Raw genomic sequence first — 144,179 nt, forward strand, 5'->3', positions numbered from 1 at the left:
TGTGAATTCGTTGACTTTATCGTTGCAAATGCATCTGCAGGTTATCCATACATCTCTCTGCCATGTCTGCTTTAGCACCGCCGGTAAATAGCATGTTAGCATCGATTAGCGTAGCATGTTAGCATCGATTAGCTGGCAGTCAACATCAACAAAACTCACCTTTGTGAATTCGTTGACTTTATCGTTGCAAATGCATCTGCAGGTTATACATACATCTCTGTGCCATGTCTGCTTTAGCACCGCCGGTAAATAGCATGTTAGCATCGATTAGCGTAGCATGTTAGCATCGATTAGCTGGCAGTCAACATCAACAAAACTCACCTTTGTGAATTTGTTGACTTTATCGTTGCAAATGCATCTGCAGGTTATCCATACATCTCTGTGCCATGTCTGCTTTAGCACCGCCGGTAAATAGCATCTTAGCGTCGATTAGCATAGCATGTTAGCATCAATTAGCTGGCAGTCACGCCGCGACCAAATATGTCTGATTAGCACATAAGTCAACAACATCAACAAAAGTCACCTTTGTGGTTTCGTTGACTTTATCGTTGCAAATGCATCTGCAGGTTTTCCATACATCTCTGTGCCATGTCTGCTTTAGCACCGCCGGTCAAATGTGGAGAAACTCCAGCACATTCAATGGGGGTCTGGCGGCAGACACTTTGGCATCTTCGGGCCAGTGGTGCAACTTGAATCCCTCCCTGTTAGTGTTGTTACACCCTCCGACAACACACCGACGAGGCATGATGTCTCCAAGGTTCCAAAAAATAGTCAAAAAAAATGGAAAATAACAGAGCTGTGATGTGTTGAAAATGAAAATGGTGGGTGTGTTACCTCGGCGACGTCACATTCTGACGTCATCGCCTCCAGCGCGATAAACAGAAAGGCGTTTAATTCGCCAAAATTCACCCATTTAGAGTTCGGAAATCGGTTGAAAAAAATAAATGGTCTTTTTTCTGCACCATCAAGGTAAATATTGACGCTTACATAGGTCTGCTGATAATGTTCCCCTTTAAGGTCCTCTTCACACACGTCTGGCTTCTAACGCTGACAAATGGTCATATTTCGAAAAAAGCATTAGCTTGGGCACCAGGAATGTGATGCGTGGCTGGAAAAGCTCCCGCTCTCAGCCAGGTGACTCATTCTTCTTGCTCAGTCCTGACAAATGTTTCTCTACCAATAGGACCAACTGTGCCTGGCACTGCTGGATGATTGCCCTCGTATTTTCAGCATGACTTAAGGATTCTGTGTCAGATTTGAACGGTTTGTCCTTTTTCCATTCTGCTTTCTCACAAAACCCCAAACCAAAGTTGGTCCTCTGTGTAAATGGTAAATAAAAACAGAATACAATTAAAGCTGCAAGCAGTGATGGATGGGAATCAATTTTGCTGGTGTTTCCTGCCTTTACCCATTCAACATATTTTTACCTGCACATTACCTACCTTCCCTCCATCCTGGGGTCACACTGATGCTTCTTCCTTTCACCCATACATGACAAAGTGGTGACCCTCGCCCCGTCCTTGTTTGTGAATGACTAAGCATTTCATTGAGGCTGCTTTTGTACCCAATCAGGGCACACACCTGTTCCCAAATAGCCTGCACACCTCTGGGATGTTTCAAATAAGTGTTTGATGAGCATTCCTCAACTCTCTCACTCTGTCTCAGGCTTTTTTGAAACATGTTGCAAGCATCAAATTCCAAATGAGCTAATATTTGCACAAAAAAAAAACAGTTTTCCAGTTTGGACAGTTTGATCTTGTCTTTGAAGTCCATTCAACTGAATATAGGTTGAAAAGGATTTGCAAATCATTGTATTGTGGTTTTATTGACTATTTACACAAAGGTGCCAACTTTGCTGGTTTTGGGTTTTGTACATAAACAATACTAATCTAGCTCTTAATATGGAGAACAGGGGTCACCAACGCGGTGCCCGCGGGCACCAGGTAGCCCGTAAGGACCAGATGAGTCGGCCGCTGGCCTGTCCTAAAAATAGCTCAAATAGCAGCACTTACCAGTGAGCTGCCTCTATTTTTTTTAATTTTATATATTTACTAGCAAGCTGGTCTCACTTTGCACGACATGTTTGATTCTAAGAGAGACAAAACTCAAATAGAATTTGAAAATCCAAGAAAATATTTTAAAGACTCGGTCTTCACTTGTTTAAATAAATTCATTTATTTTTTTACTTTGCTTCTTATAACTTTCAGAAGGACACTTTTAGAGAAGATATACAACCTTAAAATTCATTTTAGGATTTTTAAACACATATACCTTTTTACATTTTAAATTCCTTCCTCTTCTTTCCTGACAATTTAAATAAATGTTCAAGTTTTTTTTTTTTTTTTTTTTTTGTAAAGAATAATAAATACATTTTAATTTAATTCTTCGGTTTAGCTCCTGTTTTTTGACAAAGAATATTTGTGAAATATTTCTTCAAACTTATCGTGATTAAAATTCCCAAAAATTATTCCGGCAAATTTAGAAAATCTGTAGAATCAAATTTAAAACTTATTTCATCCATCCATCCATCCATTTTCTACTGCTTATTCCCTTTTGGGGTCGTGGGGGGCGCTGGCGCCTATCTCAGCTACTATCGGGTGGAAGGCGGGGTACACCCTGGACAAGTCGCCACCTCATCTTATTTCAAAGTCTTTTGAATTTCTTTTCAAATTTTTGATCTGGAAAATCTAGAAGAAATAGTGATTTGTCTTTGTTAGAAATATAGCTTGGTCCAATTTGTTATATATTCTAACAAAATGCAGATTGGATTTTAACCTTTTTAAAACATGTCATCAAAATTCTAAAATTAATCTTAATCAGGAAAAATGACTAATCATGTTTCATAAATTATTTTTTCAATTTTTTCAAAAAGATTCGAATCAGCTAGTTTTTCTCTTCATTTTTTTTTCGGTTGAATTTTGAATTTTAAAGAGTCGAAATTGAAGATACATTTTTTTCGTGTTTTCTCCTCTTTTAAACCGTTCAATTAAGTGTTTTTTTCATCATTTATTCTCTACAAAAAAAAAACCCTCCGTAAAAGGAAAAAAACATGTACAATGGAATGACAGACAGAAATACCCTTTTTTTTTTTTATATATATAGATTTATTTATTAAAGGAAAATGGAGCAAATTGGCTATTTCTGGCAATGTATTTAAGTGTGTATCAAACTGGTAGCCCTTTGCATTAATCAATACCCAAGAAGTAGCTCTTGCTTTCAAAAAATATGCTTTAAAACATTTTAGATATGACGACTGTAGGTACTGTAGATACAGATGAATGAATGAATGGTTTATTTTGAGCCATGCAAACAAAACAAGAGAATGACATAAAATATAAAAGAAATATATAAATACATTATTTTTTACACCTACATTGAAAACATTACATGTGACTAATCTTTTGTAGATGTCAAGATTGGCTCAAAAGGGAGTGGGAAGAAGTCAACTTATTAGGTCCCACCCCTATACATATACAATATATATATATATATATACAATATATAAATACAATAATATATATAATATAATTCAGTTCAGTGGTTGCTGCGTAGATGCTATATATTATCTATATATAATACATTTAAATTCACATTCAGATACTTTTAGTTGTTTTAGCCATCCTTTTCACTCCAGTCTTTTTGACATTATATAACCACAAGTAGTATAACAGATACACTTTTTTTTAGGATTATGCAAAAAAAAAATACAAGACCTGGGGGCTCATTGGTCAACGGAAAAGCCAGTACATACTTGTGAGAATTTGAATAGTGGTGCAGGAAATAGATTTTGAACCATCAAGAACCCGAGAATCATAATGGCAAAACTTTTTACGTGGCACATAACGAGTCGACGCTCTGTGGTCAGGAAGGACTGGAGCTAATCCTCCGTAATGGACTGCAGTCCTGCATTTGTCTGCTACAAATCTCTCAATACTCTCAGCTGCCGAACTCTACAGGCCATTGGAGGAAGTTCTAATAATCTGCCCACATCAACGTGGACTGTGCCAGAAACCTCAACCTTGTACTGTACCTGCTGTGCAGAGACCCCCACCGCTCTGTATTTATTTCACATGCGACTGCCGGAAAGAGATCAAAGGAGTTGGCTATTTCGGACCATGGTATGCTTACGATTTAGTATCCAAAGACTCGTCACGAGGTCACATGTAACTTGCACCGATTTAAGTTACCGCCGGAATAGTTCAACTGGGGTTCCAGAAGTGCTCAAGCAGATGTTTCCATTGAAAGCCGACCCTGTGGTTCTGAAGACTGATTGACTGCCGGAGAGGGGATACCACACTACTACTGTCCTCAATTTTCCGTCATTGCGCGTTTATTTCGACAGTTGCATACTTTCGCTCAAACACCACTGCCTGCGGGCTCCGATATTGAGTTGCAGTCTGGAAAACCCACCGTGTGAGTCAATGTTTTGCACAAAGATCTGTAAACTTTTTGCATTCATGTGGTCCTTGTCATTTTGAAAAATAAGTCACATTGGGTGATTATGGTTGAATCCCTTCTAAAAACCGCAACCACACTTGCTGTCTTCAAGTCCTCTGCATTGTGGATCCCATGCTGTGCGGGATCATGTCTAAACCCTGAATCATTCAGGAAAACCGTAGAAGAAACATTATGGTGTTATGTTACTTTGAAGGTGACGTTGAAATGGCAGACTCTTTCAAAAGTATTTAACTTTACGGCATGAATAAATTGGATATCGCTTGTAAAAACGTGCCACTTCTGGGAGGAGCCACTTCGTCCAGCTCCTCCCAGGGTACCCCGAGTGTCATGATCCGTAGTCCGGATCATGTTCAGTTTAATTATGCCCTCTTAGTTTTGGACTTCTTTAGTTCCTGGTTCATAACTTTTATGGACATAATTTCTAGGCGCATTCAAGGCGTTGAGGGGTTCCGGTTTGGTGACCGCAGGATTAGGTCTCTGCTTTTTGCAGATGATGCGGTCCTGATGGCTTCATGTGACCGGGATCTTCAGCTCTCACTGGATCGGTTCGCAGCCGAGTGTGAAGCGACCGGAATGAGAATAGGCACCTCCAAGTCCGAGTCCATGGTTCTGGCCCGGAAAAAGGTGGAATGCCATCTCCGGGTTGGGGAGGAGACCCTGCCCCAAGTGGAGGAGTTCAAGTACCTAGGAGTCTTGTTCACGAGTGAGGGAAGAGTGGATCGTGAGATCGACAGGTGGATCGGTGCGGCGTCTTCAGTAATGCGGACGTTGTACCGATCCGTTGTGGTGAAGAAGGAGCTGAGCCGGAAGGCAAAGCTCTCAATTTACCGGTCGATCTACGTTCCCATCCTCACCTATGGTCATGAGCTTTGGGTCATGACCGAAAGGATAAGATCACGGGTACAAGCGGCCGAAATGAGTTTCCTCCGCCGGGTGGCGGGTCTCTCCCTTAGAGATAGGGTGAGAAGCTCTGCCATCCGGGAGGAACTCAAAGTAAAGCCGCTGCTCCTCCACATCGAGAGGAGCCAAATGAGGTGGTTCAGGCATCTGGTCAGGATGCCACCCGAACGCCTCCCTAGGGAGGTGTTTAGGGCACGTCCAACCGGTAGGAGGCCACGGGGACGACCCAGGACACGTTGGGAAGACTATGTCTCCCGGCTGGCCTGGGAACGCCTCGGGATGCCCCGGGAAGAGCTAGACGAAGTGGCTGGGGAAAGGGAAGTCTGGGCTTCCCTGCTTAGGCTGCTGCCCCCGCGACCCGACCTCGGATAAGCGGAAGAAGATGGATGGATGGATGGATAGTTCCTGGTTGCACTTCCTTGTTTGTTTTGTCACTATGGTTACTTGATTTCCACCTGCCTTGAACGCACACCTGTTACTAATCATAGTCTCTATTTAAGCCTACCTTTGTTATCACTCGTTCTGCCTTCATTGCGTTTGCTGCATGTAACCTTATATCTAGTTTATGCCAAGATTTTTGACGCAAGCCATTCTACGTAAGTTTTGTTTATGTTAGCCTTAGCTTCCGCTTGTTCTTTTGTTTGTCTTTGGGTACATTTATGATTTATGACCAATTATACTTATCCTACCTCACGCTGTCGTCCGGAGCCGTCCGGTCTGCATTCCGGGAGAACAACTGCGCAACAAGTCCCGGGGCTTACCCGTGGCCTTCCACCGGTCGGACGTGCTCTAAACACCTCCCCAGGAAGGCGTCCGGGAGGGCATCCTGACCAGATTCCTAATCCACTTCATTTGGCTCCTCTCCATGTGCAGGAGCAGAGGCTTTACTTTGAGCTCCTCCCGAATGACAGAGCTTCTCACCCTAGCTCTAAGGTAGAGCCCCGCCGCCTGACGCAGGAAACTCATTTCGGCCGCTTGTCCTTTCGGTCATTACCCAAAGCTCATGACCACAGGACCACAGGTAAGGATGGGAATGTAGATCGACCCGTAAATTGAGAGCTTTGCCTTCTGGCTCGACTCCTTCTTTATCACAACGGATCGATACAGTGTCCGCATCACTGCAGACGCCGCACAGATCCGAGACTGCAAGGTACTTGAACTCCTCCACTTGGGGGAATTTTTCCTTCCTAAAACCAGAGATGGAACTCCACCCTTTTACGGGCGAGAACTATAGATTCGGACTTGGAGGTGCTGATCTTCATCCCAGTAGATTCACACTCGGCTGCGAACCAATCTTGTGAGCGCTGAAGATCCTGGCCAGACGAAGCCAGCAGGACCATATCATTTGCAAATGATAAATGGTAAATGGGTTGTACTTGTATAGCACGTTTCTACCTTCAAGGTACTCAAAGCGCTTTGACACTACTTCCACATTTACCCATTCACACACTGACGGAAGGAACTGCCGTGCAAGGCGCTAACCATCACCCATCAGGAGCAAGGGTGAAGTGTCTTGCTCAGGACACAACGGACGTGACGAGGTTGGTACTAGGTGGGGATTGAACTGTCCCACTGCGCCATGCCGTCCCAAAGAGCTGAGACCTAATCCTGCAGCCATCAACACCCTAACTGCACCTAGAAATTCTGTCCAAAGAAGTTATGAACAAAATCCCTGACAAAGGGTAGCCCTGGCGGAGTCAAGCTCAGACACCGGTCTGTTCCCATACCGGGAACAGACCGCCACAATCAGACAGTCCGATACCCCATACTCTCTAAGGACTCCCCACAGGATTTCCCAAGGGACACGGTTGAATGCCTTCTCCAAGTCCACAAAGCACATGTAGATGGGTTGGGAAAACTCCCATGCACCCTCAAGGACACTGCCAAGAGTACAGAGCTGGTCCACAGTTCCACGACCACGTTGCTTCTCCAGAATCCGAGGTTCGACTATCCGACGTAGCCTCCTCTCCAGTAAACCTGAATAGACCTGTGTTGGATCCGGTTTGGACTGGACTCTTGCGACTGTGTTGGATCCATTATGGATTGAACTTTCACAGTATGTTAGGCCCGCTCGACATCCATTGCTTTCCTCCTCTCCAAGGTTCTCATAGTCATCATTGTCACCGACGTCCCACTGGGTGTGAGTTTTCCTTGCCCTTATGTGGGCCTACCGAGGATGTCGTAGTGGTTTGTGTTGTGGTTTGTGCAGCCCTTTGAGACACTAGTGATTTAGGGCTATATAAGTAAACATTGATTGATTGATTGATTGACCCTACCAAATAAGATGGTAAAATCAGTGCATAGCCATCTTTTGTGACCAGTATTTGACATTTTTAAGATTTGTGCTCGGACATTGACCAAGAACCTTGTTAATATATGACTCAATGGTCAAACAGGTTTGCGTTTTTTAAGTCCAGCTGCAATATCCAACACTGCTATCATCCTTCACATCATCTTTGCAGTAAACTTTCACTATCAATGACCTCAAAAATGTTTCAGCACAAATTACCTGAACATTCCCAATTTTAGTTGATCTACGGTCTCTTTTTAAGTCCCAAATATTGCATGTGTTTTCACACCAAAACACGTGTAAGGTTTGTGGAAATCTTGCTGACGGCAAATAACTTTTTTATGTAGTCTGTATTCTAGGAAAGTGGCCAAGACTTTTATGGGCTACATGCATGAAGGAGAAGGGCTTTTTAGGCAAAAATGCTGACTGCAGCTGCGGGAGGGGTTCCATGTTGTGGTCTGTTTGCCCTCTCAGCAACCAGCTCGGTGGTCACCTCCGACTGAAAAACTCTTGTCGGTCCCTGGCTCCCTTAGGGTCTCTTAGGTCTTTCAAACCAGCTCTGGGATTATTGCGCCACTCCTCCTCTTCACCTCAGCCCATGGCCGTTTCAGCCCTCTCCTCTCCCACACTGTTCCGAGAGATGAAAACAGACTTTTTCAATTAGGGAAAGCCGTTGAAAGTGTTTGCTTCAGGCTGCCGCACCACCGCTGAGCTCTCTGCCCCCTCGCTCTGTCCTCGTTCCTTGCACGGTCGGGGCAGGGGGGCGGGGGGGAAGCCGCAAGGGGTGAGTAACTTTTAAACATTTTCATCCTTTTCGGTTTAGCTGCTGATTTGCGGATGCTGATTTCTCTGAACCTGTGATTGGTTAGAGTTGCGTTTGGCGGCGTGCCGAGATATGTCATTCGGGTGGTGTAGATTCAGCGTTTTGGCACCTTTCTCTTGGATGGAAAATTGTCTGTGTTGGATTAGTTTTCTTAAGAACAGTGTTGACCTATCATGAAATGTTCTACACTCTGAAGTGTTTTTGTGTTTGTCAGGTTTGGTTTGTTCATTGGTACAAATCTGGCAATGAAAGATGCATTCACATTCTTATGTTGGCCTGTGTCTTTGAGCACTAAGAGTATTTTGTATTTTTCTGTGATTGACCACTGACTTTGTAAAGAAGCTATGAAGTGGTTAATTTCTGTCCTAAGTCTGTTTTGGGTAACTTTCACCTAGATACATTGGGAAGGACACGACATGAGTGGTCAAGTCACCCTAAACATTGGACAGTTACATAAGTTGTTAGGAAAGAAATCAGGTCATCACGGAGCGTATAGATAAGAAGGGAGGACTAAGCCTGTCGTGCGCTCTTTTTTAATTCCTTCATGAGGGTTCACCATCTTTCGTCTTCGAAGACATTGTCTGTTTTCATATTGATTCAATCCAACTTTGTACCATCTGATGATGAGAAATTAAAACTGTTGTAAAAAAAACTCTCTATTGTTCCTGTTTGTCCGCCCTGAGTCTGCGGGCTATAGAGCGTTTTTCCGTTCGGGCTCCAGTACTCTGGAATGCCCTCCCGGTAACAGTTCGAGATGCCAACTCAGTAGAAGCATTTAAGTCTCACCTTAAAACTCATCTGTATACTCTAGCCTTTAAATAGACGTCCTTTTTAGACCAGTTGATCTGCCGCTTTTTTTCTTTCTCCTATGTCCCCCCCTCCCTTGTGGAGGGGGTCCGGTCCGATGACCATGGATGAAGTACTGGCTGTCCAGAGTCGAGACCCAGGATGGACCGCTCGTCGGGACCCAGGATGGACCGCTCGCCTGTGTATCGGTTGGGGACATCTCTACGCTGCTGATCCGCCTCCGCTTGAGATGGTTTCCTGTGGACGGGACTCTCGCTGCTGTCTTGGATCCGCTTGAACTGAACTCTCGCGGCTGTGTTGGAGCCACTATGGATTGAACTTTCACAGTATCATGTTAGACCCGCTCGACATCCATTGCTTTCGGTCCCCTGGAGGGGGGGGGGGGTTGCCCACATCTGAGGTCCTCTCCAAGGTTTCTCATAGTCAGCATTGTCACTGGCGTCCCACTGGATGTGAATTCTCCCTGCCCACTGGGTGTGAGTTTTCCTTGCCGTTTTGTGGGTTCTTCCGAGGATGTTATAGTCGTAATGATTTGTGCAGTCCTTTGAGACATTTGTGATTTGGGGCTATATAAATAAACATTGATTGATTGATGGTTTAAGAAATGTTTTCATATTGATTCAATCCAACTTTGTACCATCTGATGATGAGTAATTAAAACTGTTGTAACAAACTCTCTATTGTACCTGTTTAAGATTCAGACTTTTCGACCAATTGGCGTCATGAACAGGATGATGCCCCGGGTTAAATCCCCGACATTTCTACCACAGCTACTTGAATCGTCCGTTTTAGTTCCCCTTGAAGTTAATCCATCCATCCATCCATTGTCTACCGCTTGTCCCGTTCGGGCTCGCGCGGGGTCCCTTGAAGTTAAGTTCAAGTTAAAAGCTAAAGTACCAATGATTGTCACACACACACTAGGTGTGGTGAAATTGTGTTTTCTGCAGTAGATGGCAGTCACACATAGGACATACGTTAAGTATGACTTTGGTAAGATATGAATCTGCACTGCTTGATGGATTGTACTGTGCTTCAACGTAGGAATATTAGTATGGTTAAAGTTAAGTTAAAGTACCAATGATTGTCAGACTCACACCAGGTGTGACGAAATTATTCTCTGCATTTGACCCATCACCCTTGATCCCCCCCTGGGAGGTGAGGGGAGCAGTGGGCAGCTGAGTGTCAATCAGGGAAGTAATGGGTCCCATTTTTATTGTCTTTGGTATGACTTGGCCGGGTTTTGAACTCTCGACCTACCGATTTTAGAGCAGACATTCTAACCTTGATGCTGAGTGCCAAGCAGGGAAGTAATGGGTCCCATTTTTATAGTCTTTGGTATGACTCGGCCGGGGTTTGAACTCACAACCGACCGATCTCAGGGCGGACACTCTAACCACTAGGTATGTGTATAAAGTAAGACATATTATCCGGCGTTTTGTTTCGCAATTTTATGCAAAAGCAACTTTTCTTACATTCTGGTACCTGCAGATGTGTATTTGGGATCTGCATAAGTCCTGAAAATCCGCGCACCTCCGCCTTTGTAGTCCGTGTCAACACCGTTGTCGATAAGCTTCTCCTTTTTCTCTATCTTCTTGTTATGGGAAATTCATCCTCCGCTTCTGCCATTGCTAATATAAAGTAGTGAAAAGTTCTTACTTATATCTGTCAGTAAACTCGCCATGAAAGCGCTAAAACATACCGGTGTAGTGAGTTTACATTATTCACCCTAGGAACTTTAGTTAGTCGGACGTTTTTTCACTGGTTGTTGCACTAGTCAGCTACGGATGACGAGATGCTGTTTCATTATTGATTGAACTAAAGTCTGAATGTTATTAAAACAGTTAGCTCCATTTTCGACATTTCCACTACCGTCCTTGCACGCTACACCGCTACAACTAAGATAATTGGGAGAAGACGCCGTCGAAGGTGACCCACGTAATTAAGACCGCCCACAAAACGCCGCGGCTTGAAGATTATCTGTGAAACAATCTATGCAGCGTTTTGACCAAAGAACCACCATTACATGTTATGTAGGCCAGTGTTTTTCAACCTTTTTTGAGCCGAGGCACATTTTATTTCATAATAATAATACGAAGGCACACCCTCCAGCAGAAAAGGTTAAAAAAATGAAACTCCACCAGGTTTCCGTGCCCTTATTTTGAGTTTGTTGTTGTTTCCTGTGTGTCGTGCTTCAGTTCCTGTCTTGCGATATTATTTTGGTGACCCTTCCTGTTTTGTTGGCGTTCTACTGTAGCAGCTTCATGCCCGCACCTGCTTTGTTTTCGCAATCAAGACTATTGAAGCTGTGCGTACGCTATCCTTTGTGGACGCTCTGTAAGTTTTTGTTGTCGTCCAGCGTCCCGTTTTTGTTGACTTTGTAGCCAGTTTAGTTTTACTTTTGTTTCACATAGCCATCTCTATGCTTCAGTGCCTTTTCCTAGCGGGACTTGCCTTTTTTTCATTTTTGGTCTAAGCGTTACGTACCTTTTTTACCTGCACGCTGTCTCCCGCTGTGTTTTGCAATTTGGGATCACGACAGACCATTCTCGATGCGTTCCATCTTCTACAAAGCAATGAACTACCATATTTTCCGTACTATAAGGCGCACCTAAAAAACAGTTTCTTCTTCAATACTTTCATACTCCAACCATCTGTTTCAATACGTGCGTAATCTGTTGAATCGCTTAAGTCGCTGAAATCCGAGTTTGAATCCGAGCTAATGTCGCTATATCTTGCTGTGGTATTCCCCTTGTTTGTTTACATTGGCAGCACTGTGTGACGTCACAGGGAAATGGCCAGTGTCTTCGCAGAGAGTCGAAAATAAGGCACTTTAAAGCTTTATTTAGGGATATTCCGAGACCGGTAACATTTTGAAAAGAACTTAAAAAAATACAACAAGCCACTGGGAACTGATTTTTATTGTTTTTAACCCTTTTGAAATTGTGATAATGTTCCACTTGAAAGAAAATCAGCTAAGCAAACTGAGCAATAATTAACGTTTTATTTGTGCACTTTCTCTTGCTACTTCAAGACTTTAATGCTTGATTCATTCATTATTGTTATTTTATTTTCAAAATTATTTATAGCCTGTGAAAAAAGTTTATTTTTTATATTTACCTGAGAAGGCTGCAAATAGTAATTCAATTTTGATCAAAATTGTATTTGCTCCGCCATTGAAATTTTTATTATTATTATTAGGGTCCGCCAGGCCCATTGCAAAGGACTCCAAAGGAGTCCTTTGCAATGGGCCAAGTACCCTATTGAAACTGTAAGGTTTTATTATTATTATTATTATTATTATTATTATTCTTTATTCAATCAATCAATCAATCAATGTTTATTTATATAGCCCCAAATCACAAATGTCTCAAAGGACTGCACAAATCATTACGACTACAACATCCTCGGAAGAACCCACAAAAGGGCAAGGAAAACTCACACCCAGTGGGCAGGGAGAATTCACATCCAGTGGGACGCCAGTGACAATGCTGACTATGAGAAACCTTGGAGAGGACCTCAGATGTGGCCAACCCCCCCCCAGGGGACCGAAAGCAATGGATGTCGAGCGGGTCTAACATGATACTGTGAAAGTTCAATCCATAGTGGCTCCAACACAGCCGGGAGAGTTCAGTTCAAGCGGATCCAAGACAGCAGCGAGAGTCCCGTCCACAGGAAACCATCTCAAGCGGATCAGCAGCGTAGAGATGCCCCCAACCGATACAGGCGAGCGGTCCATCCTGGGTCCCGACGAGCGGTCCATCCTGGGTCTCGACTCTGGACAGCCAGTACTTCATCCATGGTCATCGGACCGGATCCCCTCCACAAGGGAGGGGGGGACATAGGAGAAAGAAAAGAAGCGGCAGATCAACTGGTCTAAAAAGGAGGTCTATTTAAAGGCTAGAGTATACAGATGAGTTTTAAGGTGAGACTTAAATGCTTCTACTGAGGTAGCATCTCGAACTGTTACCGGGAGGGCATTCCAGAGTACTGGAGCCCGAACGGAAAACGCTCTATAGCCCGCATACTTTTTTTGGGCTCTAGGAATCACTAATAAGCCGGAGTCTTTTGAACGCAGATTTCTTGCCGGGACATACGGTACAATACAATCGGCAAGATAGGCTAGAGCTAGACCGTGTAGTATTTTATACATATGTAGTAAAACCTTAAAGTCACATCTTAAGTGCACAGGAAGCCAGTGCAGGTGAGCCAGTACAGGCGTAATGTGATCAAACTTTCTTGTTCTTGTCAAAAGTCTAGCAGCCGCATTTTGTACCAACTGTAATCTTTTAATGCTAGACATGGGGAGACCCGAAAATAATACGTTACAGTATCGAGACGAGGCGTAACAAACGCATGGATAATGATCTCGGCGTCTTTAGTGGACAAAATGGAGCGAATTTTAGCGATATTACGGAGATGAAAGAAGGTCGTTTTAGTAACGCTTTTAATGTGTGACTCAAAGGAGAGAGTTGGGTCGAAGATAATACCCAGATTTTTTACTGAGTCACCTTGTTTTATTATTTGGTTGTCAAATGTTAAAGTTGTATTATTAAATAGAGGTCGGAGTCTAGCAGGACCGATAATCAGCATTTCCGTTTTTTTGGCGTTAAGTTGCAAAAAATGTGCGGACATCCATTGTTTAATTTCATTAAGACACGCCTCCAACTGACTACAGTCCAGCGTGTTGGTCAGCTTTAGGGGCATGTAGAGTTGGCTGTCATCAGCATAGCAGTGAAAGCAAACACTGTATTTGCGTATGACGTCACAAATTAACATTACATTTGGCCCGCCGTGTAATTTAATTTGGCCCTTGAGGCAATATCAAATTAACATTAGTACTGGCCCGCCGGTATTATACAGCCGCATTCACCGCTAATCCTCATACTTGCCAACCCTCCCGATTTTCCCGGGAGACTCACGAAGTTCAGTGCCCCTCTCGAGTATCTCCCGAATTTCAACCAATTTCCACCCGGACAACAATATTGGGGGCGTGCCTTAAAGGCCCCGCCTTAAAGCGTTCCCTACAACCTGTCGTCACGTCCGCTTTCACTCCATACAAACAGCGTGGCGGCCTAATCACATAATGTATGCGGCTTTTAAACACAGATTAAATTAAAGGCATACTTGGTCAACAACCATACAGGTCACACTAAGGGTGGCCGTATAAACAACTTAAACACTGTTACAAATATGCGCCACACTGTGGACCCAAGACACACAAGAATGACAAACACATTTCGGGAGAACATCCGCACCGTAACACAACATAAACAAAATACCCAGAATCCCTTGCAGCATTAACTCTTCCGGGACGCTATAATATACACCCTCCGCTACCACTACTATTAAGATTTTGCATATATAAGTGTTGCTTTTTCAATATTTACTGTTAAAGAAAATCAGCTTAGCAAACTGAGCAATAATTAACGTTTTATTTGTGCACTTTCTCTTGCTACTTCAAGACTTTAATGCTTGATTCATTCATTATTGTTATTTTATTTTCAAATTTATTTTTAGCCTGTGAAAAAAGTTCATTTTTTATATTTACCTGAGAAGGCTGCAAATAGAAAAGAGTAATTCAATTTTGATCAAAATTGTATTTGCTACGCCATTGATATTTGTATTATTATTATTAAGGTCCGCCAGGCCCATTGCAATGGGCCAAGGACCCTATTGAAGCTGTAAGGTTGTATTATTATTATTATTATTATTCTTTATTATTATTCCGCTCCAAGTCCTTTGCAATGGGCCAAGGACCCTATTGAAACTGTAAGGTTGTATTATCATTATTATTATTATTCTTTATTATTATTCCGCTCCAAGTCCTTTGCAATGGGCCAAGGACCCTATTGAAACTGTAAGGTTTTATTATTATTATTATTATTATTCTTTATTATTATTCCGCTCCTTCGCACCCCAATTTGACCCCCTTAACATGCTTCAAAACTCACCAAATTTGACACACACGTCGGCCCGGCAAACCTTCCCAATTTTTTAGGCGACCAAATCCCAAAAATCAAAATTGCGCGTTAGCGCCCACTAGGAAGAAACAAAAAACAGACTGCTTGTAACTCCCGTTAGGAATATCGTAGAGACATGAAACAAAAACTTCTATGTAGGTCTGACTCAGACCTACATTTCCAATTGGAAACTTCTTTAGCAAAAATCAACAGGAAGTTGGCAAAAACCCATTCAAAGCAACATTTTCGCTAAAAATGCAATTTTTGCCTCTTTGAGCTGTAATTTGACCCCCTTAAAATGCTTCAAAACTCACCAAACTTGGCACACACATCAGGACTGTCAAAAATTGCGATTAAATGAAAACACCAAACCCCAAGCGCAATTTTTTGATAGAACACAGAAAAAACTGCTCCTGAGAAGAAAACTAAGACAAAACTGCTTGTAACTTTCCGTAGGAATGTCGGAAAGACATGAAACAAAAACCTCCATGTAGGTCTCACTTAGACCTACATTTTAATGATCGACATCCTTCAGCAAAAATCAACAGGAAGTTAAAAATTACCCCTTCAAAATAAAAGTTTTGTAAACACCAGTCACTTTTTTCAAACGTTATCTCCTCTGAGCGACAAAAAACAGACTGCTTGTAACTTCCGTTAGGAATATCGTAGAGACATGAAACAAAAACCTCTATGTAGGTCTGACTTAGACCTACATTTCCAATTCGAAACTTCCAAAGCAAAAATCAACAGGAAGTTGGCAAAAACCCTTTCAAAGCAAAATTTGCGCAAAAAATGCTATTTTTGCCTCGTTGAGCTGTAATTTGACCCCCTTAAAATGCTTCAAAACTCACCATACTTGGCACACACATCAGGACTGTCAAAAATTGCGATTAAATGAAAAAATCAAGCGCAATTTTTTAATAAAACACAGAAAAAACCTCTGCTAAGAAGAAAACTAAGACAAAACTGCTTGTAACTTTCCGTAGGAATGTCGGAAAGACATGAAACAAACACCTCCATGTAGGTCTCACTTAGACCTACATTTTAATGATCGACATCCTTCAGCAAAAAATTAACAGGAAGTTAAAAATTACCCCTTCAAAATAAAAGTTTTGTAAACACCAGTCACCTTTTTTCAAACGTTATCTCCTCTGAGCGACAAAAAACAGTCGGCTTGTAACTTCCGTTAGGAATATCGTAGAGACATGAAACAAAAACCTCTATGTAGGTCTGACTTAGACCTACATTTCCAATTCGAAACTTCTATAGCAAAAATCAACAGGAAGTTGGCAAAAACCCTTTCAAAGCAAAATTTGCGCAAAAAATGCTATTTTTGCCTCTTTGAGTTGTTATTTGACCCCCTTAAAATGCTTCAAAACTCACCAAACTTGGCACACACATCAGGACTGTCAAAAATTGCGATTAAATGAAAAAACCAAGCGCAATTTTTATTAAAACACAGAAAAAACCTCTGCTAAGAAGAAAACTAAGACAAAACTGCTTGTAACTTTCCGTAGGAATGTCGGAAAGACATGAAACAAAAACCTCCATGTAGGTCTCACTTAGACCTTCATTTTAATGATCGACATCCTTCAGCAAAAATCAACAGGAAGTTAAAAATTACCCCTTCAAAATAAAAGATTTGTAAACACCAGTCACCTTTTTTCAAACATTATCTCCTCTGAGCGACAAAAAACAGACTGCTTGTAACTTCCGTTAGCAATGTCGTAGAGACATGAAACAAAAACCTCTATGTAGGTCTGACTTAGACCTACATTTCCAATTCGAAACTTCTATAGCAAAAATCAAGAGGAAGTTGGCAAAAACCCATTCAAAGCAAAATTTTCGCAAAAAATGCCATTTTTGCCTCTTTGAGCTGTAATTTGACCCCCTTAAAATGCTTCAAAACTCACCAAACTTGACACACACATCAGGACTGTCAAAAATTGCGATTAAATGAAAAAACCAAACCCCAAGCACAATTTTTTAATAAAACACAGAAAAAACTGCCGCTAAGAAGAAAACTAAGACAAAACTGCTTGTAACTTTCCGTAGGAATGTCAAAAAGTCATGAAACAAAAACCTCCATGTAGGTCTCACTTAGACCTACATTTTAATGTTCGACATCCTTCAGCAAAAATCAACAGGACGTAAAAAATTACCCCTTCAAAATAAAAGTTTTTGTAAACACCCGTCACCTTTTTTCGAACGTTATCTCCTCTGAGCGTGTTTGTCGTTTCAGCTTCAAACTCGCACAGGAGAGAGTTTGAACTCTTATTATTTGAATCTCGAGTTTGCATGTCATTATAATGTTATATAAGGCTTGCTTGTTCAATATTCAATGCAAAACTTTTTTGGGGTCCTTATTAAAAGGTTAATTTGTTCAACCTTGGCCCGTCAGTTTTAAATGTTGGCCCAATCTGTGTTTGAGTTGGATACCCCTGGACTAAACACTGACCGTGAGCCCTATGGTCCGGAAAACACGGTAATTCAAAGTTGGTGTGTTTGCGCTCGCCCTCAACTCAGATGTGCGAAGTTTAAGAGCAGTTTACATGACATCCAGCGCTGACTCAGCAGTCTCTGTCGACCGTGTGTCTGTAAATTGCCACAGCGCATTCCACACGGACATGTTGCCCGCTTTGTTGATGGCACCCTGGTGTGAGAAGCTGGCAAAAGATTAGCCGGGGCTGGGGGAAAAAAATTGGATTTAGCGCATGGCATGCGTCTCACAGCTTCTCTGCACCTGGGCAATAATCTCACTCACAACCACGACAATGACTGACTGATTTACATCGCCTGGATGTGTAACTTGGACCCAAACCGTGGTTTTATGAGCACTGGAAAATCCAATCGCTCGTTGAATTACTCGACAAAAAAGATTTGTCGACAGTTGTTGGAAGACCCGTGTCATCCTATTACTACTTCCTTCCAGACCTCTGGACAGACATACCTCTTTTCTATTTGCCTGTGAGGAAACCAGGCTCAATTCTGCTGAGCTGACTGAAGTAGAAATAGGGTTATAGAAAGATCAGGAGTCCCCAACCAAGTCGCCCGTAAGGACCAGATGAGTCGCCCGCTGGCCTGTTCTAAAAATAGCTCAAATAGCAGCACTTAACACTCATCTACTCATTGTTGAGTTAAGGGTTGAATTGTCCATCCTTGTTCTATTCTCTGTCACTTTTTTTCTAACCATGCCGAACATGCTGTATCTTCCTCATTCTTCTGCTCCGTCTCCTTGTTGTGTGGCACCAGGTCGCCCGTAAGGACCAGATGAGTCGCCCGCTGGCCTGTTCTAAAAATAGCTCAAATAGCAGCACTTACCAGTGAGCTGCCTCTATTTAAAAATATATTTATATATTTACTAGCGAGCTGGTCTCGCTTTGCTCGACATTTTTAATTCTAAGAGAGACAAAACTCAAATAGAATTTGAAAATCCAAGAAAATATTTTAAAGACTCGGTCTTCACTTGTTTAAATAAATTCATTCATTTTTTTACTGTGCTTCTTATAACTTTCAGAAAGACAATTTTAGAGAGAAAATGCAACCTTAAAAATGATTTTAGGGATTTTTAAACACATATACGTTTTTACCTTTTAAATTCCTTCCATAGCTCGGTTGGTAGAGTGGCCGTGCCAGCAACTTGAGGGTTGCAGGTTCAATTCCCGCTTGTGCCATCCTAGTTACTGCCGTTGTGTCCTTGGGCAAGACACTTTACCCAACTGCTCCCAGTGCCACCCACACTGGTTTAAATGTAACTTAGATATTGGGTGTCACTATGTAAAGCGCTTTGAGTCACTTGAGAAAAGCGCTATATAAATATAATTCACTTCACTTCACTGTTCTTTCCTTAAAAATAAATCAATGTTCAAGTATATTTTTTTTAATTGTAAAGAATAATAAATACATTTTAATTCTTAATTTCAGCTTCTGTCTTTTCCACAAAGAATATTTGTGAAATATTTTTTTCAAACTTATTATGATTAAAATTAAAAAAAAAAAAAAATCTGGCAAATCTAGAAAATCTGTAGAATCACATTTAAATCTTATTTCAAAGTCTTTTGAATTTCTTTCAAAATTTTTGTTCTGGAAAATCTAGAAGAAATAATGATTTGTCTTTGTTAGAAATATAGCTTGGTCCAATTTGTTATATATTCTAACAAAGTGCAGATTGGATTTTAAGTTATTTAAAACATATCATCAAAATTCAAAAATTAACATTAATCAGGAAAAATTACTAATGATTTGTTATTTTTTTCAAAAAGATTCAAATTAGCTAGTTTTTCTCCATGTTTTTCGGTTGAATTTTGAATTTTAAACACTCGAAATTGAAGATAAACTATGTTTTAAAAATTTTCATTTTTTTCGTGTTTTCTCCTCTTTTAAACCGTTCAATTAAGTGTTTTTTTCATTATTTATTCCGTACAAAAAAACCTTCAGTAAAAGGAAAAAAATGTACGACGGAATGACAGACAGAAATACCAATTTATTTATATATTTTTTTTAGAAGCATTTAAGTCTCACCTTAAAACTCATCTGTATACTCTAGCCTTTAAATAGAACTCCTTTTTAGACCAGTTGATCTGCCGCTTCTTTTCTTTCTCCTATGCCCCCCCCTCCCTTGTGGAAGGGGTCCGGTCCGATGACCATGGATGAAGTACTGGCTGTCCAGAGTCGAGACCCAGGATGGACCGCTCGTCGGTACCCAGGATGGACCGCTCGCCTGTATGGGTGGGGACATCTCTACGCTGCTGATCCGCCTCCGCTTGAGATGGTTTCCAGTGGACGGGACTCTCGCTGCTGTCTTGGATCCGCTTGAACTGAACTCTCGCGGCTGTGTTGGAGCCACTATGGATTGAACTTTCACAGTATCATGTTAGACCCGCTCGACATCCATTGCTTTCGGTCCCCTAGAGGGGGGGGTTGCCCACATCTGAGGTCCTTTCCAAGGTTTCTCATAGTCAGCATTGTCACTGGCGTCCCACTGGATGTGAATTCTCCCTGCCCACTGGGTGTGAGTTTTCCTTGCCCTTTTGTGGGTTCTTCCGAGGATGTTGTAGTCGTAATGATTTGTGCAGTCCTTTGAGACATTTGTGATTTGGGGCTATATAAATAAACATTGATTGATTGATTGATTGATTGATTGATATAAATATATTTATTCATTGAGCAAATTGGCTATTTCTGGCATTTTATATGCTGTAAGTGTGTATCAAACTGGTAGCCCTTCGCATTACTCAGTACCCAAGATGTATCTCTTGGTTTCCAAAAAGGTTGTTGACTCCTGGGTTAAATGATGAATGCGAGTGGATCTTTTGTTGCTCCTCGAGCACAGAGTGTGGCAAGTGATTGGGTGAGTGGCTTCCTCAAACACCCCCAGTTCATCTTCCTGCTGCCAGAACTCCTGCACCCCGCAGAGCAATCAATGTCAAGAAAGCCGGTTCACAGTTGCATACCGACTTTACCCTGCATTGATCGTTAATAATCCTAATCCAGAGGGTGTGGGCAATTAATTTACCCAAGTGGCCACCTGAGAAACAGACAACTGAATTTGTCATGATCCACTACTTGGATCATAACATATTCTGGTTTTGTTCTGTTTGTTATCACATTCTGTCTAGTATTTGTCTTCCTTAGTTCCTGGTGGCACTTTTTTGTTTTGTTTCCGTTTCCTTAGCAACACATTTGTGTCACCTGCCTTCTGTTTGTAAAGCACACCTGCAGTTTGATTATCGCCTGTATTTAAGCCTGCCCTTTTTGTTCCTTCCTCCTAATTTGCTTTTGACGCGACAGGTGACGCGTTGTGGTAAACACCTTTTGAACTCGTTCCACGCAATTTGATTGTTTATTTCCCTAGCTCTCATGCTAGCGTCTTTTGTTCCTTCTAGCTCACATGCTAGTTCGATCATCATCAATCAATCAATGTTTACTTATATAGCCCTGAATCGCTAGTGTCTCAAAGGGCTGCACAAAGCACGACATAAACTACAACGACATCCTCAGTAGGCCCACATAAGGGCGAGGAAAACTCACACCCAGTTGGACGTCGGTGACAATGATGACTATGAAAACCTTGGAGAGGAGGAAAGCAATGGATGTCGAGTGGGTCTAACATGATACTGTGAAAGTTCAATCCATAATGGATCCAACACAGTCGCGAGACTCCAGTCCAAAGCGGATCCAACACAGCAGCGAGAGTCCCGTTCACAGCGGAGCCAGCAGGAAACCATCCCAAGCGGAGGCGGATGAGCAGCGCAGAGATGTCCCCAGCCGATACACAGGCAAACAGTACATGGCCACCGGATCGGACCGGACCCCCTCCACAAGGGAGAGTGGGACATAGGAGAAAAAGAAAAGAAGTGGCAGATCAACTGGTCTATAAAGGGGGTCTATTTAAAGGCTAGAGTATACAAATGAGTTTTAAGGTGAGACTTAAATGCTTCTACTGAGGAGGCATCTCGAACTATTACCGGGAGGGCATTCCAGAGTACTGGAGCCCGAACGGAAAACGCTCTATAGCCCGCAGACTTTTTTTGGGCTTTGGGAATCACTAATAAGCCGGAGTCTTTTGAAGGCAGATTTCTTGCCGGGACATATGGTACAATACAATTGGCAAGATAGGATGGAGCTAGACCGTGTAGTATTTTATACGTAAGTAGTAAAACCTTAAAGTCACATCTTAAGTGCGTAGTTCTGTTGGTTTTGTTGTTAGTGCCTTTGTGCAAGTGTTTTTTGTTCTTTGTCTGTTTATAGTGTATAATAAATTATCATTCCGCCTGCACTTCAAGAGAACGCGCCCGCTCACCACAATGCCAGGCAAGCGTCACAGAACTAAATTACCGTATTTTCCCGGACCGTGAGGCGCACTGCCGATAAGCGGGTCTAGTCAGGTCTATTTTCATACAAAAGGCCAGCGAATTATAGGGCGCATTAAAGGGGTCATGTATCATTTTTTTTTTTCGTAATGGTAGTTCTTTGGTCAAAATGTTGCATGGATGATGTTTTACAGATCATCTGACAGTTTGAATCAGGATGCGCCGTTTTGTGGGCGGTCTTATTTACGTGACTCACCTTCGACCAATCAATCAATCAATCAAAGTTTATTATTTTTATTTAGACTTTTGACAAAAACGATAAAATTTGATCATATTACGCTTATACTGGCTCACCTACATTGGCTTCCTGTGCACTTAAAGGTCTACTGAAATGAGATTTTCTTATTTAAACGGGGATAGCAGGTCCATTCTATCTGTCATACCTGATCATTTCGCGATATTGCCATATTTTTGCTGAAAGGATTTAGTAGAGAACATCGACGATAAAGTTCGCAACTTTTGGTCGCTAATAAAAAAGCCTTGCCTGTACCGGAAGTAGCAGACGATGTGCGCGTGACGTCACGGGTTGTGGAGCTCCTCACATCTGAACATTGTTTACAATCATGGCCACCAGCAGCGAGAGCGATTCGGTCCGAGAAAGCGACAATTTCCCCATTAATTTGAGCGAGGATGACATATTCGTGGATGAGGAAAGTTAGAGTGAAGGACTAGAAGAAAAAAAAAGACTGCGGTGGAAGCGATTCAGATGTTATTAGACACATTTACTAGGATAATTCTGGAAAATCCCTTATCTGCTTATTGTGTTACTAGTGTTTTAGTGAGATTATATGATACCTGAAAGTCAGAGGGGTGTGGTGACCGCCAGTGTCTCTGAGGGAAGCCACATTTCTCGATGAGGCGAAGCGAAGGCAGCCGTTGGGGCCCGGCTGAGCTTTTTTTCTCCCTCCTCATCGGTGGAAGCATCCCACGCTCAGGGGCGGCCGGTCGGGGGAGGCAAGATAGTCCGCAGCTGCCTCTTTGACAGGTGCAGGAGGAACGACGCAAGCTCTCCGCTCATGTCTACAGTAAGAGCCGACTTATTACCACCATTTTCTCACCGAAACCTGCCGGTTGACATGTGGTAGGGAACCACATTACCGCTCTGTTCCATAGTAAAGCTTCACCGTCATCTTTAGGGTATGTAAATAAGGAATCACCGGCTGTGTTTGTGTTGCTAAAGGCGGCCGCAATACACCGCTTCCCACCTACATCTTTCTTCTTTGACGTCTCCATTATTAATTGAACAAATTGCAAAAGATTCAGCAACACAGTGTCAGGATTATCTGTTGTTGAACCCCAAGATGCAGAGATGGAGGCAGGCATCAAGAGAGCAAACATGATTTAATAAAGATACTAAGTCAAAATCTAACAAAAGCGCGCACTAGGCGGATAAAAAACTACGGGTCTTTAGCATAAAAGCTAGCAAGAAACAAAAAGGGGCCTAGCGTGGAAGCTAGCGGGTCGCAAACAGGAAAACAGAAGTCGTTGCTTGTAGAGTGAAAACAAAACAGAAGCAGGGAACAAAAGACAGTAAGTTACAAACAAACGAATGCAATAAAACGACACGATAGCAACGACAGGAGCGACATGTGGCAACGACAATGATCCAGCCCTGACTGGAAGACAAAGTGGGCACAAATAGGAGCGGGCTGATTGGCAACAGGTGTGGCCAGGTGCCAATCGGCCGCAGATGAGGTGACGACAGCACACAGGGAGACAAACAGGAAGCTGAACCAAAATAAGAGCACTTGACAGGAACTAAAGACAGGAGATACTAAACACAGAGGAAACAAAGACAAATGCAGAGGAAAAAACTAAAACATAGACAAACTGGACCGCTCTGTTCCATAGTAAAGCTTCACCTTGGGGAATTTTAAACAAGGGAACACCGGCTGTGTTTGTGTTGCTAAAGGCAGCTGCAATACACCGCTTCCCCCTTACATCTTTCTTCTTTGACGTCTCCATTATTCATTGAACAAATTGCAAAAGATTCAGCAACATAGTGTCAGGATTATCTGTTGTTGAACCCCAAGATGCAGAAATGGAGGCAGGCATCGAGTGAGCAAACATGATTTAATAAAGATACTAAGTCAAAATCTAACAAAAGCGCGCACTAGGCGGATAAAAAACTAAGGGTCTTTAGCATAAAAGTTAGCAAGAAACAAAAAAGGGCCTAGCGTGGAAGCTAGCGGGTCGCAAACAGGAAAACAGAAGTCGTTACTTGTAGAGTGAAAACAAAACAGAAGCAGGGAGCGAAAGACAGTAAGTTACAAACAAACGAATGCAATAAAACGACACGATAGCAACGACAGGAGCGACATGTGGCAACGACAATGATCCAGCCCTGACTGGAAGACAAAGTGGGCAAAAAGAGGAGCGGGCTGATTGGCAACAGGTGTGGCCAGGTGCCAATCAGCCGCAGATGAGGTGACAACAGCACACAGGGAGACAAACAGGAAGCTGAACCAAAATAAGAGCACTTGACAGGAACTAAAGACAGGAGATACTAAACACAGAGGAAACTAAGACAAATGCAGAGGAAAAAACTAAAACATAGACAAACTGGACCGCTCTGTTCCATAGTAAAGCTTCACCTTGGGGAATTTTAGACAAGGGAACACCGGCTGTGTTTGTGTTGCTAAAGGCAGCTGCAATACACCGCTTCCCCCTTACATCTTTCTTCTTTGACGTCTCCATTATTCATTGAACAAATTGCAAAAGATTCAGCAACACAGATGTCCAGAATACTGTGTAATTACGCGATCAAAGCTGGGATCGGTGCTTGACCGCGACGTTTTAGCATGATATTTCCGCGCAAAATTTAAAATTGCAATTTAGTAAACTAAAAAGGCCGTATTGGCATGTGTTGCAATGTTAATATTTCATCATTGATCTATAAAACTGCGTGGTCGGTAGTAGTGGCTTTCAGTAGTCCTTTGAAGTCTGAAACTCAGGCCTGGTTCGTGCTTCTGTTTCAAGGCTCGTTTTTTTCCTCCCCAACCCTATTGGCATTGATTTGTACCTTAATTTAATTTACATTTGTGACGACGCAGACTGGAAGGACAGTGATTGGCAGGTTCTATTCTTCCCAGTTCTCAAGTCAATGCTAACTCAAACTCATTTGTCAAAGATGTGACGGGTCAGTCGGGTTGCCTCTGCTCAAGTCACTGAATGACATCCGAAGTTCTGTAACCACGAAGTCAAAAACTGTATAGTTTGACCGACACAACAGATAGGAGTTAGTCCTATGTGGACTTTGGCCCTTTTATCGGTCCGGTCTTGCCAAATGGATACACATGTGGATACTATAAAACACAGTTCCGACTCAGGAGACTACCAGGGGTTGTCACTCAAACGCTGCCAAGCTTAGCCAGCGATAAGACTGGTCACCGGGGACGTCTCTCCACTCAGGACCTGTCCGTCAAACACCAGAGCCCTTCTTTCCTCTCTCTCCACCAGAGTGAATAAAGAGGAGGGGTGTGAGAGAGCAAGATGGGGAGGCGGGAAGACAGATACCAAGTGGTTTGGGAATACCAGGGTCGAGGGCAATGGATCAGGAAAAAAAAACGGACCTTGCTGGAATCCATGAAACCATAAAGGATTGGCAAAATAAGGAAGGTGTGCAAGTCAGAATCAGAAATACTTTATTAATCCCGAAGAGGAAATTAAGATTTTCAGCACAATTCCATTCAAGAGCAGACAAACATTACAGGGAGACAGAACAGGATCGCTGAAGGGTCTGCCAACTTCTGGCGCCCCTTACAAAAAAGATGAGAAAACAGGTAAACGCTGGAGGGCGTGAGAAAAATAAATGTTAAGTCTAAGCCCGGGCATTTGGAGACGGGGTCCAGACTGAGGCCAAGGGGGGGAAAAAACTCAAAGCCATAGCATACATAAGCATGTGTGTAGGAGGGAAACATCAAAGAACACAAAAGACATTCAAGATGCAACTAGACATTTCTACATACAGCTATCCATCCATCCATCTATTTTCTACCGCTTGTCTCTTTTTGGGTCGCGAAGGGGGTGCCGGAGCCTATCTCAGCTGCATTCGAGCGGAAGGCAAGGTGCGCCCTGGACAAGTCGCCACCTCATCGCAGGGCCAACAGAGATAGACAGACAACATTCACACACTAGGGCCAATTTAGTGTTGCCAATCAACCTATCCCCAGGTGCATGTTTTTGGAGGTGGGAGGAGCCTACCCCCAGGTACATGTTTTTGGAGGTGGGAGGAGCCTATCCCCAGGTACATGTCTTTGGAGGTGGGAGGAGCCTATCCCCAGCTGCATGTCTTTGGAGGTGGGAGGAGCCTATCCCCAGGTGCATGTCTTTGGAGGTGGGAGGAGCCTATCCCCAGGTGCATGTCTTTGGAGGTGGGAGGAGCCTATGCCCAGGTGCATGTCTTTGGATGTGGGAGGAGCCTATCCCCAGGTGCATGTCTTTGGAGGTGGGAGGAGCCTATCCCCAGGTACATGTTTTTGGAGGTGGGAGGAGCCTATCCCCAGGTGCATGTCTTTGGAGGTGGGAGGAAGCCGGAGTACCCGGAGGGAACCCACGCATTCACGGGGAGAACATGCAAACGCCACACAGAAAGATCCCGAGCCTGGGATTGAACTCAGGACTACTTGGGACCTTCGTATTGTGAGGCACATGCCTTTTTTTCTTTTGCACCATGACTAGGGAAGGTTGTTTGCACGCTCTTGGCATTCTTTTGACGACCTTCAGGAGTCAGTCACCTGGAATGGTTTTCCCTTCACAGGACGTTCATCGAGAGAATGCCAAGAGTTTGCAAATCAGTGCAAGGGGTGGTTATTTTGAAGAAACATAAATATAAAAGGTGTTTTCAGTTATTCCACCCTTTGTTTGTTAAGTACAGGCTCCGCCTCTCCACAGTACACAACTCCACATGTGTTCATTCATAGTTTTGATGCCTTCAGTGACAATCTACAATGTAAATAGTCATGAAAATGAAGAAAACGCATTGAATGAGGAGAAGGTGTTTCCAAACTTTTGGACTGTACTGTGTATATATCACATTTATATAATTAATAATTACTATAAATATATATGACAAATATAGGAAAGTTTGACTCCTACCTTGTTTACCTACGAGACAACTTCCTTAACGTTTTGTAATCAATCGGAAATTTCCAGCATCTGAAATACATCAAACATTGATAAGTATGGAGAGTGTTTTGCATTTTTCCCATCGTAATTTGTAACGGATTTAAATGGGTGTCATTTTGAGTTTTTATGGTGGATGTATCTTTTTTATAAAGTCCTCAAAGTTCGGTGAGCAGGTTGTGTTATGTGTGACCATGTCTGTTGACATTTTGTGTTGGTTGGATTGTTTAGTCCTTGTTTTGCCTTTTTTTTTATTCCACTATGACTAGGGAAGGTTGTTTGCACGCTTTTGGCATTCTCTTGACGACCTTCAAGAGGTAGACACCTGAAATGGTTTACACTTCCCATGAAGTTCTTTGAGAGAATACCAAGAGTTTGCCAAGAAGTAATCAGTCCAAGGGGTGGTTATTTTGAAGAAACTAGACTATAAAAGGTGTTTTTAGTTATTCCACCCTTTGTTTTGTTAAGTACATGTGGACGACTCACGCTGACGTCGTGCGGGTTCCATGGACAACTCAGGAAGGACATGATTGAGCAGGTTTGACTCTCGTTTATTTTTCAATAACAAGCTGTCTTCCGGTCTGGTCGCTTTTCAGCTCCTTCTCCGCTGCTCGCTCCTCGGTTGCTTTTCAACCGGCCGCGCCTGCGTCTCTCGTGTCTTGCTCTCTGTTGCTCTCGCTCTTCAGGTCCTCTGACTCCTTCTGCCCCGATCTCTCCTCCTTCTCCCCTTTTATACATGGTGAAGAGAAATGATTGTGACCAGGTGCGCGACCCACGCACCTGATCTCGTCTGCGTCGTCGCTCCTGGCACACCCCGCCTCGCCGCTCGCTCGAATTCTCCGTCTCCTCTCCGTCTCCTCTCCTCCATCTTGGGCCGGGCTCCAGCGTGCCCTGCCGCTCTGTCGGACCGTCGGCTCCACCTCTCCACAGTACACAACTCCACATGTGTTCATTCATAGTTTTGATGCCTTCAGTGACACTTTACAATGTAAATAGTCATTAAAATAAACCAAACACATTGAATGAGGAGAAGGTGTGTCCAAATTGGGTGTCATTTTGACTTTTTATGGTACATGAACCTTTTTTTATAAAGTTCTCAAAGTTCGTTGAGCAGGTTTTGTCATGTGTGACCATGTCTGTTGACATTTTGTGTTGGTTGGATTATTTATATCTTGTTTTGCCCTTTTTTTTTTTTTTTTGCACCATGACTAGGGAAGGTTGTTTGCACGCTTTTGCCATTCTCTTGACGACCTTCAAGAAATGGTTTACACTTCCCAGGACGTTCTTTGAGAGAATGCCAAGAGTTTGCAAAGAAGTAATTAGTCCAAGGGGTGGTTATTTTGAAGAAACTAGACTATAAAAGGTGTTTTTAGTTATTCCACCCTTTGTTTTGTTAAGTACATGTGGACGACTCACGCTGACGTCGTGCAGGTTCCATGGACCACTCAGGAAGGACATGATTGAGCAGGTTTGACTCTCGTTTATTTTTCAATAACAAGCTGTCTTCCAATCTGGTCGCTTTTCAGCTCCTTCTCCGCTCCTCGGTTGCTTTTCTGCCGACCGCGCCTCCGTCTCTCGTGTCTCGCTCTCTGTTGCTCTCGCTCTTCAGGTTGTCCGACTCCTTCTGCCCTGATCTCTCCTCCTTCTCCCCTTTTATGCATCGTGAAGAGAAATGATTGTGTCCAGGTGCGCGACCCACGCACTTGATCTCGTCTGCGGCGTCGCTCTTGGCCGGCTCGCTCAAATTCTCCGTCTCCTCTCCGCCATTTTGGGCCGGGCTCCAGCGTGCCCTGCCGCTCGGTCGGACCGTCGGCTCCGCCTCTTCACAGTACACAACTCCACATGTGTTCATTCATAGTTTTGATGCCTTCAGTGACACTTTACAATGTAAATAGTCATTAAAATAAACCAAACACATTGAATGAGGAGAAGGTGTGTCCAAATTGGGTGTCATTTTGACTTTTTATGGTACATGAACCTTTTTTTATAAAGTTCTCAAAGTTCGTTGAGCAGGTTTTGTCATGTGTGACCATGTCTGTTGACATTTTGTGTTGGTTGGATTATTTATATCTTGTTTTGCCCTTTTTTTTTTTTTTTGCACCATGACTAGGGAAGGTTGTTTGCACGCTTTTGGCATTCTCTTGACGACCTTTAAGAAATGGTTTACACTTCCCAGGACGTTCTTTGAGAGAATAACAAGAGTTTGCAAAGAAGTAATTAGTCCAAGGGGTGGTTATTTTGAAGAAACTAGACTATAAAAGGTGTTTTTAGTTATTCCACCCTTTGTTTTGTTAAGTACATGTGGACGACTCACGCTGACGTCGTGCGGGTTCCATGGACCACTCAGGAAGGACATGATTGAGCAGGTTTGACTCTCGTTTATTTTTCAATAACAAGCTGTCTTCCAATCTGGTCGCTTTTCAGCTCCTTCTCCGCTCCTCGGTTGCTTTTCAGCCGACCGCGCCTCCGTCTCTCGTGTCTCGCTCTCTGTTGCTCTCGCTCTTCAGGTTGTCTGACTCCTTCTGCCCTGATCTCTCCTCCTTCTCCCCTTTTATGCATCGTGAAGAGAAATGATTGTGTCCAGGTGCGCGACCCACGCACCTGATCTCGTCTGCGGCGTCGCTCTTGGCCGGCTCGCTCAAATTCTCCGTCTCCTCTCCGCCATTTTGGGCCGGGCTCCAGCGTGCCCTGCCGCTCGGTCGGACCGTCGGCTCCGCCTCTTCACAGTACGCAACTCTACATGTGTTCGTTCATAGTTTTGATGCCTTCAGTGACAATCTACAATGTAAATAGTCACGAAAATAAAGAAAACGCATTGAATGAGGAGAAGGCCGAGGCTGAACTTTCAACAGCGGATGCTGGCGTCATCTCTGAGTCATATCTGTTCCTGATAACACAGACCACATACGCACGGATTAGGAAGAAATATGTTCAGGCTTGCTTCTGGCTTCTCTCCCCTCCCTCTGTATTCTGTAGTCCAGGATCAAAGAGGCCCCAGATGTTACTCTTCATCTCATTTGACTTTCTCCCGAAGTGGCCCAGATTTAACTTGATTTGGTTGAAGGTGGCCTTTTGGTCCGGCAGCGTTCATTACTCAAGATGAGATGGATCGGAGATTCATGGGACGCAGCCTTCGTTCTCATGCCAGAGTTAATCAGGAAATGGAATGTGCAGCTGAGCCCGAGCTTTGCTAGAAAGCTAATTTGATTCGGTTCCGCACCTCCGATGTGTTCCATCTTCTTTTGTCTGTCGGTGGAAAAGTTTGCTCGGTGTTTTTTGACACATCTGCTGCATGCACGTATCTATTTCTGGTTGCAGGGGAAGTGGCAGCTCGTTAGAGTCCCGATTGAGGGTAATTAGGAGCTGGAAAGAGAGGGAAAAGGTTTCATGGCTGCTGGGTTTTGCAGCCCCGGTTTTATGGCTCCTACCTGGTGAGGAATGGTCATTATTCAGACCGTGTGAGAGTGGCTTTTTCACACTGAACCCAGCCGGCAAGCTCAGGGTCATGTTCTAAGGTTTTAGTGTCTGGGCCAGTCCCAGAGGTCTGAGGGCTACGTGGGAAAAGTGAGAAAAGAGTGCTCTGTGGGCATAGTAGTACTATAGTAGTAATAATAGTCATGGTGTATACACAAATGACATGGACTCTATGGACACTATGGACTGGTATGTGGACTGGACTTTCACACTATTATGTTAGATCCACTATGGACTGGACTCTCGCTATTATGTTAGATCCACTATGGACTGGACTGTCACAATAATATGTCAGATACACTATGGACTGGACTCTCACTATTAACTAGATCCACTATGGACTGGACTCACACTATTATTTTATATCCACTATGGACTGGACTCTAACTAGTATGTTAGATCTACTATGGACTGGACTGTCACAATAATATGTCAGATCCACTATGGACTGGACTCTCACACTATTATGTTAGATCCACAATGGATTGGACTCTCACTATGTTAGATCCACTATGGACTGGACTCCCACACTATTACTGTATGTTAAATCCACTATGGACTGGACTGTCACACTATTTTGTTAGAACCACTATGGCTACGCTAAACTCTCACTGATATGTTAGATCCACTATGGACTGGACTCTCACAGTATTATGTTAGATCCACTATGGACTAGACTCTTACTGTTATGTTGGATCCATTATGGACTGGACTCACACTATTATGTTAGATCCACTATGTACTAGACTCTTACTGTTATGTTGGCTCCACTATGGACTGGACTCTCAGTATAATGTTAGATCCACTATGGACTGGACTCTCAAAATATTATGTTAGATCCACTATGGACTGGACTCTCTCACTATTATGTTAGATCCACTATGGACTGGACTCTCACAATATTATGTTAGATCCACTATGAACTGGACTCTCACTATATTATGTTAGATCCACTATGGACTGGACTCTCTCACTATTATGTTAGATCCACTATGGACTGGACTTTCACAATATTATGTTAGATCCACTATGAACTGGACTCTCACTATATTATGTTAGATCCACTATGGACTGGACTCTCACACTATTATGTTAGATCCACTATGGACTGGACTCTCACTATATTATGTTAGATCCACTATGGACTGGACTCTCTCACTATTATGTTAGATCCACTATGGACTGGACTTTCACAATATTATGTTAGATCCACTATGGACTGGACTCTCACACTATTATGTTAGATCCACTATGGACTGGACTGTCACAATATTATGCTAGATCCACTATGGACTGGACTCTCACTATTATGTTAGATCCACTATGGACTGGACTTTCACAATATTATGTTAGATCCACTATGGACTGGACTCTCACTATTATGTTAGATCCACTATGGACTGGACTCTCACAATATTATGTTAGATCCACTATGGACTGGACTCTCACACTATTATGTTAGATCCACTATGGACTGGACTCTCACACTATTATGCTAGATCCACTATGGACTGGACTCTCACTATTATGTTAGATCCACTATGGACTGGACTCTCACACTATTATGTTGGATCCACTATGGACTGGACTGTCACACTAATATGTCAGGTCCACTATGGACTGGACTTTCACACTATTATGCTAGATCCACTATGGACTGGACTCTCACACTACCATGGCTTACGTGCAGTAATTTCTCCAGATTCTCTAAACCTTTTGATGATATTACAAACCATAGATGGTGAAATCCCTAAATTCCTTGCAATCGCTCGAAGAGAAATATTGTTCTTAAACTGTTGGACAATTTCTTCAAAAAGTGGTGACCTTCGCCCCGTCCTTGTTCGGGAATGACTGAGCATTTCTTGGAAGTTTCTTTTATACCCAATCATGGCAACCACCCGTTTCCAATTAGCCTGAATCGACTGTGGGATGTTCCTAATAAGTGTTTGATGAGCATTCCTCAACTTTTTCCAGTCTTTTTTGCCACTCGTGCCAGCTTTTTCGAAGCATGTCGCATGCATGGCAAAAAATAACAAAGCTTACCAGTTTGAACGTTAAATACCTTTGTCTTTGAAGTCTAGTCAATTGAATATAGGTTGAAAAGGATTTGCAAATCCTTGTACTGTGTTTTTATTTACCATTTCACTGGTTTTGGGTTCTGTAGAATTTCTAAAGGTAAATATAATTACATTAGAACGCCGTATTTTTGCAGTGTCCTTCGTGACCTTCACAGCCGCGTCCTTGACAGTGGTTGATACAAGAATGCTCCGCACCAGGCTGCAGAAGACTGGATGTAATAATAGCGTGGATGAATGGGTCACACAGCAGGAAGTGCCGGATCCCAGAGTTGATTAAAACGAGGCAAGGCATCGTTAGTTGTGGAGGTATCAAAGTGGATCAAACATGAGTGCAGGAGGTATGTCCCACTAGGAGAGAGGAGGGCGGTTCTGCAAAAGTGTTGGTGCCAAGCTGTCCGACGTGTGATGAATGAGCTTAGGCTAAAGAACGAATTGTGAATAACCTTCTTCTTCTTTCTACACACGCTCAATCACGACGGTATTTTTGGCTGACTCAATTCAATTTAGTCAACACCACTTGAGTTATTAAAAGAGTTGCCATGACAAATAATACCACACTTTTCGATCTATAAAGCGCACTTAAAATCCTTTCATTTTCTCCAAAATCAATATACAAACCCAAATGGGTTTGGCTTTGCAGAGTAGATGTTTGCATCAGTCCATCTTAGATGATCTCGGGCCCAGAGAAGCCGGCGGCGTTTCTGGATGTTGTTGATAAATGGCTTTCGCTTTGCATTGTAGAACTTTAACTTGCACTTACAGATGTAGCGATCAACTGTAGTTACTGACAGTGGTTTGATGAAGTGTTCCTGAGCCCATGTGGTGATATCCTTTACATGCTGATATCGGTTTTTGATGCAGTACCGCCCGAGGGCTCAAAGGTCTGTAATATCAATGGCTTACGTGCAGTCAGTTCTCCTGATTGTCTGAACCTTTTGATGATTTTACGGACCGTAGATGGTAAAATCCCTACATTCCTTGCAGTAGCTCGTTGAGAAATGTTCTAAAACTGTTTGACAATTTGCTTACAAATTGGTGACCCTCGCCCCATTCTTGTTTGTGAATTACTTAGTATTTCATGGAAGCTGCTTTTAAACCCAATCATGGCACCCACCTGTTCCCAATTAGCCTGCACACCTGTGGGATGTTCCAAATAAGTGTTTGATGAGCATTCCTCAACTTTATCAGTATACAAACCCAAATGGGTTCGGCTTTGCATAGTAGAATTTTAACTTGCACTTACAGATGTAGCGACCAACTGTAGTTACTGACAGTGGTTTGATGAAGTGTTCCTGAACCCATGTGGTGATGTCCTTTACACACTGATGTCGGTTTTTGATGCAGTACCGCCCGAGGGATCAAAGGTCTGTAATATCAATCGCTTACGTGCAGTGATTTCTCCGGATTCTGTGAACCTTTTGATGATTTTACGGACCGTAGATGGTAAAATCCCTACATTCCTTGCAATAGCTCGTTGAGAAATGTTTTTCTAAAACTTGTCGACAATTTGGCTACAAATCGGTGACCCTCGCCCCATCCTTGTTGGTGAATTACTTAGCATTTCATGGAAGCCGCTTTTAAACCCAATCATGGCACCCACCTGTTCCCAATTAGCCTGCACACCTGTGGGATGTTCCAAATAAGTGTTTGATGAGCGTTCCTCAACTTTATCAGTATTTATTGCCACCTTTCCCAACTTCTTTGTCACGTGTTGCTGGCATCAAATTCTAAAGTTATTGATTATTTGGAAGAAAAGTAAATGCTTATCAGTTTGAACATCAAATATGACACGATGTCGAATATTTCCAAAAACAATTTGAAATGTGGACTCGTCAGACCACAGAACACTTCTCCGCTTTGCATCAATCCATCTTAGATGATCTCGGGCCCAGAGAAGCCGGCGGCGTTTCTGGATGTTGTTGATAAATGGCTTTCGCTTTGCATAGTAGAGCTTTAACTTGCACTTACAGATGTAGCGACAAACTGTATTTAGTGACAGTGGTTTTCTGATGTGTTCCTGAGCCCATGTGGTGATATCCTTTAGAGATTGATGTCGGTTTTTGACACAGTGCCGTCTGAGGGATCGAAGGTCACGGTTTCCGGCCATGCCGCTTACGTGGAGTGATTTCTCCAGATTCTCTGATCCTTTTGATGATATTATGGACCGTAGATGTTGAAATCCCTAAATTTCTTGCAATTGCACTTTGAAAAACGTTGTTCTTAAACTGTTTGACTATTTGCTCACACAGTTGTGGACAAAGGGGTGTACCTCGCCCCATCCTTTCTTGTGAAAGCTGTTTTTATACCCAATCATGGCACCCACCTGTTCCCAATTAGCCTGCACACCTGTGGGATGTTCCAAATAAGTGTTTGATGAGCGTTCCTCAACTTTATCAGTATTTATTGCCACCTTTCCCAACCTCTTTGTCACGTGTTGCTGGCATCAAATTCTAAAGTTAATGATTATTTGGAAGAAAAAAAAAATGTTTATCAGTTTGAACATCAAATATGTTGTCTTTGTAGCGTATTCAACTGAATATGGGTTGAAAATGATTTGCAAATCATTGTATTCTGTTTATATTTACATCGAACGCAATTTCCCAACTCATATGGAAACGGGGTTTGTATTAGGGTTGAACGGTATATGGGTACTAGTATAGTACCGCGATACTAATTAATCATATTTGGTACTATACCACCGCTAAAAAGTAACCCCGCCACCCATCGTCCTCACATAGTGACATTGATGGTTTTACGGGCATGTTTGGCAGCGCACAATCAAAATGAGGAGCTTTTGTTGGCTTACTTACTAATTACAGACCTATGTCCAGTATGTTCACTATTTTATTTAAAGGCCTACTGAAACCCACTACTACCGACCACGCAGTCTGATAGTTTATATATCAATGATGAAATATTAACATTGCAACACATGCCAATACGGCCGGTTTAGTTTACTAAATTGCAATTTTAAATTTTGCGCTAAAACGTGGCGGTATGATGACGCGTGCGCGTGATGTCATGCACTGTAGAGGACATTTTGTTCCAGCACCGTTCACAGTTATAAGTCGTCTCTTTTCATCGCATAATTCCACAGTATTCTGGACATCTGTGTTGCGGAATCTTTTGCAATTTGTTCAATGAATAACGGAGACGTCAAAGAAGAAAGCTGTAGGTGGGAAGTGGTGTATTGGGGCCGGCTTTAGCATCACAAACACAGCCTGTGTTTCATTTTTTACATTCCCGAAAGATGACGGTGAAGCTTTACTATGGAACAAAGGGGTCAAGCAAACACGGTTGGATTGGACCACACACACAAAGTACAGTGTATTATGCAGCGATCATTTCGAAAGATTGTGTTTCGAAGAGGGTCCCTTGCGAAGGGCAGAGATTGGCATGGCCACCACCCGTCGACTGGTGCTGAAGAAAGGTGCGGGGCCGACCTTCAGGTTGTACAGGTACGACCATATAATCTCTCTAAAACACTAGTAACACAATAAGCAGATAAGGGATTTCCCAGAATTATCCTAGTAAATTTGTCTAATAACATCTGAATCGCTCTTTTTTTTTTCTAGTCCTTCACTCTCACTTTCCTCATCCAGAAATCTTTCATTCTCCCTCAAATTAATGGGGAAATCATCGCTTTCTCGGTCCGAATCGCTCTGGCTGCTTGTGGCCTTGATTGTAAACAATGTTCAGATGTGAGGAGCTCCACAACCCGTGACGTCACGCGCAAATCGTCGGTTTTTACCGTAGACATGAGCGGAGCTTGCGGACTCTCTTGCCTCTTCCCACCGGAGACACTGGCGGTCACCACACCCATGGCCACACCCCTCCGACTTTCAGCTACCATATAATCTCACTGAAACACTAGTAACACAATAAGCAGATAACGGATATTCCAGAATTATCCTAGTAAATGTGTTTAATAACATCTGAATCGCTCCCACTGTATAGTCTCTTTTTTTTCTAGTCTTTCACTCTCACTTTCCTCATCCACAAATCTTTCAGCCTCGCTCAAATTAATGGGGAAATCGTCGCTTTCTCGGTCCGAATCGCTCTGGCTGCTGGTGGCCATGATTGTAAACAATGTTCAGATGTGAGGAGCTCCACAACCCGTGACGTCACGCGCACATCGTCCGCTACTTTCGGTACAGGCAAGGCTTTTTTATTAGCGACCAAAAGTGGCGAACTTTATCGTGGATGTTCTCTACTAAATCCTTTCAGTAAAAATACGGCAATATGGCGAAATGATCAAGTATGACACATAGAATGGACCTGCTATCCCCGTTTAAATAAGACAATCTCATTTCAGTAGGCCTTTAAGGACAAAGGGAAAGGAAAAGGCAACGGCTATACGAAACGTGAGTAAAAGTAAAGAAAACAGAAACGGAATGCTGGACGACAGCAAAAACTTACGGCGCCCACAAAGTACATTCGTACATGACGTGACAATCAACAATAAAAACTACTGAAAATATTCTTGATTGCTAAAACAAAGTAGATGCGGGAAATATCGCTCGAAGGAAGACATGAAACTGCTACAGGAAAACACCAACAAAACAAGAAGGGCCACCAAAATAACAGCGCAAGACAAGAACTAAATCACTGCAAACGGGAAAAACACAAAAACTCAAAATACGTCACCAAGACCTGGTCAAGTTGAATTTTTGAACGTTTTCGGCTGGTGGTGTGCGTCCGGATTTTTCGATGAAAATAATGTGCCTTTACTCAAGAGTCGTCTTGTGCTGTAAAGAAGTGGTGTTGTCCCGTGGTCTACGGCGCTGTCGCCAGTGGAGCTGAGGGTCAGGTCAGCCTGACACTTTGCCAAACAATGCATCTTTTTTGTAAAACAATGCATCTTTTTTGTCAAACAATGCACCTTCTTGTTGCAGGCAGGACAATTGTTGATTGGGAATGTGCTAAATGTGTGTGTTGGTGCGATACCTCAACATCAGCAGACACACTCAATACTCATTAGTCCGATGAGCTGTTCTTTTAGCAATGTTTCTTTGCAGACCTATTACAAACCCCGTTTCCATATGAGTTGGGAAATTGTGTTAGAGGTCAAATAAAAACAGAATACAATGATTTGCAAATCCTTTTCAACCCATTTTCAGTTGAATGCGCTACAAAGACAACATATTTGATGTTCAAACTCATAAAAGCAAATAATATTTAACTTAGAAATTCGTGGCCGCAACACGTGCCAAAGTAGTTGGGAAAGGGCATGTTCACTACTGTGTTACATCACCTTTTCTTTTAACAACACTCAATAAATGTTTGGGAACTGAGGAAACTAATTGCTGAAGCTTTGAAAGTGGAATTCTTTCCCATTCTTGTTTTATGTAGAGCTTCAGTCGTTCAACAGTCCGGGGTCTCCGCTGTCGTATTTTACGCTTCATAATGCGCCACACATTTTCGATGGGAGACAGGTCGGGCCAGGAAAGTACCCACACTCTATTTTTACGAAGCCACGCTGTTGTAACACGTGCTGAATGTGGCTTGGCATTGTCTTGCTGAAATAAGCAGGGGCGCCCATGAAAAAGACGGCGCTGTCTGAGGGATCGAAGGTCACGGTCATTTAATGTTGGTTTCCGGCCATGCCGCTTACGTGGGCGGCATAGCTCGGTTGGTAGAGTGGCCGTGCCAGCAACTTGAGGGTTGCAGGTTCGATTCCCGCTTCCGCCATTGGCCTTGGGCAAGACACTTTACCCACCTGCTCCCAGTGCCACCCACATTGTTTTAAATGCAACTTAGATATTGGGTTTCACTATGTAAAGCGCTTTGAGTCACTAGAGAAAAGCGCTATATAAATATAATTCACTTCACTTCACTTCGCTTGGATGGCAGCATATGTTGTTCCAAAAGCTGTATGTACCTTTCAGCATTAATGGTGCCTTCACAGATGTGTAAGTTACCCATGCCTTGGGCACTAATGCACCCCCATACCATCACACATGCTGGCTTTTGGAACTTTGCGTCGATAACAGTCTGGATGGTTCGCTTCCCCTTTGGTCCGGATGACACGATGTCGAATATTTCCAAAAACAATTTGAAATGAGGACTCGTCGGACCACAGAACACTTTTCCACTTTGCATCAGTCCATTTTAGATGATCTCGGGCCCAGAGAAGCCGGCGGCGTATCTGGATGTTGTTGATAAATGGCTTTCGCTTTGCATAGTAGAGCTTTAACTTGCACTTACAGATGTAGCGACCAACTGTATTTAGTGACAGTGGTTTTCTGAAGCGTTCCTGAGCCCATGTGGTGATATCCTTTAGAGATTGATGTTGGTTTTTGACACAGTGCCGTCTGAGGGATGGAAGGTCACGGTCATTCAATGTTGGTTTCCGGCCATGCCGCTTACGTGGAGTGATTTCTCCAGATTCTCTGAACCTTTTGATGATATTATGGAGCGTAGGTGTTGAAATCCCTAAATTTCTTGCAATTGCACTTTGAGAAACGTTGTTCTTAAACTGTTTGACTATTTGCTCACGCAGTTGTGGACAAAGGGGTGTACCTCGCCCCATCCTTTCTTGTGAAAGACTGAGCATTTTTTGGGAAGCTGTTTTTATACCCAATCATGGCACCCACCTGTTCCCAATTAGCCTGCACACCTGTGGGATGTTCCAAATAAGTGTTTGATGAGCATTCCTCAACGTTATCAGTATTTATTGCCACCTTTGCCAACTTCTTTGTCACGTGTTGCTGGCATCAAATTCTAAAGTTAATGATTTCTTGCACAAAAAGAAATGTTTATCAGTTTGAACATCAAATATGTTGTCTTTGTAGCATTTTCAACTGAATATGGGTTGAAAATGATTTGCAAATATTGTTTATATTTACATCTAACACAATTTCCCAACTCATATGGAAACGGGGTTTGTATTATTATCATTATTATTATGGTATTATTGTGGATTGTTATTATTATATAGGGGAAACCGGATGCAATAGACGTCGAGTGGGACTGGCATAAAATTGTGGAAGTCCAGTCCATAGTGGATCTAACATAACAGTGAGAGTCCAGTCCATAGTGGATCTAACATAATATTGTGAGAGTCCAGTCCATAGTGGATCTAACATAACAGAGAGAGTCCAGTCCATAGTGGATCTAACATAATATTGTGAGAGTCCAGTCCATAGTGGATCTAACATAACAGTGAGAGTCCAGTCCATAGTGGATCTAACATAATTGTGAGAGTCCAGTCCATAGTGGATCTGACATAATAGTGAGAGTCCAGTCCATAGTGGATCTGATATAATAGTGAGAGTCCAGTTCATAGTGGATCCAACATAATAGTGAGAGTCCAGTCCATAGTGGATCTAACATAATAGTGTGAGTCCATTCCATAGTGGATCTAACATAATATTGTGAGAGTCCAGTCCATAGTGGATCTAACATAATAGTGAAAGTCTAGTCCATAGTGGATCTAACATAATAGTGAGAGTCCAGTCCATAGTGGATCTAACATAATAGTGAGAGTCCAGTCCATAGTGGATCTAACATAATAGTGAGAGTCCAGTCCATCGTGGATCTAACATAATAGTGAGAGTCCAGTCCATAGTGGATCTAACATAATAGTGAGAGTCCAGTCCATAGTGGATCTAACATAGTAGTGAGAGTCCAGTCCATAGTGGATCTAACATAATAGTGAGAGTCCAGTCCATAGTGGATCTAACATAATAGTGAGAGTCCAGTCTATAGTGGATCTAACATAATAGTGAGAGTCCAGTCCATAGTGGGGCAAGCAGGAGACCATCCCGAGCGGAGACAGGTCAACAGCACAGAGATGTCCCCAACCGATGCACACACGAGCGGTCCACCCCTGGGTCCCGACTCTGGACAGCCAGCACTTAATCCATGGCCACCAGATCTGTGCCCCCAATTCCACAAGGGAGAGGGGGGCAGAGCAGAAAACAAACGGCAGATCAACTGGTCTGAAAAAGGGGGTCTATTTAAAGGCTAGAGTATACAAATGAGTTTTAAGATGGGACTTAAATGCTTCTACTGAGGTAGCATCTCTAACTGTTACCGGTAGAACATTCCAGAGTACTGGAACCCCAATAGAAAACGCTCTATAGCCCGCAGACTTTTTTTGGGCTCTGGGAATCACCAATAAGCCGGAGTTCTTTGAATGCAGGTTTCTTGCCGGGACATATGGTACAATACAATCGGCAAGATAGGATGGAGCTAGACCGTGTAGTATTTTATAGGTAAGTAGTAAAACCTTAAAGTCACATCTTGAGTGAGCCAGCATAAGCGTAATTCGATGCAATCTATTGATATTTTACAGACAGTTTTTTTCATTTTCACAGTTTAAAATAAAAATGGGACTTTGAAAGACTCAAGCCTTCTTGCGGGTTCCAGGGACCACCAAGGAAGGACATGCCTTTTGAGCGGGTGTAGACTTCTTGAATTTTTCACTAAACAAAAGTCTTTTGCGTGTTGCTTTTCAGCGTTCCCGTTGGGTGCGTCTGCCTCTCACTCTCTTCCCGGTTGCACGGGCTGAGCTCGTGTTGTCGTCTCCCTCTCGTTCCTTCCTCCTTTAAGTTGCTCTCGCTCCGCACCATCACCGGCCCCGTTCTCTCCTCCTTCTCCCCTTTTATACAGCAAGAGGAGATACGTTAATCGTGTAGATGTGCGCGATCCACACGCCTGATCTTGTTTGTGGCGTCGCTCCCGGCACGACCCGCCTCGCCGCCATCTTGGGCTGGGCTCCAGCGTGCCCTACCTCTCTGTTGGACCGTCGGTTCCACCGCTCTACAGGGACAAAGGGCATCCCTTCACAGCTCGATACAGAACCCATACTTTTTGTTTTGATAGAACGGTAAAATTCAGTTTTTCAAGGGACGGTCGGCCAAGCCACTTGTGAGAGGCATGCACACTAGAACCTCGACCGACAAACGACTTTGTGCTGTTCTTGCTTGTTGTGTGTCTAAGACACAAAAAGTCCAAGTAAGACACAAGAAGCTCAAAACTGGTTGCGATTTCACACAGATGTTCCTGCACTGAACCGTCACTAACAATAGTGTTTGGATTTTTCATGAGAGCTGCGTCTTTTGCGGGTTTGGCCTCAGCTCCGATGGCAGACGTCTCGGCCAAGCAGATGTCTGCACTTTAGGGAATGACTCACAATTTGCTTTGGAGACTGCGTGCATCCACTTAGAAAAGGACAGAGTAAATGATAAAAAAACAACACTTAAGTCTCGTTACGGTGCTGAGCGAACCAGAACTGTTCAAAAGCCTCTCGGTTTAGTATCTGGAACTGAATGAATGAACGTCATTCTTCCAAAAAACACTCTTCAATGGAGCCCTTGGTTGAACAAAACCTGGAGGGTATGTGGGAGTTTGCCCAACCAGTCTACATGTGCTTTGTGGACTTTGAGAAGGCGTTCGACCGTGTCCCTCGGGAAGTCCTGTGGGGAGTGCTCAGAGAGTATGGGGTATCAGACTGTCTGATTGTGGCGGTCCGATCCCTGTATGATCAGTGTCAGAGCTGGGTCCGCATTGCCGGCAGTAAGTCGGACCCGTTTCCAGTTATGGTTGGACTCCGCCAAGGCTGCCCTTTGTCACCGGTTCTGTTCATAACTTTTATGGACAGAATTTCTAGGTGCTTTCAAGACGTTGAGGGGATCCGGTTTGGTGGCTGCAGGATTAGGTCTCTGCTTTTTGCAGATGATCTGGTCCCGATCGATTTATCTGGCCAGGATCTTCAGCTCTCACTGGATCGGTTCGCAGCCGAGTGTGAAGCGACTGGAATGAGAATCAATACCTCCAAGTCCGAGTCCATGGTTCTGGCCCGGAAAAGGGTAGAGTGCCATCTCCGGGTTGGGGAGGAGACCCTGTCCCAAGTGGAGGAGTTAGAGTACCTCGGAGTCTTGTTCACGAGTGAGAGAAGAGTGGATCGTGAGATCGACAGGCGGATCGGTGCGGCGTATTCAGTAATGCGGATGCTGTATCCATCCATTGTGGTGAAGAAGGAGCTGAACCGGAAGGTAAAGCTCTCAATTTACCTGTCGATCTACGTTCCCATCCTCACCTATGGTCATGAGCTTTGGGTTATGACCGAAAGGACCAGATCACGGGTACAAGATCTACGTTCCCACCCTCACCTATGGTCATGAGCTTTGGGTTATGACCGAAAGAACAAGATCACTGGTACAAGATCTAGGTTTCCACCCTCACCTATGATCGTGAGCTTTGGGTTATGACTGAAAGAACAAGATCACGGGTACAAGATCTACGTTCTCACCCTCACCTATGGTCGTGAGCTTTGGGTTATGACCGAAAGAACAAGATCACTGGTTCAAGATCTAGGTTTCCACCCTCACCTATGGTCATGAGCTTTGGGTTATGACCGAAAGAACAAGATCACTGGTACAAGATCTACGTTCCCACCCTCACCTATGGTCATGAGCTTTGGGTTATGACCGAAAGAACAAGATCACTGGTACAAGATCTAGGTTTCCACCCTCACCTATGGTCGTGAGCTTTGGGTTATGACCGAAAGAACAAGATCACTGGTACAAGATCTAGGTTTCCACCCTCACCTATGGTCGTGAGCTTTGGGTTATGACCGAAAGAACAAGATCACTGGTACAAGATCTAGGTTTCCACCCTCACCTATGGTCGTGAGCTTTGGGTTATGACCGAAAGAACAAGATCACTGGTACAAGATCTAGGTTCCCACCCTCACCTATGGTCATGAGCTTTGGGTTATGACCGAAAGAACAAGATCACGGGTACAAGATCTAGGTTCCCACCCTCACCTATGGTCGTGAGCTTTGGGTTATGACCGAGAGAACAAGATCACGGGTATAAAATCTACGTTCAGACCCTCACCTATGGTCATGAGCTTTGGGTTATGACCGAAAGGACCAGATCACGGGTACAAGATCTACGTTCCCACCCTCACCTATGGTCATGAGATTTGGGTTATGACCGAAAGGACAAGATCACGGGTACAAGATCTACGTTCCCACCCTCACCTATGGTCATGAGTTTTGGGTTATGACCGAAAGGACAAGATCACGGGTACAAGATCTACGTTCCCACCCTCACCTATGGTCATGAGTTTTGGGTTATGACCGAAAGGACAAGATCACGGGTACAAGATCTACATTCCCACCCTCACCTATGGTCATGAGTTTTGGGTTATGACCGAAAGAACAAGATCACGGGTACAAGATCTAGGTTCCCACCCTCACCTATGGTCGTGAGCTTTGGGTTATGACCGAAAGAACAAGATCACTGGTACAAGATCTAGGTTCCCACCCTCACCTATGGTCGTGAGCTTTGGGTTATGACCGAAAGAACAAGATCACGGGTACAAGATCTAGGTTCCCACCCTCACCTATGGTCATGAGCTTTGGGTTATGACCGAAAGAACAAGATCACGGGTACAAGATCTAGGTTCCCACCCTCACCTATGGTCGTGAGCTTTGGGTTATGACCGAAAGAACAAGATCACGGGTATAAAATCTACGTTCAGACCCTCACCTATGGTCATGAGCTTTGGGTTATGACCGAAAGGACCAGATCACGGGTACAAGATCTACGTTCCCATCCTCACCTATGGTCATGAGATTTGGGTTATGACCGAAAGGACAAGATCACGGGTACAAGATCTACGTTCCCACCCTCACCTATGGTCATGAGTTTTGGGTTATGACCGAAAGGACAAGATCACGGGTACAAGATCTACGTTCCTACCCTCACCTATGGTCATGAGTTTTGGGTTATGACCGAAAGGACAAGATCACGGGTACAAGATCTACGTTCCCATCCTCACCTATGCTCATGAGTTTTGGGTTATGACCGAAAGGACCAGATCACGGGTACAAGATCTACGTTCCCATCCTCACCTATGGTCATGAGATTTGGGTTATGACCGAAAGGACAAGATCACGGGTACAAGATCTACGTTCCTACCCTCACCTATGGTCATGAGATTTGGGTTTGGACCGAAAGGACCAGATCACGGGTACAAGATCTACGTTCCCATCCTCACCTATGGTCATGAGTTTTGGGTTATGACCGAAAGGACCAGATCACGGGTACAAGATCTACGTTCGCATCCTCACCTATGGTCATGAGATTTGGGTTATGACCGAAAGGACAAGATCACGGGTACAAGATCTACGTTCCCATCCTCACCTATGGTCGTGAGCTTTGGGTTATGACCGAAAGAACAAGATCACTGGTACAAGATCTAGGTTTCCACCCTCACCTATGGTCATGAGCTTTGGGTTATGACCGAAAGAACAAGATCACTGGTACAAGATCTAGGTTTCCACCCTCACCTATGGTCGTGAGCTTTGGGTTATGACCGAAAGAACAAGAACACTGGTACAAGATCTAGGTTTCCACCCTCACCTATGGTCGTGAGCTTTGGGTTATGACCGAAAGAACAAGATCACTGGTACAAGATCTAGGTTCCCACCCTCACCTATGGTCATGAGCTTTGGGTTATGACCGAAAGAACAAGATCACGGGTACAAGATCTAGGTTCCCACCCTCACCTATGGTCGTGAGCTTTGGGTTATGACCGAGAGAACAAGATCACGGGTACAAGATCTACGTTCCCACCCTCACCTATGGTCATGAGTTTTGGGTTATGACCGAAAGGACAAGATCACGGGTATAAAATCTATGTTCCCACCCTCACCTATGGTCATCAATCAATCAATCAATGTTTACTTATATAGCCCTAAATCACTAATGTCTCAAAGGGCTACATAAACCACTACGACATCCTCGGTAGGCCCACATAAGGGCAAGGAAAACTCACGCCCAGTGGGACGTAGGTGAGAATGATGACTATGAGAACCTTGGAGAGGACGAAAGCAATGGATGTCGAGCGGGTCTAACATAATACTGTGAAAGTTCAATCCATAATGGATCCAACACAGCCGCGAGAGTCCAGTCCAAAGCGGATCCAACACAGCAGTGAGAGTCCCGTTCACAGCGGAGCCAGCAGGAAACCATCCCAAGCGGAGGCGGATCAGCAGCGCAGGGATGTCCCCAGCCGATACACAGGCGAGCGGTCCATCCTGGGTCCCGACTCCCGACGGCCAGTACGTCATCCATGGCCACCAGATCGGACCGGACCCCCTCCACGAGGGAGAGTGGGACATAGGAGAAAAAGAAAAGAAACGGCAGATCAACTGGTCTAAAAAGGGGAGTTTATTTAAAGGCTAGAGTATACAAATGAGTTTTAAGGTGAGACTTAAATGCTTCTACTGAGGTGGCATCTCGAACTGTTACCGGGAGGGCATTCCAGAGTACTGGAACCCGAAATGAAAACGCTCTATAGCCCGCAGACTTTTTTTGGGCTTTGGGAAGCACTAATAAGCCGGAGTCCTTTGAACGCAGATTTCTTGCCGGGACATGAGCTTTGAGTTAGGACCGAAAGAACCAAATCACGGGTACAAGCGGCCGAAATGAGTTTTCTCCGCCCGGTGACGGGGTTCTCTTTTAGGCTGAGAAGCTCCGTCATCCGGGAGGAACTCAAAGTAAAGCCGCTGCTCCTCCACATCGAGAGGAGCTAGATGAGGTGGTTCGGGCATTTGGTCAGGATGCCACCCGGGCACGTCGGACCGGTAAGAGGCCACGGGGAAGCCCCAAAACACGTTGGGAAGACTACGTCTCCCGGCTGGCCTGGGAACGCCTCGGGATCCCCCGGGGAAGAGCTGGGGAGATGAAAATCTGGGCTTCCCTGCTTAGGCTGCTGCCCTTAATAATTTGTTTGACGAGCATTCCTCAACTTTCTCAGTCTTTTTTGCCTCTTGTGCCAGCTCTTTTGAAACACACTGCAGGCATAAAATTCCATTTGCAGTCTATTCAATTGAATATAAATTGAAATGGATTAGCAAACCATGGCCTTGTGTATTTATTTAGCATTTACACAACGTTTTTGTACATTTTCTCCCTTCTTTGTCTGGCAAAACCGGCTTGATTGTGCGTAAACATGTGTCCGTGTTTTTTGTATACTGTGGATAACCCATTCCACACAATGCCGTGCAATTCATGACCCGGGTCTAAACTCGTCCCCAGACATATCCAGGTAGGAATTAAAGACCTCAACTGTTTAACTAACTGTCGCTAACTGGAAGGCGGGTGCTGGAGTTTATGTCTAAAAATGTCACCCCCAGCCCCCCTACCCCCTAATTTGTCCCAGATGGGTCATACAATTGGTGTTGACGTGTTGGAGCGGAATCCGTGGAAGCCGCCTTTACTGTGATAACTGGAGCTCACACTGTAATTTCCCTAAATCCGGCCTCGCCCTATGTCCCAGCACACAGTTCTCCAATCAAGTGACAATCCTGTCCTCCACATGCAGGAGTAGATTATTTCATTTGCACTTTGCACAGAACGCAGTTTCTTTTCATCCCGTCACTTCCACTGAGGTTTCAGTCCGGCCTCAAAAGTGGTTTCATTTCCACTTTGTGCTTGGCCTTGGGCAGAGGTGGGTAGTAACGCGCTACATTTACTCCGTTACATTTACTTGAGTAACTTTTGGGATAAATTGTACTTCTACGAGTAGTTTTTATGCAACATACTTTTACTTTTACTTGAGTATATTTATAGAGAAGAAACGCTACTTTTACTCCGTTCCATTTATCTACATTCTACTCGCTACTTGCTACTTTTTTTAATCGATCTATTAATGTTTGTTTTGGTTAATGACAGAGCTTCAAAGTAGAATCCACGCATGCCTGCGTTTCACCAATCAAATGCAGTCACTGGTGACGTTGGACCAATCAAACAGAGCCAGGCGGTCACATGACCCGACTTAAACAAGTTGAAAAACTTATTGGGGTGTTAGCATTTAGTGGTCAATTGTGCAGAATATGTACTGTACTGTGCAATCTAGTAATACATGTTTCAATCAATCAATCAAAAGTTTAAAGGAAAAAAGACACTTTTTATTTCACCCATACTTCCCGCCACAAGCCTAAAGACTGATCGCACAGTTCCTGTCTTCACAATAAAAGTGCCGCTCCATATAACAAAATAAGAGTCTCCGAAAGCCAGCGCAAACAAGCGAGCAAGCTACGGAGTTTGCCGCCAATGTATTTCTTGTAAAGTGTATAAAAACGAATATGGAAGCTGGACAAATAAGATGCCAAAAAAACAACGACTTTCATGTGGTATTAGACAGAAAAGAGGAACTTTTTTTCCCCCCATTTGAAAACATAGACGTCTGATTCCAATCAATGCAAGTCATCAGAATCAGGTAATACACCAACTTATATTCTTGTCTTCATGAAAGATAGGAATCTATATGTTAAACATGCATGTATATTCATTAAAACACCTTCAACATGTCAAGAAAAACGGCAAAATAAATAAATATAAATTATTTACTGTATATATATATATATATATATATATAATATATATATATGTGTGTGTGTATAAATGATTTGTGTGTGTATGTATGTATATGTGTGTGTGTATGTATATGATATGTGTGTGTATGTATATATGAGGTAGATCACCTAGACTTGGTCATTTATTAAGTAATTGATAAACGTTGAAAAACTTATTGGGGTGTTACCATTTAGTGGTCAATTGTACGGAATATGTACTGTACTGTGCAATCTACTAATACAAGTTTTAATCAATCAATCAAATCAATGAATGCCTAGTGAGCCTATGGTGCTGTTAAGTTATTGTGGCTCAATTTGCCTTCATTTTTTTTTATTTTAATGTATTATTATTTAATATATATTATTGTTTTAGTTGCTTAAGAGATATTCCTGGCTATGAATTTGCTCATTGCTATTTTTATGTTTTTGTGCATAATTCTTTGCCCGTAATCAGGTTACTCATCAGTTACTCAGTACTTGAGTAGTTTTTTCACAACATACTTTTTACTTTTACTCAAGTAAATATTTGGGTGACTACTCCTTACTTTTACTTGAGTAATAAATCTCTAAAGTAACTGTACTCTTACTTGAGTACAATTTCTGGCTACTCCACCCACCTCTGGCCTTGGGTCCTGATCTTTCATATACATGTGATTGTATTGCAGTGGCGGGCCGGGGAAGGGGTTGGGTAACTCGGCCTGTCACCATCACCTCTCCACCTCATCCCTGAATCAATCAATCAATCAATGTTTATTTATATAGCCCTAAATCACAAATGTCTCAAAGGACTGCACAAATCATTACGACTACGACATCCTCGGAAGAACCCACAAAAGGGCAAGGAAAACTCACACCCAGTGGGCAGGGAGAATTCACATCCAATGGGACGCCAGTGACAATGCTGACTATGAGAAACCTTGGAGAGGACCTCAGATGTGGGCAAACCACCCCCCCCCCCCCCCCCCCCCCCCCCTCTAGGGACCGAAAACAATGGATGTCGAGCGGGTCTAACATGATACTGTGAAAGTTCAATCCATAGTGGCTCCAACACAGCCGCGAGAGTTCAGTTCAAAGCGGATCCAAGACAGCAGCGAGAGTCCCGTCCACAGGAAACCATCCCAAGCGGAGGCGGATCAGCAGCGTAGAGATGTCCCCAACCGATACAGGCGAGTGGTCCATCCTGGGTCCCGACGACCGGTCCATCCTGGGTCTCGACTCTGGACAGCCAGTACTTCATCCATGGTCATCGGGCCGGACCCCCTCCACAAGGGAGGGGGGGACATAGGAGAAAGAAAAGAAGCGGCAGATCAACTGGTCTAAAAAGGAGGTCTATTTAAAGGCTAGAGTATACAGATGAGTTTTAAGGTGAGACTTAAATGCTTCTACTGAGGTAGCATCTCGAACTCATATGGAAACGGGGTTTGTAGTTGGCTGAGCTCCAACACAAGGATCTGGGACTCCTCCATAGATGTATTTCAGAAGGCGGGGCCTCGTAAACAAATCATTGTGTGTGATTAGATAAACCACTTGTCGGTCATCTTGAACGAAGCGCTACTTCAACCACTCACATCGAAACCGAGCCCTGACGCTGGTGAAAGCGACGCTGGGAAATCCAAAACGGAACAGCCGACATATTTGATAACGACAGAGCGAAATGTCGCTATGAAATCCCGCCCGGCGATCCTGATCGGTTCATTATTTTTTGCTATCTGGAAGGAGGTTGCAATGCCCTCGAGCCCAGATCCTTGCGTGGACCTTGGCAAACTACTAGGATCTGGCGAGAGTTCAGGTTACCCCGGGTGCGGTTCTGCTGATCGGCATTGCACCGCCATGCCGACCAGTGAGTATCCTGGTCAACCTTAATGTCAAAAACTCGGGATATGATTGGCTATTGCAATTATCTATCAACTGTATGTGCCCGTTCACTTACAGTGCACAGACGCCTGCATTGTCGATTCTGAAGATCTGCGGTTTCCTTCCAAGGTTTCTCATTGTCCCAGTGGGTTGAGTTTTTCCTTGCCCCTGTGTAGGACCTGAGCCGAGGATGTCATTGTGGTTTGTGCAGCCCTTTGAGACACTTGCGATTTAGGGCTATATAAGTAAACATTGATTGATTGAAGATTTGGTACGGCATGGCAACATATTTTAGCTGAATTCTGATCGGATACAAATTCTAACCTAAAAACCAGAGTACTGGACCATGTCTCCTATCGGTGTTTTTCTTATCCAAGTACCTGCTGCACTGCCAGCTTCTGAGCAAATAACAGAAGTGAAGTATTGTTGATGGTATGCGGAACTAAAGCACACAAGTTCTTCCACTCCTGTGTATGAACAGAGTCATGACTTCTGGGACGGGGTGTGTCTCATTGTGGTGCAGAGTTCAGAGAAGCCAAGACCGTTTGCAACCGAGAGTCCACGTTGGACCGAAAGCCCGTTCCCTTGTGTCAGAATCGGAATCAGAAATACTTTATTAATCCCGAGGGGAAATTACAATTTTCAGCACAATCCCATTCAGGATCAGACAAACATTACAGGGAGACAGAACAGGATCAAACATTATAGGGGTTGGGGTTAGGGGTAGGGGTTAGTGTTCAGTTCCTTCAGAATCAGAAATACGTTATTAATCCCCAAGGGGAAATTAACATTTTCAGAACAATCCCATTTAAAATGAGACAAACAGTACAGGGAGACAGAACAGGATCAAACATTATAGGGGTTGGGGTTGGGTTTGGGGTTAGGGTTAAGGGTTAAGGGTTAAGGGTTCGGGTTCTGTTCCTTCAGAATCCGTTTTAGAAATTCTTTATTAATCCCCGAGGGGAAATTACAATTTTCAGCACAATCCCATTCAAGATCAGACAAACATTAAAGGGAGACAGAACAGGATCAAACATCATAGGGGTTGGTTTTAGGGTTAGGGTTAGGGGTTAAGGGTTAGGGTTCAGCTCCTTCAGAATCAGAAGTACTTTATTAATCCCCGAGGGGAAATTACAATTTTCAGCACAATCCCATTCAAGATGAGACAAACATTACAGGGAAACAGAACAGGATCAAACATTATAGGGGTTAGGGTTGGGTTTGGGGTTAGGGATAGGGGTTAGGTGGTTAAGGGTTAGGGTTCAGTTCCTTCAAAATCAGAATCATAAATACTTTATTAATCCCAGGGGGGAAATTAAAATTTTCAGCACAATCCCATTCAAGATCAGACAAACATTAAAGGGAGACAGAACAGGATCAAACATCATATGGGTTGGGGTTAGGGTTAGGGTTAGGGGTTAGGGTTCAGTTCCTTTAGAATCAGAATCAGAAATACTTTATTAATCCAGGAGGGGGAATTAAAATTTTCAGCACAATCCCATTCAAGATGAGACAAACATTACAGGGAGCCAGAACAGGATTAAACATTATAGGGATTAGGGTTGGGGTATGGCTAGGGGTTAGGTGGTTAAGGGTTAGGGTTCTGTTCCTTCAGAATCAGAATCAGAAATACTTTATTAATCCCGAGGGGAAATTACAATTTTTAACACAATCACATTCAAGATGAGACAAACATTACAGGGAGACAGAACAGGATCAAACATCATAGGGGTTGGTTTTAGGGTTAGGGTTAGGGGTTAAGGGTTAGGGTTCAGTTCCTTCAGAATCAGAATAACAAATACTTTATTAATCCCCGAAGGGAAATTGAAATTTTCAGCACAATCCCATTCAAGATGAGACAACCATTACAGGGAGACAGAACAGGATCAAACATTATAGGGGTTGGGGTTGGGTTTGGGGTTAGGGTTATGGTTAGGGGTTAAGGGTTAGGGACATGTCCTTTCAGAATCAGAAATACTTTATCAATCCCCAAAGGGGAAATTAAAATTTTCAGCACAATCACATTCAAGGTCAGACAAACATTACAGGGAGACAGAATAGGATCAAACATCATAGGGGTTGGGGTTAGGGTTCAGTTCCTTTAGAATCAGAAATACTTTATTAATCCCCGAGGGGAAATTAAAATTTTCAACACAATCCCATTCAAGATGAGACAAACATTACAGGGAGACAGAACAGGATGAAACATTATAGGGGTTAGGGTTGGGGTTGGGTTTGGGGTTAAGGGTTAGGGTTCAGTTCCTTCAGAATCAGAATAAGAAATACTTTATTAATCCCCGAAGGGAAATTGAAATTTTCAGCACAATCCCATTCAAGATGAGACAACCATTACAGGGAGACAGAACAGGATCAAACATTATAGGGGTTAGGGTTGGGGTTGGGTTTGGGGTTAGGGCTAGGGGTTAGGTGGTTAAGGGTTGGGGTTCAGTTCCTTCAGAATCATCCATCCATCCATTTTCTACCGCTTATTCCCTTTCGGGGTCGCGCGGGGCGCTGGCGCCTATCTCAGCTGCAATCGGGCGGAAGGCGGGGTACACCCTGGACAAGTCGCCACCTCATCGCAGGGCCAACACAAACACTTTATTAATCCCTGAGGGGAAATTAAAGTTTTCAGCACAATCCAATTCAAGATGAGACAAACATTACAGGGAGACAGAACAGGATCAAACATTACAGGGAGCCAGAACAGGATCGCTGACGGGGTCTGCCAACTTAAATATCAGAGTCAAAGTAAAATCAACCCTGAATTTAACCTATTCGGAATACAGTTAGTTAACTGCCACAGGAAGTCGTGTTTTATGTCACTCTTTCTTTGTCTCATTTTGTCGACCAAATGTTTTATGCTGTGCGTGAATGCACAAAGGTGAGCTTTATTGATTTGCTGGAGTGCTTATCAGGCATATTTGGTCAGTGCATGACTGCAAGGTAATCATTGCTAACATGCTATTTAGGCTAGCTGTATGTACATATTGCATCATTTGCAGGTATATTTGAACACATTTAATTTCCTTTACGTATGTCCGCCGTGTGTTTCATTTATATTTGCATGTCACATGACACATTATCTGTATGTAATATTGACTGTATTTCTGATAGTTGTTTGTGTGCTGGGCAGCACGGTGGATGAGGGGTTAGTGCGTCGGCCTCGCAATACGAAGGTCCTGTTGTCTGTCTATCTGTGTAGTCCCTCGGTTCAGAGCCCGCATAAAGGCAAGGAAAAACTCACAACCCAGTGGGATGTCAATGTGAATGACTATGAGAAACTTTGGCGAGGACCGCAGATGCGGTTGATGCCAGCCGCCCTCTAGGGGAGACCGGATGCACTGGAGGTCGAGTGGGTCTGGTATAATATTGTGGAAGTCCAGTCCATAGTGGATTTAACATAATAGTGAGAGTTCAGTCCATAGTGGGGCCAGCCGGATAACCCCCCCCCCCTCCCCACACACTCTCACACCCCCCACCCCCCAGTGCGACCAGTGCAATGGACGTCGTGTGGATAATAGTGTGAGTCCAGTCCATAGTGGATCTAACATAATAGTGTGAGAGTCCAGTCCATAGTGGATCTAACATAATAGTGTGAGAGTCCAGTCCATAGTGAATCTAACATAATAGTGTGAGAGTCCAGTCCATAGTGAATCTAACATAATAGTGTGAGTCCAGTCCATAGTGGATCTAACATAATAGTGTGAGAGTCCAGTCCATAGTGGATCTAACATAATAGTGAGAGTCCAGTCCATAGTGGATCTAACATAATAGTGTGAGAGTCCAGTCCATAGTGGATATACATAATATTGTGAGAGTCTAGTCCATTGTGGATCTAACATAATATTGTGAGAGTCCAGTCCATAGTGGATCTAACATAATAGTGTGAGTCGAGTCCATGCTGGATCTAACATAATAGTGAGAGTTCAGTCCATTGTGGATTTAACATAATAGTGGGAGTCCAGTCCATAGTGGATCTAATATAATATTGTGAGAGTCCAGTCTATAGTGGATCCAACATAATAGTGAGAGTCCAGTCCATAGTGGTTCTAACATAATAGTGAGAGTCCAGTCCATAGTGGATCTAACATAATAGTGGGAGTCCAGTCCATAGTGGATTCAACATAATTTTGGGAGTCCAGTCCATAGTGGATCTAATATAATAATAGTGAGAGTCCAGTCCATAGTGGATCTAACATAATAGTGAGAGCCCAGTCCATAGTGGATCAAACATGATAGTAAGAGTCCAGTTCATAGTGGGGCCAGTCGGAGACCATCTCGAGCGGAGACAGGTCAGCAGCACAGAAATGTCCCCAACCGATGCATTTCAGCACAATTGATAATAACTATAGCAACGGCCCTTAAACTTAAGGGTTGTGTGATAATATATATATCATTAGTCTAACAATTTGTCGACATGGAAGCGAGGATTAGTGATTTTTTAGTAGCTAAAACACTGCAGAGTGCAAATGGGTGTTAGCCGCGAGCTAGCGAGCCGTATTTAAATCACCTCTTAAATTCACCTTTATCGTTAGTTTTTAGGCACAAGTTTTCCCTTTTCTGTCTACACACTGTGTCTGCTTGTAAGTACTCTGTGACTCTGCACTGCCGAACGTGCTCCTCTGCCCGTAAAACCAGCAAAGTCAGCAAAGTTTTTCATCAAATTTTGGCTCGTGCGTATTAATTCTGACAGGAAAGCAATTTGTTTTATGCACATCTGAATCGTAGGTGTACCTAGTGTTGTGACCGGGTGAATCTATAAAACCTTTATGTTCGATTGTGTCTGGGGGGAAAAAGTAGGACAATATTTTCAAAGTGTACATTTTCAAAAGAAAATTGATGAGACTTTGGGAGAGGGCGAGGCGTGGTCGTATTTGCAATCTGGGAAGACCTCCAGAATCAAACATCTTGCCGACAGACTTAAAAAAAAAAAAAGAGATTATGTAAGTGTCTTTGGATCAGAATGTTCACAATATTTACACCAAAGCACATCCAATGCTTATGATCTAGACCAGGTCTTCGTAATCCTTTTTGACCTCAGGGCTCAACTTCTCCACTACAGAGGGCACCGGGGCCCCCTCTCAAATATTAACACTGAATTAGTAACCCCACTCTTGATTTTAATCGACAATTATATGCAACTTGAGAATCAGCACCTCCAAGTCCGAGTCCATGGTTCTCGCCCGGGAAAGGGCGAGACCCTGTCCCAAGTGTTGGAGTTCAAGTACCTCAGTGAGGTAGGAGTGGATCATGAGGTCGAGAGCCGGATTGGTGCGGCGTCTTCGGTAATGCGGACGCTGTATTGATCCGTTGTGGTGAAGAAGGAGCTGAGCCGGAAGGCAAAGCTCTGAATTTACCGCTGGATCTACGTTCCCATCCTCACCTATGGTCATGAGCTTTGGGTTATAACCGAAAGAACAAGACCACGGGTATAAGATCTATGTTCCCATCCTCACCAATGGGCATGAGCTTTGGGTTATGACTGAAAGGACAAGATCAAGGGGAATAAAATCTATGTTCCCACCCTCACCTATGGTCATGAGCTTTGGGTTATGACCGAAAGATTCTTTTTTTTTTTTCGTCATGAAAAAGGGAGTTTATTTTGTGTTTTTTTATGTTGATTTTATAAAAAATAAATAAATAAAAATAATTTAAAAAATTAATACAAAATTATTCTGCGGCCCGGTACCAATCGAGCCACGGCCCGATGGTTGGGGACCACCGCATTAAACAATGTAACAAGGTTTCCCAAAATAAATCAACTCCATCCATCCATCCATTTTCTACCGCTTATTCCCTTTTTTGGGGGGGCGGGGGGCGCTGGCGCCTATCTCAGCTACAATCGGGCGGAGGGTGGGGTACACCCTGGACAAGTCGCCACCTCATCGCAGGGCCAAAATAAATCAACTCAAGTAAAGGAAAAAAAATGTCAACATGGCACTGCCATATTTATTATTGAAGTCACAAAGTGCATTCTTTTTTTTTTAACATGCCTCAAAACAGCAGCTTGGAATTTGGAACATGCTCTCCCTGAGAGAGCATGAGGAGGTTTAGGTGGGCGGCGTATATATTGCAGCGTCCCGGAAGAGTTAGTGCTGCAGGGGGTTCTGGGTATTTGTGCTGTTGTGTTTATGTTGTGTTACGGTGCGGATGCCATCCATCCATTTTCTACCGCTTATTCCCTTTTTGAGGTTGCGGGGGGCGCTGGCGCCTATCTCAGCTACAATCGGGCGGAAGGCGGGGTACACCCTGGACAAGTCGCCACCTCATCGCAGGGCCAACACAGATAGACAGACAACATTCACACTCACATTCACACACTAGGGCCAATTTAGTGTTGCCAATCGGATGTTCTCCCAAAATGTGTTTGTCATTCTCGCTTGGTGTGGGTTCACAGAATGGCGCATATTTGTAACCGTGAAGTTTGCTGGGCATAGTGATGCCGGATTCATTCTTCCGTGGATGCGTTCGGGCAAGAACACAGCGAATGGTAAAAAAATTAAGATATATTTAACTAATAAAAGGCTAACAGCAAAAACACTGGTGCTAGGCAGAAAAGGCAAACAAAAGGCGCTAGCATGGGAGCTAGGGAAACAAACAGAAACACTTACACTTGGCACAAAGGCACGAAAAGGGAAAACAAAAACAACTAGCATGAGAGCTAGTGATAAATAAGGCGTAGCGCGAAAACTAGCGAGTATAAACATAGGTCAGCAGTCAGCACTTATTGCATGAAAGCAAATTAGGATCCGAGAAAGAATGAACAAAAGGGGCAGGCTTAAATAAGGCAGTAATTTTACAAAAAAACAGGTGTGCGTCGAAAGAAAGGGGCAGGTGAAAACTTATAAGCAACCACGGTGACCGAACAAATAGGAACTGAGGCAGTCAAACAGTGTGATACAAAACTGGAACAAAACTAGAATATGCGATGATCCGGGTAGCGGATCATAACAATAACAGTGTTAAAGTTGTTTATACGGCCACCCTCAGTGTGACCTGCATGGCTGTTGACCAAGTATGACACACATTCACAAGCCAAAGATACTATGTGACTGTGCCGGCACGTAAAGAAAGTATCTATAAGGTTTATTGGCGCTCTGGAGTTCTCCCTAAGTCCGTGTATACAGCGGTGTTTTAAAAAGTAATATAATTTACTTTTTCTGCGATGAGGTGGCGACTTGTACCCCGCCTTCCGCCCGATTGTAGCTGAGATAGGCGCCAGCGCCCCCCGCGACCCCGAAAGGGAATAAGCGGTAGAAAATGGATGGATGGAATTTACTTTTTGAAACTGATACCGATAACTTCCCATATTACATTTTAAACCATTTATCGGCCGAGATCTCCACTCCATACTTCTTCTGTTTGTTTGATATTGTCATCACTGCCACAAGTGGTGGAAAAGTGCATTACAACTAAGTACGGACCACAGCTAAAAAACTGATATTTTTAGAGGGCGCTCACGGCCAAAAAATGGGCCATATGGTTAAGAAAAACTGATCTCGGATAAAAGGACCGTTTTTAGATGTCGATTAAAATAATCATAGGTCCCCTTTATTCAAACAAGATCACTTTTAAAAAGGAAATGCACCTTTTTTTCCAATTTAAAAACAGGTGGAATTCTTTCCCATTCGTGCTTGATCTACAGCTTAAGTCTGTGGTGTCAAACTCAAACACAAAGTGGGCCAAAATTTTAAACGGAACGAAGCCGCGGGCCAAGGTTGAACAAATTAACCTTTTAATGGGGACCCAAACAAGTTTTGCATTAAATATTGAACAAGCAAGGCTTTTATAACTTTATAAGTTTATAACTCCCTTTTTAGACCAGTTGATCTGCCGTTTCTTTTCTTTTTCTTCTATGTCCCACTCTCCTAAGTGGAGGGGGTCCGGTCCGATCCGGTGGCCATGTACTGCTTGCCTGTGTATCGGCTGGGGACATCTCTGCGCTGCTGATCCGCCTCCGCTTGGGATGGTTTCCTGCTGGCTCCGCTGTGAACGGGACTCTCGCTGCTGTGTTGGATCCGCTTTGGACTGGACTCTCGCGACTGTGTTGGATCCATTGTGGATTTAACTTTCACAGTATTATGTTAGACCCGCTCGACATCCATTGCTTTCCTCCTCTCCAAGGTTCTCATAGTCATCATTGTCACCGATGTCCCACTGGGTGTGAGTTTTCCTTGCCCTTATGTGGGCCTACCGAGGATGTCGTGGTGGTTTGTGCAGCCCTTTGTGACACTAGTGATTTAGGGCTATATAAGTAAACATTTATTGATTGATTGATTGATAGTGACATGAAAAATCCTGTTTCAAATAATAATAATAATAATGATTAAAAAAAGATCAATGGCATATCAAATAAAATTTAAATAAAAATGTAATGCCTTTTTTTCTATTTGCAATCTTCTGAGGTAAATATCAATTTTTTTCCACAGGCTAATAATACATTTGAAAAAAAAAATAACAATAATGAATGAACCAAGCATTCAAGCCTTGAAGTAGCAAGAGAAAATGCATGAATAAAACGTTAATTATTGGTCAGTTTGCTGGAATTTTCCCGGAAGAGTTAGTGCTGCAAGGGGTTTTGGGTGTTTGTTCTGTTGTGTTATGGTGCGGATGTTCACCTGAAATGTGTTTATCATTCTTGTTTGGTGTGGGTTCACAGTGTGGCGCATATTTGTAACCGTGCTAAAGTTGTTTATACGGCCACCCTCAGTGTGACCTGTATGGCTGTTGACCAATTATGCATTGCATTCACTTGCGCGTGTGTGCGTGTAAAAGCCACAAATATTATGTGACACGCTGTTAGTATGGAGGAAAAGCGGACGTGACGACAGGTTGTAGAGAACGCTAAAGGCAGTGCCTTAAATGCACGCCCCCAATATAGTTGTTCGGGTGGAAATCGGTGGAAATTCGGGAGAATGGTTGCCCCGGGAGATTTTCGGGAGGGGCACTGAACTTTGGGAGACTACCGGGAAAATTAGGAGGGTTGGTATTAGAGTATTAGCGGGCCAGCTCTAATGCTAAATTGATATTGCCTCAAGGGCCAAATTAAATTACACGTCGGGCCAGATTTGGCCCACGGGCCAGAGTTTGACACCCATGGCTTAAGTTGTTCAACAGTCTCCCTTGTGGTATTTTAGGCGTCATATTGCGCCACACATTTTTAATGGGAGGCATGTCTGGACTACAGGCAGGCCAGTCTAGTACCCGCACCCTTTTACAATGAAGCCACTCTGTTGTAACACGTGGCTTGACACTGTCTTGCTGAAATAAGCAGGGGCGTCCTTGATAACGTTGCTCGAATGCTCCAAAACCTGTATGTACTTTTCAGCATTAATGGTGCCTTCACAGATATGTAAGTTACCCATGCCTTGGGGACTAATTCACCCCCATACCATCACAGATGCTGGCTTTTCAACTTTGCACCTAGAACAATCCGGATTGTTCTTTTCCTCTTTGGTCCAGAGGACACGACGTCCACAGTTTCTAAAAAAAACAATATGAAAAGTGGCCTCATCAGACCACAGAACACTTTTCCACTTTGCACCGAAGCGTTTCTGGGTGTTGTTGATAAATGGCTTTGGCTTTGCATAGTGGAGTCCTAACTTGCACTTACAGATGTAGCGACCAACTGTAGTCACTGACAGTGGTTTTCTGAAGTGTTCCTGAGCCCAAGTGGTGATATCCTTTACACACTGATGTCGCTTTTTGATGCAGTACCGCCTGAGGGATCGAAGGTCCGTAATATCATCGCTTACGTGCAGTGATTTCCCCCGATTCTCTGAACCTTTTGATGACATTACAAACCGTAGATGGTGAAATCCCTAAATTCCTTGCAATAGCTGGTTGAGAAATGTTGTTCTTAAACAATTTGCTCAGGCATTTGTTGACAAAGTGGTGACCCTCGCCCCGTCCTTGTTTGTGAATGACTGAGCATTTCATGGAAGCTGCTTTTATACCCAATCACAGCAACCCACCTGTTGCCAATTAGCCTGTTCACCTGTGGCATGTTCCAAATAAGTGTTTGATGAGCATTCCTCCACTTTCTCTGTCTTTTTTGCCACTTGTGCCAGCTTTTTGTCTGATGAGCATTCCTCAACTTTCTCTGTCTTTTTTGTCGCTTGTGCCAGCGTTTTATTAAAACATGTTGCAGGCATCAAACTCCAAATGAGCTAATATTTGCCAAAAAAATAACAAAGTTTACCAGTTTGAACATTTTGATCTTATCTTTGCAGTCTATTTAATCGACTGGACCGGACAAGGCGTGAGGGCACTGACATCTTTTAATTAATCTCTCAACCAGTATTACAATAACAGAGGGGATAAACAAAAGGCACTCTCAGCGGAGGTACAAAACTTGGCTATGAAAACAAAAACTATCACTGCAACGTAAAAACTATGGACATAAAAGAAAACTTGCAAAACTATGGCATGAATAACGAAAACTTACGTGGAACGAGAAAAGAGCATGGATCATTAGCATGGATAAGAAGGGTGATGTCACCAGGCTGACTGCCTGGCAACTACAGGCTTAAATAGTGCTCTGGTGTTTAACAATCAATCAATCAATCAATGTTTATTTATATAGCCCCAAATCACAAATGTCTCAAAGGACTGCACAAATCATTACGACTACAACATCCTCGGAAGAACCCACAAAAGGGCAAGGAAAACTCACACCCAGTGGGCAGGGAGAATTCACATCCAGTGGGACGCCCTGCCCCAACAGCTGCATGAGTCCAAGTGAATCAGGTGCGTGACATGACAGGTGAAAACTAATGAGTTGTCATGGTGACAAAAACAAACAAGAGTGCACAATGAGTCTGTGACAGTCGCTCGCTGTTGTGCGGGTTCCAAGGACCATCAAGGAAGGACATGCTTGAGCCGGTTTCAATAACAAGCTTGTCTGCGGTCGGGTTAATTTTCAGCTCCTTCCTCCACTGCTCGCTTCTAAGTTGCTTTTCAGCCGACCCCTTCGTCGTCGCCACTGTCTTTGTCGCTTCCGCTCTTCGGTCGCAAGCCACGCACCTGATCTCGCTTGTAGCGTCGCTACCGGCACGCCCCGCCTCTCTGCTCGGTCGTCATCCCTGCCTCCTTGCCACCATCTTGGAACGTGACCACAAAACATGACAGAACGATAGGCAAAAATTCCCCTGAAAAAGTGCATTTCCACTTGAACAAGGCTGCTGGCAAAATGGTTAAAATAACAGAGAATAACCCAGATGTCCGCAAACTAACACAATCATGATTGCGGCAACACCCGGGAACAAATGTTGGCTTAACCTCCATGAAACCCAGATTCCAGTCGCCATTAAAGCGTAAAAGTGCCTGAAGTCCGAGTGCTGCTCAGAAGAGAAACGTCCAAAATTGGAATACATAACTTGCACAAATTGAGGAAATTGGATGCTTTTTTGGGGGGGTTTTGTTTTTGCTTGGGATGCTGACAAAACCACAGTGAGGTCTACTTTCTACCACGACACGATGTGATATTCCGGCCAATGTTTTTGGAGGGGGGTAATTTGAGGAGTGCAGCGGTGGGGGGGTTGCAGGGAAGGAGTATTTCCAGGAGTAATTTGCAGGAGAAAACTAAACACAACACGCGGCACAACAAACGCCGACGTTAAGCACGGCGCCTGTGTTTGTGGAATATTACAACTACCGTATTTCCTTGAATTGCCGCCGGGTATATAGTATGCGCCTGCCTAGAACGTTTCGCAAAATATTATTTTTTATTAGCGCATGTCTAGAATTTCCGCCAGGTCAAACTCGTTTCGCAAAATAATTGGCATATGCCTAGAATTTCCTCCGGGTCAAACTCGTCACGTCACGAGTGACACTTCCCCTGTCATCATTTTCAAAATGGAGGAGGCTGATTTCAATCATTTGAAATTGCATAAAGGGAAGAAGATTAAGAGCTATTCAGTAGGATTTAAGGTCCAAGCTATTGAATAAGCTAAAAAGAACAGTAAGCACCTATGTTTTATTAATATACCGTAGCTGCGTGTGTCAAATCTGAGTCATTAAATGACTCCCGCCTCCTGGTGGTAGAGGGCGCTAGTGATCCTTCTTGCGACTACTCGGCTGCAGAAGAAGTGACAACAAGCAGCGATCGTTTATTTTTTTCCTCTCGCTTGCACTTTTAACATGGAGGATTACATATCTAAAATAAAACAGTTTTCTAAACTGGACTTTCAATCGAAGCAGGAGGTAATAAAGGAAGATCTCCATCGAGACAGAGAGACTTTTAAAACTGAAGAAAGATAAGGAAGACTTCTATAAACAAGTTATCGATTATTTATAAGTAAAGGTAAGACCATTATAACGTTTTTTTTTTAATTAAATGTGCTTTTCATGATGTATCCTTACATCACACTCAAATTAATAAGCGCAGGCTTAAATTTACCGCATGCCTTTGGTAAGCGCCGGAGTGAGAAGAGGTTTTGAATTAATTAGCGCCCCGGCGGCAATTCAAGGAAATACGGTAAACAGAACATGATCACAAACACGTCAAATTCTTATATTTACACTTTGTTTTTTTCAAAATTCCCTTGTATGTTCTACTCTTTTGACACCACCAGATGGCAGTATGAGTGTCCACATAAGTGGCCATAAAACCCCAATTCAGTAGTGTACACAATTTTGGGAAATACGAGCTAAAAGTTGCTGTCCACGCATGTGGCCGCCAATCCTTTTTAATGCCATGGTTTTAATAGTCCACATTTTAATAGTCCACATTTTAATCCTGCGCTAAAATGAGTTTGACACCCCTGATGTAGTTGAACGACATCACGTCGAGTCGAAGTGTCTTCCTGTTAGAAAATGTTGGACTCTTGCTGAGTGTCACGCCTATGGATCAAGTTTTGTTTTGGTCATGTTCGGTTTTGTTTTTTTGTTTTGCACTTCCTGTTTTGTTTTTGTTACCATGACTACTCATTAGTTTCCATCAATCAATCAATCAATCAATGCCCCAAATCACAAATGTCTCAAAGGACTGCACAAATCATTACGACTACAACATCCTCGGAAGAACCCACAAAAGGGCAAGGAAAACTCACACCCAGTGGGCAGGGAGAATTCACTTCCAGTGGGACGCCAGTGACAATGCTGACTATGAGAAACCTTGGAGAGGACCTCAGATGTGCTCCAACACAGCCGCGAGAGTTCCGTTCAAGGGGATCCAAGACAGCAGCGAGAGTCCCGTCCACAGGAAACCATCTCAAGCGGAGGCGGATCAGCAGCGTAGAGATGTCCCCAACCGATACACAAGTCCAAGTCACGCCGCGGTCCTCAGTGCGCACACCTGTTAATCATTATCATAGCTATTATTTAAGTCACCGTTGCCACTTTACCCACGTGTACCTCAACTCCTTCATGCCATTCCATGCTGTTCGTTTTTTCCACGCCACGTAAGTTTTGCTTTTAATGCCACAGTGCAAGTGTTTTTGTTCATGTTTATAGTTTGTAGCCTTTGTGCTAGTGTTTTGTTTCGTCATTAGTCAAGTTTGTTCTCCGCCATTGTGCGCGCCTTTTTTTTTTTTTTTCTTTTTTCTTTTTTAATTATTAAATAAAAATGTACTCACGTTCATGTCTCACTCATGCCAACTATCCTTTGCATCAACCCAGGTCCAAGTCCTAGTTTGACAATGAGGGAGTTTCCCCTCCTGCACACATGAAAATCATTTGCATCCGCAGAACAAATGCATCCGAGGATACGAAGTCTGGGTTAGGTATGCAAATAGATGCGCACTACCACACGGTGTTAGTGAAACTTGGCCCGGGTAAGGTGTGTGTGTGTGTGTGTGTGTGTGTGTGTGTGTGTGTGTGTGTGTGTGTGTGTGTGTGTGTGTGTGTGTGTGTACTTCACTTCCTACAAAGCTTGGTTTTGTTCCAAACAAAGTTGTGTTCCCAGCAAAGCAGCCCACAATGCTGCTCTCTATGACTTCTCTATTTTTGTTAGGCCTTTTCCCTGCCACATATCCTCCTCTTCTAGGTCGCAACTGTTATTCCGCGATTTACGCACCGGGTAATTATGTTCTGATGGTTTCCGAGCCGTGTCGTCTCTTTCTGTTCGGGTCTACCCAAAAGGCAATAGTCACAGAAAGTATGCAGGGAAGTTTGCGTATTGTGTCGTGTTTTGTGGAGGTTTCTGGGAGGAAGGAGCAGGGAGGAAGGGGGGGAGACAAACATCTGCAGTGATCAAACACAAAGGAATGCCGTAGAGGGGAATGAGAGGAAATGATCATAGCTGAAGGAGGAGAGTGTTAGGCTAACATATCCAGGGGAGAGTTGTTCCGATACCAATATTTTGGTACTGATACCAAAAAGCATTTCAATACTTTTCGGTACTTTTCAAAATAAAGGGGACCACAAAAAATGGCATTATTAGGGTGCATTAAACATACAAACCCCGTTTCCATATGAGTTAGGAAATTGTGTTAGATGTAAATATAAACGGAATACAATGATTTGCAAATCCTTTTCAACCCATATTCAGTTGAATGCACTTCAAAATCAAACATTTTATTTTTTCTTGCAAATAATAATTAACTTATAAATTTCATGGCTGCAACACATGCCAAAGTAGTTGGGAAAGTGCATGTTCACCACTGTGTTACATCACCTTTTCTTTTAACAACACTCAATAAACGTTTGGGAACTGAGGAAACTAATTGTTGAAGCTTTGAAAGTGGAATTCTTTCCCGTTCTTGTTTTATGTAGAGCTTCAGTCGTTCAACAGTCCGGGGTCTCCGCTGTCGTATTTTATGCTTCATAATGCGCCACACATTTTCCATGGGGGACAGGTCTGGACTGCAGGCGGGCCAGGAAAGTACCTGCACTTTTTTTATTACGAAACCACGCTGTTGTAACACGTGTCTTGGCATTGTCTTGCTGAAATAAGTAGGGGCGTCCAGGATAACATTGCTTGGATGACAACAAAACCTGTATGTACCTTTCAGCATTAATGGTGCCTTCACAGATGTGTAAGTTACCCATGCCTTGGGCACTAATGCACCCCCATGACATCACAGATGCTGGCCTTTGAACTTTGTGCCTATAACAATCCGGATGGTTATTTGCCTCTTTGTTCTGGAGGACACCAAGTCCACAGTTTCCAAATATAATTTAAAATGTGGACTCGTCAGACCACAGAACACTTTTCCACTCTGCATCAGTCCATCTTAGATAAGCTCGGGCACAGCGAAGCCAGCGGCGTTCCTGGGTGTTGTTGATAAATGGGTTTTGCTTTGCATAACAGAGTTTTAACTTGCACTTACAGATGTAGCAACAAACTGTATTTACTGACAGTGGTGTTCTGAAGTGTTCCTGGCCCATGTGGTGATATCCTTTACACACTGATGTCGGTTTTTGATGCAGTACCGCCTGAGGGCTCAAAGGTCCGTAATAGCATCGCTTACGTGCAGTGATTTCTCCAGATTCTCTGAACCTTTTGATTATTTTACGGACCGTAGATGGTAAAATCCCTAAATTCCTTGCAATAGCTCGTTGAGAAATGTTGTTCTAAAACTGTTCGACAATTTGCTTACAAATTGGTGACCCGCTCCACTACTTAATGAAGAGAGAATAGTGCTGCTGCAGTTGTTTTGGAAGACAGATTTGGCTTCAGTGTGTGTGTGTGTGTATGTGTGTGTGTGTGTGTGTGTGTGTCAGTCTGTAACCCCAGCGGAGCATGTAACATTAATGAGAGGGCCCTAGACCGGTCTTATCACCGGCTTTTCAGTCCTGGTCAGACATTAATTAGCTCGTAAATGCTTAGCGCAGACCTTGTTGAGACGGTGCAAAGAGAGCAATCACACACACACACACACACACACACACACACACTGGTTATCATTTGGAGTGGGGACCAAGTTTTTGATCATCACTTGTGGGTACCACTATTTCTACAGGTTGTGGAGTTAGCTCATACACGTCTTTAAATCTCTGGATTGATGAAGTAATGTGCTGATCAGACTTACTGGGGACCCTGAGGGAAAAGAGAATGGCTTTGACTATCATTTAAAAAGGTTTCCCTTTAGGTGAACTGTTTTTTTTTCCGGTCCTCATACCGTCGGATTTTCCCTAAAGGTGACTGTGTAAACAGATCAATGTCCCCATTATGTAAGCATTGCCAGAACACACACACACACACATGTTATAATTTGCAATGGGGACCAAGTTTTTGATCATCACTTGTGTGTACCACTATTTCTACAGGTTGTGGATGCATAAAAAAAAATGAGGTAAAATGGCCACTGCCCAGTTAGCTCATACACGTCTTTAAATCTCTGGATTGATGAAGTAATGTGCTGATCAGACTTACTGGGGACCCTGAGGGAAAAGAGAATGGCTTTGACTATCATTTAAAAAGGTTTCCCTTTAGGGGAACTGTTTTTTTTTCCGGTCCCCATACCGTCGGATTTTCCCTAAAGGTGACTGTGTAAACAGATCAATGTCCCCATTATGTAAGCATTGCCAGAACACACACACACACACACACACACACACACACACACACACACACACACACACACACACACACACACACACACACACACATGTTATAATTTGCAATGGGGACCAAGTTTTTGATCGTCACTTGTGTGTACCCCTATTTCTACAGGTTGTGGATGCATAAAAAAAAATGAGGTAAAATGGCCACTGCCCAGTTAGCTCATAGACGTCTTTAAATCTCTGGATTGATGAAGTAATGTGCTGATCATACTTACTGAGGACCCGGAGGGAAAAGAGAATGGATCCTCACTATCATTTAAAAAGGTTTACCTTTAGGGGACATGTTTTTTTTTTGGGTCCCCATAACGTCGGATTTTCCCTAAAGGCGACTGTGTAAACAGAGCAATGTCCCCATTATGTAAGCATTGTCAGAACACACACACACACACACACATGTTATAATTTGGAATGGGGACCAAGTTTTTGATCATCACTTGTGGGTACCACTATTTCTACAGGTTGTGGAGGCATACAAAAATGAGGTAAAATGTCCACTCCCCAGTTAGCTCATACACGTCTTTAAATCTCTGGATTGATGAAGTAATGTGCTGATCATACTTACTGAGGACCCGGAGGGAAAAGAGAATGGATCTGACTATCATTTAAAAAGGTTTCCCTTTAGGGGACCTGTTTTTTTTTTTTGGTCTCCATACCGTCGGATTTTCCCTAAAGGCGACTGTGAAAACAGACCAATGTCCCCATTATTTAAGCATTGCCAGAACACACACACACAGACACACACACACACACACACACACACACACACACACACACACACACACACACACACACACACGTTATAATTTGGAATGGGGACCAAGTTTTTGATCATCACTTGTGTGTACCGCTATTTCTACAGGTTGTGGAGGCATTAAAAAATGGGGTAAAACGGCCACTGCCCAGTTAGCTCATACACGTCTTTAAATCTCTGGATTGATGAAGTAATGTGCTGATCAGACTTACTGGGGACCCTGAGGGAAAAGAGAATGGATCTGACTATCATTTAAAAAGGTTTCCCTTTAGGGGACCTGTTTTTTTTTTCGGTCCCCATACCGTCGGATTTTCCCTAAAGGTGACTGTGTAAACATAGTGATGTCCCCATTAAGTCAGCACTGCAAGAACACACACACACACACACACACACACACACACACACACACACACACACACACACACACACACACACACACACACAGCCGTGTTCGCTATGTTTGCATCTATTAGTACTTTGCCAAAGTAAATGTTCCGTACGCTGTCAATAAGGTGTGCTTAAATGTATGTCAATACACAGCTGCTTATATCCACTCAGTAATTAGATATTGTCAGTCAAGATTTGTTATTATGTGGTTTGCACAGCCATAAAAAACCCGGAGAAGTCATTGAAATTTTTATAATGCAATTCCCAGACCCTGGGAAAGTTCTGGAAGACATTGTTTCGAGTTTTGTCCAAGTCATGGGAATATATCGAAAGTTTCATTAATCCAAACAAAGTCGATGTGTTGTAACAAAATGTAAATTGCTACGGACGGTCATTTTTGTGGTAGTGTAAAAAATTTTTTTAGTATTGGTCAGAAAGACTCTCAGACCTTGAGGAACTACATTTTCTGGTCTGATTAAATGAAAGTTGAAGTCTTTGGTGTGAATGCCAGGCGTCATGCTTGGAAGAAACCAGGCACCGATACTATGTCTACCAGTGAAGCATGGCGTTGGCAGCATCATGGTGCGGGGATGCTTTTTTTCAGCGACAGGAACTGGGAGACTCGTCCGGATAGAGGGAAAGATGAATGCGGCAATGTATAGAGACATCCTGGATTTAAATTAAAAAACAAAACGTATTCAGAGCTCTCATGAATTCCAATTGTTGTGACGGTTCATCGTTCGGCACGACAACACGGCCAAAATATCCAAAAATAAATACAAATATTAATAATAATACATTTTATTTGGTATAGTGCTTTTCAGAGTACTCAAATACACTTTACAGGACGAAACAATTAAAATATAAGACAGTTCAAAGTAATGATGATATAAAATACAGGAAATATAAAAGCAGTATATGGTAAAATACATAAAAACACTGGACATTTACAAGACCGGACATTGAAAAAATAGCTTCAGTACAACTCCGCAAATGTCCAAAAATCCATCTTAAAAACATAAAAATGTCTGCACATCCAAACTAATGAAGCTAAACAGGTGCTGCAAAAAGGAATGTTCCAAACTGTCCAAAGATGGGTGTGCCAATTTTGTGACTGTCAAAGTTCATTTGTGACGAACCCCAAGATGCAGAGAAGGAGGCTGGCATTGCGTAAGAAAACATGATTTAATAAAACAGTAAGACAAAACCGAACAAAAGGGTACAAACAAAAGGCGCGCACAAGGCGGATAACAAACTTAGCTATGAAAAAACAAACTGGAAGCAGGGAACAAAAGACAGTAAGCTACAAACAGCTACCGAATATAGCTGACCGCTACACTGCATTGACACAACCAGTAGGAACGACAAGTAAAAATGACATTGACACAACACGACACGACAATAATCCAGCACTGACTGGAGGACAAAGCAGGTAAAAATAGACGTGGGCTGATTGACACCAGGTGTGGCCAGGTGCCAATCAGCCACAGCTAAGGGGAAACAGCAACCAGGGAGAAAAACAAGAAACAGACAAAATGAGAGCGCTGACAGGCAACAAAGACAGGAAAAACTAAAACCTAACCAAACCGTCAGGGATGAACTTAACAGTGACGTCGTATTCAAAAAGACTTGTAATTGCCGTTAAAAGTGCATCCACAAAGTATTGATCAAAGACTGTGAATACTTATGTACTTGGGATTATTTATTCTTTTCCATCCATCCCTTTTCTACCGCTTGTCCCTTACGGGGGTCGCGGGGGGCGATGGCGCCTATCTCAGCTACAATTGGGCGGAAGGCGGCGTACACCCTGGACAAGTCGTCACCTCATCGCAGGGCCTATTTATTCTTTTTTTATCTTTAAAAATGTGCTAAAAGTAGAACAAATATACTTTTTACATTGTCATTATGAGGTATTGTGCGTAGAATTTTGAGGCCAAAAATGAATGTATTCAGTTACAGTTAAAGTTAAAGTACCAATGATTGTCACACACACACTAAATGTGGGGAAATTATGTCCTCATGCGACCCATCCCCTTGTTCACCCCCTGGGAGGTGAGGGGAGCAGTGAGCAGCAGCGGTGGCCGCGCCCGGGAATCATTTATGGTGATTTAACCCCCAATCCCAACCCTTGATGCTGAGTGCCAAGCAGGGAGGTAATGACTCACATTTTTATAGTCTTTGGTATGACTCACAACTTATCGATCCACTAGGCCAGGGGTTGGCAACCTAAAATGTTGAGAGAGCCATATTGGTCCAAAAATACAAAATTAAAAGCCATATTACATACAGATAGTGTGTGATGAGATCCATCCATCCATCCATCCATTATCTTCCGCTTATCCAAGGTCGGGTCACGGGGGCAACAGCCTAAGCAGGGAAGCCCAGACTTCCCTCTCCCCAGCCATTTCGTCCAGCTCTTCCCGGGGGGTCCCGAAGCGTTCCCAGGCCAGCCGGGAGACATAGTCTTCCCAAAGTGTCCAGGGTCTTCCCGGTGGCCTCCTATCGGCTGGACGTGCCCTAAACACCTCCCTAGGGAGGCGTTCAGCTGGCAGATGCCCGAACCACCTCATCTGACTCCTCTCCAAGTGGAAGAGCAGCGGCTTTTCTTTGAGTTCCTCCCGGATGACAGAGCTTCTCACCCTATCTCTAAGGGAGAGACCCAAACTCATTTCGGCCGCTTGTACCCGTGATCTTATCCTTTCGGTCATAACCCAAAGCTCATGACCATAGGTGAGGATGGGAGCGTAGATCGATTGGTAAATTGAGAGCTTTGCCTTCCGGCTCAGCTCCTTCTTCACCACAACGGATCGGTACAACGTCCGCATTACTGAAGACGCCGCACCGATCCGCCTGTCGATCTCACGATTCACTCTTCCCTCACTCGTGAACAAGACGCCGAGGTACTTGAATTCCTCCACTTGGGGCAGGGTCTCCTTCCCAACCCGGAGATGGCACTCCACCCTTTTCCGGGCGAGAACCATGGACTCTGGACTTGGAGGTCCCGATTCTCATCCCGGTCGCTTCACACTTGGCTGCGAGAGCTGAAGATCCTGGCCATGTGAAGCCATCAGGACCACATCATCTGCAAAAAGCAGAGACCTAATCCCGCAGTCACCAAACCGGAACTCCTCAACGCCTTGACTGCGCCTAGAAATTCTGTCCATAAAAGTTATGAACAGAATCGGTGACAAAGGGCAGCCTTGGCGGAGTCCAACCCTCACTGGAAATGTGTCCGACTTACTCCCGGCAATGCGGACCAAGCTCTGACACTGATCATACAGGGAACGGACCGCCACAATCAGTCAGTCCGATACCTCATACTCTCTGAGCACTCCCCACAGGATTTCCCGAGGGACACGGTCCAATGCCTTCTCCAAGTCCACAAAGCACATGTAGACTGGTTGGGCAAACTCCCATGCACCCTCAAGAACCCTGCCGAGAGTATAGAGCTGGTCCACAGTTCCACGACCAGGACCAAAACCACACTGTTCTTCCTAAATCCGAGGTTCGACTATCCGGCGTAGCCTCCTCTCCAGTACACCTGCATAGACCTTACCGGGAAGGCTAATCTAATTTTACTTTGGATTTAAGGTTCTTTGTGGTCCCGTGAGTACTACAAACGCAATGGTATGTGCTTAATAATGTAGTATTAGTGTTGATGTCATCAGTTATCCGTGGTGTCATTGGGATAAAATAATTTTATAGACATTCAGTAAAAACAAATGTTTGGTACAATCATTGAAAATGTATGTTATTTCTGTAAGGGGGCCCTGCGGGGGCTTATGTATGAATAAGTAGTTTGTCACCTCTTTCCTTCAGTGTTGCTCTATTGTTAAATTCCAGCTGACAGTCTTTAACGGTCTAGAACGGAGCTGGGCAAATATTTGGACTCGGCCCGGCCAGAATGAGAGAACAAAAATGTGTCTGGTGGGGGTGGGGGGGCAATGTGTATAAATGATACATACACATTTAGCTGTAAAAATGGGCTGCTCAGTATGTGTGTTTGAGTCCCTTTTTTCCCCCCCAGGAACACTAATACCAAGAAGTCACAATGTCCGACTGAGTTCTAACTAAGTTATGACAGACCAGCTCAAAAAAAAAAAAACCGAATGGAATTTTACAATTTACTGAACGGGAAAGAAAAATAAAGAAAGTGGGATTTACAATATTTACTACGAACAGTAAAACACTGAATATCAACAACATGCAACACGCGTGCGCATTTTTCAGGACGTATCCATCCATTTTCTACCGCTTATACCCTTTGGGGTGGCTGGTGCCTATCTCAGCTACAGTCGGGCGGAAGGCGGTGTACACTCTGGACAAGTCGCCCCCTCGTCACAGAATTTTCAGAACTTATGCAGATCCCATATATGGATCAGCGGGTAGCAGAAGGTAAGAAAAGTCTCCTTTGCATAATATTGCAAAGCAAAACGCCAGAAAATATGTCTTACCTTATACACACACCATAAAAATACTCCTGTGTTGTTGCGGTGTAGCTTCATAGCTTAACAAAGTCCTACTAAACATTTTGGTAGATTTTTGAGCGCTGTGTGTAATGTTCTATATTTTCATTGGAACATATAAAATGTTGGTGTTGTTTACTTGAGTCATATTGCAGTCTACATGTATCACTTATGTGTGACTGCCATCTACCGGTCACACTTATCATTATTACACCATTGTACCTAATAAATTAGCTCCGAGGTCGGTTAGCACTACCAAACTTGATTTTCAATGGAGAACTTTTGAATGTGACTGCCATCATAGTGCAGTCCACATGTATCTCTTATGTGTGACTGCCATCTACCGGTCACACTTATCATTACACCATTGTACCCAATAAATTAGCTTTGAGGTCGGTAAGCACAACCAAACTTGATTTTGAATGGAGAACTTTTGAATGTGACTGCCATCATAGTGCAGTCCACATGTATCTCTTATGCGTGACTGCCATCTACCGGTCACACTTATCATTACACCATTGTACCTAATAAATTAGCTTTGAGGTCGGTAAGCATAACCAAACTTGATTTTGAATAGAGGATGGTTTTGAATGGAGAACTTTTGAATGTGACTGCCATCATAGTGCAGCCTACATGTATCTCTTATGTGTGACTGCCATCTACCGGTCACACTTATCATTGCACCATTGTACCTAATACATTTGCTTTGAGGTCGTTCAGCACAACCAAACTTGATTTTGCATGTAGGATCATTTTGATTGGAGAACTTTTGAATTTGACTGCCATCATAGTGCAGTCCACATGTATCTCTTATGTGTGACTGCCATCTACCGATCACCCTTATCATTACACCATTGTACCTAGTAAATTAGGTTCGAGGTCGGTAAGTACAACCAAACATGATTTTCAATGGAGGATTATTTTGAATGAAGAACTTTTGAATTTGACTGCCATCATAGTGCAGTCCACATGTATCTCTTATGTGTGACTGCCATCTACTGGTCACACTTATCATTGCACCATTGTACCTAATACATTTGCTTTGGGGTCGGTAAGCACAACCAAACTTGATTTCGAATGGAGGGTCGTTTTGAATGGAGAACTTTTGAATTTGACTGCCATCATAGTGCAGCCCACATGTATCTCTTATGAGTGACTGCCATCTGCTGGTCACACTTATAAATACACCATTTTACCTAATAAATGAACTTTGAGGTCAGTAAGCACAACCAAACTTGATATTGAATGGAAGATCGTTTTGAATGGAAAACTTTTGAATGTGACTGCCATCATAGTGCAGCCTACATGTATCTCTTATGTGTGACTGCCTTCTACCGGTCACACTTACCATTACACCATTGTACCTAATAAATTAGATTTGAGGTCGGTAAGCACAACCAAACTTAATTTCGAATGGAGGATCGTTTTGAATGGAGAACTTTTGAGTTTGACTGCCATCATAGTGCAGTCCACATGTATCTCTTATGTGTGACTGCCATCTACCGGTCACACTTATCATTACACCATTGTACCTAATTAATTCGCTTTGAGGTCGGTAAGCATAACCAAACTTGATTTTGAATAGAGGATGGTTTTGAATGGAGAACTTTTGAATGTGACTGCCATCATAGTGCAGACTACATATATCTCTTATGTGTGACTGCCATCTACCGGTCACACTTATCATAACACCATTGTACCTAATAAATTAGCTTCGAGGTCAGTAAGAACAACCAAACTTGATTTTGAATGGAGGATTGTTTTGAATGGAGAAGTTTTGAATGTGACTGCCATCATAGTGCAGCCTACATGTATCTCTTATGAGTGACTGCCATCTACCGGTCACACTTATCATTACACCATTGTTCCTAATAAATTAGCTTCGAAGGCAGTAAGCACGATTGATTTTTAATGGAGGATCGTTTTGGATGGAGAACTTTTGAATGTGACTGCCATCATAGTGCAGTCTACCTGTATCTCTTATGGGTGACTGCCATCTGCTGGTCACACTTATAAATACACCATTTTACCTAATAAATGAACTTTGAGGTCAGTAAGCACAACCAAACTTGATATTGAATGGAAGATCGTTTTGAATGGAAAACTTTTGAATGTGACTGCCATCATAGTGCAGCCTACATGTATCTCTAATGTGTGACTGCCTTCTACCGGTCACACTTATCATTACACCATTGTACCTAATTAATTAGCTTCGAGGTCGGTAAGCATAACCAAACCTGATTTTGAATGGAGGATTGTTTTGAATGGAGAAGTTTTGAATGTGACTGCCATCATAGTGCAGCCTACATGTATCTCTTATGAGTGACTGCCATCTACCGGTCACACTTATCATTACACCATTGTTCCTAATAAATTAGCTTCGAAGGCAGTAAGCACGATTGATTTTTAATGGAGGATCGTTTTGGATGGAGAACTTTTGAATGTGACTGCCATCATAGTGCAGTCTACCTGTATCTCTTATGGGTGACTGCCATCTGCTGGTCACACTTATAAATACACCATTTTACCTAATAAATGAACTTTGAGGTCAGTAAGCACAACCAAACTTGATATTGAATGGAAGATCGTTTTGAATGGAAAACTTTTGAATGTGACTGCCATCATAGTGCAGCCTACATGTATCTCTTATGTGTGACTGCCTTCTACCGGTCACACTTATCATTACACCATTGTACCTAATTAATTAGCTTCGAGGTCGGTAAGCATAACCAAACTTGATTTTGAATGGAGGATGGTTTTGAATGTAGAACTTTTGAATTTGACTGCCATCATAGTGCAGCCTACTTGTATCTCTTATGAGTGACTGCCATCTACAGGTCACACTTATCATTGCACCATTGTACCTAATACATTTGCTTTGAGGTCGGTAAGCACAATCAAACTTGATTTTGAATGGAGGATCGTTTTGAATGGAGAACTTTTGAATTTGACTGCCATCATAGTGCAGTCCACATGTATCTCTTATGTGTGACTGCCATGTACCGGTCACACTTATCATTACACCATTGTACCTAGCAAATTAGGTTCGAGGTCACTAAGCACAACCAAACTTGATTTTGAATGGAGAACTTTTGAATGTGACTGCCATCATAGTGCAGTCCACATGTATCTCTTATGTGTGACTGCCTTCTACCGGTCACACTTATCATTACACCATTGTACCTAATAAATTAGCTTTGAAGTCACTAAGAACAACCAAACTTGATTTTGAATGGAGAAGTTTTGAATGTGACTGCCATCATAGTGCAGTCCACATGTATCTGTTATGTGTGACTGCCATCTACCGATCACCCTTATCATTACACCATTGTACCTAGTAAATTAGGTTCGAGGTCGGTAAGCACAACCAAACTTGATTTTGAATGGAGAACTTTTGAATGTGACTGCCATCATAGTGCGGTCTACATGCATCTCTTATGTGTGACAGCCATCTACCGGTCACACTTATCATTACACTATTGTACCTAATAAATCAGTTCCGAGGTCGGTATTCAAAACCAGACTTGATATTGAATGAAGGATTGTTTTGAATAGTCCGAAAAATACTTTGGGCCGGATTGAAAATCTCAATGGGACGTATTTTGCCCTGGTCTGGTCTAGAAAACCACCGCTTCTGGCTGAATGTTCCCACAGTCTTGCAACAAAGTCCAACTCCACAGATTAGATAACTCTTATCTCCACTCGCCCACCGTGTGAACTTTTGAAGTCCGGCCCAAAATGTTACGTCTCCATCTCTTCCTCCTCTCCTACTCGCAATCTTAATTTCCTGCCCTTTTTATAGTCTCGCAAACATGTAGTCACACCCACGCTGCTGACATGGAGGTGTCAAAGTGGTCCCCGGACTCGACCCCCAAGCCCCCCTACCTGTACTGAGTCAGAGAGGGTTCTACTGTTTGCTGTGGTTTACCCTGAGCTAAAGAGTTGTGTTTCTCCTCCTTGGCTCCCTCCAAACCGCTGCCTGTTTAAATAAATAAAAAACGATGAATGCCATTTAATAGCAGAATATTCGGGGGTGTGGAACATTGTTACATTGGGGGCCACATCGCAGTTATGGCTGCCCTCAGAGGGCCGCTTGTAACCGTAAAAATTATGTATGAATATCAATGTATGACAATTCATGATATTATAGAATTAATTGTTACGCATTTGATTATTATATTTGTATACAAATATAATAATATAGTAATAATTAGTATTTTTACATACACAGTCCAAAAAAATATAGATTTTTTATTAATGTATTTAATTACATTTTGATTTATATTTATTGTTTTAATTCTCTGTTTTTATCCTTTAAAATCGTTTTTAATCATACTTATTTTTATATTAGTTTTATAGTCGTTTATTTTTTTTTGTTTTTATTCAGTCATTGGAGCTAAGGATAATATTTGAATATTGTTTTTAATATTGTTGCTCAGCACTTTGGAAACATATTAACTTATTTAATTACGTTTTAATGTCTGTTTATTGTTTTAATTGTTTTTACCCTTTAAAATTGTGTTTAATCATATCTATTTTTATATTGGTTTTATAGTCATTTATTTTTTTGTTTTTATTTAGTCATTGGTGGAGCTAAGGATAATTTTTGAATTTTTTTTAAATATTGTTGCGCAGCACTTTGGAAACATTAATTTATTTAATTAAATTGTCATTTTTATTTATTGTTTTAATTGTTTTTACCTTTTAAAATTGTGTTTAATCATATCTATTTTTATATTGGTTTTATAGTCTTTTATTGTTTTTGTTTTTATTCAGTCATTGGTGGAGCTAAGGATAATATTTGAATATTGTTTTTAATATTGTGCAGTACTTTGGAAACATGTTAATTTATTTAATTAAATGACGATTTCTATTTATTGTTTTAATAGTTTTCATCCTTTAAAATCGTTTCTAATCATTTCATATTGGTTTTATAGTCATTTATTTTATTTTTTTTATTCAGTCATTTGTGGAGCTAAGGATAATTTTTGAATATTTGTTTTAATATTGTTGCACAGCACTTTGGAAACATAAATTTATTTAATTAAATTGTCATTTTTATTGTTTTAATTGTTTTTACCTTTTAAAATGGTGTTTAATCATATTTATTTTTTAGTTTTTAATCAGTCAAGGATAATATTTTTATATATATTTTTTTAATATTGTTGTGCAGCACTTTGGAAACATATTAATTTATTTAATTATATTTTGATTTATAGTTATTGTTTTAATTGGTTTGACCTTTTAAAATAGTTTTTAATCATATTTATTTTTAGATTGTTTTTATATTTATTTATTTTTTGTTTTTATTCCGTCATTGGTGGAGCTAAGGATACAATTTGATAATTATTTTTAATATTGTTGCGCAGCACTTTGGAAACATTAATTTATTTAATTATTTTTATATTTTAATTTATTGTTTAATTGTGTTCACTCTTTAAAATCGTTTTTAATCATATTTATTTATATATTGGTTTTATATTTATTTATTTGTTGTTTTCATTCCGTCATTGGTGGAGCTAAGGATACAGTTTGAATATTGTTTTTAATATTGTTGCGCAGCACTTTGGAAACATATTAATTTATTTAATTAAATGTTAATGTCTGTTTATTGTTTTAATTGTTTTTACCATTTAAAATCGTGTTTAATCATATTTATTTTTATATTGGTTTTCCATCCATCCATTTTCTACCGCTTATTCCCTTTTGGGGTCACGGGGGGCGCTGGCGCCTATCTCAGCTACAATGTGATGAGGTGGCAACTTGTCCAGGGTGTACCCCGCCTTCTGCCCAATTGTACATTGGTTTTGTAGTAATTTATTTTTTTGTTTTCATTCAGTCATTGGTGGAGCTAAGGATGATATTTGAATATTGTTTTTAACAACGTTGTGCAGCACTTTGGAATCATGTTAATTTATTGTATTAAATTTGTATTTCTATTTTTTAATTATATTTTATCCTTTAAAATCTTTTTTAATCGTATTTATTTTTATATGGGTTTCATGTTTATTTTTTTGTTTTTATTCAGTCATTGGTGGAGCTAAGGATAATATTTGAATGTTTTTTTTAATATTGTTGTGCAGCACATGGGAAACATTAATGTATTTAACTACATTTTGATTTCTAGTTATTGTTTTAATTGTTTTTACCCTTTAAAATCGTTTTTAATCATATTTATTTGTATATTGGTTTTATAGTCATTTTTTGTTTTTATTCAGTCATTGGTGGAGCTAAGGATAATATTTGAATATTGTTTTTAATATTGTGCATCACTTTGGAAACATATTAATTTATTTAAATACATTTTGATTTATATTTATTGTTTTGATTGTTTTTTTTTATCCTTTAAAATCGTTTTTAATCATAGTTATTTTTATATTGGTTCTGTATTCATTTATTTTTTGTTTTTATTCTGCCATTGGTGGCGCTAAGGACAATATTTGAATATTGTTTTTAATATTGTTGTGCAGCACTTGGGAAACATTAAGTTATTTAATTACATGTTGATTTCTAGTTATTGTTTTAATTGGTTCTACCCTTTAAAATCGTTTTTAATCATATTTCATTTTATATTTTTTTGTATTAATTTATTTTTTGTATGTATTCAGTCATTGGTGGAGCTAAGGATACTATTTGAATATTGTTGTGCAGCACTTTGGAAACATTTTTGTTGTTTATATGTGCTACACAAAAAAAGTATCTGTGACGAGTTGGCGACTTGACCAGGGTGTACATCGCCTTCTGCCCGAATGCAGCGACCCCAAAAAAGGACAAGCGGTAGAAAATTGATAGATGTATGGATTGGATTGATGTGTAAAAAAACAAAACAAACCGGCAGCTGAGTCCCTTACAACTTCATCGTAAAATTTACTATGGTTTTTACAGCATATTACTGTAAATGGAAAAACACTACTGTAGTTTTTTGTTTTTTTTTACTGTAAAATCCTGGCAACTGAGCTGTCAGTTTTTTATTTTAGTGTAAAATCTATTGTCCTTTCTCCAATGTACAATTTAAAGAAGAACTTGCTTTGATACAACCCAAGTAGATATTTATTTTGTTTTCGTTTTAAAAAGTTACAAATGAATGATTGTATTATATTGTATTATTAAATGGTAAATGGGTTATTTTTTATACTAGCCTACTATCAAAATGACATTAAAAGTCTTATATAAGTGTTATAATGAAGGCAACACATGATGTAACTGTCGACATTAGCTATATTAGCCTACTATCAAAATTACTTTAAAAGTCTTATATATGGTAAATGGGTCATACTTTATATTAGCCTACTACAAAAATGACTTCAAAAGTCTTATATAAGTGTTATAATGAAGGCAACACATGAGTTAAGTGTCTGTATAAGCTATATTAGCCTACTATCAAGATTACTTTTAAAGTAATACATATGTATTATAATGAAGACAATACATGATGTAAGTGTCTATATTAGCCTACTATCAAAATTACATTAAAAGTCTTATATAAGTGTTATAATAAAGACAATACATGATGTGTCTATTTTAGCCTACTATCAAAATTACATTAAAAGTCTTATATAAGTGTTATAATGAAGACAATACATGATGTGTCTATATTAGTTACATTAGCCTACTATCAAATTGACTTTAAAAGTCTTATATAAGTCTCATAATAAAGACAACACATGATGTAAGTGTCTATATTAGCCTACTATCAAAATGACATTAAAAGTCTTATATGAGTGTTATAATGAAGACAATACATGATGTAAGTGTCTATATTAGTTATATTGGCCTATTATCAAAATGACTTTAAAAGTCTTATATAAGTGTTATAATGAAGACAACACATTATGTAAGTGTTTATATTAGCCTACTATCAAAGTGACATTAAAAGTCTTCTATAAGTGTTATAATGAAAACAACACATGGTGTAAGTGTCTATATTAGCCTACTATCAAAATGACATTAAAAGTCTTATATAAGTGTTATAATAAAGACAATACATGTTGTTTCTATATTAGCCTACTATCAAAATGACATTAAAAGTCTTATATAAGTGTTTTAATGAAGACAATACATGATGTAAGTGTCTATATTAGTTATATTAGCCTACTATCTAAATGACTTTAAAAGTCTTATATAAGTCTCATAATAAAGACAACACATGATGTAAGTGTCTATATTAGCTATATTAGCCTACTATCAAAATGACTTTAAAAGTCTTATATAAGTGTTATAATAAAGACAACACATGATGTAAGTGTCTATATTAGCTATATTAGCCTACTATCAAAATGACTTTAAAAGTCTTATATATGTCTTATAATGAAGACAACACATGATGTAAGTGTCTATATTAGTTATATTAGCCTACTATCAAAATGGCTTTAAAAGTCTTACATATGGTAAATGGGTCATACTTAATACTAGCCTACTATCAAAATAACATTAAAAGTCTTATATATGTCTTATAATGAAGGCAACACATGATGTAAGTGTCTATATTAGCCTACTATCAAAATGACTTCAAAAGTCTTATAAAAGTGTTATAATGAAGACAACACATGATGTGTCTATATTAGCCTACTATCAAAATTACTTCAAAAGTCTTATAAAAGTGTTATAATGAAGACAACACATGATGTAAGTGTCTATATTAGCTATATTAGCCTACTATCAAAATGGCTTTAAAAGTCTTACATATGGTAAATGGGTCATACTTAATACTAGCCTACTATCAAAATAACATTAAAAGTCTTATATATGTCTTATAATGAAGGCAACACATGATGTAAGTGTCTATATTAGCCTACTATCAAAATGACTTCAAAAGTCTTATATAAGTGTTATAATGAAGACAACACATGAGTTAAGTGTCTGTATAAGCTATATTAGCCTAGTATCAAGATTACTTTTAAAGTAATATATATGTATTATAATGAAGACAATACATGATGTAAGTACCTATATTAGCTATATTAGCCTACTATCAAAATGACATTAAAAGTCTTATATAAGTGTTATAATGAAGACAACACATGATGTGTCTATTTTAGCTATATTAGCTTACTATAAAAATTACTTTAAAAGTCTTACATATGGTAAATGGGTCATACTTAATAATAGCCTACTATTAAAATGACTTTAAAAGTCTTATATAAGTCTTATAACGAAGGCAACACATTATGTAAGTATCTATATTAGCTATATTAGCCTACTATCAAAATGACTTCAAAACTCTTATATATGGAAAATGGGTTATACTTTATATTAGCCTACTATCAAAATGACATTAAAAGTCTTATATAAGTCTTATAAGGAAGGCAACACATGATGAAAGTGTCTATATTAGCCTACTATCAAAATTACTTTAAAAGTCTTATATATGGTTAATGGGTCATACTTGTATAGCGCTTTACTACCTTCAAGGTACTCAAAGCGCTTTGACACTATTTCCACATTCACACACTACTTTATTGACTCATATTATTTCAAAGTGTTCGCGGGCCGCCTGAAATGATGAGTCGGGCCATTTTTGGCCCCCCGGCCTTGAGTTTGACACGGGTGCCCTACGTCATAAAACGCTGTGTCAGGGGGGATGTGTACCGCCTTTGAAGTCGGACAATTACCTCCGACTTGTTGCTTTTTGATAACGCGCGCCTCTATCTTCATGGACGGGACTTCCCATTCACACCCGTGTGCTTCCTGGATGTCGCCAGTGTGTTAAACGCCACGGGCTTGTCTCTGCAAGCTCAAGAGCATCGCGGCGGATTCTTTCAGAGGGTCATTAAAACGTCTGATGTCCATGGCAGTGAAACTGCAACCCTGTGCTACTCAAGACCCCCAACCCGGGAGCATTCAGATAACATGATTCAGGCGATAAATTTAAAATTAGACTGTGATACAAGTCCGAGTCCTGGCACGCTTAAACCTAAGACTTAACACACACACTGACAAAATGTTCTGACCTGTTTGCAAAGGGGGAGATGACGGCAACAGACACCAGGGAGTTATTAAGTTTCTAAGATTTATTAGATGTATATATACTATATGTATAATAATAATAAAAATAATAATATAAACAAAAGAAATGGAGTGTGAACTAGAGTCCGAGTCCTGGCACGCTTAAACCTAAGACTTGACGCACACGCTGACAAAATGTTCTGACCTGTTTTCAAAGGGGGAGATGACGGCAACAGACACCAGGGTGAGTTTTTATTTTCTGAGATTTATTATATTTATATATACTATATATATAATAATAATAGAAATAATAATATAGACAAAAGAAAAATGGAGTGTGAACTAGATCCGAATGTGTATGTGGTGTGAGGAATTGTGTATAGTTAGCTGAGGTGTGCCCACAACAATAAATATTTTGTTTAATCTGGTTTCTTTAGAGGGAAAAACAGTACACAAACCTTCCAATCCCGCTGTTTATGTTAAAGGGGAACATTATCACTATTTCAAAAGGGTTAAAAACAATAAAAATCAGTTCCCAACACTTTTATAAGACTTTTAAAGTCGTTTTGATAGTAGGCTAATATAGACACTTAGATCATGTGTTGTCTTCATTATAACACTTACAGTATATTCGACTTTTAAAGTCATTTTGATATTAGGCTGATATAGACACTTGCATCATGTGCTGTGTTCATTGTAACACTTATATAATACTTTTAAAATCATTTTGAAGGTAGGCTAATATAGAAACTTACGTTATGTGTTGGCATCATTATAACACTTTTATAAGACTTTTAAAGTCATTTTGATAGTAGGCTAATATAGACACTTGCATCATGTGCTGTCTTCATTATAACACTTATAAAAGACTTTTAAAGTCATGTTGAAGGTAGGCTAATATAAACACTTACATCATGTGTTGCTTTCATCATAACACTTATGTAAAACTGCTAAAGTAATTTTGATATTAGGCTAATATAGCTAATATAGACACATATATCATGTATTGTCTTCATTATAACACTTATATAAGACTTTTAAAGTTATTTTGATAGTAGGCTAATATAGACACTTGCGTCATGTGTTGCCTTCATTAGAACACTTATATACGACTTTCAAAGTCATTTTGATAGCAGGCTAATATAGACACTTACATCATGTGTTGTCTTCATTATAACACTTAAATAAGACTTTTAAAGTCATTTTGATAGTAGGCTAATATAGACACTTGCATCATGTGCTGTCTTCATTATAACACTTATATAATACTTTTAAAGTAATTTGAAGGTAGGCTAATATAGACACTTACATCATGTGTTGGCTTCATTATAACACTTTTATAAGACTTTTAAAGTCATTTTGATATAAGGCTAATATAGACACTTGCGTCATGTGTTGCCTTCATTGGAACACTTATATACGACTTTTAAAGTCATTTTGATAGTAGGCTAATATAGACACTTACATCATGTGTTGCTTTCACTATAACACTTATATAAGACTTTTAAAGTCATTTTGATAGTATGCTAATATAGACACTTACTTCATGTGTTGCTTTCATTATAACACTTATATAAGACTTTTAAAGTCATTTTGATAGTAAGCTAATATAGACACTTACATCATGTGTTGCTTTCATTATAACACTTAAATAAGACTTTTAAAGTCATTTTGATAGTATGCTAATATAGACACATACATCATGTGTTGCATTCATTTTAACACTTATACAAGACTTTTAAAGTCATTTTCTTAGTAGGCTAATTTAGACACTCACATCATGTGTTGCATTCATTATAACATTTATATAAGACTTTTAAAGTCATTTTGATAGTATGCCTATATAGACACTTACTTCATGTGTTGACTTCATTATAACACTTATATAAGACTTTTAAAGTAATTTTGTTAGTAGGCTAATATAGACACTTACATCATGTGTTGCCTTCATTATAACACTTAAATAAGACTTTTAAAGTCATTTTGATAGTAGGCCAATATAGACACTTGCATCATGTGCTGTCTTCATTATAACACTTATATAATACTTTTAAAGTCATTTGAAGGTAGGCTAATATAGACACATCATGTGTTGGCTTCATTATAACACTTTTATAAGACTTTTAAAGTCATTTTGATAGTAAGCTAATACAGACACATCATGTGTTGCCTTCATTATAACACTTATATAAGACTTTTAAAGTCATTTTGATAGTGGGCTAGTAGAGCTAATATAGACACTTACATCATGTGTTGCCTTCATAACACTTATATAAGACTTTTAAAGTATTTTTTTATAGTAGGCTTAAATAGCTGATATAGACACAACATGTGTTGCCTTCATTATAACACTTGTATAAAACTGCTAAAGTAATTTTGATATTAGGCTAATATAGCTAATATAGACACATATATCATGTATTGTCTTCATTATAACACTTATATAAGACTTTTAAAGTTATTTTGATAGTAGGCTAATATAGACACTTGCGTCATGTGTTGCCTTCATTAGAACACTTGTATACGACTTTCAAAGTCATTTTGATAGCAGGCTAATATAGACACTTACATCATGTATTGCCTTCATTATAACACTTATATAAGACTTTTACAGTCATTTTGATAGTAGGCTAGTAGCGCTAATATAGACACTTACATCATGTGTTGCCTTCATCATAACATTTATATAAGACTTTTAAAGTATTTTTTATAGTAGGCTTAAATAGCTGATATAGACACTTACAACATATGTTACCTTCATTATAACACTTGTATAAAACTGCTAAAGTAATTTTGAAATTAGGCTAACATAGCTAATATAGACACATATCATGTATTGTCTTCATTATAACACTTGTATAAAACTGCTAAAGTAATTTTGATAGTAGGCTAATATAGCTGATATAGACACTTACAACATGTGTTGCCTTCATTATAACACTTATATAAGACTTTTAAAGTAATTTTGATAGTAGGCTAATATAGACACTTATATCACATGTTGCCTTCATTATAACACTTATATAAGACTTAAAGTCATTTTGGTAGTGGGCTAATATAGACACTTACATCATGTGTTGTTTTCATTATAACACTTATATAAGGCTTTTAAAGTCATTTTGATAGTAGGCTAATATAGCTAATATAGACACTTACATCATGTGTTGCCTTCATTATAACACTTACAAAAGGCTTTTTACTTAATCCAACTCCAGACCAATTTCGGGGGTATTTTTGCTCCAATATGGGAGGCTCTTTCAACATTTTGGGTCGCCCACCCCCGGTGTAGTAAAACAATCATCCAATCCAACACCCTCCAGGGTTAGGGCAGTTTCAACATGTCTTGAAACATGAAACTAGTATTGGAACTTGTCATCTGCGACAGATTGACACTTCTTAAAGCTACGTATGTGTGCTGTAAATAGGATCGTAAAGTATTTCCGCGTCATCCCTCAGCCCGTCTTGTCCCCCCCTCCCCCCTAAACCTCTGAGGTTTGGCGCCACAGCAGACCGAGGTGGGGCAGGCAGACATGTGGCCGTCTAATCCCGCAGACCTAACAAGTGGCTGGCCGGCCACCGCCCGGGTGGTTAGCGCTCTGCCCAGAAAGCCATTTAAAAGTGCAGCCAGTCACGAGCAGGGCGCTGGCTGAGGTTTGGGCTGAGGCTTTGGTTGAGGCTTGGACAGGATTTGGGCGGCCATCTTCAAGTGTCATGTTAACTAGGTTGATTAAATCCAGTTTTTGGACGCTGCCGTCAGGATTTACACCAGCCACGGGTCAGTGATAGGGCCAGGTTTCGTATTAATGGTACTGGTTCAGGCTTGGCACTGACAGTTTGTTTGTGTTTTAGTTTTTCCTCTGTGTGTTTAGTATTTCCTGTCTTTAGTTCCTGCCAAGCGCTCTTATTTTGTCTGTTTCCTGTTTTTTTTCCCCCCTGTGCGCTGTTTTCCCCTCAGCTGCGGCTGATTGCCACCTGGCCACACCTGGTGTCAATCAGCCCGATTCCCATTTTACCTGCTTTGTTCCTCAAGTCAGGGCTGGATTATTGATTTGTCGATCTCACTTCTTGTCGCTCTTGTCATATATTATCCCTCCTGTCGTGTCGTGCCTTGTCGTGTCTTTGCAGCGTAGCGGTAAGCTATATTCGTTTGATGTTTGTAGCTTACGCTTTTTTTGTTCATTGCTTCCAGTTTGTTCTTTCATTTTACAAGTACGACTTCTGTTTCCTGCTAGCTTCCACGCTAAGCCTTTTGTTTCTGCTAGCTTCCATGCTAAACTCATTTTGTTTGTCATCCGCCTCGTGCGCGTTTTGTGTTAGTACCCTTTTGTTTGTTCTAGTTCTATTCTGTATTTCATCTTTTTTTGTAAGGGGCGCTGGAAGCCGGCAGACCCGTCAGCTATCCTGTTCTGTCTCCCTTTAATGTTTGTCTGATCTTGAATGGGATTGTGCTGAAAATTTTAATTTTCCTGAAGGAACTCTCCTGACGGAATAAATAAAGTACTATCTAATCTAATCTAATCTAATCTAATCTAATCTATTGTTTTAATTAAATCATGTTTTCCTGTCCAATGCCTAACTCCTTCTCTGCATCTTGGGGTTCGTCACAAACTAATTCTGACAGAGTAATCCAGCCCTGGCTAGAGGAACAAAGCAGGTAAAATAGGAAATCGGGCTGATTGACACCAGGTATGGCCAGGTGCCAATCAGCCGCAGCTGAGGGGAAAACTAAAAATAAGAGCGCTTGACAGGAACTAAAGACAGGAAATACTAAACACACAGAGTAAAAATAAAACACAAATAAACTGTAAGTGGTAAACCTGACATTCTGCAAAGAAAATGAATGATTCAATCCCATAAAATGTCATATTGCCTCAACTTTTGCTTGATATTTCTGATTCAGAACACCCAAGTGGCCACGTTTAAACATTAAGAGTGTGTATTATCTTTGCTGCCCGCAGTGTTGACATTGTTATACTTTTAACGCTTTGGAGTTCCAGACTCTGCTTCTGTTCCTTGGTGTTGATGTTTGTCGTCTGGCCTTTTTTGGTGCAGACCAGAGCTTTGACGATAACATCCACACTTGTCAAAACAGAACCTGTTAGGACTCCGAGTTGCTACGGTAGCCGGGTCATGTCGTACTGTTCAGTTCCGTCAGAATCGGAAATAGTTTATTAATCCCCGAGGGGAATATAAAAATGTTCAGCACAATCCCATTCAAGATGAGCCAAACATTACAGGGAGACAGAACAGGATCAAATATTATGAAGGTTGGGGTTGGGGGGACCAGTGTAATGGACATCAAGTGGATCCAGCATAATAATTTAAGAGTCCAGTCCATAGTGGATCTAACATAATAGTGTGAGAGTCCAGTCCATACTGGATCTAACATGATAGTGAAAGTCCAGTCCATAGTGGATCCAACATAATAGTGAGAGTCCAGTCCATAGTGGATCTAACATATTAGTGCGAGAGTCCAGTCCATGGTGGATCTAACATAATAGTGGGAGTCCAGTCCATAGTGGATCTAACATAATAGTGTGAGAGTCCAGTCCATAGTGGATCTAGCATAATAATGAGAGTCCAGTCCATAGTGGATCTACCATAATAGTGAGAGTCCAGTCCATAGTGGATCTAACATAATAGTGAGAGTCCAGTCCATAGTGGATCGAACATAATAGTGAGAGTCCAGTCCATAGTGGATCTAACATAATAGTGAGAGTCCAGTCCATAGTGGGTCTAACATAATAGTGAGAGTCCAGTCCATAGTGGATCTAACATAATATTGTAAAAGTCCAGTCCATAGTGGATCTAACATAATAGTGAGAGTCTAGTCCATAGTGGATCTAACATGATAGTGAGAATCCAGTTCATAGTGGATCTAACATAATAGTGAGAGTCCAGTCCATAGTGGGGCCAGCAGGAAACCATCCTGAGCGGAGATGGGTCAGCAGCACAGAGATGTCCACAACCGATGCACAGGTGAGCAGTCCACCCCGGGTCCCGACTCTGGACAGCCAGCACTTCATCCATGGCCACCGGACCTGTGCCCCCCTTCCACAAAGGAGGGGCACATAAAATTTCACGATTAATCACAGGTCGTTAACGTGCATAATGTGAATTATTTTTAAAAAAAAACGGCCCTCTGAAAGCAGCCAGTACTGAGATGTGGCCCTTCATGAAAATGAGTTGGACACCCCCGCCCTAGAGTCAGGTCTTCAAAGAGCCTTAATTTTCCTAGAATCTGTTTGTCTTTGTCATTGTATTGGTTTTGTTTAGCTTAGCTTAGTTTAGCATTCAAATGTTTATTGACTGCCGAGTTAAAGGGGAACATTATCACAATTTCAAAAGGGTTAAAAACAATAAAAATCAGTTCCCAGTGGCTTGTTTTATTTTTCGAAGTTTTTTTCCAAATTTTACACCTCCCGGAATATCCCTAAAAAAGCTTTAAAGTGCCTTAATATCGCTATCTTCGAAACCACTATCCATTTCCCTGTGACGTCATACAGTGCTGCCAATGTAAACAACATGGCGGTTAGCACACCAAGATATAGCGACATTAGCTCGGATTCAGACTCGGATTTCAGCGGTTTAAGCGATTCAACAGATTACGCATGTATTGAAACGGATGGTCGGAGTATGGAGGCAGATAGCGAAAACGAAATTGAAGAAGAAATTGAAGCTATTGACGCTATTCGGCCATAGCATGGGTGTACCTAATGAAGTGGCCCATAGCATGGCTGCCTTATTAGCATCGCCGGTAAAATGTGCGGAGCAAACGATCAGGACTTTCGCATCTTGTGACACTGGAGCAACTTAAATCCGTCGATTGGTAAGTGTTTGTTTTGCATTAAATGTGGGTATCTAGTTTCAAATGTACATACAGCTAGCGTAAATAGCATGTTAGCGTCGATTAGCATAGCATGTTAGCTTCGATTAGCTGGCAGTCGTGCTGCGACCAAATATGTCTGATTAGCACATAAGTCAACAACATCAACAAAACTCACATTTGTGATTTCGTTGACTTAATCGTTGCAAATGCATCTGCAGGTTATCCATACATCTCTGTGCCATGTCTGTCTTAGCATCGCCAGTTAAAGTCATTTTGGTAGTAGGCTTAAATAGCTGATATAGACACTTACATCATGTGTTGCCTTCCTTATAACACTCATATAAAACTTTTAAAGTCATTTGGATCGTAGGCTAGTATAGCTGATATAAACACTTACATAATGTGTTGCCTTCATTATAACACTTATATAAGACTTTGGAAGTCATTTTGATCGTAGGCTAATACGGTTGATAGACACTTACATCATGTGTTGTCTTCATCATAACACTTATATAAGACTTTTAAAGTAATTTTGGTAGTAGGCTTAAATAGCTGATATAGACACTTACATCATGTGTTGCCTTCCTTATAACACTCATATAAAACTTTTAAAGTCATTTTGATAGTAGGCTAATATAGACACTTACATCATGTGTTGCCTTCATTATAACACTTATATAAGACTTTGGAAGTCATTTTGATAGTAGGCTAATATAGACACTTGCATCATGTGTTGCCTTCATTATAGCACTTATATAAGACTTTGGAAGTCATTTTGATAGTAGGCTAATACGTTTGATAGACACTTACAACATGTGTTGTCTTCATCATAACACTTATATAAGACTTTTAAAGTAATTTTGGTAGTAGGCTTAAATAGCTGATATAGACACAACGTGTGTTGCCTTCATTATAACACTTATACAAAACTACTAAAGTAATTTTGATATTAGGTTAATGTAGCTAATATAGACACTTACATCATGTGTTACCTTCCTTATAACACTCATATAAAACTTTTAAAGTCATTTTGATAGTAGGCTAATATAGACACTTACATCATGTGTTGCCTTCATTATAACACTTATATAAGACTTTGGAAGTCATTTTGATAGTAGGCTAATACGGTTGATAGACACTTACATCATATGTTGTCTTCATAATAACACTTATATAAGACTTTTAAAGTAATTTTGGTAGTAGGCTTAAATAGCTGATATAGACACTTACAACATGTGTTGCCTTCATTATAACACTTATATAAGACTTTAAGTCATTTTGATCGTAGGCTAGTAAAGCTGATATAAACACTTACATAATGTGTTGCCTTCTTTATAACACTTATATAAGACTTTGGAAGTCATTTTGATAGTAGGCTAATACGGTTGATAGACACTTACATCATGTGTTGTCTTCATCATAACACTTATATAAGACTTTTAAAGTAATTTTGGTAGTAGGCTTAAATAGCTGATATAGACACATGTGTTGCCTTCATTATAACACTTATACAAAACTGCTAAAGTAATTTTGATATTAGGCTAATGTAGCTAATATAGACACTTATATCATGTATTGTCTTCATTATAACACTCATATAAGACTTTTAAAGTTATTTTGATAGCAGGCTAATATAGACACTTACATCATGTGTTGCCTTCCTTATAACACTCATATAAAACTTTTAAAGTCATTTGGATCGTAGTCTAGTATAGACACTTACATCATGTGTTGTCTTCATCATAACACTCATATAAAACTTTTAAAGTCATTTTGATAGTAGGCTAATATAGACACTTACATCATGTGTTGCCTTCATTATAACACTTATATAAGACTTTGGAAGTCATTTTGATAGTAGGCTAATACGGTTGATAGACACTTACATCATGTGTTGTCTTCATCATAACACTTATATAAGACTTTTAAAGTAATTTTGGTAGTAGGCTTAAATAGCTGATATAGACACATGTGTTGCCTTCATTATAACACTTATACAAAACTGCTAAAGTAATTTTGATATTAGGCTAATGTAGCTAATATAGACACTTATATCATGTATTGTCTTCATTATAACACTCATATAAGACTTTTAAAGTTATTTTGATAGCAGGCTAATATAGACACTTACATCATGTGTTGCCTTCCTTATAACACTCATATAAAACTTTTAAAGTCATTTGGATCGTAGTCTAGTATAGCTGATATAAACACTTACATAATGTGTTGCCTTCATTATAACACTTATATAAGACTTTGGAAGTCATTTTGATCGTAGGCTAATACGGTTGATAGACACTTACATCATGTGTTGTCTTCATCATAACACTTATATAAGACTTTTAAAGTAATTTTGGTAGTAGGCTTACATAGCTGATATAGACACTTACAACATGTGTTGCCTTCATTATAACACTTATACAAAACTGCTAAAGTAATTTTGATATTAGGCTAATGCTGCTAATACAGACACTTATATCATGTATTGTCTTCATTATAACACTTATACAAGACTTTTAAAGTTATTTTGATAGCAGGCTAATATAGACACTTACATCATGTGTTGCCTTCCTTATAACACTCATATAAAACTTTTAAAGTAATTTTGATCGTAGGCTAGTATAGCTGATATACACACATATATCATGTGTTGCCTTCATTATAACACTTATATAAGACTTTGGAAGTCATTTTGATAGTAGGCTAATACGGTTGATAGACACTTACAACATGTGTTGTCTTCATCATAACACTTATATAAGACTTTTAAAGTAATTTTGGTAGTAGGCTTAAATAGCTGATATAGACACTTACAACATGTGTTGCCTTCATTATAACACTTATACAAAACTACTAAAGTAATTTTGATATTAGGCTAATGTAGCTAATATAGACACTTATATCATGTGTTGCCTTCCTTATAACACTCATATAAAACTTTTAAAGTCATTGTGATAGTAGGCTAATATAGACACTTACATCATGTGTTGCCTTCCTTATAACACTCATATAAAACTTTTAAAGTCATTATGGTAGTAGGCTAATATAGACACTTACATCATGTGTTGCCTTCAGTATAACACTTATATAAGACATATATATATATATATATATATATATATATATATATATATATATATATATATATATATATATGTATATATATATATATATATGTATGTATGTATGTGTGTGTTTATGTAGGTATATATGTATATAAAGGTATATACGGTATAGGCGTAATATGATCAAAATAATGAAATAATAAAAGTGTGACAAATTGAAAAACAATTAAATAAATAAAAATAAGATTGCAGGCTTGAGTTTGGCATCCTCCACAAAAACATGTAATACTTAGCACATGGCTGCTCAATATCTCCCAGATGTGAAGGGTTCAATGCTGTCAACACCCTGTGCCGTGTCATCCCCCAAAAAAATCAACAAAATATCTACTTTCTAAGAGACTTTAAACAACATATTAGAGTTATTTACCTTGCTGTCCTCCAAAGCCTGGGATTAGAGTTCTTGTTGGCCAATGGCAGCCAAGCAGCTGGGAAGCTCACTTAATTATTTGCAGAAAAACAACACTGACAGAACTTCATCACGGGGGCACCAGTTAATCTCGTCAATTAAGTACTTTTATCGGTACCGACTGAAGTACGATTCACATAAATATCAAACTACTTTTTGTACCGACTCAAGCACTTGGCTAGGAAACAAGCAGTCAAGCATCACAGTGGAGGTGGTTCATCCCCCCTCCTCATTTCCACTTGATGCGTAACGGAGTGTTTTTCTCCAACCTTTTTTGAGCCGAGGCCCATTTTTGACGTTGAAAAAATGCGGCGGCACACCACCTGCAGAATTCATGAAAAAAGCGAAACAAAGTTGACAGTAAAAAGTCGTCGTCGCGATTGTTGGATATGACTTTAAAGCATAACCAAGCATGCTTCACTACAGCTCTTGTCTCAAAGTAGGTGTACTGTCACCACCTGTCACATCACACCCTGACTTATTTGGACTTTTTTTTGCTGTTTTCCAGTGTGTAGTGTTTGAGTTCTTATTTTGGTGTCGTTTTTTGGTATTCCCCACAGCTGCTTTGCTTTAGCAGTCAAGAATATTTCAGTTGTTTTTATCTTTCTTCGTGGGGACATTGTTGACTGTCACGTCATGTTCGGATGTACATTGTCTTTGCTCCGCAGTAAGTCTTTGCTGTCATCCAGCATTCTGTTTTTGTTGACTTTGTAGCCTGTTCACTTTTAGTTTGGTTCTGCATAGCCTTCCCTAAGCTTCAATGCCTTTTCTTAGTGGCACTCACCTTTTGTTTATTTTTGGTTTAAGCATTAGATACCTTTTTACCTGCACCCTGCCTCCCGCTGTTTCCGAAATTTACAAGGCAATTAGCTACCGGGTGCCACCTACTGATATGGAATAGTATTACACGGTTACTTTGCCAAGCTCTAGACAGTACAGACACTCAACAACAACACATCTTTTGCAGACTATAATTACTGGTTTGCAAAAAAATGTTTTAACCCAAATAGGTGACTGTATCTCACGGCACACTAGTGTGCCACGGCACAGTGGTTGAAAAACACTGGCGTAACAAGTGCTGAACTCCGCCGCCATGAAACGTGTCCTTGGATATGCCCTGTAATGTGATTTTGTTTTTTTGGGGGACATCCAGAATCAGGACGCCCTCTGCGATTTGTGTCAAGGCGTTGAAATTATGTCTGAAAACCTTTAGGACGCCTCCGTTTTACTAATGTTTTCCAATGTTGTAAAAGTGTGTAGAATGAATATTACATTCCAACATTTCTGTTAACGAAGATCTGTGTCAGCCTGCGACACAACCATTTTGATAGTAGGCTAATATAGCTAATATAGACACTTGCATTATGTGTTGTCTTCATTCTAACACATATAAGACTTTTAAAGTCATTTTGATAGTAGGCAAATATAGGCACTTATATAAGGTGTTGCCTTCATTATAACACTTATATCAGATTTTTAAAGTCATTTAGATAGTAGGCTAATATAGACTCTTTCCGTCGTGCGGGTTCCATGGACCACCAAGGAAGGACATTCTCGTGCAGGTTTGACTCTTGTTTATTTTTTCAAATAATGAAAGTGTTTTGCGCCAACGTCGCTCCCACTGCTCGCTCCTCCGTCGTCGTCGTCGTCTGAGTCTGGCTCATCCACTGCTGCGGGCTCTCCAATTCCTTCTGCCTCCATCTCTCCTCATTCTCCCGTTTTATACATAGAGAGGGGATACATTGATTATGTCCAGGTGTGCGATTCGCGCACCTGATCTCGCCTGCGGCGTCGCTCCTAGCACGCCCCGCCTCGCCGCTCGCTTGCATTCTCCGCCTCCTTGCCGCCATCTTGGGCCCTGCCGCTCCCTCAGACCGTCTGCTCCGCCTCTGCACATATACACTTACAAATGTGTTGTCTTCAGTATAAGACTTTTAAAGTCATTTTGATAGTAGGCTATTATAAGTAATATAGACACTTGCATCATGTGTTGTCTTCATTTCAACACTTATATAAGACTTTTAAAGTCATTTTGATAGTAGGCTAATATAGACACTTATGTGTTGCCTTCATTATAACACTCATATAAGACTTTTAAAGTCGTTTTGATAGTAGGCTATTATAAGTAATGTAGACACTTGCATCATGTGTTGTCTTCAGTATAACACTTATATAAGACTTTTAAAGTCATTTTGATAGTAGGCTAATATAGACACTTACATCATGTGTTGTCTTCATTATAACACTTATATAAGACTTTTAAAGTCATTTTGATAGTAGGCTAATATAGACACTTATATCATGGGTTGCCTTCATTATAAAACTCATAAAAGACTTTTAAAGTAATTTTGATAGTAGGCTATTATAAGTAATGTAGACACTTGCATCATGTGTTGTCTTCAGTATAACATTTATATAAGACTTTTAAAGTCATTTTGATAGTAGGCTAATATAGACACTTATATCATGTGTTGCCTTCATTATAACACTCACATAAAACTTTTAAAGTCATTTTGATAGTAGGATATTATAAGTAATTAAGACACTTGCATCATGTGTTGCCTTCATTGTAACACATAAGACTTTTAAAGTCATTTTGATAGTAGACTACTATAACTAATATAAACACTTACATCATGTGTTGTCTTCATTATAACACTTATATAAGACTTTTAAAGTCATTTTGATAGTAGGCTAATATAGACACTTATATCATGTGTTGCCTTCATTACAACACTCATAAAATACTTTTAAAGTCATCTTGATAGTAGGCTATTATAAGTAATTAAGACACTTGCATCATGGGTTGTCTTCATTATAACATTTATATAAGACTTTTAAAGTCATTTTGATAGTAGGTTAATATAGCTAATATAAACACTTATTAAATGTGTTGTCTCCATTATAACACTTACAGTATATACGACTTTTTAAGTCATTTTGATAGTAGGCTAATATAGACACTTATATCATGTGTTGCCTTCATTATAACACTCATATAAGACTTTTAAAGTCATTTTGATAGTAGGCTATTATAAATAATTAAGACACTTGCATCATGTGTTGCCTTCATTATAACACTTACATAAGACTTTTAAAGTCATTTTGATAGTAGACTACTATAACTAATATAGACACTTACATCATGTGTTGTCTTCATTATAACACTTATATAAGACTTTTAAAGTCATTTTGATAGTAGGCTATGATAGACACTTACATCATGTGTTGCCTTCATTACAACACTTATATAAGACTTTTAAAGTCATTTTGATAGTAGGCTAATATAGACACTTACATCATGTGTTGTCTTCATTATAACACTTATATAAGACTTTTAAAGTCATTTTGATAGTAGGCTAATATAGACACTTAAATCATGTGTTGCCTTCATTATAACACTCATATAAGACTTTTAAAGTCGTTTTGATAGTAGGCTATTATAAGTAATGTAGACACTTGCATCATGTGTTGTCTTCAGTATAACACTTATATAAGACTTTTAAAGTCATTTTGATAGTAGGCTACTATACCTAATGTAGACACTTACATCATGTGTTGCCTTCATTATAACACTTATATAAGACTTTTAAAGTCATTTTGATAGTAGGCTATTATAAATAATTAAGACACTTGCATCATGTGTTGCCTTCATTATAACACTTACATAAGACTTTAAAGTCATTTTGATAGTAGACTACTATAACTAATATAGACACTTACATCATGTGTTGTCTTCATTATAACACTTATATAGGACTTTTAAAGTCATTTTGATAGTAGGCTATGATAGACACTTACATCATGTGTTGCCTTCATTATAACACTTACATACATACATACAAGTCTTACATAAGACTTTTAAAGTCATTTTGATAGTAGGCTAATATAGACACTTACATCATGTGTTGCCTTCATTATAACACTTACATAAGACTTTTAAAGTCATTTTGATAGTAGGCTAATATAGACACTTACATCATGTGTTGCCTTCATTATAACACTTACATAAGACTTTTAAAGTCATTTTGATAGTAGGCTAATATAGACACTTACATCATGTGTTGCCTTCATTATAACACTTACATAAGACTTTTAAAGTAATTTTGATAGTAGTCTATTATAAGTAATTAAGACACTTGCATCATGTGTTGTCTTCATTATAACATTTATATAAGACTTTTAAAGTCATTTTGATAGTAGGTTAATATAGCTAATATAAACACTTATTAAATGTGTTGTCTCCATTATAACACTGACAGTATATACAACTTTTTAAGTCATTTTGATAGTAGGCTTATATAGACACTTACATCATGTGTTGCCTTCATTTTAACACTTATATAAGACTTTTAAAGTCATTTTGATAGTAGGCTAATATAGACACTTACATCATGTGTTGCCTTCATTATAACACTTACATAAGACTTTTAAAGTCATTTTGATAGTAGGCTAATATAACTAATATAGACACTTATGTAATCAGTTTCCTTCCTGAGGATTTAAAGCGGGACCCCGACCGAGCTGCTGAGATACCCGATGTGTCAAATGTGGTGTAGTGAAAGTCCACTCTCACAGAAAGCGTTGATTTTTACGTGGAATCAATACACGGTATTGATGGTGGATCACACTGAACTCAGGGTCACATCTTTGGCCTTTAGGGGTTCCGATTGTAAGGCAGGGATCAACACCAACGTAAGCCGGGATCAATACAATCAATTTCTGTGTGAAAGGGTGCAGCTCGGAGGCAGGATTTGACAATTTGACAATCGAAAAATTGGTGGTCCGAGGGAAGCTTTGAAATGTGTATCCCAGCATCATATTACCCTGAACCACAAGATGAACAATCCACGTTTTTATATAACTATGCTGACAATTTTAACATCATTAAAACATAAGTTTAAAAACTTTACTACATTTCATCTACGACAAGGTCAAGACTTTGTGTTTGAATTTCAAGTATTATTTGTATTTCAAGTTATCATTACATATATGTATTGTTGCATTTGAACAACTGTATTGGTGATAATAGAGGTCAATTATTGGTATCGTTCATTATCAATATTGATATTGTAAGTGATGCTTCTTCCAAGATGCAGATCGGGCTCGGTAATGATTTATTAAAACTCAAAACAGACTAGGAACAAAAACACTGGCGCTAAGGCAGAAAAGTCAAACAAAGAGCTACTAGCATGTGAGCTAGAGAAACAAACAGAACACTCGCTCGAGGCACAACTGGCAAAACAAGGAGCTAGCATGTGAGCTAGGAAAACAGCAAGCTATTCGAGAAAACTAGCAAGTCCAAAAACAGTATGTTACCATAGAGGAGAGTCCACGAAGTCATCGATTGCGTGTAGCGAAACTTTAGAGACGAGGACGAGTGAATGAAAAAGGCAGGCTTGAATACTGACGCAATAATCAAGACACCGGTGCGCGTAGGTGGGACAAATCAGAAACCATGGTAACGGAACAAACAGGGAAGTGCTCAAACAAACTAAAAAGTCCAAATAAGAAGCAATCTGGGCAGATATTTCTAATTTGTATTTTTTTTTTCATCCATTTGTAGTATAACAGACTGACTATATGGCCTCTTTTCCTCGGACATGTCCTCTTTTGCCGGGCTGTCCGGGCGGGGTTGCTTAAATGCCTCAAATGTCCGGCATTTTGATTCAATTTTACGTTAAGGGTAAAATTGTATAGGAACCCCTCCCCCTCCCATAATTTATATTCATTTATTTTTTAAAAGAGACCTTTTTTTTAACAAGTTAAAGGTGTTTTAACGATAATACAAGCATGGTTAACACATATAGATTCCTTTTTTTCACCAAGACAAGAATATACAACATTTTGACCAAATAACTGTCATGATCCGTAGTCTGGATCATGTTTAGTTTAGTTATTTTCTGTTAGTTTGGACTCCCTTTGTGGTTTGTGCGCCTTGTGAGTTAGTTTGGTCACCATGGTAACGTATTAATTTCACCTGCTGCGGGTTCCCGACGCACACCTGTTTTTGTTAATTACTTCCTTATTTAAGCCTGCCTTGTCCCGTCAGTCGGTCTCGGTCCCTTGTTTGCGGTATGCAACTGTTTCGTTGGTATTTACTAGATTTCTTGTTACCTGATCCTGTGCTAATGTTAGCATTAGCTTCTGTGCTTTCGCCACGCGTTTCTTTTCGTCCGTTTTTGTACCAGTTTTTTTGTTATTAAATCATTCTTACCTTTACGTTGTTGTCCGGAGTGTCCATGTTTGCGTTGGAGGAACGATCCCGCGTTAAAATGCGACCCACACGTGACAGAAATGAATACGTTACCATGGTGACCAAACTAACTCACTAAAATGCGACCCACACGTGACAGAAATGAATACGTTACCATGGTGACCAAACTAACTCACAAGGTACACAAACAACAAAGGGAGTCAAAACTAACAGAAAATAACTCAACTAAACATGATCCAGACTACGGCTCATGACAGTACGAAAGCAATTAACAAAAACAGGTGTGCGTTTGGAACCCGCAGCAGGGGAAATTAATACGTTGCCATGGTGACCAAACTAACTCACAAGGTACACAAACAACAAAGGGAGTCCAAACTAACAGAAAATAACTCAACTAAACATGATCCAATCATGACAATAACCACCAATAAAATTTATGTAGACCACAAGGAAGCATTTTACATTTAGAAAAAAAAATCATAATATGACCCCTTTAATGCACCTTAAAATCTGGTGCGCGTTTTGTATAAAAATAGTGGGCCTTATAAGCAATCAATCAATCAATAAAAGTTGACTTATATAGCCCTAAATTGCGAGTGTCTCAAAGGGCTGCACAAGCCACAACGACAGATCCCACATGAGAGGCAAGGAAAAACTCAACCCAAGTGACGTTCTGAAGGATTTAGGACCTGTCTCCTGACACTTGGGTGACAAACAACCAAGAAGTCTACAGCCTCAGGAAAGCAAGCAGATTTATGTGACGTCTAAACCTGTATTTAATGTGATGAAACCATCTTTAGTGCCGTTTGTTAAAAGGTTATAATAAAATATCATGGAATACTACTAAAAACTGCACTAAGACATGACTGACATGGCTGTTTCCTCGGCGAGTTCTGTCCAATAAGCAGAGGCTGGTAGTAACACGCTACATTTACTCCGTTACATCTACTTGAGTAACTTTTGGGATAAATTGTACTTCTAAGAGTAGTTTTTATGCAACACACTTTTACTTTTACTTGAGTATATTTATAGAGAAGAAACGCTATTTTTACTCCGCTCCATTTATCTACAATCAGCTCCGCTCCATTTATCTACAATCAGCTCGTTACTCGCTACTTTTTTTTTTATCGATCTGTTAATGCACGTTTTTGTTTGTTTTGATTTTGTCAGACACGCATTCAAAGTAGGAACTACGCATGCCTGAGTTTCACCAATCAAATGCAGGCACTGGTGACGTTGGACCAATCAAACAAAACCAGGCGGTCACGTGACCGTCACACGTCGAATCCGACCTAAAAAAGTTGAAAAACTTATTGGGGTGTTACCATTTAGTGGTCAATTGTACGGAATATGCAATCTGCTAATAAAAGTTTCAATCAATCAATCAATCAAAAGTGTAAAGGAAAAAAGACACTTTTTATTTCAACCATACTTCCCGTCAAAAGCCTATAGACTGATCGCACAGTTCTGGTCTTCACAATAAAAGCGCCGCTCCATCGCGCCTGCGCTAACAAAATAAGAGTCTCCGAAAGCCAGCGCAAACAAACTAGCAAGCTACGGAGTTTGCCGCCAATGTATTTCTTGTAAAGTGTATAAAAACGAATACGGAAGCTGGACAAATAAGATGCCAAAAAAACAAGACTTTCATGTGGTATTAGACAGAAAAGAGGAACTTTTTTTCTCCTCCATTTGAAAACGTGGACGTTATCAGCACTATACTGTCTGATTCCAATCAATGCAAGTCATCAGAATCAGGTAATACACCAACTTATATTCTTGTCTTCATTAAAGATAGGAATCTATATGTTAAACATGCATGTATATTCATTAAAACACCTTTAACATGTGAACAAAAATGGCAAAATAAAAAACTATAAATTATATACTGTATATATATATATATATATATATATATATATATATATATATATATATATATATATATATATATGATATGTGTGTATGTATATATGAGGTACATCACCTAGACTTGGTCATTTATCAAGTAATTGATTAACGTTGAAAAACTTATTGGGGTGTTACCATTTAGTGGTCAATTGTACGGAATATGTACTGTACTGTGCAATCTACTAATAAAAGTTTCAATCAATCAATCAAAAGTGTAAAGGAAAAAAGACACTTTTTATTTCAACCGTACTTCCCGCCACAAGCCTAAAGACTGATCGCACAGTTCCGGTCTTCACAATAAAAGCGCTGCTCCATCGCGCCTGCGCTAACAAAATAAGAGTCTCCGAAAGCCAGCGCAAACAAGCTAGCAAGCTACGGAGTTTGCCGCCAATGTATTTCTTGTAACGTGTATAAAAACGAATATGGAAGCTGGACAAATAAGATGCCAAAAAACCAAGACTTTTTTTCTCCTCCATTTGAAAACGTGGACGTTATCAGCACTATACTGTCTGAACCCAATCAATGCAAGTCATCAGAATCAGGTAATACACCAACTTATATTCTTGTCTTCATTAAAGATAGGAATCTATATGTTAAACATGCATGTATATTCACTAAAACACCTTCAACATGTCAACAAAAATGGCAAAATAAAAAACTATAAATTATATACTGTATATATATATATATATATATATATATATATATATATATATATATATATATATATATATATATATATATATATATATATATATATATATATATATATATATATATATATATATATATATATATATATATATATATATATATATGATATGTGTGTGTATGTATATATGAGGTAGATCACCTAGACTTGGTCATTTATTAAGTAATTAATTAACGTTGAAAAACTTATTGGTGTTACCATTTAGTGGTCAATTGTACAGAATATGTACTGTACTGTGCAATCTACTAATACAAGTTTCAATCAATCAATCAATCAATCAATAAATGCCTACTGAGCCTATGGTGCTGTTAAGTTATTGTGGCTCAATTTGCCTTATTTTTATTTTTATTTTAATGTATTATTATTTAATATATATTATTGTTTTAGTTGCTTAAGAGATATTCCTGGCTATGAATTTGCTCATTGCTATTTTTATGTTTTTGTGCATTACTTGTTGCCGTAATCAGGTTACTCATCAGTTACTCAGTACTTGAGTAGTTTTTTCACGACATACTTTTTACTTTTACTCAAGTAAATATTTGGATGACTACTCCTTACTTTTACTTGAGTAATAAATCTCTAAAGTAACAGTACTCTTACTTGAGTACAATTTCTGGCTACTCTACCCACCTCTGCCAATAGGGCATCCTTTTTTTCACACGGCCTTTTTATGTTTCCTTCTCTTGCCGGTGCCGTCACTATTGGTGCCACTTTTCTCCTCTTTTTTTAGCCTCTCTCTCTTTCTCCCCTCTCCCTCTCTCTAGTGTGCTGCATAGAGGCAATGGCAGACTGAATGTGAGTCCACCATCAGTTTTACGTCTGGCACAGTCTTGTCATGCGGACACAACACACACACACACATTTTTGTATTTCTTACCTTCTTGAGACCTCTGCAAAATACCCACCACCCTTTCTAGATATATAAAGATGTGTATTTACAACATGAATAATATATGCATACTATGCCAATTTTAAGAAGCTAGTTGTGAAAATTTTGTTACAATTTCACAAGAAAAAAATAGAATTTCGACGTAATTTTTACTCAGCACAAGTCGAAATTTTACAAGAACAACTGGACATTTGTGCAATGTTATGATAAAAGTTGAAATCTTACTCGACGACAGTCGCAATTTTACATGAAAAAGCTTAAAAGTCACAATTTTATAAGAAAACTTTAAAATGTTGGCAATATATAATCGTAATTTAACTTGGCCAAATGGCAGACCGGAGTGGTGGTCCCTCTCTTTAAGAAGGGGGACCGGAGGGTGTGTTCCAACTATCGTGGGATCACACTCCTCAGCCTTCCCGGTAAGGTTTATTCAGGTGTACTGGAGAGGAGGCTACGTCGGATAGTCGAACCTCGGATTCAGGAGGAACAGTGTGGTTTTCGTCCTGGTCGTGGAACTGTGGACCAGCTCTATACTCTCGGCAGGGTTCTTGAGGGTGCATGGGAGTTTGCCCAACCAGTCTACATGTGCTTTGTGGACTTGGAGAAGGCATTCGACCGTGTCCCTCGGGAAGTCCTCTGGGGAGTGCTCAGAGAGTATGGGGTATCGGACTGTCTTATTGTGGCGGTCCGTTCCCTGTATGATCAGTGCCAGAGCTTGGTCCGCATTGCCGGCAGTAAGTCGAACACATTTCCAGTGAGGGTCGGACTCCGCCAAGGCTGTCCTTTGTCACCGATTCTGTTCATAACTTTTATGGACAGAATTTCTAGGCGCAGTCAAGGCGTTGAGGGGTTCCGGTTTGGTGGCCGCAGGATTAGGTCCCTGCTTTTTGCAGATGATGTGGTCCTGATGGCTTCATCTGACCGGGATCTTCAGCTCTCGCTGGATCGGTTCGCAGCCGAGTGTGAAGCGACCGGAATGAGAATCAGCACCTCCAAGTCCAAGTCCATGGTTCTCGCCCGGAAAAGGGTGGAATGCCATCTCCGGGTTGGGGAGGAGACCCTGCCCCAAGTGGAGGAGTTCAAGTACCTAGGAGTCTTGTTCACGAGTGGGGGAAGAGTGGATCGTGTGATCGACAGGCGGATCGGTGCGGCGTCTTCAGTAATGCGGACGTTGTATCGATCCGTTGTGGTGAAGAAGGAGCTGAGCCGGAAGGTAAAGCTCGCAATTTACCGGTCGATCTACGTTCCCATCCTCACCTATGGTCATGAGCTTTGGGTCATGACCAAAAGGATAAGATCACGGGTACAAGCGGCCGAAATGAGTTTCCTCCGCCGTGTGGCGGGTCTCTCCCTTAGAGATAGGGTGAGAAGCTCTGCCATCCGGGAGGAACTCAAAGTAAAGCCGCTGCTCCTTCACATGGAGAGGAGCCAGATGAAGTGGTTTGGGCATCTGGTCAGGATGCCACCCAAACGCCTCCCTAGGGAGGTGTTTAGGGCACGTCCAACCGGTAGGAGGCCACGGGGAAGACCCAGGACACGTTGGGAAGACTATGTCTCCCGGCTGGCCTGGGAACGCCTCGGGATCCCCCGGGAAGAGCTAGACGAAGTGGCTGGGGAGAGGAAAGTCTGGGTTTCCCTGCTTAGGCTGTTGCCCCCGCGACCCGACCTCGGATAAGCGGAAGATGATGGATGGATGGATGGAACTTGGCCAAATGATCATCCGTCCATTTTTCTACCGCTTATTCCCTTTGGGGTTGCGGACAGGCGCTGGTGCCTATCTCAGATATAATCGGGTGGAAGGCGGAGTACACCCTGGACAAGTCACCATCTCATCGCAGCCAAATGATCACATAGGTCATAATTTTAGTCAATAAATTTCATAATTTTACAAAAACAACAAAACAATTGGCAATATTGTGATAAAAGTCAGATTTTTTTACGACAAATGTCACCATTTTGCATAAAAAAGTAAACATTTTACAGACTCCGGTATTTGGCTCGGGGCTTCACGGTGGCAGAGGGGTTAGTGCGTCTGCCTCACAATACGAAGGTCCTGCAGTCCTGGGTTCAAATCCAGGCTCGGGATCTTTCTGTGTGGCGTTTGCATGTTCTCCCCGTGAATGCGCGGGTTCCCTCCGGGTGCTCCGGCTTCCTCCCACTCCCAAAAGACATGCACCTGGGGATAGGTTGATTGGCAACACTAAATGGTCCCTAGTGTGTGAATGTGAGTGTGAATGTTGTCTGTCTATCTGTGTTGGCCCTGCGATGAGGTGGCGACTTGTCCAGGGTGTACCCCGCCTTCCGCCCGATTGTAGCTGAGATAGGCGCCAGCGCCCCCCGCGACCCCAAAAGGGAATAAGCGGCAGAAAATGGATGGATGGATAGTATTTGGCTCTCTATTCAATACAATGGTTTTTCCGTATTGGAACCACGATTTCGGTCCTAACTTGTTCACCGGTCCTCATATGGACGGTACTTTTCCTTGTTGATGTCTCAAAAAGGGTAGAAATACAAGAACACACACACCATCCTGTGGAGAGTTGACTCTGGTCACTGAAGTGCCGTCCCAGACAGGAGAGAGGAGCCAGGACAAGCCTCACACATACTCGGGCTGCAGTGCCGTGATGAGATTAGACATGGCGGGTATCAGCAGTGCCTATTGGCAGATTAGTGAGTCATCCTGTCTTGTGTTACTCATAGCTGATGGGCTCGCAGGAACAGTGGCTTGGCAAGACCTTGGCATACTTGTGTGCATGGTGGGGCTTGTACTTGTATTTAGCACACACTCACACACAGCTGTGTTTGATTGATTGATTGGAACTTTTATGAGTGGATTGCACAGTACAATACATATTCCGTACAATTGACCACTAAATGGTAACACCCGAATAAGTGTTTCGGTCATGGTCCACGTTAATCAATTCAGTCTTATAAGTGCTTCAATCTGGTTGACAAAACTGTATTTCATTGTCACGGTCCAGTCCGGCTGGAAATGTGAGGCTGCGCTACATTTAGGGTTGGGAACTGTTCACTTTTGAATCAATGCAGTACCAAATACCCCCGGTACCTGTGTGGCAGACCTGGCCCATTAAGATTTTCAATCTGGTCCGCCCATTCTATATAATTTTTCTAGACCTTTAACATCAAAACTGTTTACGCTATTATGAAGTTGTGACGGTCTCAAGCTGTCGTCTTGCGGGTTCCAGGGACCACCAAGGAAGGACATGGCTTTGAGAAGGTGTCGACGTCTTTATTTTACAATAAGCAAAGTCTTTTGCGTGTTGCTTTTCAGCCTTCCCCCGTTGTCTGCCTCTCGCTCTCGCTCTCTTCCGGGTTGCACGCTCTGCTGCTTGTGTTGTCGTCTCTCCCTCTCGTTCCTTCGTTGTTTGGGTTGCCCTCGCTCCGCACCATCACCAGCCTCGTTCTCTCCTCCTTCTTCCCTTTTATACAGCGAGAGGAGATGCATTAATCGTGTACAGGTGCGCGATCCACACCCCAGATGTCGTTTGTGAAGTGAAGTGAATTATATTTATATAGCGCTTTTTCTCTAGTGACTCAAAGGGCTTTACATAGTGAAACCCAATATCTAAGTTTTACATTTAAACCAGTGTGGGTGGCACTGGGGAGCAGGTGGGTAAAGTGTCTTGCCCAAGGACACAACGGCAGGGACTAGGATGGCGGAAGCGGGGATCGAACCTGCAACCCTCAAGTTGCTGGCACGGCCGCTCTACCAACCGTCGGCTCCGCTTCTCCACAGTAATATATTTAGGTTATTAAATTACCAGAAGTCTTGAACTATACAAAGTATTTCAATGGTCGAAATCTGCACTTTTTGCGTGTTATAAGAGTTATTACTGTCATGATCTGTGGTCAGGATTATGTTTTTCTTAGTTTTTGGACTCTTTTAGTTCCTGTTTGCGCTCTCTTGTTTTGTTTGGTTACCATGCTGACTTATGATTTTCCACCATCTCTGGTGTTTTGTACCGCGCACCTCTTTCTAATCAAGACCCTTATTTAAGCCTGTCTTTGCCAGTCAGTCGGCCTGGCGTCTTTGCAAGTTTTCACACTATACCGTAGTTCGTGTTTTTCACTTTGTGCCGTGTCCAAGTAAGTTTTGTTTGTTCCATGCCATAGTTTGTTGTTTGTTTCATGCCATAGTTTATGTTTACCTCATGCCCTACCAAGATTTCTTGAGTTAGATCAATAAATATGTTCCTACCCTCACGCCTGGTCCGGAATAATCCGTTTGCATCCCGGGAGAACAAACTTCGCAGCAAGTTGAATTATTATTTTTTCTTTCCAATAATGTGAATGGCCTCTAAAAAGATCCGATTTGACAACAAAAAAAACAAAATCCTAATTTGACATTCAGTGTGAACATAGCCTGTGTCCAAGACTAGATAGGACAGATGAAGCTGAGGCGAAACGTCTTTTGAGACGAACCAAACAGCCCAGCTGCCATCGATTAAACGCCCGGAGAATACAATGATCTACATGAATGAGAACATCCACAGACATGTTTCTCAGTACTCAAAGTGGTAATGAAAATCATCTTTTAGGACTTGAATTGGTATAATATTTGAAGGAAATATTATATACAAAGGTCACTTTGCATTGTTGGGCTAATTCAAGTCCTACATTTCTGGCTATGTGGCGGAAAAGGGTGACATTTAACAAGCAATGAGCGAAACATATGTTGTTGTTTTGTCCAGTATTGTATCTTCTGCACATGCATGTATTCCTTCTCAGCATGTGTCCTCATTCTCATGTGTGAATACTTGGCAGCCTTTCATGTCCTTCTGCGCTCTCCCACTCCCACGGCGTCTTCAAACAGTGGCTTCATTGATGCATCCCGTCTTCTTATCCTTGAACCCAGCTATGGACATTTTAGCTGATCCCACACTGATCTTACTGTTTCCACTCTGCACTTAGAAGAGTGTAAGGATGGTCCGGCTACTTGGAAAATGTAATAAAAATAGCTTCGAGTTACTCTCCATTAAATGTAACTAAGCCACAGGAGAAGCGACACCCAGAGAATTATAACAAAATACACTACAAGCTACAATGGAAAAGTATTTAACTACATATATATATATATATATATATATATATATATATATATATATATATATATATATATATATATATATATAGACATATATATATATATATATATATATAGACATATATATATATATATATATATATAGACATATATATATTTATATATATATATAGACATATATATATATACATATATACATATCTATATATATATAAACATAGATATATATACATATATATATATATATAGATATGTATATATATACATATCTATATATATATATATATATAGATAGATATATATACATATATATATAGATATGTATATATATATATACACACATATGTATGTATGTGTGTGTATACACATTTATGTCTATATGTATGTATATATGTATATGTGTATACATGTGTATATATATATGTATATAAGTGTATATATTATACACACACATATATATGTATATGTGTATGTATATATATATATATATACACATACATATGTATGTATGTATGTATCTACACATTTATGTGTATATGTGTATATATATATATATATGTATATGTGTATATATGTATATATATGTACAGTATGTATATATGTACAGTATATATGTATATATATGTATATGTCTATATATCTGTATATATAGATGTATATAAGTGTATATATTATATACACACATATATATATATATATATATATATATATGTGTGTGTACAGTATATCCATCCATCCATCCATCCATTTTCTACCGCTTATTCCCTTTCGGGGTCGCGGGGGGCGCTGGCGCCTATCTCAGCTACAATCGGGGTACACCCTGGACAAGTCGCCACCTCATCGCAGGGCCAACACAGATAGACAGACAACATTCACACTCACATTCACACTCTAGGGCCAATTTAGTGTTGCCAATCAACCTATCCCCAGGTGCATGTCTTTGGAGGTGGGAGGAAGCCGGAGTACCCGGAGGGAACCCACGCATTCACGGGGAGAACATGCAAACTCCACACAGAAAGATCCCGAGCCTGGATTTGAACCCAGGACTGCAGGACCTTCGTATTGTGAGGCAGACGCACTAACCCCTCTGCCACCGTGAAGCCCCACAGTATATATATATATATATATATATATATATATATATATATATATATATATATATATATATATATATATATATATTTATATATATATACACATACATATGTATGTATGAATGTATCTACACATTTATGTGTGTATGTGTGTATATATATATATGTATATGTGTATATATATGTATATATATGTACAGCATGTATATATGTACATGTGTATATATATACATATATATACACACACACATATATGTATGTATGTATGTCTGTATATATATTTATATATACACTTATATACATTATATACACACACACACACACATATATATATATATATATATATATATATTTATATATATATATATATATATATATATATATATATATATATATATGCATATATACACATATATGTATGGATATATATACACACGTGTATGTATTGTCACGGTTCGCTATGCGGATCGTTTATTGTTTTGTCGTTTATAGGTTCTGGACTCGGCCGATCCTTGTTTTTGTGCACTTCCTGTTTTGTCCCGTTTCCATGGTTTCGTCATTTGTTCACCCGCTCTGGCGTCAGGCGCACCTGTGTTGTAATTATTGTTTGAGTATATAAACCTGCGTTATTCCTTAGTTCGTCCTTGGTCCATTACTTGCTTTTCCGCAACACGTCACGTTTTGTATCCCGTGTCCTAGATTATTTTGTGCTAAGTTCCGCCTTAGCTTCACGTGCGTGCGGCACGTCGTTTAGTGTTTTCTGTTTCCTGCTAAGTTTTAGCATTAGCTTTCCGTGCGTCGGCACGCGCTTTATTTTGTCTTTTTGTGTCGGTGTTCTTTTGTTTTATTATATTAAAAATCAAGTTCTTACCTGCACGCCTGCCTGACTGGTCGTGTGCATCCACAAAGTGGCAACTCTGCGCCGCGTACACGTGACATGTATGTATGTATGTATATATATATATATGTATAGAGAGAGAGAGATAGATAGGGTGTGAGTTTTCCTTGCCCTTATGTGGGCTCTACAGAGGATGCCGTTGTGGTTTGTGTTGTGGTTTGTGCAGCCCTTTGAGACACTAGTGATATAAATAATCATTGATTGATATATATATATATATGTATATATATATATGTATATATATATATATATATATATATATATATATATATATATATGCAGGTTAATATTTCTTCAGCAATGGTTATGTGGTGACATCATGATGGGATTTTGAGAGGTAATCATTGAAGTCGCTTATCACTGAAGGCCTAGGTGGGAAACGCACGGCCCGCCACTGCTTTTATTTAATATTTAGAATGCAGTAAAACAAACACATCATACGTCATGTCTTTAGAAATTATTTTGAACGATAGGCAAAATTTTAAAACTAAGTGCAGTTTATAAATAATTAGGGTCCGCAGGCCCATTGCAAAGGACTCCAAAGGAGTCCTTTGCAATGGGCCAAGGACCCTATTGAAACTGTAAGGTTTTATTCTTTCTTTATTATTATTATTATTTCGCCGCCTCTTTAAACTTTAATTTTACCCCCTTAAAATGTTTCAAAACTCACCAAACTGGACACACACATCAGGACTGGCAAAAATTGCGATGTAATAAAAAAAAAAACCCCCAACACTCAAAATTGCACTTTAGCGCAATTTTTTAATAAAACACAGAAAAAACTGCTCCTAGGAAGAAAACAAAGACAAAATTGCTTGTAACTTCCGGGAGGAATGTCGGATAATGTAGGTCTCACTTAGACCTACATTTCATAGATTGACATCACCCAACAAAAATCAACACTAAGTTTGCAATCCCCCCTTCAAAATAAAAGTTTTGTAAACACCGGTCCCCTTTCTTCAAACATTATTTCCTCTGAGTGCGTTTGTCGTTTCGGCTTCAAACTCGCACAGGAGAGAGACTGAACCCTTCTGATTAAAAGATACTCGCAGAGTTTTAATAAGTGCTACGGTTTTGATTTTACGCGCCTTCAAAGAACCCCTGCGCAAAGTCTCCTAAAAATTGAGCTGTAATTTGACCCCCTTAAATTGTTTCTAAGTGCAAGTTAAAGCCCTACTATGCAAAGCGAAAGCAATTTATCAACAACATCCAGAAAAGCCGATCTGTAATTTGACCCCCTTAACATGCGTCATAACTCACCAAATTTTACACACACATCAGGACTGGCAAAAATTGCCATCTAATAAAAAACCAAACCCTAAAAATCAAAATTGCGCTCTAGCGCCCCCTAGGAAAAAACCCAGACAAAACTGCTTGTAACTTCTGTTGGGAATGTCGTAGAGACATGAAACAAAAACCTCTATGTAGGTTTGCCTTAGACCAGGGCTTGAGTAGCGGCGGCAGCAGCCAAAGGCGGACCCGACCAATGCTGCTTGCAGCTTTAATTATTATTATTCCGCCGCCTCTTTGAACTGTAATTTGACCCCCTTAAAATGCTTCAAAACTCACCAAACTTGGCACACACATCAGGACTGGCAAAACTTGCGATGTAATAAAAAAACCAAACCCCAACACTCGAAATTGCACTTTAGCGCAAATTTTGAATAAAACACAGAAAAAACTGCTCCTAGGAAGAAAACAAAGACAAAATTGCTTGTAACTTCCGGGAGGAATGTCGAACGGACATGAAACAAAAAGTTCTATGTAGGTCTCACTTAGACCTACATTTCATAGATTGACATCACCCAACAAAAATCAACAGGAAGTTTGCAATCCCCCCTTCAAAATAAAAGTTTTGTAAACACCGGTCCCCTTTCTTCAAACATTATTTCCTCAGAGGGCGTTTGTCGTTTTGGCTTCAAACTCACACAGGAGAGAGACTGAACCCTTCTGATTAAAAGATACTCGCAGAGTTTTAATAAGTGCTACGGTTTTGATTTTACGCGCCTTCAAAGAACCCCTGCGCAAAGTCTCCTAAAAATTGAGCTGTAATTTGACCCCCTTAAATTGTTTCTAAGTGCAAGTTAAAGCCCTACTATGCAAAGCGAAAGCAATTTATCAACAACATCCAGAAAAGCCGATCTGTAATTTGACCCCCTTAACATGCGTCATAACTCACCAAATTTTACACACACATCAGGACTGGCAAAAATTGCCATCTAATAAAAAACCAAACCCTAAAAATCAAAATTGCGCTCTAGCGCCCCCTAGGAAAAAACCCAGACCAAACTGCTTGTAACTTCTGTTAGGAATGTCGTAGAGACATGAAACAAAAACCTCTATGTAGGTCTGACTTAGACCAGGGCTTGAGTAGCGGCGGCAGCAGCCAAAGGCGGACCCGACCAACGCTGCTTGCAGCTTTAATTATTATTATTCCGCCGCCTCTTTGAACTGTAATTTGACCCCCTTAAAATGCGTCATAACTCACCAAATTTTACACACACATCAGGACTGGCAAAAATTGCCTTCTAATAAAAAAACAAACCCTAAAAATCTAAATTGTGCTCTAGCGCCCCCTAGGAAAAAACCCAGACAAAACTGCTTGTAACTTCTGTTGGGAATGTCGTAGAGACATGAAACAAAAACCTCTATGTAGGTCTGCCTTAGACCAGGGCTTGAGTAGCGGCGGCAGCAGCCAAAGGCGGACCCGACCAACGCTGCTTGCAGCTTTAATTTAACAAGTGTACCTTTTAGTTCATGTCTGAAAGTTCCTTGAATACACTTTTTCAGTCCATCACCCTTTTTTTTTTTTTAAGATCCGTCCAAGCATTTCAAACGGTGCGCGGTCCGTCATTTCGAATTTTCACTTCCGAACGTTGCCTTTTTCAGGCATGGCCCATTAGGAGGCAACTGGAAGAGAGCCGGAGCGGTAGAATGTAAATCAACTGCTGTTTACAGACCCGGCCCGCTGTTTATTTGAACTGTGAACCGTGTGTGTGTGTGTGTGTGTGTGTGTGCAGTGTGAAAGGAAAAGTGTGTGCAACACACAGAAAGAGAGAGGGGGGTTGTAGCCAGCATTACGAGTGCTCACACAAAACTTAGTGTCTTGCGATTTCTTTCACACTTTTCTCAGGGACTTGATTCGCCCCCACGGGCTCCCGACTCTCCTCTGGTCCTCCCAGCCACAGACGGGCCTCTGTGTAGGCCGGTCAGGACCGTGCCGCTGCTAAACAGACTCCTCGCACCCGGCATGGCTCTGTAGACACAATAACGTCCTTCTGCCGACCTTGGCGTGACATCACAGCCCCGCACACACAATACGTCTGAGCTCTAATGAGCAAACCCAAGTGCATACGAGTGCAAGGATGCTAAATAATACTGAATGCTCGGGTTTGTGTTGATGTGGGGTACCTTTCGGGGTCTGAGGTGTTCACACCCCCACAGTGAAGGGCAGTGACGAGCTACATGTAGCTAGGCTTAGCAATTAAAACATACTGTCAATTCAAATTAGAAAAAAAAAACGTACAAACCCCATTTCCGTACGATTTGGGAAATTGTGTTAGATGTAAAATGATTTGCAAATCATTTTCAACCCAAATTTTGTTGAATATGCTACAAAGACAACATATTTGATGTACAAAATGTTTTTGCAAATAATCATTAACTTTAGAGATTGATGCCAGCAACACGTAACAAAGAAGTTGGGAAAGGTGGCAATACATACTGATATTGCTCATCAAACACTTATTTGGAACATCCCACAGGTGTGCAGGCTAATTGGGAACAGGTGGGTGCCATGATTGGGTATAAAAACAGCTTCCCCAAAAAATGCTCAGTCTTTCCCAAGAAAGGATGGGGCGAGGTACACCCCTTTGTCCACAACTGCGTGAGCAAATAGTCAAACAGTTTAAGAACAACATTTCTCAAAGTGCAATTGCAAGAAATTTAGGGATTTCAACATCTACGCTCCATAATATCATCAAAAGGTTCAGAGAATCTGGAGAAATCACTCCACGTAAGCGGCATGGCCGGAAACCAACATTGAATGACCGTGACCTTCCATCCCTCAAAACCCGAAATCAATCTCTAAAGGATATCACCACATGGGCTCAGGAACACTTCAGAAAACCACTGTCACTAAATAAATTTGTCGCTACGACTGTAAGTGCAAGTTAAAGCTCTACTATACCATGAATTGATTAACGTGGACCCCGACTTAAACAAGTTGAAAAAATTATTTGGGTGTTACCATTTAGTGGTCAATTGTACGGAATATGTACTGAACTGTGCAATCTACTAATAAAAGTATCAATCAATCAATCATGCAAAGCGAAAGCCATTGATCAACAACACCCAGAAACGCCGCCAGCTCTGCTGGGCCTAAGCTCATCTAAGATAGACTGATGCAAAGTGGAAAAGTGTTCTGTGGTCTGACGAGTCCACATTTCAAATTTTGGGGGGAAACCGTGGACGTTGTGTCCTCCGGATCAAAGAGGAAAAGAACCATCCGGATTGTTCTAGGTGCAAAGATAAAAAGCCAGCATGTGTGATGGTATGGGAGTGTATTAGTGGCCAAGGCATGGCCGGAAACCAACATTGAATGACCGTGACCTTCCATCCCTCAGACGGCACTGTATCAAAAACCGACATCAATCTCTAAAGGATATCACCACATGGGCTCAGGAACACTTCAGAGAACCACTGTCACTAAATAGAGTTGGTCGCTACACATCTTTAAGTGAAAGTTAAGGCTCTACTATGCAAAGCGAAAGCCATTTATCAACAACATCCAGAAACGTCGCCGGCTTCTCTGGGCCCGAGATCATCTAAGATGGACTGATGCACCGCGTTGGTGACCCCTGCTTTAAGTCATTTGTGACATATTTTTGGTCAATTTCCTGATCCATCCCGAAGTCATTCCATTCCCCGGGTGTTGCTGCTATTTAATCAGGCCTCTGTCATCCGGGAATGTTGTTTATCCCAACACGGGCTGATCGGAGAGGAGCAGACGTCCCGCTTGCCATGCACAGCACGCCTGCAGCGCTCGCACGGCCGCCCGCCGAGGATATTGATCTGAGGATAAATTGTCACTTGCGAGGCGTGACGGACTTTGGGTACGGCGCGGTGAAGAAGGTGAACCCGGGGCTTTATTGACTGATCGGAGCTTAGTGGCGTCAGAACCGTGATGCGAGTCTTTGAGTGGATCTACTCCGAACAGTCTATTGCCTGAAATACAATTATTTATTTTGTAGGTTATTTAGTCCAGGCCGATTAGCACAACTCGTTGACTTCTGGTCTCCAGTGCTGTGGTTGAAAGAAACTCTCTCAGACCGGGAGTCTGGGGATGAGAAAGAGAGAGAGAGAGAGAGAGAGAGAGAGAGAGAGAGAGAGAGACAGAGAGAGAGAGAGAGAGAGATGCCCACTACCCAGAAGTCAAATAATCTTGGATATGTCTTGCAAAAAAATGGTAGTGGGTTGTACTTGCTGGTGGGAATAGGTCTGACTCGTGGTGAAGATTGCACACAGAATGACAAGATTTGGACATTTGATTCATTTATAAGAGTCAATGATTTATTGAGTCATTATAACAAGTCAAAATAAGAGTGTTTGGTAGATGCAAACCTGTTCTACTTTTAATTGGTTATGACTTTTTCCCCATGACCTTTTTTCTACAAAGTATATATATATATTAGGGGTGGGCAAATTAATGCGTTAATTACGCGTTAACTCATCAATCTATTAGCGCCGACAATTATTTCATCGCACATTTGCGTATGTTGTTTACATGCTTTTATTTTGTTAACGCCTTTTCTTAACAAGATGGCATCTCCCGGATGTACTTCGGCGCCGAAGGGGCTCTTGGTAAAGATTGAACATTTGGCAAAAATACCGGACAATTCTGCAAATTACAGCGTGATCACTTACGACCGCCAGACAATTCTGAATGTGGATAGATCGGGCCGTTTTGGACTGAATGAGGCGTGCTTGCTAGACCGGCTAGCTAGCATGGGAATACTTTGCCGGCTACATCCAGCGGCCTGTGAAGCAGCGGAGTATATGTGTTGTCTGTCTATTTATGAATAATGCAGACCAGGAGTGTTGGCTGAGTTCTTAACGTTTGCTTTCAGAGCGTGCATATCACAACATACAAGATGCCGTCATGGCGACACAACCTATACCGGGCTACCGCGCATGTTCGTCACTCCTGTTGCATGCTGGGTAGGGTAGTTCTTTTTTTCCCTGGCTCATAACATCACAATATAGTACCATGTATATGATGCCTTCAGTTTATCAAAGCACCAAGCAAACAATCGGAAAATTCCCATCATATCAATTCCTAGATATGGTCATAATTATTTTAAGTGCACTACGCAGAATAAACACAACATTATTAATATTGCTACTACGGATAATTTGATCAAAAATTCCCTAAAACAGCCCACTACCTATAATATAGGTTTTTTAAACATAAGATCCCTGATAAAAAAAAATGTTTCTGCTGTTACTTCAGAAATTGTCTGTTCAGATGTTATGATTGTGGCTCAGAGATTTGTATGTAGATTATGTTTATTTTCCATAACAAACAGGATAACTTAAATACCCTGGCAGTGGCAATAAGCTTAAATGTTTGTATTTACATTTTTTTAGTTGATTTTCATAAAATATGCTATTTAACTGCTACTGTTTAACAAGGACTGATTTAAATTGTGTTTGCACAACAAATGTTTTGGCGCTTTTGTTCATGTGGGAGAATATTCCAATAAAGGTGCACTACACACTACTTTTGAATTTATTATTGGGCTTTGTGTGCCAACGCACGGGAAGCTAATGCTAAAACTTAGCAGGAAACAGAAGTAAAACTAAACGACGTGCCGAACGCACGTGAAGCTAAGGCGGAACTTAGCACAAAATAATCTATGATACAAAATACAAACCGTGACGTGTTGCGAAAAGCAAACAATGGACCGAGGACAAACTAAGGAATCAGGTGGGCTTGAATACACAAATAATTATTAAAAACAGGTGTGTGACAGGAGCCCGTGCGGAGGAATACAATACGTTGCCATGGTGACTAACACAAACAAGGAAGTGCTCAAACAAGGATCGGCAGAGTCCAGAAACAAAACATGAATAAAGACATATAAAAAGGGCAAAACCAAAAGATCCGAGTCACGGATCGTGACAAATATTAGGTCAGGAAAAAACACGGAGGCTATTTCATCCCAACAAGCCTGTTTCGCAGGTTACTCTGCTCTTCAGGGGATTTTACATATATATATATATATGTTGATTGGCAACACTAAATGGTCCCTAGTGTGTGAATGTGAGTGTGAATGTTGTCTGTCTATCTGTGTTGGCCCTGCGATGAGGTGGCCACTTGTCCTGGGTGTACCCCGCCTTCCGCCCGATTGTAGCTGAGATAGGCGCCAGCGCCCCCCGCGACCCCGAAAGGGAATAAGCGGTAGAAATGGATGGATGGATATATATATATATATATATATATGTATGTATGTATGTATATGTATGTATGTATATATATATGTATATATATATATATATGTATGTATGTATATGTATGTATGTATGTATATATATGTATACATATATATATACGTATATATGTATACATATATATATATATATATATATATATATATATATATATATATATATATATATACATATATATAATGGACGTCGAGTGGGTCTGACATAATATTGTGAAAAGTAGTAGTGACAAGGCAGCAATGAATGCAAAAGGGTGAAAATATGAATCCTATATATATATACATACATATATATATATAAATATATATATATATATATATATATATATATATATATATATATATATATATATATATATATATAAGGTCTAGTGCGCCCTATCGTCTGGAAAATATGGTACTATTATTAGATTCAGAGAAATGACTAACAACTGGATAAATTGCTCACTAACATAGTTCCGGACCGATACAATTAAGTGACTCTCCACTTATTCTTCAAACATTTACAATAATGTGTCTTTATTGCCATCATACTACATCTGATATGTTTTACAAAGAAAGCCCAACTTGACAGCAAAGGGTGATTAGGGCTTTCCCACAGGCTGGAGTGGCTGCTGAAGCCAACATTTCCACATGACATCACTTTTAAAACATGTTCTGGCAGAGCCTGCGACCTCATCGGGAAGCGGACGTCGAAAAGAAATGTGCGCTTTCACGCCCGTCATCACCGAGGCGGGAAGAAGAAAGCGTTGTTGTCTTAAAGCGATAACGATCCACGCGGCTCAGAGAGTGTACTTTATTCTTATTCTGTTTCAACTGCGATCAGGGGGAAGAAAATAGGAAAATGCTCGCCTGTTCTGAAGGCTTTTCACAATAAAAGTCATCAAATAACCGCTAAAAAAATTATATTTATCTTATATTTCCCAATAGTGTCCAGACTTCCAAAACCCCAAACTAGTGAAGTTGGCACGTTGTGTAAATGGTAAATAAAAAGAGAATACAATGATTTGCAAATCCTTTTCAACTTATATTCTACTGAATAGACTGCAAAATATTCACACTGAGAAACCTAATTTTTTTTTAGCAAATATTAATTAACTTAGAATTTCATGGCTGCAACAGGGGCCAAAGTAGTTGGGAAAGGGCATGTTCACCACTGTGTTACATGGCCTTTCCTTTTAACAACACTCAGTAAACATTTGGGAACTGAGGAGACCAATTTTTGAAGCTTTTCTGGTGGAATTCTTTCCCATTCGTGCCAAAGTAGTTGGGAAAGGGCATGTTCACCACTGTGTTACATCACCTTTCCTTTTAACAACACTCAGTAAACATTTGGGAACTGAGGAGACCATTTTTTTAAGCTTTTTGGGTGGAATTCTTTCCCATTCGTGCCAAAGTAGTTGGGAAAGGGCATGTTCACCACTGTGTTACATGGCCTTTCCTTTTAACAACACTCAGTAAACATTTGGGAACTGAGGAGACCAATTTTTGAAGCTTTTCGGGTGGAATTCTTTCCCATTTGTTCCAAAGTAGTTGGGAAAGGGCATGTTCACCACTGTGTTACATGGCTTTTCCTTTTAACAACACTCAGTAAACATTTGGGAACTGACGAGACCAATTTTTGAAGCTTTTCGGGTGGAATTCATTCCCATTCGTGCCAAAGTAGTTGGGAAAGGGCATGTTCACCACTGTATTACATGGCCTTTCCTTTAACAACACTCAGTAAACATTTAGGAACTGAGGAGACCAATTTTCGAAGCTTTTCGGGTGGAATTCTTTCCCATTAGTGCCAAAGTAGTTGGGAAAGGGCATGTTCACCATTGTGTTACATGGCCTTTCCTTTTAACAACACTCAGTAAACATTTGGGAACTGAGGAGACCAATTTTTGAAGCTTTTCGGGTGGGTGGAATTCTTTCCCATTCGTGCCAAAGTAGTTGGGAAAGGGCATGTTCACCACTGTGTTACATGGCTTTTCCTTTTAACAACACTCAGTAAACATTTGGGAACTGACGAGACCAATTTTTGAAGCTTTTCGGGTGGAATTCATTCCCATTCGTGCCAAAGTAGTTGGGAAAGGGCATGTTCACCACTGTATTACATGGCCTTTCCTTTAACAACACTCAGTAAACATTTAGGAACTGAGGAGACCAATTTTCGAAGCTTTTCGGGTGGAATTCTTTCCCATTCGTGCCAAAGTAGTTGGGAAAGGGCATGTTCACCATTGTGTTACATGGCCTTTCCTTTTAACAACACTCAGTAAACATTTGGGAACTGAGGAGACCAATTTTTGAAGCTTTTCGGGTGGGTGGAATTCTTTCCCATTCGTGCCAAAGTAGTTGGGAAAGGGCATGTTCACCACTGTGTTACATCACCTTTTCTTTTAACAACACTCAGTAAACATTTGGGAACTGAGGAAACCGATTTTTGAAGCTTTTCGGCTGGAATTCTTTCCCATTCGTGCCAAAGTAGTTGGGAAAGGGCATGTTCACCACTGTGTTACATGACCTTTCCTTTTAACAACACTCAGTAAACATTTGGGAACTGAGGAAACCGATTTTTGAAGCTTTTCGGCTGGAATTCTTTCCCATTCGTGCCAAAGTAGTTGGGAAAGGGCATGTTCACCACTGTGTTACATGACCTTTCCTTTTAACAACACTCAGTAAACATTTGGGAACTGAGGAAACCGATTTTTGAAGCTTTTCGGCTGGAATTCTTTCCCATTCGTGCCAAAGTAGTTGGGAAAGGGCATGTTCACCACTGTGTTACATGGCTTTTCCTTTTAACAACACTCTGTAAACATTTGGGAACTGAGGAGACCAATTTTTGAAGCTTTTCAGGTGGAATTCTTTCCCATTTTTGCTCGATGTACAGCTTAAGTTGTTCAACAGTCCGGGGTCTCCGTTGTGCTATTTTAGGCTTCATAATGCGCCAGACATTTTCAACGGGAGACATGTCTGGACTACAGGCAGGCTAGTCTAGTACCTGCATTCTTTTACTACGATGCCAGGCTTTTGTAATACGTAGCTTGGCATTGTCTTGCTGAAATAAGCAGGGGCGTCCATGATAACGTTGCTTGAATGCTCCAAAACCTGTATGTACCTTTCGGCATTGTCAGAGTTAGTTTGTGATGAAACCCAAGATGCAGAGATGGAGGCAGGCATTGAATAGGAAAATATATTTTAATTAAAATACAAGTGAAGTGAAGTGAATTATATTTATATAGCGCTTTTCTCTAGTGACTCAAAGCGCTTTACATAGTGAGACCCAATATCTAAGTTCCATTTAGTGTGTTTGGCACTGGGAGCAGGTGGGTAAAGTGTCTTGCCCAAGGACACAACGGCAGTGACTAGGATGGCGAAAGCGGGAATCGAACCTGGAACCCTCAAGTTGCTGGCATGGCCACTCTACCAAACAAGCAATACCGCCCCACAAGAACAAGAACAAACAAAAGGGTACTAACAAAAAGCACGCACAAGGCGGATAACAAACTCAAAGAGCTAGCATGGGAGCTAGAAAACAAAAGGAGCTTAGCATGGAAGCTAGCAAAAAACAAAAGGACCTAGCGTGGAAGCTAGCGGGTAGCGAGCAGGAAAACAGAAGTCGTTAAGTGTTGTACAAAGACAAATTGAAAGCAGGTAACAAAAGACAGTAAGTTACAAACTGCTACCGAAATATAGCTCACCGCTACGTTGCAATGACACGACACGTCGAAACGACAGGTAGGAATTACATTGACACGACAGGAGCGACAATATATGACAATAATCCACCACAGACTGGAAGAGAAAACAGGTCTAAATAGGAATCGGGCTGATTGACACCAGGTGTGGCCAGGTGCCAATCAGTTGTTTTTTTGTTTGTTTGTTTTTTGCCCTTTTTTTTGTCAAACAAAACTGTGTTTTTTTAATAGCAAACACATAAAATATGCTAAATATTCCACTAAAAGTATTTTTCAAAATGGAATATTTCATGTGACGTAATCGGGTTTGAGGTGGGGGTTACGGGGTAGCTGGGGGTGTATAGTGTAGCATCCCAGAAGAGTTAGTGCTGCAATGAGTTCTTGGTATTTGTTCTGTTTTGTTTATGTTGTGTTACGGTGCGGATGTTCTCCCGAAATGTGTTTGTCATTCTTGTTTGGTGTGGGTTCACAGTGTGGCGCATATTTGTAACAGTGTTAAAGTATTTCTCCCAAGAATGCAGACGAGCTTCGGACACAGCGTGAAGGTAAGAACAAATGATTTATTTAGAAATAAATCAGACTTTGACCAAGAAAAACGTGCGCGATGCACTTAAGGCAAACAACTAAAAGTGAAGTGAAGTGAATCATATTTATATAGCGCTTTTTCTCTAGTGACTCAAAGCGCTTTACATAGTGAAACCAAATATCTAAGTTACATTTAAACCAGTGTGGGTGGCACTGGGAGCAAGTGGGTAAAGTGTCTTGCCCAAGGACACAACGGCAGTGACTAGGATGGCACAAGCGGGAATCGAACCTGCAACCCTCAAGTTGCTGGCACGGCCACTCTACCAACCGAGCTATGCCGCCTCAGTGTGGCGCATACAGTATTTGTAACAGTGTTATAGTATTTCTCCCAAGAATGCAGGCGAGCTTCGGACACAGCGTGAAGGTAAGAACAAATGATTTATTTAGAAAGAAATCAGACTTTGACCAAGAAAAACGTTCGCGATGCACTTAAGGCAAACAACTAAAAGAGCTAGCATGGGAGCCAGAAGACAAAGAGCCTAGCGTGGAAGCTAGCAGGTAGCGAGCAGGAAACAGAAGTCGTCACTTGTTGTAAGAAAACAAACTAGGGAGCCAGACTGACTGACGGGAGAAGGCAGGCTTAAATAATGTCAGTGATTACAAAACACAGGTGTGCGGCAGGTGAAAATAATAAGAAACTATGGTAACCAACTGGGCTTCACGGTGGCAGAGGGGTTAGTGCGTCTGCCTCAAAATACGAAGGTCCTGCAGTCCTGGGTTCAAATCCAGGCTCGGGATCTTTCTGTGTGGAGTTTGCATGTTCTCCCCGTGAATGCGTGGGTTCCCTCCGGGTACTCCGGCTTCCTCCCACTTCAAAAGACATGCACCTGGGGATAGGTTGATTGGCAACACTAAATGGTCCCTAGTGTGTGAATGTGAGTGTGAACGTTGTCTGTCTATCTGTGTTGGCCCTGCGATGAGGTGGCGACTTGTCCAGGGTGTACCCCGCCTTCCGCCTGATTGTAGCTGAGATCAGCGCCAGCGCCCCCCGCGATCCCGAAAGGGAATAAGCGGTAGAAAATAAATGGATGGATGGTAGCCAAATGAGAGGTGCACAAACAGGAACCGAAGGAGTCCAAAACCAACAGAAAACACAAAAGACTCAAAAATCCAATCATAATATGATGTATGCCTTGATTGACCATCAATCCACTACCTCGCTTTCTCGCTCTCTGTGTCTTTGCCCCTCCCTCCGCACACCTTCACAATTTATTTTGTTTTCAACCCCTTCTTGACCCTTTACGTACATTGAAAATACACGCAACCTTGACACAAAACGCCGGACATTCGAGGCATTTAAGGAACCCCGCCCGGACAGCCCGGACAGTCCTGCAAAAGAGCACATGTCCATGAAAGAGAGGACGTACGGTCAGTCTTAAGTTGATCGCAGGTCATTATGTACGTTGTGTTGAAGTGTACGTCAATAATGTGCTAATTGTCCTTTAAGTCAGCTGCTAGTGACATATTGTTTTAGAGAATGCTACAGGATTGCTCCCATGGTGGTGTAGAGACACAAATTACTTATCTCTGGCAAGTCATGCACAGGTCGTTCAGTTGTCATGAATTACTCACTGCCTGACACGTAAACACTGACTGGTCTCATGACAGCAGTTAGTGTGTTGGCTGCAACCAGGAATATATATACATGTGTGTGTATGTATATATTTATATGTATATGTATGTATATATGTATATATATATATATACATATGTATACGTGTATATATGTCTATGTATATATATAGATATGGATATATATATGTATGTATGTGTATATATATATATATGTATGCATATATGTTTATATATGTATGTATATAAATGTATATATATATATGTATATATATGTGTGTATATATATATATATATTTATTTATTTTAATATATTTTTTTTATGTTTTTATTTTTTATTTGCCTTGCCCAGTTGACGCAGATGAACATATCTTCTCTACAAATTGACGTAACAAAAGCGAAGTGTTGGATACTTCTCTTCTTGCCTTATTTGTATTTGACTTAATTAAATATTTGGGTAGATTTTTTTTTTTTTTTTTTTTAAACAGAACTTGTTTTCTTTGAACTTTTACAGAAATGCATTATAGCTGTAAGTCTATTTTATGGGGGAATGTAGTTCCTAATAGAACTGGCACCCAGTGTTATTAAAAAAGTATTGATATCGATATCGAGAATCAAGTCTGAATCGAATCGTTACCCCGAAGAATCGAATTGAATCGTGTGGTTCTGAAAGATTCAAAGCCCTGAATTTTTTTTTTGCGCAAATATTAAGATTTTTTTTGTATTTTCATTTGCACTTAAATTTTATTGACAGTTTAGTTAAGGTACCTGCTGTTTATACTTATTATTAATTTAGTTACAATGTGTTCATTTTAGCACTGAGTATTTGTTTTTCATCAGTTATTTTGAGTCTCTTATTTTGCTTTTTTTTTTTTGTCAGTATTTATTTTGGTAATCAGCCTGACCTAAGCCTTGATACTCAACTTTGTGATCAACACATTATTTCATAACACTTGACAAAGTCTATGCTGTTTTTCTATGAATAATTTAGATGTAAATAATGAATCAAGAGTCAGATTACTCATTCAGTTTTATTATTTAAGTGGGCTCTGGGCCCCTGTGTTCTGGAAAAGTTGGGCCCCGAGGTCAGAAAAGGTCAATAACCCCTGATCTAGACCACAAGGAAGTGTTTTGAATGTACATTAAAATCATAATTGAGCCCCTTTTGATCAATTAAAATAGAAAAAGGGGCCCCCCACAGACTTCTGGGCCCTAGGCACAGTTTATAGGGAGGGTTGCCATCCAAATGTGTACAGTTTCACACAACCCCCTTGCCAGGATCATGGCCATTAAAGGCTCCGTCGGGATTCGGTGGCCTCAAGACAAACTGTATTTGAAGAACTGATACTGTTCTACCTTCAAAATAAACATTTAATTGTAGGTTGTCAGTGATGGAGTTTATTTAACTAAAAGCCTGACTTCATACCATTAATGGAAAGGACGAGGGTAAGCAAGCACTCGGCTTGAGATAAGGTCCTTTGATCGTGTCCTTGAGTTGTAGTGAACATGCTTGTTGCATCTTGCTCCTACTTGAAGACTTTCAATGCATTTCTTTGTGAAGGAGTGAGAATTGACAACCATGATGGTCGGTGAGGACGGGTTGAGGTATGGAGGATCGTCAGAAGTTCTTGAAAAGTTTTGTGTCGGGTTCAAACACCGAACCATCTATTACGCAAGACAAGAAGAAGGAATCGCGCAGAGACAGAGTTGAATTTGGCTCAATGAGGAGAGACGTATTGGGCTGCGCACTCAGTTACAGTTTCCCCCCACGCTCTAAGGTACAGTCCCATGTGCTCCTCTATTTATTTGGGAGGTCCCTAGTTCAATCAATCAATCAATGTTTATTTATATAGCCCTAAATCACGAGTGTCTCTAAGGGCTGCACAAGCCACAACGACATCCTCCGTTCAGAGCCCACACAAGGGCAAGGAAAAACTCACAACCCGGTGGGATGTCAATGTGAATGACTATGAGAAACCTTGGAGAGGACCGCCGATGTGAGGATCTTCAGCTCTCACTGGATCAGTTCGCAGCCGAGTGTGAAGCGACCGGGATTGAGAATCAGCACCTCCGAGTCCGAGTCCATGGTTCTCGACCGGAAAAGGGCGAGGAGTTGGGGAGGAGACCCTCCCCCAAGTGGAGGAGTTCAAGTACCTAGGAGTCTTGTTCACGACTGAAGGAAGTGTGGATCATGAGGTCGACAGGCGGATCCGTGTGGCGTCTTCAGTAATGCGGACGCTGTATCGATCCGTTGTGGGGAAGAAGGAGCTGAGCCGGAAGGCAAAGCTCTCAATTTACTGGTCGATTTACATTCCCATTCTCACCTATGGTCATGAGCTTTGGGTTATGACCGAAAGGATCACGGGTACAAGCGGCCGAAATGAGTTTCCTCCGCCGGGTGGCGGGTCTCTCCCTTAGAGATAGGGTGAGAAGCTCTGTCATCCGGGAGGAACTCAAAGTAAAGCCGCTGCTCCTCCACATGGAGAGGAGCCAGATGAGGTGGTTCGGGCATCTGGTCAGGATGCCACCCCGAACGCCTCCCTAGGGAGGTGTTTAGGGCACGTCTAACCGGTAGGAGGACAAGGGGAAGACCCAGGACACGTTGGGAAGACTGTCTCCCGGCTGGCCACCTGCAACACCTCGGGATCCCCCAGGATGAGATGGACGAAGTGGCTGGGGAGAGGATGGTCTGAACTTCCCTGTTTAGGCTGCTGCCCCCGTGACCCGACCTCGGCTAAGCGGAAGAAGATGGATGGATCCTGCACTACATTAAACACTCACAGTCAAAGAACAATTTTTCAAGGTTAAAATGTAACTTAATAGGCATTGAAATGGCATCAACCCCGAAGGGAACGTCTCCCCTGTGCTCCTCGACTACAGTCTGCACCGGACCGAACAGCAGGACAGGTGTAACAACGACATTATTACCTGTCGGTCTTTATAACTCCTTGTGCAGATCTAAATGCTTATTATTTCAATGTTTACCTAAGTTTGATGCAAAGGTGCGAATACTAATCGCCACAGCTGCCGTTGTCAGGTTGAGTTCGTGACGAACACCAAGATGCAGAGATGGTGGCAGGCATTAAGGAAGAAAACATAATTTAATGTTCAAAAATATTAAAATGGAAGGCAAAACACAAACCGGAAAAACAGGAGACAGGTAGCAGGAACAAGAATCGAACCAAGGAACAGCTCACGAGGGACGAGGAACCAGGGACAACTGGAGACAGATAGCAGTCCACGGCATAAGACAACGACAAGTCATGATGACAATAATACAGCTCCGACTGGAGGACAAAGCAGGTTTAAATAGGAGCGGGCTGATTGACACCAGGTGTGGCCAGGTGCCAATCAGCCACAGCTTAGGGGAAACAGCGCTCAGGGAGAAAAGCAGGAAATGACCAGGAAACAAAGACATACACAGAGGAAAAACTAAAACAAAACCAAATTGTCAGGGACAAACCTGACAGCTGTGAGAGTAGCGTGTGTGTGTGTGCCCCTTTAAGAATGGCGGTATGTGGGGTGAGTTGGCAAGTTAGTAGAGGTAGCACGGGCATGTTCAGGAGGGTCAATAGCATGGTGGATGTGCGGTTGTGCCTTGTGGAAATTATAAATAAAGTGACCTAGTTGTAAGTAATCGACAGCCTCTTCATTCCAAAGTAGTACCGGTATACCGTACAACCCTAGTTTGCGAGTACAGTAAAACTGACTGTAGACTCCTGCCGTCGTCGTGCGGGTTTAATGGACCACCCAGGAAGGACATTTTTTTTTAGTAGGTTTGACTCTGGTTTATTTTAGTGTAGGTCGGATCGCTTTGCAGCTGCTCCTTTCCACTGATCGCTCACGGTCCGCTCCATCCTATCTTGCCGATTGTATTGTACCATATGTCCCGGCAAGAAATCTGCGTTCAAAGGACTCCGGCTTATTAGTGATTCCTAGAGCCCCAAAAAAGTCTGCGGGCTATAGAGCGTTTTCCGTTCGGGCTCCAGTACTCTGGAATGCCCTCCCGGTAACAGTTCGAGATGCTACCTCAGTAGAAGCATTTAAGTCTCACCTTAAAACTCATCTGTATACTCTAGCCTTTAAATAGACCTCCTTTTTAGACCAGTTGATCTGCCGCTTCTTTTCTTTCTCCTATGTCCCCCCCTCCCTTGTGGAGGGGGTCCGGTCCGATGACCATGGATGAGGTACTGGCTATCCAGAGTCGAGACCCAGGATGGACCGCTCGCCTGTATCGGTTGGGGACATCTCTACGCTGCTGATCCGCCTCCGCTTGAGATGGTCTCCTGTGAACGGGACTCTCGCTGCTGTCTTGGATCCGCTTGAACTGAACTCTCGCGGCTGTGTTGGAGCCACTATGGATTGAACTTTCACAGTATCACGTTAGACCCGCTCGACATCCATTGCTTTCGGTCCCCTAGAGGGGGAGGGGGGGTTGCCCACATCTGAGGTCCTCTCCAAGGTTTCTCATAGTCAGCATTGTCACTGGCGTCCCACTGGATGTGAATTCTCCCTGCCCACTGGGTGTGAGTTTTCCTTGCCCTTTTGTGGGTTTTTCCGAGGATGTTGTAGTCGTAATGATTTGTGCAGTCCTTTGAGACATTTGTGATTTGGGGCTATATAAATAAACATTGATTGATTGATTGATAGATTTCAGTCTCTGTCGCTCTTTGATCGCTCTTGCTCTTCATCTGTTCCTGCAGGCTCTCCCAACTCCTTCTACCCCGATTTCTCCTCCTTCTCCCCTTTTATCCAGCATGAGGAGATGGGTTAATCTTTTCCCAGTGTGTGAGCCACGTATCTGATTCAGATTGCGGCGGCGGCGCTCCCGGCAAGCCCCGCCTCTCCGCTCCGCCGCATTCTCCGCCTCCTTGCCGCCATCTTGGGTAGGGCTGCCTCGCCGTCGGCCCGTCGGCTGCGCCTCTCCACACTGACAACAACAAAAACAGAATCGGTTGACCAGAGCGAGCTTGAAATCGAGCCCGGAGGGGATGGTCTGCATAGGAGGCTGAGGTCCTGATGGATTGACCAAAGTGCTGTTTTTCTTCTTGATGCTGGCAAGGCGAGATCTTAGAACTGGATCGAGTCCCCGAGTGCAAACACAATGCAAGGTCACCTCATTGCCCTCGCTCTTCCTGCTGGAAACTAACAGTCCAGATGATAGTCTTCTCTTCCCGGTTCTAACTCCATGACTTCCCAAGTCTCGGCACTAGAGCGGAACATGGCTTCATGGTTGAACAAACTTCAAAGATAATTAGATTTTGGACTAAGCCAGTTACTCCTCGCTCCCTTGCCTTTCTACCAGTACAATTTCCCCACTTCTAACCGTGCAGCGTTAATCCAGTTAATGTTCAACGCGGCTCGAACAATGCTCACTTATCTGCAGTGGACTTGGTTGGAATAGAGTTTATGGTAAATCCCTGGTGCTCTGCTTCAATACGTCTCTTCCGTGTCAAGAAGTCGAACCAAAGTACCGATGAGTTGTGAGTCGAAATTGTTTATTTTCAAATCGCACCGACTCAGTGGCCTCGTGGTTGGAATGACCGCCCTGAGATCGATACTTTGTCAATCAATCAATCAATCAATGTTTATTTAAAAAGCCCTAAATCACAAGTGTTTCAAACAACAACATCCGCGGTTCAGCGCCCACATAAGGGCAAGGAAAAACTCACAACCCAGTGGGACGTTGATGAGAATGACTATGAGGGACCTTGGAGAGGACTGCAAATGTGGGTAACCCCAGTCCCCTCTTGGGGAGACCGGATGCGATGGACGTCGAGTGGAACTGACATAATATTGTGAAAGTCCGGTCCATAGTGGATCTAACATAATAGTGAGAGTCCAGTCCAGAGTAGATCTAACATAATATTGTGAAAGTCCAGTCCATAGTGGATCTAACATAATAGTGAGAGTCCAGTCTATAGTGGATCTAAGATAATAGTGAGAGTCCAGTCCATAGTAGATCTAACATAATAGCGGGAGTCCAGTCCATAGTGGATCGATCATAACAGTGACAGTCCAGTCCATAGTGGATCTAACATAATAGTGAGAGTCCAGTCCATAGTGGCTCTTACATGATAATGAGAGTCCAGTCCATAGTGGATCTAACATAATAGTGAGAGTCCGGTCCATAGTGAATCCAACATAATAGTGAGAGTCCAGTCCGTAGTGGATCTAACATAATAGTGAGAGTCCAGTCCATAGTGGATCTAACATAATAGTGAGAGTCCAGTCCATAGTGGATCGATCATAATAGTGAGAGTCCAGTCCATAGTGGATCGATCATAATAGTAAGGGTCCAGTCCATAGTAGATCTAACATAATAGTGAGAGTCCAGTCCATAGTGGATCTAACATAATAGTGAGAGTCCAGTCCATAGTGGATCTAACATAATAGTGAGAGTCCAGTCCATAGTGGATCTAACATGATATTGTGAGAGTCCAGTCCATAGTGGATCTAGAATAAAAATGTGAGAGTCCAGTCCATAGTGGATCTAACATAATAGTGAGAGTCCAGTCCATAGTGGATCAACTTAATAGTGAGAGTCCAGTCCTTAGTGGATCAACTTAATAGTGATAGTCCAGTCCATAGTGGATTTAACATAATAGTGAGAGTCCAGTCCATAGTAGATCTAACGTAATATTGTGAGAGTCCAGTCAATAGTGGATCTAAGATAATATTGTGAGAGTCCAGTCCATAGTGGATCTAGCATAAAAATGTGAGAGTCCAGTCCATAGTGGATCCAACATAATAGTGAGAGTCCAGTCCATAGTGGGGCCAGCAGGAGACCATCCCGAGCGGAGACAGGTCAGCAGCACAGAGATGTCCCCAACCGGTGCACAGGCGAGTAGTTCACCTCGGGTCCCGACTGTCCAGAGTCGGGACCTGAGGTGGACAACCCCCCCCATCATAGTAAGAGTCCAGTCCATATATATGGACTTGACACAACAAATGAGATAATGTTTGAAAAAAGGTGACAGGTTTTTACAAAACCTTTGTTTTGAAGGGATAATTGCCAACTTCCTGTTGATTTTTGCTGAAGAATGTCAATTACTGAAATGTAGGTCTAAGTGAGACCTACATAGAGGTTTTTGTTCCATGTCTCTACTACATTCCTAGTTTTGTCTGTGTTTTCTTCCCAAGAGCAGTTTTGTCAGTGTTTTATTCCTAGGGGGCGCTAGAGTGCAATTTTCAGTTTTGGGGGTTTGTTTTTTTATTAGATCGCAATTTTCACCAGTCCTGGTGTGTGTGTCGAGTTTGGTGAGTTTTAAAGCATTTTAAGGGGGTCAAATTACAGCTCAAAGGACAAAAATGACATTTTTTTACGACATTTTTGTTTTGAAGGGGTTTTCGCCAACTTCCTGTTGATTTTTGGTGAAGGAGGTCAGTTTATGATATCTAGGTCTAAGTCAGACCTACATAGATGTTTTTGTTTCATGTCTCTACGACATTCCTAACGGAAGTTACAAGCAGTTGTGTCCGTGTTTTTTCCTAGGGGGCGCTCAAGCGCAATTTTGACTTTTAGGTTTTTGTTTTTTATTAGATGGCAATTTTTGCCAGTCTTGATGTTTTTGTAAATTTTGGTGAGTTTTAAAGCATTTTAAGGGGGTCAAATTACAGCTCAAAGAGGCAAAAATGAAATTTTTTTAGGACATTTTTGTTTTGAAGGGGTTTTTTGCCAACTTCTTGTTGATTTTTGCTGAAGGATGTCAATTTATGAAATGTAGGTCTAAGTCAGACCTACATAGAGGTTTTTTGTTTCATGTCTGTATGACATTCCTAACGGAAGTTACAAGCAGTTTTGTCTGTGTTTTTTTCCTAGGGGGCGCTAGAGCGCAATTTGGGGTTTTGGTTTGTTAATTAAATCACAATTTTTGCCAGTCCTGATGTGTGTGTTAAATTTGGTGAGTTTTGAAGCATGTTAAGGAGGGTCAGATTACAGCTCAAAGAGGCGGCGGTATAATAATAATAAAACCTTAGAAATACAATCGGGTCCTCTGTCCCAAAGGGACATTCGGTCCCTAAAAAAGGATTTTAAGTACGCCTTATAGTGTGCAATTTTCAGTTTTGGGGTTTGTTTTTTTATTAGATGGCAATTTTCACCAGTCCTGATGTGTGTGTTGAGTTTGGTGAGTTTTAAAGCATTTTACATTTTACAGCTCGAAGAGGCAAAAATGACATTTTTTAGGAAATTTTTGTTTTGAAGAGGTTTTTGCCAACTTCCTGTTGATTTTTGCCGAAGGAGGTCAGTTTATGTTATCTAGGTCTAAGTCAGACCTACATAGATGTTTTTGTTTCATGTCTCTACGACATTCCTAACGGAAGTTACAAGCAGTTGTGTCCGTGTTTTTTCCTAGGGGGCGCTCAAGTGCAATTTTGACTTTTAGGTTTTTGTTTTTTATTAGATGGCAATTTTTGCCAGTCTTGATGTTTTTGTAAATTTTGGTGAGTTTTAAAGCATTTTAAGGGGGTCAAATTACAGCTCAAAGAGGCAAAAATGACTTTTTTTATGATTTCTTTTGTTTTGAAGAGGTTTTTGCCAACTTTCTGTTAATTTTTGCTGAAGGATGTCAATTTATGAAATGTAGGCCTAAGTCAGACCTACATAGAAGTTTTTGTTTCATGTCTGTACGACATTCCTAACGGAAGTTACAAGCAGTTTTGTCTGTGTTTTTTTCCTAGGGGGCGCTCAAGCGCAATTTTGGGTTTTGGTTTGTTGATTAAATCGCAATTTTCACCAGTCCTGATGTGTGTGTTAAATTTGGTGAGTTTTGAAGCATGTTAACGGGGTCAAATTACAGCTCAAAGAGGCGGCGGTATATTAATAATAATACCTTACAAATACATTAGGGTCCTCTGTCCCCAATGATTTTAAGTGCGCCTTATAGTCCGGAAAATACGGTACCTATAGTAAGAAAATAAGAAGGTAAAGAAAGAAAATATAAGGTATCTTTGAAATGACGGGGACGGCCAGATGTGGCCCGCGGGCCTTAAGTTGGACTCCTGTGGTCTAAAATAAGCAAGCAGAGGCTCTCCAAACATGCCAGCCGGTACTATCCGTTATGTCCATTCCTTTATTATGTTTTTTTCATAGCATTTTGCGAGGCTTACGGTAATACTTTCACCGGCCACTGACTTTCTAACCGACACCAAAGCAGCTGACCGGCTCTGTGGTCACTTCAAGAGCAGCACATTGGTACTCGGAGCTGCCTGCAAAGTCCAAGGAGAGGTTTGGCGAGTAGCCCAAGCTATAATTCTAGTCTTCCAGTGGGCGCAAAAATGACGAGATGAGGACTAGTGTGCATAGCCAGGGTTGCTCTGCCACATGAGACAGACTGATCCATTCAAGGACATCCATGCATCCATTTCCTACCGCTTTTCCCTTTTGGGGTGACGGGGGGTGCTGGAGCCTATCTCAGCTGCATTTGGGCGTAAGGCGGGGTACATCCTGGACAAGTCAGACGGCTTCAAATCAGAAGAACGCCAGAAGAGGAGATTTGGACGGGACAAGCAGACCCCAAAAAATAAATTAGGCCGTTGTGAACGACTCCAGCCGTCGTCGTGTGGGTTGCGTGGACCACCCAGGAAGGACATCGTGTTGTGCTTTCCCACAATAAAAACAGCGTGTCTGCCTAATGACGTTATAACTGTAGAATGATCGAGGGCGAGTTCTTGGTTTCTTATGTGGGTTTATTGTTAGGCAGTTTCATTAACGTCCTCCCAGGGCGGTGACAACACATAACAACAGCAGTCACGTTTTCGTCTATCGTAAAGCAGTTCGTCTGCCGTAAACAGCAATGTTGTGACACTCTTAAACAGGACAATACTGCCATCTACTGTACATGCATATGGTTCAAATATAGTGACAGATAATAAAACAAGGATGGACAATTCAACCCTTAACTCAACAATGAGTAGATAAGTGTTATGTGTGTGTATATGTGTAAATAAATGAACACTGAAATTCAAATATTTCTTTTTTATTTAATGGAGTCTAAATGTAGTCTAAAACCTTCTTGACTTTGCATCTGGTTTCCATTCAGTGTGTTTTCATGGCTCTGTAAGCCTTTTGTCCTTTTCTGCAGCTAATGTCTGTTTCTTATGTTAAACTTCTCTGTTGTTGTTAACAAGAAGTCACCTCCTCATGCCTTCATGCAGGTCGGCCCCCGGGTGGGTGGGGGGCCCCCGCTCCACTTTTTCCTCCGGCTGGAGGCCATTTGATGCGGGGAAAGACTGGGATTCACATGCAAATGATGTCAGGACGCTACTGCTTACGCCGCTAATTATACCGCTGTTGGGACATGGACTTGCTGACATCACACTGGGATATTAGCCAGGAGGGAGAGTGGGTGTGTGGGAGTGGGAGTGGGAGTGGGAGTGGGAGTGGGAGTGGGAGTGGGAGTGGGAGTGGGAGTGGGAGTGGGAGTGTGTGTGTGTGTGTGTGTGTGTGTGTGTGTGTGTGTGTGTGTGTGTGTGTGTGTGTGTGTGTGTGTGTGTGTGTGTGTGTGTGTGTGTGTGTGTGTGTGTGTGTGTGTGTGTGTGTGTGCCTGTCAAGTTGACTAGGAAAAGCCTGGGATAGAACAGGAAGTGAGACGTTGGGGGCAAAGAAACATGTGGAAATGTGAAAACTGTTAAAAAAAAAAGTGAATGTTCTGAATGGTTGGTGTTGGAAATTTTTAAATCTGTCGAGAAATTTTGAAGTTGTATGATTTTTAATTGAGAAAAAGTATTATGGAATTCCTGGAATTTCGGGAAAAGCAGGATTTTTTCTTGAAAATGCTATAAAAAAAGGGAATGTTCTGAAAGGTTGGTGTTGGACATTTTCAAATCGGTCGAGAAATGTTGAAGTTGTATGATTTTTTTTTTAAATTGAGAAATGGTATGACGGAATTCTTGGAATTTTGTAAAAAGTGGGAATTTTTTTGAAAATGCTAAAAAAAAATTGTTGGTGTTGTAATTTTTCAATACAGTAAAAAAAATGTTGACGTCGTAAAATTTTTCATTGAGACATAGTATTATGGAGTTCCTGGAATTTTGGGAAAAGCGGGAGTTTTTTTTGAAAATGCTAAAAAAAAATAAAAATGTGAAAGTTCTGAATGGTTGGTGTTTGAATTTTTTAAAACGGTCGAAAAATGTTGAAGTAGTAGGATTTTTAATTGAGAAATTGTATTATGGAATTCCTGGAATTTCCGGAAAAGCAGGAATTTTGGGGGAAATGCTAAAAAAATATATATGTGAATGTTCTAAATGAGTTTGAATGGTTGGTGTTGAAATTTTTCAAAACGGTCCTGGAATGTTAAAGTAGTAACTTTTTTCATTGAGAAATGGTATGACGGAATTCTTGGAATTTTGTAAAAAGCGGAATTTTTTTGAAAATGCTAAAAAAAAATTGTTGGTGTAAGTTTTCAATACAGTAAAAAAATGTTGACGTCGTAAAATGTTTCATTGAGACATAGTATTATGGAGTTTCTGGAATTTTGGGAAAAGCGGGTGTTTTTTGGGGAAAATACTAAAAAAAAATAATAAGGGGAATGTTCTGAATGGTCGGTGTTTGAATTTTTTAAAACGGTCGAAAAATGTTAATGTAGTAGGATTTTTAATTGAGAAATTGGATTATGGAATTTTTGGAGTTTCGGGAAAAGCAGGAATGTTTTGGGGAAATGCTAAAAAAATATATGTGAATGTTCTGAATGAGTTTGAATGGTTGGTGTTGAAATTTTTCTAAACGGTCCTGAAATGTTGAAGTAGTAACTTTTTTCATTGAGAAATGGTATTACGGAATTCTTGGAATTTCGTAAAAAGCGTAAATTTTTTGGAAAATGCTAAAAAAAATTGTTGGTGTTGTAATTTTTCAATACAGTAAAAAAAATGTTGCGGTCGTAAAATTTTTCATTGAGACATAGTATTATGGAGTTCCTGGAATTTTGGTAGAAGCGGGAGTTTTTTTGGGAAAATGCTGAAAAAAAAAAAAAGTGAATATTCTGAATGGTTGGTGTTTGAATTTTTTAAAACGGTCGAAAAATGTTGAAGTAGTAGGATTTTTAATTGAGAAATTGTACTATGGAATTTTTGGAGTTTCGGGAAAAGCAGGATTTTTTTGGGGAAATGTTAAAAAAATATATATGTGAATGTTCTAAATGAGTTTGAATGGTTGGTGTTGAAATTTTTCAAAACGGTCCTGAAATGTTGAAGTAGTAACTTTTTTAATTGAGAAATGGTATTACGGAATTCTTGGAATTTCGTAAAAGCAGGAATTTTTTTGAAAATGCTAAAAAAAAAAATTGTTGGTGTTTTAATTTTTCAATAGAGTAAAAAATGTTGATGTCGTAAAATTTTTCATTGAGAAATAGTATTATGAAGTTCCTGGAATTTTGGTAAAAGCGGGAGTTTTTTGGGGAAAATGCTAAAAAAAAAAAAAAAAAAATTGAATGTTCTGAATGGTTAGTGTTTGAATTTTTTAAAATGGTCGAAAAATGTTGAAGTAGTAGGAATTTTAATTGAGAAATTGTATTGTGGAATTCCTGGAATTTCTGGAAAAGCAGGAATTTTTGGGGAAATGCTAAAAAAAATATATGTGAATGTTCTAAATGAGTTTGAATGGTTGGTGTTGAAATTTTTCTAAACGGTCCTGAAATGTTGAAGCAGTAACTTTTTTCATTGAGAAATGGTATTACGGAATTCTTTGAATTTCGTAAAAGCGGGAATTTTTTTGAAAATGCTTTAAAAAATTGTTGGTGTTGTAATTTTTCAATACAGTAAAAAATGTTTACGTCGTAACATTTTTCATTGAGACATACTATTATGGAGTTCCTGGAAATTTGTGGAAAACGGGAGTTTTTTTTTGAAAATGCTAAAAAATAATAAAAATGTGAATGTTCTGAATGGTTGGTGATTTAATTTTTTAAAACGGTCAAAAAATGTTGAAGTAGCAGGATTTTTAATTGAGAAATTGCATTGTGGAATTTTTGGAATTTCGGGAAAAGAAGGAATTTTTTTGGAAATGCAAAAAAATAAATTGTTGGTGTTGTAATTTTTCAATACAGTAAAAAAAAAGTTGACGTAGTAAAATTTTTCATTGAGACAAAGTATTATGGAGTTCCTGGAATTTTTTGGGGAAAATGCTAAAAAAAAAAAAAATGTGAAAGTTCTGAATGGTTGGTGATTGAATTTTTTAAAACGGTCGAAAAATGTTGAAGTAGTAGGATTTTTAATTGAGAAATTGTATTATGGAATTCGTGGAATTTCCGGAAAAGCAGGAATTTTTGGGGAAATGCTAAAAAAAATATATGTGAATGTTCTAAATGAGTTTGAATGGTTGGTGTTGAAATTTTTCTAAACGGTCCTGAAATGTTGAAGTAGTAACTTTTTTCATTGAGAAATGGTATTACGGAATTCTTGGAATTTCGTAAAAAGTGGGAATTGTTTTGAAAATGCTAAAAAAAATTGTTGGTGTTGTAATTGTTCAATACAGTAAAAAATGTTGACGTCGTAAAATTTTTCATCGAGACATAGTATTATGGAGTTCCTGGAATTTTGGGAAAAGCAGGAGTTTTTTTTTTTAAATGCTAAAAAATAATAAAAATGTGAATGTTCTGAATGGTTGGTGATTGAATTTTTTAAAACGGTCAAAAAATGTTGAAGTTGTAGGATTTTTAATTGAGAAATTGTATTATTGAATTCCTGGAATTTCGGGAAAAGCAGGAATTTTTGGGAAAATGTGAAAAAAATGTGAATGTTCTGAAAAAATTACTAATGATGTTCCGTAAATTATTTTTTAAATTTTTTCAAAAAGATTCGAATTAGCTAGTTTTTCTCTTCTTTTTTTTCGGTTGAATTTTGAATTTTAAAGAGTCGAAATTGAGGATAAACTATGTTTCAAAATTTAATTGTCATTTTTTTCCTGTTTTCTCCTCTTTTAAAGCGTTCAATTAAGTGTTTTTTCATCATTTATTCTCTACAAAAAACCTTCCGTAAAAGGAAAAAAAAGTACGACGGAATGACGGACAGAAATACCCATGTTTTTATATATACCGTATTTCCTTGAATTTCCGCAGGGTATAAAGTATGCACCTGCCTTGAATTACTCGCTTCACAAAATAATTAGCGCATGTTTAGTATTCCCGCCTGCTCAAACTCGTGACGTCACGAGTGACACTTACCCTGTCGTCATTTTCAAAATGGACGAGGCTGATTTCAATACCGGTAATTTGAAATCGCATAAAGGGAAGAGCAATTCAGTAGGATTTAAGGTCCGAGCTTACATCACACTCAAATTTTTACTGTATGCCTTTGGTAAGTGCCGGAGTGAGAAGATGTTTTAAAATAATTAGGGCATGCTTACTTTTAGCGCATGCCTTTTGTAAGCGCAGGAGTGAAAAGAGTTTTTTTTTTTTTTTTTTACTGCATGCCTTTGGTAAGTGCCGGAGTGAGAAGATTTTTAAAAATGATTAGCGCATGCTTACTTTTACCGCATGCCTTTTGTAAGCGCAGGAGTGAGAAGAGGTTTTAAATTAATTAGCGCCCTGGCGGCAATTCAAGGAAATACGGTATAAATATAGATTCGCATTAATCAGTACCCAAGAAGTAGCTCAAAAAGGTTGGTGACCCCTGATCTATGAAATAAATGTACTCAGATAAACGGTATATATGTAGATTTATTTATTACAGGTAAATTGAACAAATGGGCTATTTCTGGCCATTTATTGAAGTGTGTATCAAACTGGTAGCCCTTCGCATTAATCAGTACCCAAGAAGTAGCTCAAAAAGGTTGGTGACCCCTGATGTATAAAATAAAAGTACTCATATTGAAGAGACTAATTTAAATACAACTAAAAAAGCGCTTTGATTACCTTGAAGGTAGAAAAGCGCTATACAAGTAAAACCCATCCATCCATCCATCCATTTCCTACCGCTTATTCCCTTTCGGGGTCGCGGGGGGCGCTGGCGCCTATCTCAGCTACAATCGGGCGGAAGGCGGGGTACACCCTGGACAAGTCGCCACCTCATCGCAGGGCCAACACAGATAGACAGACAACATTCACACACTAGGGCCAATTTAGTGTTGCCAATCAACCTACCCCCAGGTGCATGTCTTTGGAAGTGGGAGGAAGCCGGAGTACCCGGAGGGAACCCACGCATTCACGGGGAGAACATGCAAACTCCACACAGAAAGATCCCGAGCCTGGATTTGAACCCAGGACTGCAGGACCTTCGTATTGTGAGGCAGACGCACTAACCCCTCTGCCACCGTGAAGCCCAAGTAAAACCCATTTATCATTTATTCATAACATTACAAACTGCTGCACTGAAGCGTACGTTCGCACTTTTATTGTGAAGGCCCCGACCGGAAACGACTTCGCTCTTTTCTCCAGCTTGAGCGGAGTTGATAATTAAAGGGCTGTGAAGCAGGCACCCGCGCACTTCCACGCACTGCGAGTCACGGAGTGGACTTCTCCACAGCACTCACGTAACCGTCCGGACGGTGGATATATTTCACGTGTTTTTTTTTTTTTCACCCCGGGAGTGGAAACACGAAAGCTTTTGGGGACTTTTGACGCGCTCCACGTCTGGCGTGACTGAAAGTGTCTGAGCGTGGGTCTCAGTGGGCTGACAATAGCCTTTTTTTTTTTTTTTTCTCCACCCCCACGGAGAGGATAGATGTAGTTGGCCGGGCACCGACTCCACGCGGCGGCGTGTTTCGTGGCAAACTGCGCGGTGAGATGAGGAGGACGTGGAAGACTGCACTGCGTGGAAAGGTAAACTCTTTCTCGGCGTGGATTTGGAGCGACCGTGGAGTGATGCTCCAGGAATGTGAGAAATAAAAACCTTCACTTAAGTGGGTTTGGAGATGTTGTCGAAGTAGGTGTGGACGCTGTTTTGCGTGGAATGAGGAATTTTTTTTTCATCCTGATGTTAAATAAGATGCAGATTTCCCCGAGTGGACGTGTTTTCACGGCTTTGGAGTGCTGTGGTCAAGCTACTGTGCGCCCTCCAGCCACATAGGCTTTTGTTTTGAAGGACCGTGGATAAAGTTCTTTTGTTTTGAAGGACCATGCATAAAGTGCTTAGTAAACAAGTGCATGCACGGATTTAAAGGACGCATTTTCACTTCCGCCTGTTGTTGTTTTCTGTCACCTGGGACTCGAACATGAGTAAATACTTTTGTTGTTGTTGTTGTTTTCTGTCATCTGGGACTCAACACCAGTAAAGACTGTGTTGTTCCTGTCACCTGGGATTCAACACCAGTGAATAATGTTTGTGTTGTTTCCTGTCACCTGGGACTAGAACACGAGTAAATACTGTTGTTGTTGTTTCTTGTCACCTCGGACTCAACACCAGTAAATACTGTTGTTATTGTTTTCAGTCTCCTAGGACTCGACACCAGTAAATGCTGTTGTTGTTGTTCCTGTCACCTGGGACTCAACACCAGTAAATACTGTTTGTGTTGTTTCCTGTCACCTGGGACTCATCTCCGGTAAATACTGTTGTTGTTGTTGTTGTTTCCTGTCACTTGGGACTAAACACCAGTAAATACTGTTGTTGTTTCCTGTCACCTGCGACTCGAACATGAGTAAATACTTTTGTTGTTGTTGTTGTTTTCTGTCATCTGGGACTCAACACCAGTAAATTCTGTTTGTGTTGTTTCCCGTCACCTGGGACGCAACACCAGTAAATACAGTTGTTGTTGTTTCCTGTCACCTTGGACTCAAACATGAGTAAATACTGTTGTTGTTGTTGTTTCCTGTCACCTGGGACTCATCTCCAGTAAATACTGTTGTTGTTGTTGTTGTTTCCTGTCACTTGGGACTAAACACCAGTAAATACTGTTGTTGTTTCCTGTCACCTGTGACTCGAACATGAGTAAATACTTTTGTTGTTGTTGTTGTTGTTTCCTGTCACCTTGGACTCATCTCCAGTAAATACTGTTGTTGTTGTTGTTGTTTCCTGTCACTTGGGACTAAACACCAGTAAATACTGTTGTTGTTTCCTGTCACCTGCGACTCGAACATGAGTAAATACTTTTGTTGTTGTTGTTTCCTGTCACCTTGGACTCATCTCCAGTAAATGTTGTTGTTGTTGTTTCCTGTCACTTGGGACTAAACACCAGTAAATACTGTTGTTGTTTCCTGTCACCTGCGACTCGAACATGAGTAAATACTTTTGTTGTTGTTGTTGTTATTTCCTGTCACCTGGGACTCGAACACCAGTAAATACTGTTTGTGGTGTTTCCTGTCACCTGGGATTCAAACGCGAGTAAATACTGTTGTTGTTGTTTCCTGTCACCTAGGATTCAAACATGAGTAAATACTGCTGTTGTTGTTTCCTGTCACCTGGGACTCGAACACCAGTAAATACTGTTTGTGTTGTGTCCTGTCACTTGGGATCCGAACACGAGTAAATGCTGTAGTTGTTTTTGTTGTTTCCTATCACGTGGGACTCAACACCAGTAAATATTGTTGTTGTTTCCTGTCACCTAGGACTCAACACCAGTAAATACTGTTTGTGTTGTTTCCTGTCACCTGGGATTTAAACGCGAGTAAATACTGTTGTTGTTGTTTCCTGTCACCTGGGACTCAACAGCAGTGAATACTGTTGTTGTTTTTGTTTCCTGTCACCTGGGACTCAACACCAGTAAATACTGTTTGTGTTGTTCCTCTCACCTGGGATTCAAACACGAGTAAATAATGTTTGTGTTTCCTGTCACCTGGGATTGAAACACGAGTAAATACTGTTTGTGTTGTTTCCTGTCACCTGGGATTCGAACATGAGTAAATACTTTTGTTGTTGTTGTTGTTCTCTGTCATCTGGGACTCAACACCAGTAAATAATTTTTGTGTTGTTTCCTGTCACCTGGGACACAACACCAGTAAATACAGTTGTTGTTGTTTCCTGTCACCTGGGATTCGAACACCAGTAAATCCTGTTTGTGTTGTTTCCTGTCACCTGGGATTCGAACACAAATAAATACTGTTGTTGTTGTTTCCTGTCACCTGGGATTCGAACATGAGTAAGTACTGTTTGTGTTGTTTCCTGTCACCTGGGATTCAAACATGAGTAAATACTGTTGTTGTTGTTTCCTGTCACCTGGGACTCGAACACCAGTAAATACTGTTTGTGTTTCCTGTCACCTGGTACGCAACACCAGTAAATACAGTTGTTGTTTCCTGTCACCTTGGATTCGAACATCAGTAAATACTGTTTGTATTTTTTCCTGTCACCTGGGATTCAAACGCGAGTATATACTGTTGTTGTTGTTTCCTGTCAACTGGGATTCGAACATGAGTAAATACTTTTGTTGTTGTTGTTGTTCTCTGTCATCTGGGACTCAACACCAGTAAATAATTTTTGTGTTGTTTCCTGTCACCTGGGACACAACACCAGTAAATACAGTTGTTGTTGTTTCCTGTCACCTGGGATTCGAACACCAGTAAATACTGTTTGTGTTGTTATTTCCTCTCACCTTGGAGTCGAACATGAGTAAATACTGTTGTTGTTGTTTCCTGTTACCTGGGACTCAACACCAGTAAATACTGTTGTTGTTGTTGTTGTTGTTGTTGTTTTCTGTCACCTAGGACTCAACACCAGTAAATACTGTTGTTGTTGTTTCCTGTCACCTGGGATTCAAACACCAGTAAATACTGTTGTTGTTTCCTGTCACCTGGGACTCGAATACCACTAAATACTGTTTTTGTTCTTGTTGTTTTCTGTCACCCGGGATATAACACCAGTAAATACTGTTGTTGTTGTTGTTTTCTGTCACTTGGGACTCAACACCTGTAAATACTGTTTGTGTTGTTTCCTGTCACCTCGGACTCGAACACGAGTAAGTACTGTTGTTGTTGTTTCCTGTCACCTGGGACTCAACACCAGTACATACTGTTGTTGTTGTTGTCGTTTCCTGTCACCTGGGACTCAACATAAGTAAATACTGTTTTTGTTCTTGTTGTTTTCTGTCACCTGGGACATAACACCAGTAAATACTGTTGTTGTTGTTGTTTCCTGTCACTTTGGACTCAACACCAGTAAATACTGTTTGCGTTGTTTCCTGTCACCTGGGACATAACACCAGTAACTACTGTTGTTGTTGTTGTTTTCTGTCATCTGTGACTCAACACCAGTAAATACCCTTTTGTGTTGTTTCCTGTCACTTGGGACTGAACACCAATAACTACTGTTGTTGTTTCCTGTCACCTGGGACTCGAACACCAGTAAATACTGTTGTTGTTGTTTCCTGGGACTTAACACCAATAAATACTGTTTTTATTGTTTCTTGTCACCTGGGATTCGAACACCAGTAAATACTGTTTGTGTTATTTCCTGTCACCTGGGACTCAACACCAGTAAATGTTGTTGTTGTTTACCGTCACCTGGGACTCAAACACCAGTAAATACTGTTGTTGTTGTTCCTGTCACCTGAGACTCAACACCAGTAAATGTTGTTGTTGTTTTTTCCTGTCACCTGGGATTCAACACCAGTAAATACTGTTTTTGTTGTTTCCTGTCACTTGGGACTCGAACACAAGTAAATACTGTTGTTGTTGTTGTTGTTTCCTTTGACCTGGGATTCAACCCCAGTAAATACTGTTGTTGTTGTTTCCTGTCACCTGGGACTCGAACACGAGTCAATAAAGCAGACCAGATCTCAGGATTTCCACTTGAACGAGTTAAAGGTGTGTAAAATATACACTTGTCATTTTTTGGTCCGGTTAAATCGGACTGCAGTTTGGTTTGTTTGGTCAAGTGCGAGCGCGGTCCAGGACCACACCTAACTGGGGGACCTGGACCGCCTCATCCTGAGTAACGTATTTATTGTAATTTATTTCATCTAATTTATTGCTATCTGGGGTTTGACCCGGCATGCAAGACATTAAAACAACGTTGAAAAGTTCGGACTAGGGTTGTCTCGATACCAATATTTTGGTACCAGTACCCAGTGAGACCTAGTTTCCGTCGCTAGTAGGTCGATGAAGATTACCTCTGTTTTGTTTGAACGACTGTTTTACTGCCGTGTTCCAGGCCCCGTTTGAAAACAATTAAGGTCTGTAAATAAATATTTACGGAATATTTCTCTGTAAACAACTCATTTCACAACGTATGTATATGCAATTTATGGAAAAAAATTCTTCCCCACTGAAATTTAGTGGGTGCGCCCTTTAGTCTGAGTACTTTTTGGATTTCTGGACACTCAAAGCGGTTTACAGCGAGAACTGAGAAGCCATCTGTCACTCACACGTGGTGGTGGTGGCGGTGGTGGTAAGCTACATTCGGAGCCACAGCTGTCTTTGGGTAGATTGATGGAAACATGGCTGCCAAGTTTGCTTCTCAGACCACCAACAAGCATTCGTTGACGTACATACTTCTTGTCCATCTCGCCCAGAGACATAACAGCAGAAACTAGGAATGGCGTTTGTACCAAGAAACCCCCAAGTTTCTGGACGACCACTATGTCATGTAGACTATACCAGGAACCCCAAGGTTTTAGACAACCCTTTTTTGTCACAGAGACTATACCAGGAACTCCCAAGTTTCTAGACGACTCCTATGTCACGGAGACTATACCAGGAACCCCCAAGTTTTTAGACGACCCCTATGTCACGGAGACTATACCAGGAACCCCCAAGTTTCTAGACGACCATTGTGTCACAGAGACTATACCAGGAACCCCCAAGTTTCTAGACGACCCCTATGTCCCGGAGACTATACCAGGAACTCCCAAGTTTCTAGACGACCCCTATGTCACAGAGACTATACCAGGAACCCCCAAGTTTCTAGACAACCCCTATGTCACGGAGACTATACCAGGAACCCCCAAGTTTCTAGACGACCCCTATGTCATGGAGACTATATTAGGAACCCCCAAGTTTTTAGACGACCCCTATGTCACGGAGACTATACCAGGAACCCCCAAGTTTCTAGACGACCATTGTGTCACAGAGACTATACCAGGAACCCCCAAGTTTCTACACGACCCCTATGTCCCGGAGACTATACCAGGAACTCCCAAGTTTCTAGACGACCCCTATGTCACGGAGACTATACCAGGAACCCCCAAGTTTCTAAACGACCCCTATGTCACGGAGACTATACCAGGAACCCCCAAGTTTTTAGACGACCCTTATGTCACGGCAACTATACTAGGAACCCCCAAGTTTCTGGACGACCACTATGTCACGGAGACTATACAGTACCAGGAACCCCAAGGTTTCTAGACAACCCTTTTTTGTCACAGAGACCGTATCAGGAACCCCCAAGTTTCTAGACGACTCCTATGTCACGAAGACTATATCAGGAAGCTCCAAGTTTCTAGACGACCCCTATGTCACAGAGACTATACCAGGAACCCCCAAGTTTCTAGACGACCCCCCATGTCACGGAGCCTATACCAGGAACCCCAAGGTTCTAGACAACCCTTTTTCGTCACAGAGACTATACCAGGAACCCCCAAGTTTCTAGACGACTCTTATGTCCCGGAGACTATACCAGGAACTCCCAAGTTTCTAGACGACCCCTATGTCACGGAGACTATGCCAGGATCACCCAAGTTTCTGGACGACCACTATGTCTTGGAGACTATACCAGGAACCCCCAAGTTTCTAGACGACCCCTATGT

General features: G+C 41.0%; 1 protein-coding gene across 1 annotated transcript in view; it reads left to right on the top strand.

The window, feature by feature from the left end:
- The first annotated feature begins 137,997 nt into the window (after positions 1–137,997).
- Positions 137,998–144,179, top strand: part of prickle2b (prickle homolog 2b) — a 113,767-nt gene continuing 107,585 nt past the window's right edge. Inside the window, exon 1 of the mRNA XM_061875257.1 lies at positions 137,998–138,324. The gene's annotated coding sequence lies outside the window, so the exon portion shown is untranslated. The remainder of the gene's footprint in view (positions 138,325–144,179) is intronic.

The sequence above is a fragment of the Nerophis ophidion genome, linkage group LG16, assembly GCF_033978795.1.
Source record: "Nerophis ophidion isolate RoL-2023_Sa linkage group LG16, RoL_Noph_v1.0, whole genome shotgun sequence".
Lineage (NCBI taxonomy): Eukaryota > Metazoa > Chordata > Actinopteri > Syngnathiformes > Syngnathidae > Nerophis > Nerophis ophidion.